The sequence below is a fragment of the Tenrec ecaudatus genome, chromosome 12, assembly GCF_050624435.1.
Source record: "Tenrec ecaudatus isolate mTenEca1 chromosome 12, mTenEca1.hap1, whole genome shotgun sequence".
In the NCBI taxonomy this organism is placed as follows: domain Eukaryota; kingdom Metazoa; phylum Chordata; class Mammalia; order Afrosoricida; family Tenrecidae; genus Tenrec; species Tenrec ecaudatus.
This window is the reverse complement of record NC_134541.1, coordinates 138,612,703-138,751,959: the sequence shown is the minus strand read 5'-3', so window position 1 is coordinate 138,751,959 and position 139,257 is coordinate 138,612,703. Positions and strand designations below refer to the sequence as shown.

The 139,257-nt window shown below is 56.0% G+C and overlaps 5 protein-coding genes and 1 pseudogene across 7 annotated transcripts; 2 read left to right on the top strand and 4 right to left on the bottom strand.

Moving 5' to 3' along the window:
- Positions 1-17,769: 17,769 nt before the first annotated feature.
- On the top strand, positions 17,770-48,879 carry FOXK1 (forkhead box K1). The gene is made up of 9 exons (XM_075527580.1): positions 17,770-18,326; positions 40,465-40,650; positions 42,056-42,212; positions 42,584-42,730; positions 44,193-44,386; positions 44,523-44,689; positions 44,778-45,062; positions 45,364-45,588; positions 45,868-48,879. The coding sequence occupies exons 1-9, from the start codon at positions 17,770-17,772 to the stop codon at positions 46,137-46,139; spliced, it is 2,190 nt and encodes a 729-aa protein (XP_075383695.1). The 3' UTR covers positions 46,140-48,879.
- A 4,019-nt stretch (positions 48,880-52,898) lies between these two features.
- Positions 52,899-60,839, top strand: AP5Z1 (adaptor related protein complex 5 subunit zeta 1). Of its 2 annotated transcripts, XM_075527578.1 has the most exons (18): positions 52,899-53,036; positions 54,427-54,564; positions 54,790-54,976; positions 55,820-55,964; positions 56,171-56,283; positions 56,453-56,621; positions 56,705-56,848; positions 56,965-57,002; positions 57,082-57,244; positions 57,346-57,524; positions 57,742-57,884; positions 58,025-58,168; positions 58,326-58,437; positions 58,647-58,744; positions 58,858-58,990; positions 59,067-59,281; positions 59,366-59,614; positions 59,782-60,839. In XM_075527578.1, the coding sequence occupies exons 1-18, from the start codon at positions 52,996-52,998 to the stop codon at positions 59,906-59,908; spliced, it is 2,538 nt and encodes an 845-aa protein (XP_075383693.1). In that variant the 5' UTR covers positions 52,899-52,995; the 3' UTR covers positions 59,909-60,839. The 2 variants fall into 2 exon arrangements, with proteins under 2 accessions (XP_075383693.1, XP_075383694.1); XM_075527579.1 differs by having other exon boundaries at positions 59,366-59,898.
- Positions 59,843-107,215, bottom strand: RADIL (Rap associating with DIL domain). Of its 2 annotated transcripts, XM_075527575.1 has the most exons (15): positions 107,115-107,191; positions 101,524-102,133; positions 68,011-68,303; positions 67,126-67,755; positions 65,809-65,846; positions 64,320-64,480; positions 63,755-63,870; positions 63,431-63,668; positions 63,068-63,240; positions 62,711-62,861; positions 61,735-61,925; positions 60,742-60,976; positions 60,367-60,491; positions 60,141-60,280; positions 59,843-60,053 (listed from the first exon to the last, which is right to left on the bottom strand). In XM_075527575.1, exons 2-15 carry the CDS (start codon positions 102,056-102,058, stop codon positions 59,948-59,950), a joined length of 3,132 nt encoding a protein of 1,043 aa, XP_075383690.1. In that variant the 5' UTR covers positions 102,059-102,133; positions 107,115-107,191; the 3' UTR covers positions 59,843-59,947. The 2 variants fall into 2 exon arrangements, with proteins under 2 accessions (XP_075383690.1, XP_075383692.1); XM_075527577.1 differs by having other exon boundaries at positions 59,843-60,280; positions 107,115-107,215.
- LOC142422138 (polypyrimidine tract-binding protein 1 pseudogene) lies at positions 89,696-91,682 on the bottom strand (annotated as a pseudogene).
- On the bottom strand, positions 93,647-95,994 carry PAPOLB (poly(A) polymerase beta). Its single transcript, XM_075528588.1, is given in 2 exon segments — positions 93,647-93,975; positions 93,977-95,994. Coding segments are annotated over 2 exon segments (1,920 nt in total). The 5' UTR covers positions 95,846-95,994; the 3' UTR covers positions 93,647-93,924.
- Positions 107,216-120,106: 12,891 nt separating the features above from the next.
- Positions 120,107-132,592, bottom strand: MMD2 (monocyte to macrophage differentiation associated 2). Its single transcript, XM_075528587.1, has 6 exons — positions 132,515-132,592; positions 130,194-130,354; positions 126,628-126,702; positions 124,331-124,432; positions 122,641-122,710; positions 120,107-120,310 (listed from the first exon to the last, which is right to left on the bottom strand). The coding sequence occupies exons 1-6, from the start codon at positions 132,590-132,592 to the stop codon at positions 120,107-120,109; spliced, it is 690 nt and encodes a 229-aa protein (XP_075384702.1).
- Between the last annotated feature and the right edge of the window lie 6,665 nt (positions 132,593-139,257).

Below are 139,257 nucleotides of genomic sequence, written 5' to 3'. Positions count from 1 at the left end.
AGAGGCAAGGACCAACAGAGAAAGCCTTCCCCCAAGGCCGGCTCGCTGGATTCTCCACCTCTCGCCTCCTGCTCTGTAAGAAAAGAAGTTTCTGTTTGTCAAAGCCACCCCCTTGTGGTACTGCTGCGCCAGCAGCCGCAGGGGACCTAGATACTCGCTCTTAGTGGCCTTTCGTCCTGGCAGCCCGGGGGAACAGAGACAGGGCAGGAAACCTTTAAAAACAGCTGCTTCAATTAAGACGTCTACTCTTACTACTAAGTAGTGTGTGTGTCAGTGACTTTAATGACCTTGGCCTAGTCATTCCTGCTGAGACACGACAGGCTCCTAATTACATGCTGGGCCCCCTCCAGTCCAACAGCAGCTCTGCAGTAAGCCCGGGGCCAGCAGTGCTGGGCTGTTGCCAATGGAATGACGGCACTGGCAGAGGGACAGTCCTTCCCACCCCCACAGTCTGCTCCACCCCCCCTCCACCCCCCCTAGAAGAATTGCTGGTGAACTTAGCAGTTTCAGTCCCTGTGGATCTTCATTCTAAAGCCATCTATCGGTGTTCCCTGGCCAACGGACAAGGTCCTCACCCCCAAGCAACCAGAAGTTAACATTTAAAACACAAGCTCGCTGTCATGGAGTCGATGCCAACTCACAGCGACCGCTCCCCGAAACTCCAGGCGTACCATCCCCTAGAGGGATAGCTGCCAGCCTGAATCGTCCCCCTGGAGGGTCCCCCATCCTTACTCTCATCTCCAAGCCCCTTCCCCCCGCCCGGGTGCAGCACCTCCTCCTGTGGCATGATGATAGCCGGGCTCGCTATGACTGGGAGCCCCCGGTTCCTGCTAGAGATGGCGTGGCCTAACACCAAACCCCAAATCACTGCCATTCCGGCTCACAGCGGCCCTGCGGGACGGCGTGGAACTGCCCCTGGGGGTGTCCAAATCTCAAGTCTTTACAGGAACAGAAAGCCTCATTTTGCTCCATCGGAGCAACTAGTGGTTTCAAACCACTAACCCAGAGTGTAGTCCACTGCACCACGTAAACACCCCATGTGTTAATGCCATCACTCATCCGGCCGTGCAGATCTTTGGGGGCGGGGGGAGCTGGTGTGTGGCCGTGACACTGGAAGCTGTGCCAATGCTGGTATTTCCGATGCCAGCAGGGTCACCCATAGTTTCGATGGAAGTTTTAGCAAGAGTACTCCACAGTGATGCTCGCAGGACCCTGAAACTGATGGAAATCTCTGTGCACTTGTGGGTTGATGCTCACTGGTGGTGAGCTGCTCTGTGAGAGATCCTAGACTTTGGTCCTTACAGAGGCAGGTTGCCAGGCCTCTCTTCCGTGGGGCCACTGGGTGGGTGAGGACCCCTGGCATTAGGTGAGTTCTTTGTTGTGGTCAGGGGCTGCCAGCAGGATCCCAGCTCTTAGCTCAGGTGTGCAGAGATGACTTCGTGGGGTTTTCACGGTGGTGACCTTTCAGAAGCGCATCACCTCGCTTTGAGTGGACTCAGACCACCAGCCCTTGGGCTACTCAAGCCCTGGTGGCAGACTGGTTGCACATCAGGCTGCTAACCACAAGGTCGGATGTTCAAAACCATCAGCTGTTCCGAGGGAGAAAGATGAGGCTTTCTACTCCCTTACACAGTGACAGCTTCGGAAACCCATAGGGGCAGTTCTACCCTGTCCTATAAGGTCGCTAGGAGTCACAATAGACTCGATGGCAGTGACCCTGCTTCTTGGTCTTAAGATCTCTCTAACCCATACCGATGAGGGGGTCGAATGGGAGATAACCACCCAGCCCGCAGCTTGACTCCCGGCCTTGAGCCCGGCCACCTCACAGCAGGGGTTCTCCCACTCCGTAAAGCTGGGCCATGCTGCACTAGGGGCGGGAGGAGCAGGCTCCGGGAACTGTGGTTAGAATCACGACCACCGACGCCTTTCCCACGCAGGCCACAGATGTAGGAAGGTTTGCTTCCGGGCCCTGGAAGTCAGGTCAAGTCAAGACGGCCGACAGAGCGAGCCTCGCGAGTTAGGGGAGTTTCCCAGTGTTCTTGACACCAGACTGTTGTGTGCGGAGCTTGCCACAGCATGATGGGCAGAGGGTGAAACCTTGTGAGCACAGCCAGCACCGGGCACACAGGCAGGAGGCCGGCACGGGTGGTTGGGGGGAAGCGCCGACAGACTTGCTCGAAACAGTGCTGCTGAGAGCCTTGGGTTCTCGAAGGGCAAACTATGACACACAATACGAAGAACTCTCCATCCAAGGAGGGGGGCGTGCTCCCCTGAGAGATGTGGCAGTCAAACCCCAAATGGGGATGTGTCCTCTCCACGGTTCCGTAGCAGCACACCCGGTGACAGGCCCCCCGGGTCCACCGTCAGATGACCGATAGAGAAATGGCGGTTCCCGCCGATGACTCAGGCAGAGAGAGAAAGGAGGTCCTGGGACAGGTGACGTGGCCCGGATGAGCCTGGAAAAGCTGATGGTGGGGGAATGAAGGAGATCCTCGGACCGCATTTGTATGGAGAAATTGAAAGTGCCCGGGTCTGCCAGAAGGACAAACAGATCTGTCAGGTGAAGGACCACCAGGGTGCTTCTGACAGGCATGGATGGCAAGACTTGAGCCAGTCTCTGGAGAAGGAGATCATGTTTGGTGAAGTAAAACAAAGACGAAAAATCCTGCCATCAAGTCGATGCTGGCTCATAGTGACCCCATAAGACAGGACAGAACTGCTTTCTGTGCGTTTCCAAGACTGTAACTCTCTGCAGGAGTAGAAAGCCCCATCTTTCTCCCTCAGACTTGGCTGGGGTTTCGAACCACTGACCTTGGAGTTAGCATGCATAACCACTAGAGGGGCAGCGAAAAAGGCAGCAGCCCTGAGCAAAAAGGATTGGCACAGAGGCTGCAACAATGGGCTCAAACAGGGCACTGTGAGGATGGTGCCAGTCCAGGCAGCGCATAGGGTTCCTATGGGTCAGAGCAGACCCGCAGCACGGAAGGTTGATGGTGACGCTGAAGAAAGGCCTGGCTGCCTGCTTCCATGCAGATCGTGGCCAGGAGAAGAGCGTGGGTCCCGGTGCTATCGAGTAAGTCACCATGAGCTGCAATGGATTTGTTGGGGGTTGACTTGTTGTGATGGCTCTGGTTTAACTGAGGAACATTGCCTGGTTTTACTGGGAGCTCTGGTAGTATAGCCATTAGGAGCTGGGCTGCTAAGCTAACCACAAGGCCAGCAGTTTGAAACCACCAGCTACTCCTGGAGAGAACGCAGCAGCTTTCTACTCCCATTAAGAGGTACAGGCTCAGAAACCCGTTTCTGATGGCCTCTTGTTTGGGATTTCTGACTTGTTTTTCAGGACTATGCGGGATTTCCCGCCAGGGGCGCCGTGGGGCCGAACAGGGGTCCTTTGGGAGGGACTAGGGAAGTCAGGGTTGCCCCCGGCCGCCACCCCATCCCAGTCCCTTTGTAAAGGCGGGGTCCCTGGGCTGGAGATCGGGCGTGGCTCGGCCAGATGACACGCAGCGGGGATATGGAGGGCAGGGCGCAGGCGCGGGTCTGGGCCATGAGGGCTCCGCCCACCTCGCGACCGCACCCGGGCCGGCCCGCCCGTACGCATGCACGCACGCGCAGGAGGAGCGGCGGCGCAGCCGCACTGCGCACGCGCAGGAGACTCCGCTTCCGGCGAGCGAGAATCCGACTATCCGCGGTTTCTGCCCCGCCGGGAACTCTGTTTATAAACACACCGCGCGGCCTCCTGCGAGGGGCAACCCTAGAAGCGGTGGGGTCGGAGGTCAGGGGTCAGCGATCGCAGAGTCGCGGGTGGCGAGGTCGACTCGCTACCCTTGCGGGCTGCTGGGCCCACGGAGTGCGGACCCGGGGCCCCACAGGTGCCCGGGCGGACTGGGGCGCCACGTGGTGCGCACGTGGTCTGCTGCCGGCGCGGCGCGCTCCCCTCCCCCACGGCCGCGCCGCAGCGCCCCCTGGCGGCGCCCGCACGCCGCGCCTGCGCACTCGGTGCCTTCCGGTTCCGCAGGGTCCGCCCCTGGCTCCTGGGCTTCCTCCGTGGGAAGCGGGACATCCCTGTACAGGGCAGAGGGAGGTCCCAGGGCGGTGAAGCTACCTGTGTGGGGTCACAGGTGCCAGTCACCTTGGGGCGGCTGTCTCTGAGCCGATGTGGTGCGGAATGACCGAAGCAAAACAATCCCCGCATTCCAACTGAAAAAGGACACAAAAGTGGACGCTTAGGACTTGGGGTGGCGCCACATGTTAAACAAAACGGTCCCATGGGGTTTTCCTTGGCTTTAGAGAGAGGAGCCGAAGGTCGGCAGTTTGAACCCGGCAGGGGAAGATGCACAGCCTTGGAAACCCTCTGGGGGCAGTTCTGCCGTCTCACAGGGTCTCCAAGTGTCAGGACTGACTCCACCACAGTGGGTTGGGTGGGGGTTCTGCTTTAAGACCGCAGATGGCCAGGCCTGTCTCCAGTGCTGCCACCGGGTGAGTTTGAAACCACGACCTTAGGGGCCACCCAGTGGACTCCAATTCACGGAGTCCCCAGACCCCACAGAGTGGAACTGCCCACTGGCTTTCTTGGCTGTAGTCTTTGCAAAAGAGGGGCCCTGGTGGTCAAGTGGGTCAGCAGTTTGAAACCACCAGCCATTCCATGGGAGAAAGATGAGACTTTCTACTCCGGGAAAGAGTTACAGCCTCAGAAACCCACAGAGGCAGTCCTACCCTGCCTCCAGGGTCGCCAAACGTTGACCCCATGGCAGTGGGTTTTGAGAATTTTTACAAAAACTAGATTGCCAGTCCTTTCTGTGGGGTCTAGACTAGAAGCTTTTAGAAGGTCAGTAGCTAAGAGCCAACTACTTTCACCAGGCGGGGACCTCATTCCATTTCCCTGGGGCTAAATGCAGGCAAAGCTTTGAGCCCTGGTGGTGGTGTGTGTTAAACCTTGGGTTACTAAGCACAGGTCATCGGATTGACCCCACCAGCTGCTCTAAAAGGGAAAGTTGAGACTTTCTGCTCCTGTCAAGATTCATAGACTGGCAGTCTCGAAGCCATTCTACTCTGTCTGTGAGGAGGACTTGATGGTAGTGGGCTTGGGTTTGGGTTGTTATTACTTTGGCCTCTGGGGCGCGGGAATAGTTTGTGTTCAAGCCCACTCCGCAGCCCCACAGCAGGAGAAAGAGGAGGCAATCTCTTTCTTTGCACATTGTTGTCAAGAGATGTCTGGGGAGAGTGCAGAGCCCTGAGAGCAGGCTGACTTCAGCCTTCTGATCTCTGATCTGGAAAGAGATACAGTGTAACTGAAAGTAACACCCCGGGGGCAAATAGAGGCCTCCTAGGGGCTTCCACACTGGGCAGGTAGCCACGAAGTTAGTTTGAAACCAGCAGCCTCTCTAAGGGGGGCACAACGAGGCTTTCTACTCCCGTAGAGTAACAGCCTCGGAAAACCCACAAGGGCAGTTCTACCCTGTCCTGTAGGGTCACTGTGAGTCAGAAATGACTCCGTGAAGGGGACTGGTAACAGAAACATGGTTGAAGGATTACAACTGATGGTGTAAGACACGAAATAATAATATATAGTTGATCAAGGATTCATGAGGGTAGGAGGGGGAAAAGGGAAAAGAGGAGCTGATACCAAGGGCTCAAGTAGAAAGAGTTTTGGAAATGCTGGTGGCAACAAATGTGCAAATGTGCTTGACACAATTGAGTGATGGGTGGTTATTGGATCTGTCAGAGCCCCCCAATAAAATGATTAATAACAAATCACTGGATGACAGTTTTGGGGGTGTAGTAGGAGACTCCAAGGGGCTTCAAAGCGCTCCTGGGAATATTCCATGATCTTCCAGTGCACTTTTGTTGCACTCATGAAGCACCTCAAAATGAGGCTCTTTGCCCCCATTAAGAGCACTGGTCCCCGAAACCCACAGGACCGGTTCTGCTCTGTCTTACAGGGTCGCTGCGGTGCACCAACATCGACTCAAGGTAGGAGGATTGCCAAGTCATCTCCAGAGCCAGGTTCCAGTGGGTGTGACCCAAGCCTGCCATCCTCTTCCTGTGAGGCCACCAGCAAGTCACCGGACCCCTCTTTGCCTCTGTACCCTCAGCTGTAAATGGAACTGGGGGTCATTCTAAGGAGGCTCCGAGCAAGCGCACCTCAGTTTCCTTCAGATGCCTGGCTGTCGGCTCCCAGCCGGTCAGAGATGACTCAGCTGGAGGACACTGGTCTGATGTTCAGGAAACAGATGGTCTGCCCTCTGCCTGGGTTCCATCCGCCAACCTTTGGGCTAAGAGTTGGAAGCAACACCACCTGTGCCACCCAGAGACTCCGAAAAAGAAGACTGTCATGATCTCTTACAATATCCTCTGCTCTGCCCCTGTAGTTGCTAACTGCTGCCCACTGCCTCCTAAGGGGCTCCAACTGTGGGCGGTGCCACGCATGACAAGAGCCAGCCTGTGCTCCACAGGGCTCTCCCAGCTGAGACCTCTCAGAAACAGCTTGCCAGGCAGGGGTGGGAACGGGGTGTTTGGACCTCCAACCTTGTGGCTGCTCTTGGGGCACTTCACCCACAGGTTCCCAGAATTATTTGGCCTGCCATCCCCTTTTCCAAAAAAAAAAAAGAAAAGAAAGAAAATTAGTGCCCGCCTGGCAATGCACATTTTAATGCATCTGATCGTCCAGGATCAAGTGTAAATACCTACATGTGCAGCCCCTGGGTCATTACAAGGAGCCCTGGAGGTGCCGTGGTTAAATACTGGGCTGCACCACAAGGTCAGCAGTTCCAAACTCCCACTGGCTCCAGTGGAGAAGGATGAGGCTTTCCACTCCCACAAAGAATAGCAGTCCCTCTGGGGCCAGAGCATGGTACCCCATTGGACCTGACTGTAGGACATGCCGAGAGATAAAAAATCAGACCTTTATCTATTTACAGGTTTTTCTTTCTTTTTAAAATTTTTAAATTAATTTATTCTTCTATGGGTAATTGGTTTCCCTTTTTATTGTCATAGCTGTGTTCTCACTCATTGTCTATCTTGCAATGACTTGATTTTTGGTGCATATTATTATCTCTACAGATCTATCTAGATAAGACAGACTGGATGAATAATCTGGAGGAGAAAACAACGGGACCAATGGTTCCGGGAGGACACAGGAGAGGGGGATGAGGGGGCAGGGAGGTGGTGCTGACCAACCCAGGGACAGAGGAGCAATAAGTGATCCAAAATCAGTAGCAAGGAGGGTGTGAGTGGCCTGGTAGGGAGTCAGCAAGGGCAAGGTAACCGAGAGAAATTACTGAAACCCAAATGAAGGCTGAGCATGATAGTGGGACAAGAGGAAAGTAATAGGAAATAGAGGAAAGAACTAGGTGACAAACGGTATTTAAAGAGGTCTAAAGACTGGAATGTACATATGTAAACATATTTATATGAGTGTGGGGAAACAGATCTATGTGCATATATTTAGAGGTTTAGTATTAAGGCAGCAGATGGACATTGGGCCTCCACTCAAGCACTTACTCAATGCAAGAACACTTTGTTCTAATAAATTGGCATTCCAGGATGCACACCTTCCCGACACGATTGCTGAAGAAAAATGTGCATAAGCAAATGTGAAGAAAGCTGACAGTGCCCGGCTATCAAAAGATAGAGTGTCTGGGGTCTTAAAGGCTTGAAGATAAACAAGCGGCCATCTAGCTGAGAAGCATAAAAGCCCACATGGAAGAAACACAGCACTCTGTGTGACCACGAGCTGTCAAAGGGATCAGGTATCAAACATCAAGGAACATAAAATCATATTGAAAATGATGGTGAGTGCAGAGTGGAGACTCAAAGCCCAAGGGGAGCCAACCGGACACCCCTTGCTGAGGGGTTGTGGGGACGAGATGAACCAGGCAGGGTGCAGTGTAGCAACGATGAAACATATAACTTTCCTCTAGTTCTTGAATGCTTTCTGCCCCCACTATCATGATCCCAATACTACCTTGCAAATCTGGCTAGACCAGAGGATGTACACTGGTACAGATAGGAACTGGAAACACAGGGAACCCAGGACAGATGACTCCTCCAGGACCAGTGGTGAGAGTGGCAAGTGCCTGGAGGGTGGAGAGAACGTCGGGTAGAAAGGTGAACTGCAAGTGTGTCCATTGATCTCTTTGTGCTGCCCCTCTGCTTTACCAAGCAGGATGTCCTCCGGGAACTGGTCTGTCCCGACAACACGGCCCAGGTGTGTGAGATGAAGCCCCACCATCTTTGCTTCTAAGGAGCACTCTGGCCTTACTTCTTCCAGGATGGATCTGTTTGTCCTTCTGGCAGTCCATGGTCCTTTCAGTGTTCTTCTCCGGCACCCCGGCTCAAACACAGCGATTCTGCTACAGCCTTCCTTATTCAGTGTCCAACTTTCACACGCAAATGATGCCCTGGGGAACGCCAGGACTTGGGTCAGGCGCACCCTGGTCCTCAAAGGGACACCCTCGTTTGTTTTTCAATACTCAGACTGACACCCCACCCCCAGCAGCAGCGAGGATATCAAGCAAAGTATTGCACTGGACAGATGGCTGCAGAAGGTCTCTGGAGTATTGGGGAAAAAGCAAGGATGCTCCTCTGAGGGCTGTGGAGCGCCTGACCCAAGGCGGGGTCTTTCCAATCACCTTGCAGATAAGGAGGAAGACCAGCGGGGAATGGACGCCTCTGGGTCCCGATGTTGGTGAAGAATATCGACTGGGCCACCGGGATGGGCAAAGATGTCTACTTGGTGGAAGTGCAGTCGCCTGCTCCTCAGAAACAAGGCTGATGGTACCAACCTCGGGACATGGGAATGTGGCCTGGTGGCACAGGGGTCTTTGAAGGGGTCATTGGTTCACACGAGGCCCCGTTGGAGTTGACGGGCCCTAATCCAATCAGAGTGGTGTCCTTATGAAAGAAGAAAACACAGTGTGAGATTGGAGTGTGTGTGTGTGGGGGGGCAGAGATGGGAGACAGTGATCACCTGGAGCTGGGTCAGCCAAGGATGTTCCCCCCCTACCCCCTCAGCCTTCGGGGTGCATATGGCCCTGCGAATCCCTTAGACTCACTGCCATAGAGTGGATTCCTACTCACAGTGACCCTAGAGGTCAGGGTAGACCCACCCTGTGAGTTTACGAGGCTGTCACTCTTTACGGGAGTAAAAAGTCTCTCTTTCTCAAATAGAGTGGCTGATGGTTTCAAACTGGTGACATTGTGGCAATGTCTTATCCCCACATCTCGAGCTGGGCTGTGATCTACCAGGTCAGCAGTGCCACGCCTTGGGTGAAAAGCAGGGCTTTCTACTCCCATGGAGCGTGACTGTCTTGGAAACTCACCAGGGCCGTCCTGCCCTGTCCCGTAAGGTCACTGGGAGTCATATCAGCTCTGTGGCGGTGAGTTTGGTTTCCAGCCTTTTAATCCCTTGAGTCAATCTTTATGGCAGAACTAGTTCTGCCAGCGGGCTTCCCTCCACGTGCGGGGTGGGGGTGTTAGGTGCCATGGAGCGGTTTCCAATGCATAGCGACTGCAAGTGAGCGACAGAGTGGAGCTGCCCATAAGGTCTCCTCGATTGCGGCCTTTATAAGGTCTCCTCGATTGCGGCCTTTAGGGCCATCCGTGGACCTCCAGGGAAACACCGAAAGCTCTTGGAAGAGGTGCTGCCAGCGTGTGCCTTAGCAGTGAGGATGGGGAGACTGCACTTCATGTAATTTGGACATGATGTCAAGGGAGAGCAGCTCTCCTGGAGATGGACACCATGTTTGGGGGAGTGGAGAGACAGTGAGGAAAAGGAAGACCTTCAGGAGGATGGCTTGGCACAGTGACTGCCAATGGGGAGGACAACGGAGGAGCAGGCAGTGGTTGGTTCTGCTGCAGACAGATGCGATCGCTGGGACTCAGAGCCAACTCCAGGGCCCCTCACAGCAGCCATCTGCACCGAGGCACAGGCTCTTCAGACCAAGGAGATCGATCGATAGACAGATACACAGACAGATATAGTAGATAGGTAGGTAGACAGACACACAGACAAATAGGTAGTTGATAGAGAGGTAGATAGATAGATAGTCTGGGTTGACTAGAGAAACAAATTCATAGACACTTGTGTGTATAAGAAATAGCTTTATATACAAGAGCAACTAAATATTGAGAAAATATCCTAGCCCAGTCCAGATCAAATCTGTTAAGTCCAATATTAGCCCATATGTCTGATACCAATCTATAAATTCCTCTTCAGACTCACAAAACACATGCAATGATGCCAAATGCAGGAAGATCACAGGCCAGTGGGTGGGAAGTCTTGTGGATCCAGTGGTGGTGGAAGCATCTCAGTGCTGGCGTGGGTCTCCATGTGACTCCTCTAACTCAGCGTAGCTCCATCAGGCTCCTTGTCTTGCAGGGAGAAAGTGTGTGTTCCGCCTCCGGGGAGCTATTGATCTCCTTTGCGCCTCCAAACAAGATCATCAAGCTGTGACCTGATTGACAGGCTAAACTCAACCCCTTCACTTTTAAATCTCAAATTGACAACGATTATGTAACTACCACAGACAGGTAGATAGATAGAAAGATATGTAGATAGGTAGATAGATAGGCATGATAAATAGGTAGATTGATGATAGATAGATCAATAGATAGATGGATAGATAAGCAAACAAAATCACTCCCATCGAGCCATTTCTGACTCACAGTGGTGCTGTAGGACAGGGTAGAACTGTTCCTGTGGGTTTCCAATATTATAACTCTTTTTTTTTCTTCCAGTTTTATTGGCACAGATTCCACATCATAGAATTCAATCATTCAATCGCGTGGAGAAGTGTACAATCGGTACCACAATCAATTTCAGAACATCTTCTTTTATCCCCCATGACTAAATCACCTTTAAAATGAGTTGTGTAATCACCTTCAGTTTTACTGCACCCCCCCGTCCCCCTTCATTGGTTACTCCCCAAATCCCCTTATCCTCCCTCCCTCTCAGCCCCACCCCACCTCCCCTACACACCCTTGCATTCCTTACTATCTCTGTGTGGCCACTCCTGTGATTCACAACCTGGGAAGCCCGACAAAGAACAAAAGCGGCATGAGGTGGTAAGGATAAAACAATCATAATATAAAGATGAAAATGCCAACAACGAGCAAGAGAAAGGACCACCGTCAGTCCTGTAAACGCAGGGGAGATGCTTTTGTTGTGGAACAAGCTGGAGAACTCATCCAGGGTGGGTCTAGACTCCAACTGGCCAAGTATCAAGTTGGATCCAGCCTCGTCAGGATGACTGCGATCTCATCTGTCAGTAAAGGCTGTTCCAGACCTTTGCCTGTGGCTGGAGGGGACCCATCAGAGGCTTCATCTGACTGCATACCCTGCAGATGAGTTTGGGGCTCCTGCCGTCCTCCACAGCCATCCACAAATTGGGTGTTCACAATTTTAGCTGATACTTTTCCCTTAGTCATATTTGAATTTTGTTCTTGGGGGGTAGAAAGCCCCATCTTTCTACCAAGGAGAGGCTGGTGGCTTTGAACTGCTGACCTTGGAGTTAGTAGCCCAACTCGTCACCACTACACCCCCCGGGTGTTCAGGGGTTGATTGTTCAGAAACATATCATCTGGCCATTCTTCCAAAGTGCCTGGGGGTGGGCTTGTGTGTGCGCTCGCGCACACACACACCCCATCTTTTGGTGACCCTCGCTCACATTCTCTGTTGGAGCTGCTCATGCCTGGTGGCATTTGTAGACACCAGAGGACCAGGCCGCCCCTCAGTGACTGGGTCTTTTTGTGAGCGGCAGTGTTGCTCAGCTCTTGCAGCCCGCCTCTGGACGCTTGGCTGCTGTTTTGGTCTTGCTTTGTTTAGCTTGCAGGGGTGCTCAGGGAAAATGTGACCCGTGAGGACTGGAAACCAGAGGGTGACAGGGTCATGTGTGTTTTGTGACTGGCTTGGGGTCACTGCGTCCACCGATGCGGTGCAAACCTGCTCTCAGCTGCGCTCAGTTTCCCAGGGTGGTACGGTCCTCCAGCTGGTTGGGCTGGCCCCAGGCCTCTCAAATTCCACTTCCCTCTCCAGACAGGAATTTCTTTCCTTTGTTTCATTGTGGTTTCCCTTCTGTAGACAGGGAGGACAAGGATATCGAAGGGGCACTGGTGGCCCGGTGGTTAGGTGTCAGGCTGCCAACAGCAAAGCGGAAGCTCCCACCAGCCACTCTGAGGGGGGAAAAGGAGGCTTCTGAAAAGATATGGCCAAGTGGATTCTGGGTCAGGGAGACCCTATAGGGCAGGGTAGAACTGCCCCTGTGGGTTCCCAAGACTGTACCTCTTCATGAGAATAGCAAGCTCTGGAGGCATCGTGGGTTACTCATTGAACCGCTAAGCCCAAGGATATCAGTTCAAAGCCCCCAGCCGCTCCACAGGCGGATGATGAGGCTGTCTATTCCTGTAAGGATTTAAAATCTTGGAGCCTCAAAGGGTCGATTCTGCTCTGTCCTATAGGGTTGCTATGAGTGATCCGCAGGAGCCTACTGTACAGACCCATTTATAAAAGCAGTGTTATTGGCATCTAATTCACCAACTACACAACTCAGTAGAGAAGTTGTACAATCATCAGGGTGGGGTAGAACTGCCCCCGTAACGCCGTGTCTCTCTGAACTGCTGCCCTGTCTAACGCCTAACCACTACACCACCTCTGTTTAATGGTCTTCTTCCCTAGTCGGAGCTCTGGAAATTTCTAGAGCCCTACCTTCGTGTCTTTCTTTCCCCTGCCCCACCCCCTCACTCACTGACATTTTCGTCCTAACGTGGGTTGAGCTCAGTGACAGTATCGATAACGACCGCTCCCATCACTGCTGATGGGTCCTTGCTCTCTGTCTGTGTCTGCGTGGCACGTCAACTATGTTTGTGACTTTTCCTCAGGATCCAGCGGAAAGTTTGCACAGCAAATCCATTTTCCATTCATCACTCCCCACTGCTGTGATCTTTTAATTTAAAAATATACCTACCGGGGCTTCCCCCCACTCCCACCTGCACCCGTGCCGCTGGGGCTGGTGCTGCCAAGCCCATCCACCTCCCCAGGGGGCCAGTCATTCTGGCGGGCATCGATGGCCGGTCTTTCTCCTGCTGGGTGGTTTCTACCTGCTGACCTTTCCACTGAAAGCCCTTAGCCACTGTGGCACCAGAGCTCCTGGCAGCCATGTAGCCCCTCTGAACTCACACTCATACATGTGCAACACAAACTGTTCAGCTCACCGGAGGTCGGTTGTTCAAACCCCCAGGAGAAGGATGAGACTATATGCTCCCAAATATTCGATGTGCTCCCCAAATATTCCATGACTCCCCCAATTGCCCATGCCCAAACTGTTCCATTGCTATCCACAGTCTATGTGCGCGTCAGTCCTCCACGTGCCCCAAATACCTCCTGTACCACCAAAACCCTGTGTCCCCTCAAATATTCCTCGTGTCCCCCAAATATGTCACACATCCCTCAATAGCCCATGCACCCTCAAATATTCTCTGTGCTCCCCAGTTCCAAGCCACGTCCCCTTCTCTCTCGCAGCCACCTTTAGGTTGCTACCGCTGCGAACGCTACACGTGCTAGCCATGAACTCTTGCACAAGTGGGTCTGAGAGCCATCTCCAAAGGAACACGCCCACTGCACTGAGTCAATTGGGGGTCACAGCTCATCGAGGCCCCACGGGACCCTGTAGAACTGTCCCTTTGGGTTTCCAGGTCTGTAACTACAGGAGCCGCCAGTCACCCCTTCCTCCTCAGGAGAAGCTGGTGGGGTCCAGCCACCAAGCTGGCGGTTAGCAGCCCACTGTGTGACTTGGGCTGAGAACCAGACTCACTCCGTTCCATCGCATCTGTTCCGACTCATGACAAGTCTAGAAGAGGCATAAAAATGATAGCAAACACCACTGAACTGGCTTCACAGGGCAGGGCTCTGTGCAGAAGCAAACACAATGTATCATTGCCCACAGCAAATGCAAGAAAAGTTTACTCATTCACGACCTGGATGCCCAGGAGAAGTTTACAAGCCTCTGGTGGATCGCAGGCACTGTTTCAGTTTCTAGACCTTACATTGAAAGAGCAAAAAGTAACAGGTGAGATTAACGTTGTATTTAATCCAGTAAAAAAAAAAAAACCAAACAATAACAACCTCAAAACCAAGCACAGCAGACTCACAGTTACATCAGGTGACAAACAGAGCTGCCCCCAGGGTTTTTGTCTCTGCCATGTCCTTTCACCATGGAGTCACCCCGTGAGCAGGGTGCTTGAGCGCTGTCTCCTTGCTGGGAATGCGGGACCTTGAACTATCTCCACCACCACGCACTTTGCTGTCATATGCTGGTGACCTGTGGGTGGCCGTGATGCTGGAAACTACGCCACCAGTATTTCATAAACCAGCAGGCTCACCCCTGATGGACTAGCTTCAGCGGCGCCTCCAGACCAACGCAAACTCAGAAGAAAGACCTGCTGATCTGCCTCTTAGAAACTGGCCCGTGGAAATGGTGCAAAGCGTGGCAGAGCACTGTCGCATGCGGCACCAGGAGATGAGGGGGTAAGCAGCTGTGCTGGGGTCATCTGCTTCGTTGCAATAGATAAATAACCCAGCATCCTGCCTCCGGGCTCCAGGAGCAGTGGGTACCGTCAGTTCTTGTGCACGTGTGTCCTGTGGGCCGGAGTGGCAGGTATCTTGTCTTCAACTGGTGTTGGAGGCATATGGGTGAGCTGTGCACATGATACATCGGCTGGCCGTGCCAGCAAGGCAATGTCACCTGACCCAAGTGAGCCCAGGGGCCGGGCCTCTTGCTCAGGTCTGAGGGGTCAGTCGCAAATGCTTCCATGAGCACACACACACACACACACTTATACAAACACACTCACAAGGATACACTCGTGCTCACACCTACTCACACACATGCAAACACACACTCGTGCGTGCGTGGCTTCCATGCACTCACACTGATCTATTCCCTCCCATCCACCCATCCACTTACACCCCCACACGCACGCTCATGCACATATACAAAGTCACACGCTCATGCACATATACATAAACACACATGCTCATACACAGACTTGAATACACATAGATACGCACATATATACATACATCCACTGCCACAAATATATATTACACACACTCATACTCATACACAACTTGCACACATATATATAAACCCACTTATATACACACACATAAACACATGCTTATGAATATGTCACTCACACACCTAGTTGCATATACATACACACACATACTGGTGCACATAAACACATATTTTCACATCCACTCACACACACATACTTGCATAAACACACATACACACTCACACAAAACATATAATTCACATACATACTACCTACACACATATACACATGCTTGCATACATGCACAGGAACTTATATACATGCACTCACATGTACTACACATGCACTCACACCCAAACACATTGACACACTCATCTACCCATGCACATGCACTATAAACTCACACACCCACATATATACTAGCACACAATACATTCATCTGCATACGCACGTTCACACACATGAATACTCTCACACACATACTCTCGAGTATACGCGCTCTCATGCACACACACGCACTTGCGCACAGTCATGCATACACACCTGCACTCCCTTTTGTAGTGAGACAAGCACACCCCTTTCATCACTGGTCAGGGGTGGCCTCCGGCGCAGGTGAACAGGCAGGGAACAGCATGGAGGTGCAGGAAGAATCAGAGAAGGGCAGGGACCAGTAGGAGGGACTCTCTGGGGAGGGGCAGTACGGGGGGCTGAGTAAGACAGAGGACAGTGTGGGCTCTACAGCCATTCACCAAGTAGCTGCCCGGCGCCCAGCTGGCCAGGGGTATGCACACCAGCAGCTCTCTGGCGGTGGGATTTTCTCTGCTCAGATCCAGCCGCCACCTTCAGGCTCAGCCAGGCCAGGTGGAAGGCTCCCTGAGGGCGCTCTCCTTTGTGGTTGCACTCTGGGGTCTTGCTCACACTTGCCCAGGGACAGCGGGCTAAAGCCAGGAGCCTGTGCTCAAGGCAGGGACCGCCTCTTTCTCTCTGCTTCCAGCTTCCATGCTGGGCAGCACAAGATGCAGGCCAATTTGGTCCCCCATTGGAAGGGACAGGGAGAAGAGGCCTGAGAGAGCCCACAGCCCCACTGGCTTCTCATGAGCAGCATTTTCTGCAGGCTCAGGTGGTCTTTCAGGGGACCATCCACACGTGGCCACAATAAACCCCTCCAAACTCCGCCCTCGCGCCAGTTCTCCCTCATGGTGCCCCTACAGGGCAGCGTGGCACTGCCCCCTGCGGGCTTCCAGGGCTGTAACTCTTTCAGGTAGCAGACAGCCTCATCTTTCTCCCAAAGAGCTGCTGGTGGCTTCAAATTGCTGACTTCAAGGTAAGCAGCCTGGCGCTTAACCACTGTGCCTCCAGGACTCAAGAACGGGGCTCCTGAAGCCTATTTGTGTGTCATTAGAATATAGTCACACCTGCCTGGTTGCTTTCAGATTGGGTGGCACAGCTTTAAATAAATCCACGTTTGGGGTCTCCAAACGCAATTGTTCTATTGTGGGATTTTATTTTAGTTTTCCTTTCTGTTTTTGAAGTAAGTTGGAGCTCTGGTGGCACAGTGATTACTCGTTGGGCTGCTAACCGCAAGGTCGGCGGTTCAAAACGACCAGCTCCTCGGGAGAAAGATGGGGCTTTCTATTCCTGTCAAGAGTGGCAGTCTCAGAAACCCACAGGGGCAGTTCTGCCCTGTCCTGTAGGGGGTTGTGAGTGGGCATCGACTCGGTGGCCATCAGTGTGGTTGAGGTTCGAGATCTGCAGTGAAGGCGGCTCGGTGTTGTGCACAGCTCTGCTAGTTTACATGCAGTCGCATTACCCACAGCACGACCCAGGGAAGGCCCATCACCCCCACCCATGTCCCCACGGACCCCACTGCAGAAGAGGCCCCTAGGCTCCCTTCCTCCTGTGACTCTGGATCTACACGTCCAGGTTTGGGGTGTTGGTGGTGATGGAGAGCAGGGGGACGGAAGCCGGCAGCGGGCAGGGTGTGGGTCGCAGGGTCCGCGAGTGTCTCTGCCCCAAGGGCAGCAGGCCCAAGATGTTGCTGAGGTGTTATACGTGTCTCTCTCTCTGGAATTTTCAGGTGAGCAATTTGGGGGAGTACACGGGGGGGGTGTTTGTCTAGGCTTAGGGTCAGCGACTGGGCACAGGCTGCTGCTGAGGGGCTGCGTTCCGTTCCCCAGCACCCAAACTTGCAAGTCTGAGGATTCGGGGGTCACTAGCTGAATGAATGGAAGCCAGAAGGGGCACCTGGCTACTTGGGCCCAGGCGGCTGCATCCTTTCCTCGGGTGATTAAGCTTGCAGGTGAGCGGTCTGGGGTTCACTCGGTCCGTGCCAGCCAACAGTCCAGAGCAGTATAGGGGTCTGGCCCTAGGTCAGTCACTAGAGCCCAGACGGTGGTCCAGGCAGGCCATGCGTCCCTGCCAGCAGTGATCCAGCTTGCAGGTGAGCGGTGAGTGTGCGCAGGGGTGTGGCGGGCAGCGTCTCGCAGGGCGAGCGGGTAGCTGGCAGCGCCGGGTAGCGGCCGGCTGGGCCCCGCTCTGCCCGGCACCGCCCTCGTGCGCGCGCCGCCGCAGCGCCCCCAGCGCCCGGCGGGCGGCTCCGCTCCGGACGGCGGCGCGCTCCGGGCCGGGATTCCGCGCGCGCCGGCGCCGGCGTCCTCGCGTCCCGCCCCCCGCGCGCGCGCCGCCGAGGCCGCTCGGAGCTGCGCGAACATGGCCGAAGTCGGCGAGGACAGCGGCGCCCGCGCCCTGCTGGCGCTGCGCTCGGCGCCCTGCAGCCCGGTGCTGTGCGCCGCCGCCGCCGCCTCCGCCTTCCCGGCCGCCGCGCCGCCGCCGCCCGCCCCGTCGCCGCCGCCCGTGGCCCCCGCGCCGGCCCCGGCCCCGGCCCCGGCCCCGGCCCCCGACCCCGGCGCGGCCCCCGGCCCCGGCCCCGAGCCCGAGCCCGAGCCCGGCTCAGAGCCCGGCCCGGGCGCGGCTCTGGTGGCGGCGGCGGCGGCGTCGGTGCGGCGGAGCCCGGGGCCGGCCCTGGCGCGCCTCGAGGGCCGCGAGTTCGAGTTCCTGATGCGGCAGCCCACCGTCACCATCGGCCGCAACTCGTCGCAGGGCTCGGTGGACCTGAGCATGGGCCTGTCGAGCTTCATCTCGCGGCGCCACCTGCAGCTCAGCTTCCAGGAGCCGCACTTCTACCTGCGCTGCCTGGGCAAGAACGGCGTGTTCGTGGACGGGGCCTTCCAGCGGCGCGGCGCGCCCGCCCTGCAGCTGCCCCCGCAGTGAGTGCCGGGTCGCGGGGGGGGGGGGGTCCGCTAGCACCCCGGGGTCTTCCCCCGGTCCACGCTGATCCCCCAGGATCTCCTCTGCACCTTCCAGACCCTTGGGTGGGGGGAGTCATCCCCGATCTGCCTGGACCCCTCAGGGGTCAGCCCTGCTCGCCTGGATTCCCAGGGTCGTCGCTACACAGTCCAAACCCCCGAGGGGCAACCCCACCCCACTCGGATCCCTGAGGTCGTCCTCCGCACTGCCCAGACCTCTAGACCCTGTTCTGCATCACCCGGATTTCCGGGGGTCAGCCCCACCCCGCCCAGACTCCCGGGGTCAGCCCCCACGCTGGCTGAACGCCAGGGTCGCCTCTGGACTGCCCAGACCCTTGGAGATCATCTCGGCTCCTCCCAGTCGTCTCTGGACCGTCCATACCCCGGGTTGCCTTCCCTATACCTTCTGGCCCCTGGGGTCATCTCTGCACCTCTTGCATGCATAGGGTTGCCCCCACTTAGCCTGTATCCGGGAAATAGTACTTGCTCTACTTGGACCTCGCCCTCCAATCCTTCCCCCTCCACCCAGTCATATCAGAGGTCCTATGGTTTTCCCCTCCTGGCTGGGCCCAGCCTGGCTTGGGGGAGCTAGCCTCGGCACACCATAGCCTTGTAAGTCACCCTTTTCTGTCCTGGACCTGACTACTGCCTCTACCCCTGACCCTGCTGTCTGTCTTGGGTCCCTGTGGTCCTACCTGACTAGGACCTGGAAGTGGACTCTGTCATTCCCTTCTGGCCTGGACCCCCAGGGGGCTCACCCTGCCCGCCTTGTCTGTGGTCAGCCCAGGGTAGGACCTGTGTCTCCCACATTGGGGCACCTGGAGGTTCTCTGCCCCGCCTTGTTCTGGGCTCACTTGCACACACCCAAGAAAGGGTTGCATCAGGCTGTGGGAGAGATGTTTGCGGGGGGAGGAGGGGGGAGATGAATAATGTCCCCAAAGGCCCTAGCCCCTCTCCCACCCACCAGCTCTCAGGAGTGGGGGCTAGGTAAGAATGCACCTGGGGTTGGACAGCAGAGTGACCTGAGGAGCATGGGAGGCTAGGGCAGGAAGTCCCTGAGGTTACCTTGTGTGGAAACAGTGTGGCCCCCTGCTGCCTTCCCTGGCTGCAGGTTGGCTGGAGCTGTGGCCCTTGGTACTGGGAGACCTGGGGGTTCTGTTACCAGCTCACCTGGGGCAGGCAGGCAGGCTCCGCAGGGCATGGTGTCACCTACATATCTGCGTGCTCCCCTGATTTCCCAGACACACAGGTCTGTTCACACCAGCACTCTTGGCTGGCTGGGCTGAGATCTGAGATCAGGAATGAAAGCCTACTTAATTACCCATTTCCTCTCCTCTCAAGACACTTTCTTCTTTCTCTCTTTTCAGTAATTGCTCCTAACTCCTCAGGGTGTTGATATTTTTCCAGCGCCCGTTTCATCTTTAGGAGTTGTCCCATGACTGCCTCTTGGGTCTCTCTAGAAGGCCCTGAGTGCAGGGTATTTCTGCCTGGGTAATCCCCAGGGCTGCCAACCGCTGTCTGCCAGCCTGCTCCCCTCGAGAGAGTCCTGACCTGTTGGACTGTGTCCATCTCATGTGGAGTGAGTCTTGGTGTGTCACGACTACCTGTGGGTTTGTGAAGGCACACTAGCTTCCACACCTAGTGTGGAAGGTGTGTGTTTCTCTGAGGCTGCTGCGTCGTGATGGTCATGGCTGTGCCCCACCCCACACCCACCCCACCCTTTCAATCAGGGCCATCACCTGCCATTCTCACCACTGTCTCCTGTGGGGAGGAAGTGGCAGGCACAACCCCCACTCCTGCCCTGGCTCCGGCCGGTCCGCTGGAAAGCCCCTCTGTAATTCCCAGGTCTTTCAAGTGCTTCCATGAACCGTCGTCCTGCCTCAGGCTTCCCCATCTCCTGTGGGTTCAGGGCTGGGCCTGGCGCTGCAAGATGCTTGGGAGAAAAACCAGGCTGTCTGCTCCCGTGAAGACTGGCTCTGACCGCTAGGAAGCCCCATCCAGGGCTCACTCTCAGTCAGAGTGGGTCCGACAGCAGTAGGTTCTGGGGTGTCTCCTGGCAAAGACCCGGTTTGTCGCCGAGCCCATTCTGCAACAGCAGAGCCTCAACATGGGCTTTTCTTGGTGGTTGAGACCCAGGCGTGGGCCGCTGAGGGTAGGCTTGAAAGGCCAACCTTCCAGTTAGTAGGCACATGCTTGGTCATGTGCTGCTGCTGCCGGTGCCGTCCAGTGATTCTGCACTGTAGTGGCCCCGGGGACAAAGCAGACCCGTCCCACAGACTGTGAGTCTTTGATCTCTCGGTGGGTGGGGGGTGTTTACACTGCTGGAGTTGGCAGCCGGGCACGTAGCCATTGAGTCACCTAGAGCCTGGTTTGGGAGTGAGGTTCTGTCTGGTGGTGTAGGCTCCAGCACAGCCCTACCGCCCAGTCCTGCGCCCGCCTCACACTGTGTCTGGCCACCACTCTAGCCACCACGTCAGTCCCTCTCGTTCACTGACCCTCCGCTGTGCCAGGGCTTTAGGGGGACTCTCCTAGTGTCTTTTCAAACTCTGGGGGGAACCCCTCAGTCCACAGCACCCTCTCAACCCACCCATGAAACTCCTAGCTTGGGGGGGCACCCCGGCCGGGGAGCATGTAGCTGGGAGGGGGGTGTGCCTGACCAGGAGCATGTCACTGGGAGCACCTGCCCACCTTCCGACTGGACAAGCCCCATCTTTGCCGGGCACAGCAGCACACTTGTGGCTGGCAATGAATGGCTGGTGCCCTCCCCCCGGCGCATCTCCGCGCCAGAGCAGGCTCCAGAGTTGGGTTCCTGGGCCTGCCTCATCCAAGCTGACCGAGTGAGCGCGGGGGCTGACCGGGAGGTTTCCGTCTCGTGGAGGTAATGACTGCATTTGCTGGTCGGCGATGGTGAGGGCAGCACAGGCCGGCCGGCCAGGTCTCCTCCGGTCGTGCGAACCCCCAGGTCGCTGGGCAAGCATCAGGATCGCATACCTCTCCGCTGTAGACCTCACAGCCTCTGAGGGTCTGAGAAGGAGCCCTGGCAGAGTGGTGGTTCTGCACGGTCGGCAGTTTCCCCAAAGGGCAGACGGCTTTGGGACAGTTCTGCTCTGTGAGGCACTTACAGGGTCAGTGTGAGGCAGAGCTAGCTGACTCCCTGGCAGTGGGTGAGTGTGCTTCGGGTCATGGTGGCCTAGTACTTGAGGCTGGGTTAGGCAGGTAGCGGGGCTTGCCCCATGCTCGTCTGCAGGCCCCTCGAGTCCTGGCTCCCTCCCCTGCACCCTGCCCTGCAGTGCAATGCCCACGTTCCCACATGCTGAGCGGGCCGCGGGGTGAGCCTGGAACTTGCCCCACGCTAACCAGGAGCACGACTTTAAAACCTGCATTGCCTCTGAGGGAAAACCAACCACCAGGCCCCAGAGAGTAGACCTGAGTGGCCGCAGGCCAGGCCAGTGGGGTAGCCTGTGGTCCTCCCAAGCAGAGGGTCTTGGATGTGGACTCTGTTCAAGCTTGCTCTCCCCACAAGCCTTCTTCCTGCATTGTTGCTCTTGGGGAGGGGGTGGGCTGAAACCACCAGCTAGACCCCTGGCCCTCCCTGCTTCCACAACGCCTTGCTTATCTCTGGGGAGGGCCCCGGGGCTCAAACAACACAGGCCTTGCTCAGCGGGACGGGTCCGGGGTTCGTTGAGTTGTGGGGGGGGGGGGGCTTCCTGACTCAGCTCTAAGTGTGTCCTTTCTTCTCTGGACTGCAGCATGGACTCTGTGTTCTCCAGGGGTGGGGCTGGCTGGCTGGCAGGTGGAGCGGGAGTTGTGTTTATGGACTGGGTAAGTGGAGGGAGCTGGCAGATAGATTCCCCGGGCCGAAAGCAGGGCCATTGATCCTGCGGACTTCCTTAGGGGGCGGGGGCGTGTGCCTCCGTTACATGGGTGTTGGGTGTGAGGAGCCTTGGTGGTGCAGAGGTTTAGCACTCGGCCGCAAATGGGAAGGGCGGCGGTTCCGATCCACCAGCTGCTCCCCGGGAGAAGGATGTGCTTGTGTGTTTCCGTGAAGGTTCGCAGCCTCCAGAAGCCGACCGGGCAGTTCTTCTCTGCCCTGCATTCGGTGGAGGGCAGCAGGCTGGGTTCTCCGGAGGTGGGGGTGGGGTTAATGGCTAGAAGGTTCCTGGGTGTCACATAAAGGTTTCTACTCATCCACAGATGCCAAAAGAGCACGCAAGTCTGTCTCGTCAGAAGTACAGGCAGCATGGCCTGGGAGCGAGGGAGGGAGGCAGCAGCCGTGCCTGAACAGGGACCTCGGGCTAGTGCTCAGACTGCAGGCGGACGGTCTGGCGGCTGCGTCTGGGGAGGCCCTGTGGGCAGCTCTGCCCTGTGACAGATACAGGGGCCGTAATTCCCCGGGGGACAATGAAATTCAGAGAGAGGGAATCTTCTCACGTGCTTTTTGAAGCCCCTCCTATGTTGGGACCCAGGGTTCTGAATCAGCTCAGTGGCAGTGGATGTTGTTTTATTGTTTGGTTTGGGTTTAGGGTTAAATAGCTTCTCTGTTTCTAAATTTTCAGCATGGGCCTGTCTACATTTTTTTTTCTTTAAACAACACTTTTGGTAAAAAGAAAAGTATGTCCTTCCCAGTTCCCAGTGGTCCCAGTTACATTAAGCATGTTGTTTCCACACCCTTTATGACAGAAAATCTCTAACCTGCACAAAAATAGACCACCCCCAGCCCTTATCATGGACAGCCAGGCTCCTCTTATCAGCCCCCTCTCCTGTTGCCCCCCCCATCTTCCTCCTCCTTCCCCACCCCCAGCCGAGGCACATCTGAAAGCCCTGCACAAATCTCTGGGAGATAGGATGCTTTAAAAAAGCATGACCACACTGACGGTGCTAGTTACTTGGATCCCCGAAGGGGTCTCTGTGTTTGCGTCCTGGCTGTTCTGTCCTGTGGCTCGTCACCGGCCCCCTTTCTTACCTTCACGCCCACCTCTGCCTGGGCTCCCACAGATGGCTTCCTCCAGGATAGCTGGGGGGTGGGGTCAGGAGACACTGTTCCTGCAGCAGGTCTGTTCCCTGGTTACAAGGTAACCTTGCGGCTCAGTTTCCTGCTCAGTGGAAAGAGTATCTCAGGGGGGCGGTGTTCTGAGGCCCTAGATCTCTCCAGAAGCCAACAGCCTCGTCTTTCTCCCAGGGAGCTGCTGGTGGGGCTGAGCCACTAGCCCAGGGCCCTGCAATCCACAGGGCCGCGCCCCCAGCGCTCCCTAAGACTGCGCTGCGGCGGGTTTCAGGATTTGTGCGATTTATGACACATCTCTGACAGTCTGGCCAGATTGACGCAGGAGCAGGACGGGCAGGTATAGGAGAGAGCTTTGAAAAGTCAGGGGGTGGGGGCGGGCAGAGATGCCAGTGTCTTTTACTTCCACCCTGTTTGGAGCCCCGCCCCCGTGTGATGTGGGGCTGTGCACCCAGTGCTGGGAGAGGTGCAGACTGTTGGCAGTCAGGGTGGAAGTGACTTGGAACTACCTGATTTGGAGACGAGGTCACTTACCGTGGGCTGGCTTTGCATCTTGGGAATGTCAGTCAGGGGATATTGCAGGATCAGCAAGCCTGGCTAGCGTGCCAACTCGTGTCCATAAACACCGAGCGCAGAAAGCATCTGGTAAATGTGAGAGGAAATGCTTGATGCTGGGTGCCCTTCCAGTCCCGCCAGATGGGCTCACAGTGTCTTTTCACCTGGTGCCCGTGGCTTCTCCGGAGTCAGGTCGATGCTGGTTAGTCACAAAGCAAGGACGACTTGAGAGAGTGGGCATTCTGTGAGTCTCTACAGGGAGACAGACACACAGGGCTTTTTACCCCCATAAAGGCATACTGCCTCGGACACCCACGGGCAGTTCTCCCCTGTCCTATTGGGAGCGACTCATGGCATGAGTGGGTGTCGACTTGGCGGCATGCGTTTGGGTTTTGGTTGGGAGCTTACTTACACCTAAGATGGCACAGCAGGTAAGCACTTGGCTGCTGACTGGAAGGGTGGGGCTCTGAAGCCCCCCTCGGCCAAGGGCTGGCAGCTCCTCCCTCAAGAGTTGGAATGGCTCAGTGGCACCCCCCAGCAGCCACACCCCGTAGAGAAAATGCGGCCGGCTGAACCCACCTGATTGACAGACTCTTGTTCTTAGTGGAGGGAGCGCTGTGGCCCGTGGCTAAAGTGCCCAGTGACTAACCCACCAGGCCAGTGCCTGGAACCCACCAGCCGCTCGGTGGTAGGAAGGCGAGGCTGGCTGTGCTTCCACAGAGGCGACAGCTTCACAGGCCCTGGGGTAGGCTCGGCTGGGCTCAGCCAGAGGTCATTGCACTGCCCCCCATTTCTGTTCTGTGGCCCCTGGCCCTTGTTTTCCTCCAGAGCCACCATGGAGTAACCTGGGGTGGGGGCGGGAACGCGCATTCTCACCCAAGAACAACTTAGGGTGTACTGGCAGAAGCCCAGCCAACGGACGGTGGGGTCTGGCGTCTGTGCCAGGCCTGTCCCCCAAGGTCAAGGGCATCTGAGTGCTGCCCAGGGTTGCCCTAGGAGCTTAAGTCCTGCCTGAACCTTGTAGTCTGACTCCAGGCATTCCACGCCTTTGTTGACACCTCCCACCCCGTGCTGCCCAGTCAGCTCTGGTGCACTGAGACCCCATGTGTGCCTGAGCAGAGCCATGCTCAGTGGGCCTTCCACTGACTGCTTTTTCCGAAGTCCACCTCCAGGCCTTTCTTCTGAGGGGCCCCTGGGTGCGTTAGCAGCCCACCCAGGGTCTGGTCTTGATCTCTCAGTGCAATGTCGTCAGTTATTTCTGACTCTCAGCAACCCCGCGGGATGGGGGGACTGCCCTGCGAGCTCGTCGCTCCATGCCAGCATAGGAAGCCTCGTCTTTCTCCTGCAGAATGGCTGGTGGTTTCAAACTCTGGACCTCACACTTAGAAGCCCACCACTGGGCCACTGCCCCCCACCCCCTTAAACATGACTGAGGACTATAAGGAGCTTTTGTATGGCCTATCTGTAGCTGTTTACACACACGAGAAAGGTGAGGCTGTCTGCTCCTGTCAAGATTTATAGCTTCAGAAGCCCTGTCAGGTCCAGGTGAGTCAGCAGGAGCTTTGGGGGTTTGGGGATCCACTTTTACCAAGGTCAAAATCTCCCCCTCGTGTTTCTGAAAGGGAGAAATCCAGAGTAAAAATCTGCAAGTAATGTGGTTTTCCCCACAGTGGGGACCAGCTGAGGTGTCCAAAACAGAGGCCCTTAGCCCGTGCCCTGTCCATGGGAGTGCATCGGACCTGGCAGCTGTTTCCGCCTCTGTCTCTCACGATGAGTTGTTTCAGTGGAGTCCTGAGAAAACCCCTGTGCTGTAGGGGCGGGGGGCGCTTATGTGTGTGTGGGGGGGGGAACGACACCTAAACCTGACATGTGGTCGCTGAAGGGTTAATCACAGGCTGCATCAGACCCTCCTCAGGTCTCTACCCTGGTGACCTCACAGGACATCACATGCAGATGCCTGCAACGTGAATATTCCCATTGCCAAACCAGACCCCAAGATCTCTTGCTGCCAACGCTGGGGTTGGGGCATGAGGTTTCCAAACTGCAGGTTTTACCTGAAAAGGTGGGGGTGGAGTCGGTTAGGTGCAGCAAATAATTCCCATCATCTTCCTGGTCACGGCTACAGTAGTTCATTTCCCAGGCCGCACCAGCCGTGGCAATCCCTGCCTCATTCTACCTCTTTGATTTGTTTCCAGTGCGGAGGGCTGTGCCCAGCAGCAAAATGCACGCACGCAGTCATCGTCTCCACGTGTGCATTTCAGGGGTGCTGGCTGCACCCTCCCCTTCTCCCCTTTCCCTGTTGTCCCTCCCCTGCAGACATGAGCTCACTGCCCCTCCCCTCAAACTTCCTAGACCTCCTTCCGAGGTGCTGCTGTCAGTTTGATGGCGATCACCGTTTCTTGGTTCGTTGTTGTTTTTCAAGTAAAGATGCTTCATAGAGGAAAAGAAAAGCGGAGAGAGAGAGAGAGAGAGAGAGAGAGAGAGAGAGAGAGAGAGAGAGAGAGTGTGTGTGTGTGTGTGTGCGCGCGCGTGTGCGTGTGTGTAGCAGGGCCAGGTGCTTACCAGCCTAGGTACACTCGGTGCCTTTTACCAAAGTGTCATCAGGGATGCTCTTAGGGGGTTCCGGTCACCTTGGACAGCGCCCCTTCCTCAGCGGCACATGGCAGCTCAATCCCTGCAAGAGGCAGATTAAGCGCCCTGAGGGGGCCTTCCAGGAAGTGCCATTCAGTCAGTAACAGTCCATAAGGACCTTGTGTGTAAACAGAACAAACCTGCCTGCTCCTGGGCATCCTCTCAGTCATGGTCATGTTGGAGTGTGCTGATGCCCCTCCAAGCCACCCGGCATGGCGTCCTCCTCCCAGGCTGGGACTGGGCCCTTTTGATGACATGTCCAAAGAATGTGCGACAGGTCTCTCCACCCTCACTCCTGTGGAACATTCTGGCTGTGCTTCCGAGACAGATTTGTGGGTTCTCCTGGCATTCCTGGTGCTGCCGTACTCCTCACCAGCCACGCCCTGCTGTGTGTCCGTGCTCTGCTCCCCGTTCCACTGCCCAGCTCCCACGGGTGTACGGGTGACCGGGAATGCCATGGCTTTGGTCCGGTTATCTTCGTCCTCAGGGTCCTCTCTGCTCTCTAGCACTTGAAAGAGATGCCCGCCCCCGTGTTCGTCCTCCTCCGGTCTGCTCCAGCTCCTGCAGCCCACTCCCAGGGAGCCGCAGGGGACAGACAGCCTCTTCCTTCTCCCCTGGGACAGCTGGTGGGTCCGAACCACTGAAATCCAACCAGGGTCTCGATGGGCAGCCAGGCTGACTGACCCAGGCTGAGAGGAGCACAGGATCCCTTACTGCCCTTGAGCATTTGTGATTCCCCTGCGGACAACTTCAGAAGCATCCTTCTCTCCTGAATTCAATCCCCCAGTCCCTGTGACCCTCCCCTCCAACATCTTATTTTGTGAAATCAAAGTCTGCCCCGGAAGGCAGGAAAGCTCTTCATTGAAATTCTTTATTCTCAGCTTTTGATAAGGATTCTACTATGCAAAACAAAACAAAAAACCCATCAAACTCAACTGCCCTGAAGTTGACTTCACCTCATAGAGACCCTGTAGGACGGGGTAGACCACCCCTGTGGGTTCTCTGAGACCATGACTCATTAATGGAAGCAGAAAGCCTTATCTCTCTCTTAACTGCATCTGGCGGTCCCCAAAGCCCACCCTGCTTAGCAGCCCAGCGAGTCACTCCCTGTGCCTCCAGGTTCCTCACCGTCCACCACTGGCTCTGCAATCAAAGTATTTGGTGATGGCAGCCAGGCACTATCCAAGCCCTCTGGTCTCATGAAATAGAGGCCGTGAGCCACACACTCCACTTCTTCCTGCTCAGATTCCCGCCTCTCTTTCTCCCCGCAGGTTAAGAGAGACCAGTGGCTGTGCCCCAGGTGGCCGTGCAGGCTGCCAGGGCCCCATGCCCACTGTGTCACAAACTAGGAGACGGGACAGAACCACAAAAGGCCTTCTTAGGCTAGTTACCTGGATGTCCCTTGAAACCAGGGAACCAAGTCTCTTGGGTATTTGATTGTATCGCACCTAAGCAGCCTCAGCAGTTTGTCTGTTTCTGTCATTGATGTAAATCTGTCCTCGCTCAACTTTTGCCATGCCAACCTTTTCCAGGTGTGTGTCTCACTGACAGTGATTAGAATAGAGGACCCTGCGACCCCACCCACACTGAATGCTGCATTTAGGCACATCTGAGGGAGGTCTGGTGGGTGCACGAGCCCCTCCCAAGGCCTGCCTGTGGGAACACGGATTCAGGAGTGATGGTGCAGCCCCAGGTGCACCGACTTGGTTTGTTTGTTTTTTTAATCATTTTATTTGGGGCTCCTACAACTCTTATCACAATCCATACATACATGCATAGTGTCGAGCACATTTGTACATTTGTTGCCATCATTTTCATTTTACTTGAGCCCTTGGTATCAGCTCGTGTTTTTTCCCTCCCTCCCCGGCCTTCCCTCCCTCATGAACCCTTGATAATTTATAAAGTATTAATTCATATCTTATACTGACCAATGTCTTCCTTCATTCACTTTTTTGTGGTCCCTCCCCCTGGGAGGGGGTTATGTAGAGCATTGTGATCAGTTTGCCCTTTCTCCCCCCACCCTTCCCTTACCCTCCGGGTCCTGGATTCCCTGTGTTTCCAGCTCTTATCTGTACCAGTGTACGTGCTTTGGTCTAGCAGGATTTGTAAGGTAGAATTGGGGTTATGATAGTGGGGGGGAGGAAACATTAAAGAACTAGAGGAAAATTGTATGTTTCATTGGTGCTATATTGCACCCTGACTGGCTCATCTCTTCCTTGTGACCCTTCTGTAAGAGGATGTCCAACTGTCTACATATGTGCTTTGGGTCTCCATTCTGCACTTCCCCTCATTCACAGTGATATGATTTTTTTTGTTCTGGGTCTTTGATGCCTGGTACCTGATCCCATCGACACCTCGTGTTCACACAGGCTGGTGTGCTTCTTCCACGTGGACTTTGTTACTTCTCAGCTAGATGGCCGATTGTTTATCTTCAAGCCTTTAAGACCACAGACACTGTAGCTTTTGATAGCCGGGGTGCGCCCAGCTTTTACCAAAGATGCACGCCCCTTTGGGTTTCCTTGGATGTTGGTGGCTGCTGCGGATGGACAAACAACAAAACAAGTCCCACAGAGCGGTGCCCCTCCCAGACACACAGGAGGAGCTTCCATAAGACCTTTGGAGCTTTTGATGTGGGGGGCCCACCACTGCAGGCAACCCACCCTTGTACCCCTTAGCTAAGCTGAGTGGAGCATAGTCACACCCAAGCACATATGCTGGGAGGGGCTTGTTTTGTGTAGTCCCCTCCCATGAACTGCTTTCGGGCCTGTGGCGTGGACACAACCTGGATGCCGTCAGGACCCCTCTTGTAGGTTACCCTGAAGTGGCTGCACTTCAGGCACCGATTCTCCAAGCTGGTATTAATTAGAACTCATTCTGCGTGAAACCTGGTGTTCGCTTCATGAGGCAGGCAGGAGGCAGCGAGGCTCCCTGGAAGGTAGAAGGGCGAGCCCACCGCTGTCCCCTCCCATAACTGGGAACACTGACCCAGTGAGGCTGGGTGAAAACAGCCTCCTGGGGTTCCCAGAAACAGTGGGAGTTTGCCCTTGAGCTGTAGGGGGCCCCCATCCCTCCCCCCTCCACAGGGTCCCACCCTAATCCAGCAGTGGGGAGAATTTTACAGGGGGGGGAGGGGGGATGAGGGGAAGACTGGCAGACCCCTAGGCAATGGCCTTTCTCCGGAAGTCGTTATGCAAACCCAGATATTCCTGGCCTGGCCACCCCTGGATTAGCCTGCCAGGCACCCCAGGGAGAGTCTTGACCTCTCTGCAGCGACAGACATGGTTGGCGGCCAGTCATCTGGCCTGGCCAATGGGGTCCAGCTTGGGGAGGGTGGCCAGTGAGGCAGAGCAGGGATGCAGATGGCCACAGCTTTCTTCCTGGAACCACCGTGGGTGGGTCCTAACTGCCAACCTTTGGGGCTAGCAGTGAGCACAGGCAAACCTTTTGGGCCACCCAGGGCCTTTGGTTCTGTTTCTGTTTCATTTTCAAGAATCACACTTAGAGGGGGAGGGGTGGTGGTGGTGGTGGTGGTGGTGGTGGTGTGTGTGTGTGTGTGTGTGTGTGTGTGTGTGTCCCCGCCTGCCCCTCCGGGCCCACCCCGCCCCTCCCAGCACAAAGGTTACTTTCTGTCCCCAGCTTCCAACTGAGCACTTGTGAACATACGGAAGTGCCTGGTTGGGAGCTGATGGGGTCTCCACCAAAGGGTGACTTTATCCCGCGGGGCGGAGTAAGGCATTTGTGGCACGGGGGCACTTGTCAAACATTAACTCTGTATCCAGCCACCCTTTCTGTCTACCCGCCTGCGATTTCTAGGTCAGGGGCTGCCCTTCCATCTCTTAACTTCCACGCGTTTCGGTCGCCTTTCCTCCTGTTGTCTGGTGGCGCTGCCTGGAACCTCCCAGCACCATAGCAACCGCTCTTTCCTGTTTCCAGTGTGAGGCAGCTCCAGGAGAGGCCTCCCCGGGGCCGGGAGGAGACACCACCTGCTACCTGCCACTGTCTGGGGGAAGCAGAGACCGAGCTTTGTTCAACAAAACCTCAAACCCATCGCCGCCAATCTGGTCCCAATTTAGGGCAACCCCGAATTTACAGAGCAGAAGGACTCTAGCTCAGGAACATGGACCTCACTTGGGCTGTCACTGGGGGGCCAGTACCACCGCCTTCGTAAGTTGAGCAGTTGAACACAAACCTTGTTGCCCTAGCAGGCAGGGGCTGTGAGCCTAGTGCCTAGCTGCTAGCTCAGCGCAGACGGGGCCCTTGGCAAGTAAATGCTGGAGAAACTGACCTTCGAGGTGGGCGGTTCAGCTGCCGGCGAGTCACCGGGGCCTCTCTCCTCCCCTTGTAAAGTGGACCGACCCCACAGTACAACCCTCACCCGGTGGGTGTGCAGATCGAAGCCATCAGGCCCTTCGAGGCGTGTTGCTTGCCAGGGCCACGGTGACCGAGGGCAGTGGTCACACCTTACTCCCACCTGCATCCTTTTCCTCCTCCCCCTTGCGCCTCCCCCCACGGAGGAGGAGAATGGAGAACCATCCAGATTAACCAGTGGCCACCACGTGGCGGCTCTGCCCCGGGGGGCTTTCAGTGGCCGGTCACCCGGCCTTTCTCCCCCTCTCCCAGGTGCCTCCGATTGGCTTCAAATGCCCCACCTTAGAGCTGATAGTGGCGCCCGGGACTCCTGGTGTGGGGGCCTTTGGGGCGGGCCCTCCTCCCCTTGTCCGAGGAGCACGTGTGTGGTCGGAGCCAATCACTGGGAGCCACCGGAAGCCCCGCCTCTTCCGGCGGAGGCTGGCGCCGGACCAGGAGCCCCTGGCCCTCGTTCTTGCACTCTGGTGCAGGGCTGAGGGCGCGGTGATGCCCAGGGAAGCCACAGTCACACACACCGGCCCTGATGGTTCCTGTGAGGAGCCTCCGCAGAAGCACCTTCTGTTCGGTCCCAGGGACTCGGGGCCCCAGTTGGAGCCATGGCCCCTGGTCGCCAATGGCACTGCCCGCACAAGCCATTGTCGCCCTGTTTGCAGCCTTTCCCAGTGTTCCTGCTCGCCACGAGTCCCTTGTGGCCCGAGTAGGGCTGGCCGCTGACCACAGGTCTCACTGCTCAAGCCCTCCCCCCAACCCCACCCCGACACACACACCAAGATGCACAGCCCCGGAACCCTAAGCTGGGTCTCCATGGGTCAGAACTGCCCAGCAGCCGCGGCCGCCGCCGGTATGCACCTGGGGAGTAGGCTGCTGTTGCTTCTCCAGGACCTGGCGGTGAATGGCTGACTGTGGGTCAGGACTTGCCTCCGCATTCCTCCCTCGGCCCTGTGGATAACAGCCCACGAGTGTCACTGAGTGACTTTGTAACACACACACACACCACCACCCCCAAGCAGCTCACGGGCAGTGGGGGTCAGGAGAGATGACCGGGGTGGCATCTGAAAGCACTATTTGGCCAGCCCTGAGGGTCCACCCACAGCCTCATTGGCACCATGGGATGCCATGGCCCTTCCTAGGAGATTTCCTTAGAGATGGACCACACCCTCTTCCCCAATCCCACCAGTTTATCCCCAGCAGGCAACGGTGGGCTCATCCATCACATCCAGTCTGGGCCTCAGCTGTCCCCTCAGGCCACTCCCCAGCCTGGTCTGGTTAGAGATTGGCCAGGCTGGTTGGTGGGCTGGCGGGTACTAGCTGCCAGGAGTCAGGTGGCAGGACAGGGATGGTGGGAACCTGAGGGAGGTGTGGTTTCTGATGTAGCCAGCCTCTGAGCTGGGCTGTCCCCCTCATTCTGGAGCTGACACTGGTGATGACTAGGAGTTGGGAGGGTGGTGGTGTGGGGGGTTGTCCCAATAATTTGCTTCCTGTGTTTTCTGCCCCTCAGCCTCCTCCATGCCCAGCCCACCCCAAGTTCTGCCAGCCTCCTTCCTCCCTCCCTCCTAATGCTCCACCAGATGCCCTCCCCTGCGGCAGTCCACACCTGGGGTAGAGTCCCACCTTGGACCTTTCTGTTAGCCGGGCTCGCTTGCAGGGACTGTTCTTACTGCCCACTTCCACATCCCAGCACTTGGGGGTGGATGTGACATGGGTTCCTCAACTCCGGAGCTTCCCACATCACTCCACTCACTGCCTGCCCACCCGCCTGGCCGAGCCATGCTGTGTAGAGACGGCATTTCCACAAGCCGAGTCTGCAGCTCCGCACATTGGGCACGTCAGCCAGCGCCACTGCCCAGCAGCCAGGCGCCCTCCGTGTCAGCACACCCCACGTGGGTCACCCACCTCACACCACTGCCTGTTCGTGCAGTGCTTTTTGCTGGCCTAGGAGAGCTGGTTGTCCCATTGTGAGTTACAGGGTGCCCAGGGTGGGCCTGGACTGCCAGCTTTGCGTGGGATCTATCTGTGCCACCCCCTCCCCCAAGTTTCATCCTTACAAGTACCGGCGGTGAGTGGGGGATGCCCCGTGCGATTGGCAGTGATTCTGTGGGGGCCTCCGTCCGCAGCTCCTCACTTGGTGCAGTGCGGTTGGGGTCCCCAGCACCATCTGCAAGCACACCCGGGATGAAAGGTGCCTGGGCTATCTTCCTAGACACCGCCTTTGACACTTCACGCGGCCCTGCAGAGCCCTCTCTACAGCCTCACAGATGCCGGGGGTTCCCCAACGTGTTTCTAAATACAATCACAGGAAAACGGATTTTTTTATGGAACTGATAGCTTGTGAAAGGGCGAGTTTTAATAAAATGGGTCCCAGGCAGCACTGTGGGGTGACAGCAGACACCAAACCTCTGTCTCCCGCACTTTCTGAATACCCTGTACTCTTGATACGCTTTCACCGAATGTCGTCATTTCTTGCTCATTGTGAAAGAGAAAGCCCCACCTGTGCCCTGCAGCTCTTACATTCTCTCACTGGCTGTGGTGGTTGTGGGGTGCGGGTGAGTGTCAGTTCTGATCCATAGTGACCCTCCCCTTCCTCCTCTTCCCCCCACCTGCCATCCTTCCCACTGTTGTCATGTGCAGTGACTTCGTCAGCCCGCCCCACCTTCCTCTTCACCAAGTGTGATGCCCTTCTCCCGCACTGGTCCCTCCGGAGCATGTGTCCAGGGAACCCGAGAGCAAGTCCGTCGTCCTTGCTCCTGTCAGGAGCCTTCTGGCCGGATTTGCCGCAGCCCGTGATGTATTCCATGCTCGTCCCCGCAACCCGGCTCAGATGCGTCCGTCCTTGCCTTCTCCGACTCCCGGGTGCCTCGGACTCTGCGTCAGAGAGGTCCTCCGTCCTCAGAGTGGCATCTTTGCTCTGGGTACTTTGAGAGGGCTCTTGAGCAGGGGATCTGTCCAGTGTAGCACGTCCTGCGAGCCTTGACCGCTGCCTCCGGGGCCACTGATGACCGGTCAGGGGAAGCTCGCCCAGCTTGTCTCCGTTTGCCAGGGCAGCTGGCTGTGGGTCCACTTATGAGCACTTGGGTTTTCTTTACACGCAGACTGTGGATCCCCGTGAAGGGCTGCAGTCCTCGATCTTCCTCCATGCGTGCTCTCCCCTCAAGCCCCATCCGTACTGTGTGCCTGCCTCTGAGCATGCGCGCCCCACCGACACTTACAAAAACCTGGGGAGGAAGCACCTTGCGCTGTGCTGCTCCTTCTGAGGAGCTCAGAATGGCTGGGCCTCTCTCCACTTGGGCCGGTGTCCTGTGACACTCTCTGACCACAAGTCACAAAGGAGCCCAGTTGGTACAGTGGTTAACTGCGTGGTTGCCCGCAAGGTTTGTGTTCACCCCCAGGGGCTCCCGGTGGTGCTGCCAGCAGGACTCCCGGCACAGCCTCGGTGGAGCACGTGCAGAGCTGCTGCTTCTAAGGAACCTCCCGCCGCCCTTCCTCCCCAGACAGACCACCATCCTCGAGTATGCTTCTGCAGCACTTGGTCTGCGGCTGCTTCCTCGTTCTTGGTCCAGCTCGCAAGCTGTGAGTGATTACAAGTCCCTGGGCTTGGGTCAGGGACCCCTTGGACCTCACCGTGACCTCTTTGCCCCTGCCATAGTCTAGTGTCTTCGCATATCTTGGCTGCTGCTTCCACGAGTGTTAGTGGTCTCTGCAGTTGGGGTTCTTGCTCTTGATTCTGACCCACTGCAGCCCCCAAAGACAGAGCAGAAGTCCCCCCCCCCAGGCTTTTCTAGGCTGTCAACCTTTCAGGGGGTTCGAACTACCAGCCTCTTGGGGAGCATCTGAGAGTGTACCCATTGCTCCCAGGGCTCCTGCCCTCCCACCTGCACAGCATGGACATTTGCAAAGGGTGGGTAGCTCACTGCTCCTGCGACCACACTTGCCTGGACACAAGGGTGTAAGGGGACAGGATCACACTGCTGGCCTCCTGTTCTGGGCTCCGTCTTGTCATCGGGAGACAGCCAGGCTTGTAGTGACTGGTGCCTGTCCCTCTCCTTGATAGCGTCCGCTCTCCAGACAGGCACTCGTGAGAGTGCACCCACCCCATTTATGATTAAGCTCTGCTCAAACAGCAGGGCAGTGCGTTGGCACGGAGATGGGGATCAACACACAGGCCAGCAGCACAGGGCTTCCACTCACTGCCCTCCCTCCCGGCCTCTCACTAGGAGGCTGGCCGGTGCCAGAGCCCTGAGTGGCACGAGGTCGACACTCAACGACCAGACACAGTTGGTGGCTGAACCCACCCTGTGGCACCACCCAGGAAAGCCCTGGCCTTGTGCGGCTGTGGAGATGACAGCCAGGACGTCCCCTGGGGAAGGGTCCTTCTGTGGGGGTCTGCTTGCTCGAAGCTTCCAGGTCCTGTCGCCTCCACACATAGGTGCCAGGAAAGGCCAGACCATCTTCACCCTAGCCTAGACTTGGCTTTGGGGGTGAAGGCACCTCGGCCTCTGTCCCCAACCAGGCACGCCTGGGTCCCAGCTCAGTCTAGCCGCCTCCCCCTGCCCTTGCCATACAATTCATGTTGCCTTCCAGAAGCAGGGTGCTCACCTCACACTGCACACCCCCAAATCAGAGGGGGCCAACAGGTGTGTGGTAAGAGCTTCCTACGCCCACCCTTCTCCCCCTCCCTCCCCAGGCAGGCAGCCCATGGGCCCCTGTGCATGTGGGATGACGTCATGAGCAGGTCTCAAGAATTAGGAAAGTAATAAGAGGGTGGGCCTCTTCTCCACCGAATTCCATTGCGTCCTCAAGAACCACGGGTCACATAATGTCTACTCTGCGTCTGTGCGCCCAGTCATGCCCGGCATCCTGTACGGGTGCCCCCTCCCACCCCAGATTTGCACGCACGCTCCCTGACATGCTGTGCACACGCCGAGGGGCCTGTGGGTGGAGGTGCACACTGGTCATTTGGAGTTTGGGCTGTAGTGCACACGTGGGGTTTACTCTGAGGGACTGTTTGTGGGCCCTGGACAGACTTGGGGTGGGGGAAGCTGAGGCCAGCTGCTGCTGGTGGTGGCTAATTAATATGAATCCTACTCAGGCTGAGCTGGGGGTGGTCTCCAGGGGCCTTGCGCAGTTGTAGGTGGTCTGAGAGCCCTTTGTCTCCCCAGTCCTTCCTGTGTGGTCTGCAGGGAGGGACACTGGTCACCTCCTGCCAGAAACCCCGTCCTGTGTATGTCTTAGACCAATCTTGCGCCGGCTCCATCCAGATAAAGCTCCTTGGAGATTTCCGGACCGATCGCAGGATCTCGTGCAGGGCTTCCCTGAAGACACCCATGGTGACCTCTCGAGGTTGCCCCAGGTGGGGCCTTGCTGACCTCTGAGAATGAGGTCACCCAGTGAGTGCCCACCTGACCCACTTGGGCAGTTGGCATCAACCTGAGACCTGTGCGTGCAGAGCAGCCCTGTGGGGGACGTGTTGGCCTGGCCATGTGGGCCTCAACGCAAGGAGAACCTGGGCTTATATTAAGCTCTGAGTTTGTGCATTCACTCCAGCTGATTGCCTGTCTGTCTGTCTGTCTGTGGTGCAGCAGGGCTCTGGGTGAAGGGGCTGGAGAAGGGGGCTTCTGGGGGTGGGGTACCCCTAAGCTGCCCCTGGGCCCAGCTGCTCAGTGGCCCTGGTGGCCACTTGGTCCTTGTGGACATCAGTGTCTTCATCTGTTAGAGAAAGGGCTTGAACCTCATTTCTGAGGTTCATTTCTGACCAACTTCAAGTGTTTGTCCTGGGGTGCCCCACTCAATCCCACTCGCATTTCCCCTGACAGCAGAGTTGCCCCTTGGGGGGTTATGGGAGCAGAGTGCAGCCCCCCAGCCCAGAGCCTGGTCTTGGGGTCGGTGGCCTGCCTCCTCCGTCCTTCCACCAGTGGCCAGCCCAGCAACCAGTCTTGTCCGCACTGCCAGGGTCGTCGAGGTGGACTTCACACGATCCCTGGAGGTGGCGGTCCGTGTGTGTGTGTGTGTGTGTGTGTGTGTGTGTGTCAGTCACATAGCTGGTGGTGAGGGTCTGGCACAGCCTTCCTTGCTCCAGAGTGACCCAAGCGTTAGGGAAAGATTCTATTGGTGATCGTGTCCTGAAAACACTGATGGGGAGCAGGCCCGCCCTCTGGGCCCTGCATCGCTAGGGCTCCAGACACACACTTGGCCTAGCCTCTCAGGCGCTGTGGGCTCGCAGGAAGCACCTTGTCTCGGGGCCATATCGCGGGGCATTTTCTGCTGTTTGGGGGTGACTTGGCAGGAGTAGTGGCTGGTGCTCCTGGCAGGACGGGGGCACCGGGCAGCTCAGTGCCTGCTCCACAGCCTGACTGTGGCAGCTGTCCTTTTAACGCCAAGAAGGTTTGCTTTCCAGAACCTACGGTGTGTGTTGTTGGTTGGGTAAAGGGCTTGAGGTTTTGTGTGTGGGGTTGTGTGGTATATTACCTGAAAGACATGAGGGGGTGTGTGTGGAGGGTGAGGGGTTTGGGGATTGTGTGTGTGTGCTTGAGCGCTCCCAGGGTGTTTGTGTGTGTGTGTGTGGGGGGGGGGGTATTGCTGTCGCGTAAAGCATTCCGAGATAAGGGTGTTGGGGGCTGAGGTCTGTGTGCATTCCGTGAGTGTTGGGTGCAGCTCTCGGTCAGGGTGCAGGGCTGGCCGCTTCTGTGACCCGCCTCACTGTTCTGGGCACAAGGCTGCCACCCTCAAGGGGACCTCCTTGGCCAGAGGTGGGGGCCCTGACACTCATGTCCAGCTACTCGGGCTACACACACATCCCGGGCGTCCCAGAGCTGGTCTCTGACACCCAGGTGGCCCTTGGCCACACCCGGAATCAGGAAGTGGTTCTGGATGGGCCCCTCTGGCCCCTCCTCGGGCCGCTCACACAGCGCCCGTGTCGGGCCACCTCCGAGGTGGGGGTCTGCTTCTTTGCCGGGCCAGCAGGCTTCCTAAGGAAGCAGACGCCGCCCTCAGCTTCTCCCGCGGTTGACAGGGAGCGCTTAACCAGTGAGCCACCAACGCTCCCTGAAGAGCGCCCCTCGGGCCCCCCGCTGAGGCCCCTGGCTCCAGGGGGACCCCAACCCTGGGCCTGGCTTTGACCCAAAGCGAAACCTGCCCCGCCCTGCGCTCGGGGCTGGGGGTGCCTGTCCCTCTGCTGGGGAGGCGGCGGCGCGCACGCGCGCGCAGAGCCACTTCCGGCGGGCCGGGCGCCCCTGGGCCTCCAAATGAGGGTGTGAGCGGGCCGGAAGTGACGCGTGGGCCCGCCCTCCGCCGGGCAGCAGCCGGCCCGGGGCTGGCGGCGGGGGAGGGGGGGCGCCCCCATCTGAAGCTGGTCGGGGGCGGAGAGCCGCCGGGTCTGCATCTGCACGGGCTGGCCTTTTCAAAGGACAGTTCGTGGACACAGCACCTCCACTTCCTGCGGTTCCGTGGTCCCGAACCTCTCCTTCCTCCGCGCTCCCTCCTGACGCACGCTTTCTCAACGGAGGCAAATACTAGGGGTTCACAAAACGGGTGGAAATGTTCCGCTGTCTCTGACCTCCCCGTTTACACGAGCCCACGGGAGCCCCAGCGCCTGTCACCCCAGCACCCCTGCCTGCTGGGCCCCCCTGGCCTACACGGGCAGCGCCCACCCTGTCAGCTGTCTGTGGGACAGGCAGCTTCATCTCCCTCCCGGGAAGCAGCTGCTAGGTTTGACCCCGGGCCCCGCGGGGAGCAGCCCAACAGCGCTGCCAGGGTGGTTTCCCGGAAGAACCTGGGGCAGTTCCACCCTGTTCCCCGGGCAGGGCCGGGGAGAGTCAGGCGCACGCGCAGGCGCGCTAGCTCGTGTGTGTCCAGGTGACCAGTGGGGATTGGCCCTGGTCAAGCTCCACGTTTAATCCGGTTATGAGGGTGGTTCTGAAGGGTGTGTCCCCTCCTGTGTTGGTGCTGAAGGCCAGGGTGGCCGTGTGCATCCCTGCGGCCAACCTGACGCTCCCCCTTCCCCTCCCAAATTCCCGAGGTCAGATCTGTGGCCCTCAGGTGGGGACAGAGGCATCACACGGCTGGTGTCTGTGGTGAAAGTGAAAATCTAACAGGGTGGGGTATGTGCAGAACTGCTGGTGGGCTTAGGGTCCCACCTGTGGGTTTGTAGCCATGTGCTTTAACCGCTGCACCACCAGGACTCAGTGGACACTGTCACAGGGCTGAAGGGTGTTTTGCAGGGAGGGCCCTGGCCAGACTGCCACTTTCACCTTCCTGGTCTCCCACGACCACTGCTGCTGCTCAGAGGGTACTGGGGTACCTGTCGTCTACCAGGCTGGCACCCAACCCCCAGTGGTGGGAGCAGCTCCCTGCCCTATGCCCTCTGGGGTCCCCAGTGGCTGCTGCTCAGAAGTGGACAGCCACCCCTTTCTCTTTTTTTACCCTGTTCTTCCCAGCTGCTTCAGGTGGAATGGAACTGCTGGCCTCTGGGTTAGCAACCCAGCCTGTTCTCCGAGCCTATGCCGTTAGTCAACCCATGGGTGCTCACACCCTGCTGGGCCCCAGGGACCCTGCTGTGTAGCCCTCCCCAGGAGTCCTGAGACCCAGAGTCCCGCATGGGAAGCTCCCCGCGAATGCTGGGTGCTCTCCCGGTAGGATAGAATCTGAGGGGACACAGCCATTTGAAGACCCCACCAGCTCTGGGCTGCCAGCCAGTGTTAGTCACCCACCCTTCACCACCGCTTCCTCGGGGGCCCTTCCAAAAAATCCCTACCGGCCACATTTCTTCAGGAAAACACGCCTGGTTGCTGTCTGTTAACAGGATTGGGATTCACAGCATTTGGAAGAGGAGCCTGCTTTCCTGGCCCCGGCCCCCTGCCCAAGATCGTCCATAGCCTGCAGCTGCCTCCTCCCCCACGGGGGGGGGGGGTTGTGGGAGTCCCCACTTTCCAGGGTTGGTTTCCAGAGAGCTGTAGGGGTGCAGGCACCAGGTCTGGTGGGAGGGGCAGGGACAGAAATGGATTATTCCTGTCACTGCCATCGTTGCCAGGTGCCAAGCATGAATTCTGACTCGTTGGTGGCCCTGGGTGACAGTGGCTCTGCCTCAGATGATGTTGACAGGTGGTTAAACCTACTGCTGTCCAGTCGACAGCAGGATCTCCCCCCACCCGCAGGGTTTCCGATGGTCATGTTTGTGACCTCTTTGTCACCTGTGTACTCTCAGGCTGGTGACGGGTGGGGCGGTGGCAGTCCCCTGTCTACCCTCTTGTCCTCAGACAGTAGACACTGAGCCAGCAGCTGATTGGTTGTGTGCCACACCCTGTGGTTGTGTGCCACACATCTCTTCTGTGGGTCCTCGGTGGCGGTGGAGGAGCAACAAACACGGGACGGGGTGGCCATGTGTCAGTGTGGCATCCCTGGTGGCCATTGGGATGCCCGAGTATAGTGGAGGAGGACTTCTGGCCCGTGGGAGCCCCCAGAGTCCCCTGGAATCTTCCCTAATGGCGCCCGGCCTCCTGCCTCGCTGCCCATGCTGACTGTGCCAACCCCCTCTGCCTCCTTCCTCCGCAGGTGCACCTTCCGGTTCCCCAGCACAGCCATCAAGATCCAGTTCACGTCGCTGTTCCACAAGGAGGGCGCCCCAGCATCCCCACTCCGCCCGCTGTACCCACAGATCTCCCCGCTCAAGATCCACATCCCAGAGCCCGACCTCCGAAGCATGGTCAGCCCTGTGCCCTCCCCGACTGGCACCATCAGGTTTGTGCGCTCTCCAAGGCCCATACGTCCACTGTCAGTCTGCCAGCATATCCGCTGAGGCAGCCAGGCCACTCCTGGCTCACGGTCTCAGCAGAGCTCCCAGACTCACAGGCTAGGGAGGAGGGAGAGGCAGCCACTTCCAAGGGCTGGCTGCTGGAAGGGCCGGGTCAGGCCCTGCTTGGCTGTCAGTGGGCACTGACTGACAACAACAAGGTAATGGTTCTGGGAAAGCACGTGTGGGTGCTAGCTATCTTCAGTGCATCACGGGACCTGACTTCTAAGTGCCTCCCTGGTGGCTTTCCTGTCACCGTTACAAGGACCCGAGACCCTTTCCCTGCTCTGAGATTGTGTGTGTTTGAGCCTCTTCCAGCAAGCGTGGGCATGTCTCTCTCTCTCTCTCTCTCTCTGTCTCTCTCTCTCCCAGCAAGCGTGGTCCTCTCTCTGTCTCTGTCACACACACACACACACACACACACACACACATCCCACCCCACCCCACCCCCCAGTACTTTTCCAGGCAGGGCCCACAGAATGCCCCAAAGCAAAACGCAACCTCAAGGCTAGGGGTGGGGGCACCCGAGCTGTCCATCTGTATGCCCGCCCCCCCCCTCCCAGGCAGGCCTGGCTGAGGGGCGGGCGGGTTGTGCTGAGCGTGAACCGCCCTGCTTCATCACCAAGGACCTTCCAAAGCAAGGCTGACCCCAGCAACCTCAGGAGACGGGTCTCCCTGGCTGCTCCTCATTGTCACCCGAGGACAGCGTCAGGCACTCCCAGGGCTCCATCCATCCACTCACCATCCACATGCACAAACACCCCCCCATGCTACCCTGTAGTCCCCAGGGTCCCTGTGTCCATCTCAACAGGGGGAGGGACAGGTTCCTGGGCACAGCACCCACCGCTCCCCAGCCTTGTCCTTTCATTTCCTGAGTGGCTTGCACTGCCACCCAGTGGTCATTATGGGTACTGGACACCATGATCCCTGCTGAAAACAGCCAGGTCCTGCCAAAGCAGCAGGAACCCCCAGGGGGCAAGCCTCTGGCTGGGACTTACGTCCCCAGCACACACAGCAGGCTTGAACTAACCCCTCTCAAGCTCTGCTCTGGGGGGGAGTGGGATTCTTACTGAACTACGAGCCTCAGTCACCTCGGGCCCCCCCAAGAGCAGGAGTGGCCTCTGAGCCTGACTCTGTAGTGAAGCTGCTCCCCGCCCCCGCAGCCAGCTCCATCCATCTTTGCTGTCCACTCTTCCTGTGCTGCCCGGGCAGCCACAGCCCATGACCAGGAAGTGCTGCATGTCACCAGCTACGAGGCCACCCAGAGCATGCCCCAGGGCCCTCTTGCCCCGCACCATGTCACAGGGATCCCCCACTCTCTCTCTCTCTCTCTCTCTCTCCTCCACCCTGCAGTGTTCCCAACTCCTGTCCGGCCAGCCCCCGAGGCGCAGGCTCCTCCAGCTACCGCCTTGTCCAGAATGTGACCTCAGACCTGCAGCTCGCTGCGGAGTTCGCCGCCAAGGCCGCATCAGAGCAGCAGGCAGACGCGTCTGGAGGGGACAGCCCAAAGGTCAGAGGGCACTCCGTCCCCCACAGCCTTCATGCCCGGGGCCTACAGCCAGGCTGGAAGCAGGTGCCACTCAGTGGTTCAAGCAGGGCTCGGAAGAGGTGGAGTGTGAAGCCCTTGGAACACCCCTGGGGACCCCCAGGCAGGGGTGGGATGCCGGGAGATGCTTGTCTCCCTGCCCTGGTTCGGGGCCCCCGCACACCCAGCATGTCCCCACCAGGCCATGGGGGTCCCCAGCTATTGGTGGAGGAGGAGTGAGTTGAGAGCCTGCCAGCGAGGCCGCCCTGAGGGTGGATGGGGCCCTGGGTCCACGCTGGTACCAGCGGACCCGACCTGGCCTGGGACCAGGACAACAGGTGTCCTCCACCCCGCAGGACGACTCGAAGCCCCCCTACTCGTACGCACAGCTGATTGTGCAGGCCATCTCCTCGGCCCAGGACAGACAGCTGACACTAAGCGGGATCTACGCCCACATCACCAAGCATTACCCCTACTACCGGACAGCCGACAAGGGCTGGCAGGTGAGCTGACACCCCCGGCGTGGCCCCCTAAGCCTAGCATTACTGTCCACCCAGATTTCCTAGGAGCTGCTCAAGGGTCCGCAGGACAGGACCTCAGGAGCAAATTGAGGTGACAGGTGCTAAGGAGTGGGGACCCCCTGAGTATCACTATCCCCTCACAGACCTCCTGTCATTCTTTGAAACTTGAGTCACGGAGCAAGTGCAGCGTCAGGTCTGAACAACGAGTAAGGGCTGTGGCCTCGCAGGCCCCTCAGCTGGATCTCTCTCTGTGACTCCGAGTTCAGTTCCAGCTTCCTCTGTCTCACCCCCCACCCTCCTCCTTTCTCACGTGATCCCTCTTGGAGCAGTGGGCAGGGTTAGCTGGGTCATCGAGTCTTCTGGTCTCCAGGTTGTGGAGACTGATGGCTGGGTGCTCATTGGACTGAGCGTCCTCCTGTCTTCACTTGTCCTCGGCCCGTCTCCTCTGGGAAGGAGCCCTGGTGGTGTAGTGGTCTCACAGTGGGCTGTGATCCACAAGGCCAGGAGTCGCAAACCACCAGCGGCTCCTTGAGAGGCAGTTGAGGCTCTCCTCCCGTCAAGAGGGACAGTCTGGGAGCCCCACCAGGGCGGCCCCACCCTACCCTGCAAGGCTGTGTGAAGGTGGTGGCAGGGAGTCTGGTTGAATTTGGCTCTTTGCCCTGGATGGGGGAGACCGAGAGTCGTATCTTCCATGCCCCTCGAGACCTGGGAAGACCCTAGTTGCTACTCAGCAGGGTAGGATGGAGACACTGTCTGTGGGCTCTGTCGTGCTCGCTGACCTTGGGGTCCCTGGGCCCAAAGACCCCTTCCCTCAAGGTGTTGCTGACTTATACCAGAGCCCCATCAGGGGGTCTGATTACTCCCTATGGGAGCAGGTCACCAGGCTCGTCTTTGGTGGAAGAGCAATTGGGTGGTCCTGGACCACAGCCCATTTGGTTTGTAGAAGTGCGTAACTACAGGGGCTTGGAGCCGCTCTCTGGTGGCCGGTGATAGGTCCGGCTACGTCACCATGCTGGTCCTTCCACTCACTTGGAAGTTTACTGCTGTGCACGAACCAGGCGTGCCCGTGGTGTGTGTGTGTGTGTGTGTGTGTGTCTGCTGTGGACTGGAGGACCTGTGCGCTCAGCGTGGGGGAGGACACCATGTACCAGGAAAAGGTCTGTTTCACGTGTCCCCCGCCCCAGGAACCTTCTGTAGTGCAGGCAGACACCACTGTGCTTTCTGTACATTGTCCTGGGGGTAGGACCGCCATCTCTCTGGCCTGTGGCCCCTGCAGATCGGGTGTTTGTACTTGTGGGCCTGTGTGGCCATACGTGTATGTACAGGCCCCTCGATGGCCTGGTTGTGTGTTGTGTGTGGGGCCCTGTGTGGCCCGCCGAGTGTGCCAGTGGGTGGGTCCTGCATGTGCAGGGCCGGCTGGTCACGTGCCCCCTGCGTCCCGCAGAATTCCATCCGACACAACCTCTCCCTGAACCGCTACTTCATCAAAGTGCCTCGCTCCCAGGAGGAGCCGGGTAAGGGCTCCTTCTGGAGGATAGACCCTGCCTCTGAGGCCAAGCTGGTGGAGCAGGCCTTCCGCAAACGGAGGCAAAGGGGCGTCTCCTGCTTCCGGACCCCCTTCGGACCCCTTTCCTCCAGGTGAGGCCCCACACCTGCCCCTTCCCTCACCCCTTCCCCCATTGGAGCGGCCCTAGTGGGTGGGGGTGGCAGGTTGGTAGGGGCAGGCACCACCCTCTGGTCCAGTCATAGCTGAGAGTGGGGATCTGTGTTGCAGGAGTGCCCCCGCCTCGCCCACCCACCCCGGGTTGCTGTCCCCGCGCCCCAGCGGCCTGCAGACTCCAGAGTGCCTGTCCCGGGAGGGCTCCCCGGTACCGCATGACAGCGACTTCGGGTCAAAGCTGGCTGCTGTCCCAGAGTACCGGTATTCCCAAAGTGCTCCTGGTGAGGACCACGCCCAATAGGGGCAGGGGTGCGATGGCGGGCTCACGTGCCCCTCTGTGCGAGGGCTAACACACCCCTCTGTGCTCAGGCTCGCCCGTCAGCGCCCAGCCGGTCATCATGGCAGTGCCGCCCCGGCCCTCCAACCTGGTGGCCAAACCCGTGACCTACATGCCCGCCTCCATCGTGGCCTCCCAGCAGCCCTCGGGCCACGCCATCCACGTGGTGCAGCAGGCGCCCACCGTCACCATGGTCAGGGTGGTCACCAGCTCCGCCAGCTCCGCCAACGGCTACATCCTGGCGAGCCAAGGTGTGGCAGGCGGCCCCCACGACACCCCCGGAGCGGCCGTACTGGACCTGGGGAGCGAAGCCAGAGGTGCGGCTCTGGGCTGCAGCGTCCCCGGGGCGCAGCCTCTCCTGAGTAGCCCTACCCCTCCGGCTTCCGTGCGGAGACACAGGCGGCCGGGGACAGAGTCCCCGCCCTAAACCCACCTGCGTGCGCGCGCAGCTCAGGTCCTCACAGACAGAGTGGGGGGAGGAGGGGCTGGAGCGTTGTCTTCTCCCGGAAACACGTCGGTGCTGAGACCCCTCTCTGAGGGTGAGCGTTGGGGGGTGGGGGGTCCCACCGGCCTGCTGCCAGCCACCCCTGGCCAGGTCTGACAATCTCTGTCCTCTAGGCCTGGAGGAAAAGCCCACCATTGCGTTCGCCACAATCCCGGCCGCCAGCCGCGTCATCCAGACGGTGGCTAGCCAGATGGCTCCAGGTGTCCCGGGACACACGGTCACCATCCTGCAGCCAGCCACCCCGGTGACGCTGGGGCAGCACCACCTCCCCGTGCGGGCCATCACCCAGAATGGGAAGCACTCGGCCCCTGCCGGCAGCCTGGCGGGCAGCACTTACGGTGGGGCCCCGGGCTGCGGTCACAAGAAGGCCAGGGGGCGGGCAGTGGGTTCGGCTGGGGCGGGGGTAGGAGGCAGGGGAGTAGATTGCGGGGAGGGTGTTGGAAGTAGTGGGGGCAGACTCTGGGTGAGGCTGGGGGTTCTGATGCCTACAGACCGCAGCTTGCTACACCCCCTTGGAGGCGTGGCCTCCAGAGGACAGACCAGTGGGCCGGGGCAGAGAGTGTGGGCGGGGGTTTGCCCGGGACGCCCCACCCAACTCCCACCTGGTCCTCCCACAGCTCTGACCAGCCCCCTGCAGCTCTTGGCGGCCCAGGCCAGCTCGTCCACTCCCGTGGTGGTGACCCGCGTGTGTGAGGTGGGGCCCGAGGAGCCTACGGCCGTAGTCCCGGCGGCCACTGCCCCCCCCACCTCCGCCCCCGCCGCCGCTGCCTCCCCCAGCGGGGAGCCCGAGGTCAAGCGGCCACGGGTGGAGGAGTCTTGCGGGACCACTGCAGCGCAGGCCAGCCCGATGGCAGCTGCTGGCCCCCAGGGCCCGGGCTCCGGCGAGTGACACCCAGCAGCGCGGATCCGCAGCGGGACCTACCCCCATTTTCGCGGCCCCCAAAACACGTCAGATACCTGGTCGCCCCTCACCCCCACCCCGGAGCACCTTTCCTCCTGGTTCCTTCACGCCTCTGCCTCCCAGACTCGCTCTCGGCACCGACGAACCCCAGCAGACCCCACTGCCCACACCGGGGCCACTCAGCGCTGGACGGACGGACGCCAAGGCCAGCCACTGTTACCTGCAGCTGGCAAGGCCACATGCACAGGACTTGAGCCAAGTTTAGAGTGCAGGCGCTGTGGGTCCTGACCACGACTGCCGGGTCACCGTGGTTCCCGTGAACATGGCCACCCCTTGGGGACCGCCACCGCCTTGAACCCACATGGAGGAAACTGCTGCCCGCTGCCCTGCCCCCACCCAACTGCACCCACTTTGTGATGGCCCTGGGGGCAGGGGCTCTAGTCCAGCCCAGGGGGCTCCCCGCAGAGGGTGACCACCATCCAGACTACTGTCCCAGCCCCAGGCCTGTCAGCTTTCTGTGGCGTCCACATAGCTCAGAGGGGACAGGACAGCTGGCGTGGGAGTGGGGCTGGACACCCTGGGCTCTGTGAGCACTCACCTCAGCCACGCCCCTTACTGTGTCAGGGCTGAAGGTCGAATGTGTGGGTCCACAGGTGGGGACAGCTGGGGATCCCTACAGTTGTTCCCCTCTGCCTTTGGCACCCTCTCCCCGCCACCCCCTGCACGGTGCCCCACCGAGTCTGAGCTGGATTCCCAGCAGTCCACAGGTGATGCAGGCCTAACCCTGCCCGTGCTGGGCAGCTAAGAGTGGGGCTTGGCCAGCTGTGGGGTCCCTGGCTCCTGCTAAATTGGAGGCAGGATGAGGGGCCATGGAATTCTGCCTGGGGGTGCATCCAGCTTCTCGTCCACAGCTGACCGCTGGGCTCATCCTACTGAGGGAGGGTAGATAAGGGCTCCTTATCTACCCTCAGGAGCCTGTGGGGGCTCAGGTGGTGATGAGGTGTGTGGCACAGATTGTTCCAGAACAATCTCCGAGGACTGCAGGTGGGGTGGGGGTGGGGGCAGAGCAGCCCGGCCAGTGGGGGACAGGAAGGGCCCAGGCGGCAAGGACTGCCTGCTGTGAGTGGGGACCAGGAGGACCTGAGCACTAGGTGGCCTGGTCAGAGGAGGAAGCTTTTGGGAGCTCAGCCTGGGCTCTGCACGCACCAGTGGTCATAGCTGTCCCGGGACTCTGCCCGCCTTGTTCCCTTGAGTCCCCTGTGGTGGTCCCATTCCCACGACAGGGTCTGAGCACCCAAGACAGCTGTGTCCGGCCCCCACATCCTTCTCGCTGCAGGACACGCTGGATGCACCAACATGACCAGATGCTGCTGCTGCCACAGGGGGTAGGGCAGGGAGGGGGCTGAGGCAGGGGTGGCCACCAGCTTGGAGGCCTCTGGGGTGGGGCAGGGCAGGCATGGTCAGATCTCCTGACCCTGGGGCAGTGTCACGGATGGTAGGAGGGTGGGGAACAGGCCCTTAGGGAGACAGCTGTCCCCAAGGGTCACAGCCCCTTGTTGAGCTCTTGCTCATCTCTGTAGCGACAGCCTGCTTGCCTGATGTTGGGGGGTCTGGCCTCATGTGCCTTCACCCCGCCCCCCAGCTGCCCAGTGGACCCAAGGCTGAGGGCGATGCGGGGAGTGGCCAGAGTGGACTCAAGTCCAGCAGAAGGTCCATGTCCCCCAGTGTCCACAGCTTGTGGTCCCATTCCCACAGGATGGGCCAGCTCCTAGGACATTGTCAAGAGAGTCGGTTGCTCTTGGGCACTGCTCACTGGGGTGGCAGCCCAGTCTTCTCTGTGCCCACAGCCCCACCCCTGTCACGTCCTGGCCATTGCCCCACTCTGGGGCCCATCCTTGGGATGGGTCTGGCCATCTGACACCCAGACCTGTTATGGCCCAGCATTTTTGCCTGCTGCATGCCCTGTGCCTCTCCCTCCGCAGCTCTAAGCAGCTTAGAGTGAAGCCAGCTCCCCAGGTGGTCAGCTGCCCACAGGGACAGCCCTGCTGCGCCAGCAGCCACCACCTGCGGGCAAGGGGTCTCTGTGCTCAGTGTGGCAAAATGGGGTCCTGTGCTTTGGCCCCTCGGCTAACTTCATGCCAGTCTTCTGAATGCCCGTCTCTGCTTCCGGAGAAGAGAGGGAACCCAGTTTGGCAGACCCCGCCCACCCAGCCGGAGGAGGGGGTGCCCAGAGCCAGAGCCCATTCTGACCAGAGAAGTCATTCTATAATGTTGGGATGTTGTGTGCTGCGTGTGTTAAGATGAGGGGTGCTGTGCGGCTGCAAGGGTGACATTGGGGTGCTGTGAAGGTACACGGATGAACCTGAGGTGAAGGATGGTCTGACCGCATCTGCCAGGTGTTTCTCCCACTTTCCCAGCCAGGCTCCTGGAGCAGTGTTGTCCTGGGGGGTGGGGTGGGGAGCGTGCAGAAACGCAGGCCCCATTGTGACCCCGAGAGGTCAGGGCTTGTTTCTTTTCACGGGGATGCAGTATTTTTAACTCTGATCTCAGAGTTAGGTTTCAGATTGTATCAGACCTTCGTGTTTTAAAAGCTCCTCCCTCTGCCGCCCCCCTCCCCCGTTTATTTTAACTGTTCTGTTATCAAATCGTCGGACGTGAACGGGGAGGTTTTTTTCCTCCTCTTAGCATTTATTTCTATAACCAGAAATAAAATTATATATTAAAGACATGACAGCCCCAGGTTCAGCATCCTTGGGTGGGGGTGATAAGCAGGCAGCTCAGAGGTTCTGCTGCCTTCCCCCCGCCCCCCTGTGGCCCTGGCAGAGGACAGTACATGGGGCCCTGTGGCTTCCTGGGCAGCAAACGAGCACCCAAGGCTCAGGATGTTCGTTCAGCCCTGCCGCAGGGAAGGAGAACAGCCATAGGTACCAGGCCGGTAGCACCCACCAAGTTGCTGGGCCCCCGCAGCAGTGACCAGGTGGAGCAGGGCTGGATAGGCAGCTCTCCATCCCCACCTGGAGCCTCCAAGTAACCGGCCCCCAGCAGGTGGCATGGACGGCCCCCCCCCCCACGCCTGCAGGTCACACTCTTGGCTGCAGTCAACCTTGGGGGGGTCCTCGTCCAGTGCCCTGGTGTCACACTCATCATAGCCCCCCCCACCCAACGCAAGAGGGGGGCTGCTCCAGGGAGCAACCGGCCACAGCCCCTCCCTTTGAATCACAGACAGTGAGGGGGAGTGGTGGTGGTCCCCTGGCGGCCTTGGACCTCACAGCACTGCCCTGCTGCCTGGGAGGACTGGTGTGGCTTCCTTGTAAGTAGCTGTGGGACCTGGAAGGACCTGTCTCTGGACAAGGACCTCATGCTTGGTGAAGTGGATGGGGCAGCAGAAAGAAGGAAGGCCCTTGAGGCAGACTGACAGACACGGTATTGCCACTGGGCTCAATTGCCTGTCTTGTTCACTGGCTGCTGTATGTCAGCTGCATTGGCACCTGCAGGGCCAGCAGCAGTTTTCTCTAGGAAGACCTCCCTCCCCTCAGGGAAAAATAAAATCCAAACTCGACTGCCATTGAGTCAAAACCAACTCAGAGAGACCCTACAGGAGAGGGTAGAAGTGCGTGTGTGTGTGTGTGTGTGTGTGTGTGTGTGTGTCTGAAACTGTGGGAGCCTCATCTTTCTCCCTCTGAGCGGATGGTGGTTTGGAACTGCTGACCTTGCTGTAAGTGGTCCAACACGTAGCCCAGTTTGCCACCAACTCTCCCTTGACTGGACACACGGGGTCCTCAGGGGTTTCTGAAAAGTTCTCTTCTCTTTAACGTGCAGCCTCCGCGGGCAGTGCCTTGGCATGACCTCCGACAGCTGGGAAGAGAAATCCCTGACTGCTGGGTAGAACTGTCCATCGCAGCCCCGCCCACCACAACAAGAAGATGGAGTTGCCCCCATGCCCATCCGTGGGAGAATGGGCAAAGACTGATTTGCCTTCACAGTGGAGCAGAGCGCCTCAAGACATGGACGAACCTGGGCACCTGATGCTGAGTTAAGTTAGACGAGTACTCTGTGAGACTGCTGCCGTATGGAATACAAATAGAAAATTAAAACTTGCCTAGCCAAGAGAACAGACAGGAGGTGAGGATGGGAAGACGGGCGATCGGCCAGAGGGACAACAGGTAGTAACTGGGGTGCAGGGCGAGGGAGACAGTCATCCACAGTGAGGGGAGGGATGAAAAAGCAAGCTCACTGCCATTAGTTGACGCCGACTCTGACCCAACGGGGACAGGGTAGAACTGCCTCTGGATTTCCCAGGCTGAATCTTTACGGGAGTAGGAAGCCTATCTTTTCTCCTGGGGAGCAGCCAGTTAGCAGCCCAGTGAGTAACCTACAATAACTGACACTACAGCAGGCAGAGGGGAGGTGGATGTGTAGCTTAAATTGTTGAATAAAAAATTGACTGAAATATAAACTCCCAAAGATTTCACCAGAAAAAAGCGATTTTTAAAAAACGCAATCTATAAGATGCTCGTTTTGATTCTTCCAGCCACCCCAAAAGCCCTACACCAACCACAAAAATCCCCGGGCATTAGGTTGATCCTGACTCATGACAGAACAGGGTGGAAGTGCCTGGTGGGTTTCCAAGGCACTGACTACCTAGGGGAACAGAGGGCCTCGTCCTTCTCCCACGATGACACTGGTGGTTTTGAACTGCCGGCTTCGAGGAACACAGCCCAACGCATCACCACAAGACCTCCAAGGCTCCTATGATCTGGCCACAAAATCTCAAAACCGAACTCATTGCCCGAGTGGACTCCAGTCCCTGAGTCGGCAATGCACTAGGCTGCCTCGTGGTGGCGCCAAAGGGATGGCGATGAAGGGCAGCAACAAACTTGCAAAATTCAAGCTCCCCGCTGGCCCCGTGGGGGGAAGGGGGAGGGTGGCCTCGGAGACCGTCCCGGTTTCGCTGCTGCTGCTTTCGACCTGCCCACCGTGCGACGGCGGCAGCCCAGCCCAACACCACCTCTGCACCGCGACCGCTCCAACAACCCCCCTCGTTACTTTGTCTTGTCCGCTGGCCGCCCCCCTCGCCGTTATCCCCACCCAGCACGGTGGCCAGTGGAGACAGGAGGCACGTGAGCACGTTTACTCCGGGGTACCCCCTCCTTAAACGTCCCAGTTTAATTCCACCCTAGTCCCCTTGCTTCCGGTCTCTGGTTTGACCCTTCGTGTCAAATGAAGCCTTTTTTCAGTTGAGACCCTGAGCAGCCCTGTGTCCTGCCTGGTCAGAGGTCCATTGGGCGTGTGTCCTGCCTGCTCACGCTCGCAGGTGTCCACCTCGGGCCCCTAACCAGTCTCACTGCTTCCTCCGAACAGTGCGGGCCATGCAAACACCCGCCGAGAGACCTGCCAGTGTGGAGACATGCAGGTCTGCCCTCCGTACCCCATTCAAACCACACAGCGCCCTCCTCCCAGCTGTAGGAGGCCACCTCGGGATGGTCACTGCCCTTGGCCTGGGACACCATTGCTGCTTTGTTCATACACTGTCCCCAAGCCAAATCCCGGCCATCGCCTGTCCGCACCCCAAGTGAAAGGACCCGCCCCCTCCTCCTCCACGAGTCAGTTAACCGCCCCCGTGAATGGTGACGCAGCGGCGTTGTGGCCATGAAGCCTAGGCTGGGAGGACCGAAGGGGAGACAGATTGGCACCTCCTGGAGGTGGCCGAGGAGGCGGGGGCGAACGCTGGAGGGGCGGGCCTCCTTCCAGAGTGGGCGCACCTGTTCCCCGGAGCCCAGCCCTCCGTCTGCAGTGCATTCGTAGCGACGCTCGAGAGTTTACCAGCCGGCAAAACGTCCTGGGAGCAGACAACCGGACCCCGAATGTGCTTGTTGCAGGCGCACCCCTCGTGGTGTGTCCCTCAGAGCAACCCTGTCCGAAATCCAAGCTCGCGGCCGCGCAGGCGACGCCGACTCCTCGGGACCCCGTAAGGCAGAACTGCCCCTGTGGGTTTCTGAGGCTGTAACCCTACGGGAGTCGACACCCCCAGGACTGATGGTGGTTTTAACCGCCGACTTGTGGTTAGCAACCCAGCACCACCAGGTCTCCTCCCTAGATAGAGAATGGCAGGCTCCGAGGATAAGGGTCTCGGGGGGGCTGCGGGTGCCGGCGACCTGACCGCAGGGATCCAACTCTCAGGTCTAGGGCCTCGGGAGGTGGCCTGTGAGAACCTAGGCACTCATCGTGGGGTGCAGGCTAAGAGGACCGTGCTTCCTGCCCCAAGATCTCGGGGTACGGGCTCCAAAGACGAGTTTTGTGGTGTGGGCGCCGAGATATTTGAGAGCATCGAGTTTCGGGGTGCGGGCTAGAGAACACAGGTCGCGGGTTCAGCGGACCTAGTCGTAGGGTGCAAGCTCAGAGGTCCGGATTCAGGGGGTGCAGGTTCTAAGGAACCGAAGTCTCCGGGTGCGGAGCTCCGTGCCAGCGGTTCTCAACCTGTGGGGTCGCAACCCCTTTGCGGGCCTAACGACCCGTTCACAGGGGCCGCCCGATTCATCACAGTAGCAAAATGAAGTAGCCACGAAAACAATTTTATGGTTGGGGGTTCACCACCACATGGACTGTATTAAAGGGTCGCGGCATTAAGAAGGTTGAGAACCACCAGACTCACTGCCTGCACCCAATCCGCGCTTCCCGCGGCCCCGCCCCGGCCCGACGTGCTCCGCGCCAGAGCCCACTCGTTGGTCGGTGGCGTGTCCGCTCCGCCCATCCGTTCACGTGATGCGGCACGTGACATGACCCCGGAAGCCTGCGGGTGGAGGCCTTGGGGCTCGAGCGGCGGAGCGCCGTCTCCAGCGGCGAGATGTCCACGACGGGCATGGAGAGTCTGCTCCGCCAGGCCAGGTGCCCGGGGTCCCTCCCACTCCTTCCCCTTGGGGAGCCAGGCTGGCGCCGCGCCGCGCCGCACGTTGGGGCCCTGGCGGCGAAGGTGTCGGGAAGGGTCCAGGTGGGACCCTGGGTTGGCTCAGAGCCGAGCCGACAGCGCCTGCCTGGAAACAGGTGCCGAGGTTCTGCCAGGAGCAAAGTCACCAAGAGGCTGGTGGAAATGAAGGCCGGCCTGGTGACGCAGTGGGTTAAGTGCTCTTGTGGTCAGCGGTTGACGGTCTGTTCCCGTAGAGATTGACAGGCTCGGCAGCCTTAGGGGACACCTCTACTCTGCCCCCAGGGGTCGCGATAACCGAATGGGCTCCGTGGCAGCGGGTTTGCGTTTACATTTGGTTTAGAAAAGCCAGCTGGCTGCTCTTTAAGTGTGGCCGGATCCTTCCCCGGCTGAGCTTCAGACCCTGAGTGTGAAGGTGGTGAAGCAGCTGAGAGCACCTTCTCCGTGAGTCGGGAATCCAGGAAGCTCCTCAGTAAGCCTGGAGGGGGTTAGAATGTCTCCTGCGCACCGCCCAAGGAGCCCCGTAGTGCGGTGGTTACGTGTACGTGCTCGGCTGCCTGAGGGAGAAAGAGGCGGCCATCTGCGCCCATAGGAAGATGTACAGCCTCAAAAAACAGATAGGGCAGGTCTATGCTGCCCTGCGTGCGGGGTCGCTGGGAGTTGGCAGGGACCTGATAGCAATTCGTTTGGTTTCATTTGAAGGAGACCCATTAAGTCGGCATGGACAGGATGGCAGTGAGTTTGGAATTGTTTAAGTGTCTTGCAGCTAACCAAACGATTGGCGGTAGGACTCCACCCTAAGCCCCTCGGCAGGGGCAGTTCTCCTTAGACTCACGTCGCTCTTGAGTCGGGGTGCCCTGGTCAGAAAAAAACGGAGCTTTTGTGGTTTGTAGAGCTTGCTGCTGGGCTGAGAATCTACCTGCCACCCTCTGGAGCCCTGGTGGCATAGCATAGCAGTTACACGTTGGGCTGCTAACCCAAGGTCACTGTTTGCTGTGATCTTGTGGGCCTTCGGCTATAGTGGTTGCAACCATGGGCTCCAACGCCGATTGTTCCCAGGTGTTAAAGGCACATGAAACAATTGCTTGTGAAGCAAATTTATTTGAGACTAAATTCCCCTGGTTGATGCCACTCTTCAACATCAGTTTGCTTTCAGTTCTTTTCAGCTGAAGAGTTGGCGAGGTTGAAAGTGATGGTGTGGGTGGGGGGTGGGGGTGGGGAGGGGAGGCAGGGAACCAGGCGCTCATTCCAGTAGCCAGTCTGCGGGTGTCCCTAGAGGTCAGTGTCGTGAGTAGGTGCCCCCTCCTTCCCCTGGCACCGGGATTTCTTTGCTGAGTAGTCGTTGCCCTTCAGGGAGATCCAGGATGGGGAGCTAAGCAAGTTCTGTGCCCGGATCACCAAGCTGCTGCAGCAGCAGGACACGGGGGCCGAGGCCGTGGATGCCCTGCGGAGGCTGCTGCTCATCCTCTCAGCGACAAAGTACCGCAGGAAGTGAGTGTCAGTGGGGGCCTTTCAGCAGCCTGCAAGTCCTGGGGCTGCAGACATTCCTTTGTTGTTTGAATCTTGTAGGCCGGACTCCACTGTCCAGGCCCGCACCCGCTTCTGGTCATGGAGTGGGTTCTGAACCAGGGCTGCTGGGGCCTGGAACCCAGGGTGCCCCCAGTGTGTGGTGATGGAGCCCAGCCTGAGCAGGCCCATCCTCGGGTTCTGTTGCAGGCTGGAGCAGCCCTGTATGGGCCTGCTGCAGACCACCCTCTGCTCGACCACAGCGCCCCCACAGCTGCAGCTCCTCTGTGCCACCATCCTGCGAGAGATGGCCCCAGTTGAGGGCCTGGCCCTGACCTGTGAGCAAGCCCACAACAGCCACACCCTGAGCCTGGTGGCCTCTGTGCTTCTCGCCCAGGTAACCCTGCACCACCCCCAGGCAGTATGCTGGTGTGCACGCACAGGGCCCGGGGGAGGCTGTGGACAGAATTTCCAGGAAAATTCCATTTACTATATTCCCATGAACATTGATAGGCCCCTCCCTGGGTGTGTAAACAGGAGTGCCCTGTAGAGGCACGAGTGTGTACAGTACACACAGAGCTCCTGGGGAAATGATCTTTTAATCCACAAGTTTTTTGGTGCCCCTTGCGTGTGCAGAGGCATGTGTGCATGAACATGCTAACATTTGGGACGCCCTGAGGCAGTGCTGGGCTCTCTAGCCCCTCCAGTCCTGTCTGTGCCCAGGGCTGGGCTGCACCGCTCTCAGGATCCCTTGCTGCTAGAAGGGACTTAGCCTCATAGGCCACACTTTAAAATCCCAGCACCCTTTGCAGCCCTCCTTGGGTCACTGTGTGGTCTCAGGTGCTGCTGGAACTGACCCAGTGAACTGTGTGCCAGCAGCTTTCCCTGGAGGGTCTCCTTGACTGGCATCACAAGCAGGCTGCCGGGCCTCTCTCCCACAGGGCTGCTGGGTGGGCCATCAGGTTAGCAGATGGACTCAAACGGTTTGATCAAGAGTGGACAGTTGAATTCTGTCAACCGGCTGGTCCCCAACATCCATTAAGGACTAGGTGGGGTCTGGTGAGGGGGTGGCCAGCCCCAAGGCAGCAGTGTTGTTAGCCTCGTGTGGCCTTGAGAGGTTAGGGTCATTCTCTTCAGCCAGTCATGTTCACCAGGCCACCTCAGAGCCTTGAGTGGGGGTCCCCCTCAAGGGGGTGGAGGTGAGTGGAGGCAGCTTGCCCAGCATGCACCCCATTTGCAGGGTGACAGGCAGGACGAGGTGGGCAGTGTGGGGCGACGTGCCCTGCAGCTCCTGGAGGCCCGGCCGTCTGAAGGCCCGGGGCCTCGGCCTCTGCTCCCTGTGCTGTCGAAGGTTGCCAGCCTCTCGCCAGGCATCTTGCCTAAAGGTAGTTGGTTCCTGCCTGGGTCTGGGGAGGGCTTGCCTTGGCAGCTGGCCGGGAACACCCCCCTCCCTCACACCTCATTGTGGTGCACTCGTGCACTTGTCCTGGCTGTGCAATGGTGGCAGTGTGGCCCTGCAGACACTCATCACCTGCCGCTTTCATCCCCCAATGTCCAGCCTAAGGCCTGCCCCTCTCGCCCGCACCCCCAGCCCAGGTGGACCTGCTACACCGAAGGTTGGTGGGCTGGCTGCGCTATGCCAGTGCCCAGCAGGGGTCAGCACAGCTCCCTGGGAGTGGCTTCTCTGCAGCTCGGACAAGGCAGGTAGGAGTTGGTCCACTGGGTGCCCATGTCCATCTGGCCTCCTCTCAGCCCTCTGCTTCAGGGGGCCCATACTTCCCTTTCCCTGGGAGTCCCAGCCCCCACACACCCCATTCGAGCAGGTGACATCCCAGCCCACTTGCAGCCCCTACCCTCTTCCCTTGACCCACAGCCCGGGCTAGTAAGCGAGGTGGATGGGTCAGTGGCCACAGACTTCTTCACAGTGCTGTCCACGAGCCAGCGCTTCACAGAGGACCAGCGTCTCAACGTGCTGGCCTTCTCCATGCTGCGCGCCTGGCTGCTGCTTGGCCTCCCCGCTGGCTTGACAGCTGTGGAGGCAGGTGTGCTGTGTGTATGTGGGGGGGGGAGGCAGGGGGGGCTGAAGTAGGGGTGTCTGATGGTGTGAAGACCGTGTGCCCCACAGACGACAGGTCAGAGCTGGAGGGCTCCACCCAGTCCGTGCTCTCAGCCGCCAGCGCCACCGCCAGCCGCCTCCTGCCTCCCCAGCAGCAGCTGAGGGCCGGGGCCTTCGAATACTGCCAGCGCATCCTGGAGCAAAGCGGGCGGCGTGAGTCCTGGTCCTGGGGAGGCGGGGTGCACCTACGCCCAGGGGCCTACCCTCCCTTCCAACCCCGAGCCTTGGGACAAGGCGCCTTCTCACTGCCCGGTCTCATCCTTCCCCAGGCGCCCTGCGGAGAGCAGACTCAGACCTGCAGAAGGCGGTGAGGCACCTGCTCTGCTCCTGTGTCCCAGTGTCCCCTTGGCCCTGCCGGCCTGACCCCCGCTCCCCCTCCCCCCCAGTGCCTGGTGGAGGCCGTGCTGCTGCTGGACCTGCTGTGCAGACAGGAGCCCTCCTTCCTGTACCCTGCCCTGCCCTGCCTCAAGGCCCTGCTGGGCCGTCTGTGTGGCGACCCGACGCAGGCCCGCACCCTGCTGCCTGTTGCCCGCTTCCTGCTGAGTCATGGTGAGCCACCTGCAGGAGGGCAGTGGTGCTCGGTGGGCCCCATCTTGTCTAGAACATTCTTGTGGGCACTAGAGGTGGGGGTCCTGATGGCTCTCTGGCAGGGGAGGCGGCTGCCGTGGACTCAGAGGCTGTGTGCCAACACCTCTTCACCTCCGTGCCGGCCGAGCTCTTCCCCTGCCCCATGCTGGCCTTTGAGCTCGTCCAGTTCTGCAGAGACAACCTGCACCTCCTCGGCCCGGGCCTGGGCCTCCTCAAGCTCAGCTTCCCGAACCTCCTCAAGGCAGGTGGGGGCTGCCGGGGGGAGGGGGGGTTCCCCTCGACAGTTGTTGGTGACACAGCCTACTGCATCTTATTCCCAGCAGGGGGTGTATGGAAGAAAGTCCATACTGAGGGGCAGAGGGGGAGGGAAGGGGGGCACGGCAGCCGTGCCTTGGAACTTGCAAGCACTCAGTCACACCAAGTGGCCCCTCAGTGGTGGTGCTGGCGCCTGCCCACAGCTCCTGGCCTGGAACAGCCCAGCCCTCACCTCGGAGTTCGTGGTATTGCTCCCGTCACTGGTGGATGCAGGCACGGCTGTGGAGCTGCTGCACGCCCTGCTGGACCTGCCCTGCCTGACCGCAGCCCTGGACCTGCAGCTCCGGTGAGCCTCCCCCAGGCAGGCAGCAGTGCTGTCACTGTACCCGGGGTCAGGGCCTCCTGTGCACGGAGCTGCGTCAGGCCTCCTGTGCACGGAGCTGCGTCCATGCCTGTCCTCTAACCCCTATCTCCCCCCACACCCAGGTTATCCCCAACGACCTCCTCAGAGTGGCCACTCTGGGATGTCTCCCTCCGGCCCACTAGCTGCTTGGAGGGCTTCCGGGACCCTCACTTCCAGCCACTCTTCCAGTTCCTGCTGCGAAGCAAGGCAGCCGGCAGCACCCTGAGGTGGGGGCAGTGCACCACTGAGGGTATGGGGAGTCTCAGCCTGCTGGGAGCCTGTGCTCCCTGCTCAGCCCTTCGCAGCTCAGCAGAGGGAGGCGCAGGGACGCAAGCCCAGTCCCCTGGCACTGGGAGACAGGGCTGGAACTTATTTCTGTCCCAGGCTAGCCCCGCTGCACCGCCTCCTGCAGCCCCTGGCCGGCTGCGCCCGTGTGCTCCAGTGCGCCCAGGCCGTGCCCACCCTGCTCCACGCCTTCTTCTCAGCTGTGCCCCACGTGAGCCTCCTGTCCCACTCCACAAATGGAAGGGATTTACCAGGGGAGCCTGGGGGCCCCAGCCTTGCTGTGTCTTCTCCTACTGCCTTCCGCCCCTCAAGCAGGGCGGCCTCCTGACACTCCCTTAGCAGCCACAGGGAGGGGTTTCCTGGGAGTTGGCCCTGCTGGGTGCCTGCTCTCCCTCCTCTGAGACCTGCCCGCCCCTGCAGGTGGCTGACGCAGCCCTGATGGCCCAACTGGCACTAGCACTGCTGGAAAGGAGCGGCTCACTGTTCCCGGTGCCGCAGTACGAGGCCCAAGTGCACAGGTGGGGCCCCTGCAGCCTGATGACCTCTCTCCTGAACCTATTCCATCTCCACAGACCCGCCCCTTCCCCCCACCCCAGCTCCCTGTAACGGCAGGTCATGCTTGGCACCGCAGGGTGCTGAGCACACAGTTCCTGGGCTTGTGCAGGCTGCGCCCAGCGCTGGTGGTTGAACTGGCCAGGGACCTGCTGGGCTTCGCAGGCAGTGTGAGCGGCATCCGAAGCCAGGAGTCCATGTTCACAGCTGTGGTAAGCCCCGTGTGGCACTTGCCCCTCCAGCCACACAACCGTGGGGCTGCTGCTGAATCGACTCCCTCCCGTCTAGGTGTGGGCCGCTGGCGAGTACCTGACCGTGGCCCATGACAGGCGCTGCACCGTGGAACAGGTCACCCGCTTCTTCGAGGCTCTGGAGGCCCTGCTCTTTGAGGTCACTCAGTCCCGACGGTCAGCCATCCCTCCCCCATGCCAGCCACAGGTCATCACTGTCCTCATGACCACGCTGACCAAGCTGGCCTCACGGAGCCAGGACCTGATCCCCAGGTGTGTGTGTGTGGTGGGGGAGAGGGATGAGACTCATGAGGAGGGGACAAAGGACACTTGCTGATATACCACCCTGGCCCACAGGGTCTCCCTGCTCCTGTCCAAGCTGCGCGGCCTGCCTGTGGGCTCTGGGGATGAGGGCACGGATGCTGTCCGCACCAGGGCCACAGAGCTGACCAACCTGCTCAAAATGCCCAGTGTGGCCCAGTTTGTGTTCTCGCCGGGCCCAGAGGCCACCAGCCCGCGCTTCCACCGTGATGCCACCACTGCACTGCCCCTGGCCCTGCGCACCGTCAGCCAGCTGGTGGACAGCGAGGCCAGCCCCCTGCCAGTGTGAGGATGTTGTACAGACTGGTTGCCTGCAGCCCACCCCCGACCCTGCTCCCAGAGTGGCCACTCAGCCTGGGACACAGAGCCACCTGGACACACGGGGGTGGGGGTGGGGGAACTCACCTAGGTGGCCCTGCTGTCCCCTTACCCACACAGCTATTTTCCTCCAGTGCCCTTCCAGGGAGGCTCTGGGGGCGAATGCCACACCAACTGCAGCCCCAGCACCAGACGTCAGAAAGACTCCTTTATTGGCTGTGTGCTCGCTCCATAAAGCCCGGCAACAGAAAGGCTGTCTGATTTTGTACACTCCAGACGTGTGGCCTGCTCTGCCTCCTGCTACGTCGGGGGCGCGCGGAATCGCACCTTCCTGGCTGTCTCGGCGTCAGACTTGGCAACCAGAAACCGCGTCTTCCTTCCCCCATGCCGGATCAGGTCCACAGCTCTGAAACGCAGGGCCAAGGATATGGCCAAACCTGCACCTAAGCCAGCAAACCCCAGCCCGGGTCCAAGGGCAGGCCGCAACAGGTACCTTAGGTAACCGATGCCCACCAGGCTGGTTCCATCCACATCCAGCAGACGGTCTCCCAGAGAGAGGCGCCCGTCCAGTGCTGCGGGGCTGCCAGGCAGCAGTGTCTGGATGTAGAGCCCTGGGGTGCCCAGGGGCGTGTGCTGGGGGACAGAGCAGAGGCCCAGCTGTAGACAAGGGTCTCAGTCCCTTGAAGTGACTACAAGAGGGCCACCCCCACCGCACTTACCAGGCCATCCACCAGGCCCATGCCCAGCCCAGAGGGGCCCCGCTCCAGCTCCACTACCACCAGCGAGCAGTGGGGGTCCTCAGGGAGGGAGCTGCTGCTGGATGACAACGAGACCCCAGGGACCCCTGTGGAAGCAGCAGGGCAGAGCCGCCATGAAGCTCTGGGGTCCTTTCCCCAGGGGCCCACCAGCTCCGTAAGCATCAGCCCTAGCACCTAGACCAGGAACCCTGCTGCTAGAGTTGGGGACCCATCCCCCACCCCACCCAACCCACAGCCCTGGGTTTGGCCACCCTTAATGTCTGGACCCTGGTCTATCTGGGTGCCTGATGGCAGGGACCCAGCAACCACTTTCGGATGAGGGACTCTGTGCCTCACCTTCCATGGCTGCATACTGGGGGCTGCTTCCCTTCATCTCAGGGGGGGTCTTCCTGTTGGGTTCAGGCCAGTCCTGGGTGGAGGGCTCCAGTTCAAGAGGGGTGCTAGGCGGCGTCAGGAGGCATGAGGGGTCTGAGGGTGGGTGGGGCCCATGGCTGGGCTGCCTGCTCAGGGTGGCCCTACTTCTGCCAGGAGGCTGAGAGTCCAGGGGGCTGTGCTGGCCCTCAGAGGAGCCCTGGCAGAGGAAGAGTAGGTACCTGCTGAGCATCCAGGGATTCTACAGGACAGCAGCCAGGTCTGTTCTGCTCGGATGCCCACCTCCCGGGGCTCTGATGAGCAGCGGCAGGAAGACAGCTGTTCCCAGCAGCACCTGGCACTGCCTGCCCCTCTGGTAGCTGACTGTTTCAATGGGTTGGACTAGAGCAGAGGTCCTCAAACTGCAGCCCATGGGCCACATGCAGCCCGCTGAGGACATTTAGCCAGCCCACCGGGTGTTTTTGCCCCATTTGTTTTTTTTTTTAACTTCAAAATAAGATATGTGCAGTGTGCATAGGAATTTGTTCACTTTTTTGTTTTAATTATAGTCCGGCCCTCCAACAGGTCTGAGGGACAGTGAACTGGCCCCCCGTTTAAAAAGTTAGAGGAGCCCTGGACTTTCCTGGGATTTCACCTGTTTCTCTGATATTTGAAACAGTGCAGCACAAGAGGTGGGCTTGGTCTCTGAGCACTGAGAAACAAGGAAGAGGACTCCCAAGGTGGGGGCCAAGTTCAGTCTCAGGTCAGTGTGAGCAAGAACGAGGGCCAGGACCCCCGGCCCCTCCCTCCCTCCCTCCGTACCCTGCTGTGCTGGCTTGTGGGTGAGAGATGACAGGGCCCCGATGACCAAGCACTGTGGCCAGTGGGAGTGACCTGTAGCTTCCACTTGAAGGGCCGTGACCAGAGGTCTCTCCCTGAGATCACAAGGCCCCCTCAGGGCTCACCGCACCCCAATACCTCCAGACTCTCAGGGGTTGGGGGCCCACCACCGGGGCCAGCTCCGCTCTGCAGGCCCCACAGGAAGTGGCGGAGGTAGAGGAGGTGCTGGTAGACAGGGTCGTGCAGTCGCTCCATCTCCAGGTCCACCTGGAAGCCGTCGCTAGGCAGCACGATGGGTGGGGGGTTCTCGTACGACTCCAGGACATCCTCTGAAAGTGCGGGGAACAGGGCTATGCCATCCTGAGCGATTTCTCAGCCCCCACTCCTACACTGGGCCCCAGGGTGCAGTGGCAGGGACTCCCTGACCCACTAGGCACCACAGAAGGCACTTACTGGTGACTAGTCATCTAGGATGTCACCCCTCTTCCTCCTACATCCTTGGGCCCATGAAGGGACAGTCCAAGAGCCACACCAAGTGGAGGGAACTGTCCCCTCATGCCCCCCAAACCCCAGAACTGTTTGCTGCCTGCTGATGGTCCCTTATCTACCAAATGGCAGGCCTGGGACATACGACCCCACAGCATTGGGTGGGACACATGTTCCTAGACCCTGTGCGTCAGCCAGGGCCCGGGAACAGGATCTAGAAGCCATGTGCTGACCCATCTCTTCTCCCCGGTTCCTCCTTCAACTGCCTGTTCTCACACACGCAACCACGCAGAAAAAGGCTTTTTTAACATGGGTCATGGACACATACACAAGGGTATGCCGATGAGTCACATGTGAGCAGGCCATGCATGGAGAACACCTTTCTGGCTGCTGGTGAGGGACCGGCCCCGCAGGGGTGAGAGGAAGTTGGAAGGAGCAGGATGTGGACCCTGGCCTTGGCTGTGGATGCTCAAGACCAGGGGTCTTCCCTCCAGTGTGCCCCATGAGGGAAGGGGCTCCAAGGGCGGGTACCCCAGGCCTACAGGGCTCTGGGACATCCTCAGGGAGGGGGTCCTGGGGCAGTGGACACTGACTGGCTCCCGCCATGCCCCGCCCGACGCAGGCTCACCAGATTTGCAGGCGTCAGGACTGTCGGGGGCACCGGGCTCCCAGGCGCTGGTGGGGCCCATAGCAGAGGCCAGCTGGTACTGGGTCAGCAGCCGGTGGAGCTGGGCGGGGCGGAGGGCAGGGAAAGTGGCCCGTAGTGTGGCCCAAGTCATCTGGTGACAAGCAGGTGTGTGGGTGAGGACACCTCTAGAAACTTACCATCCGGGACACCAGGGCCCCTCTTGACATGGGATCCCCCTCCTGGCCACTATGGGGATGTCACCCCAGGACCAAGGTGGGAGTTCTTGGCCCGACGGCATGTCCACAACTGACCAGACCTGCCCCGCCCACCTGGATGACCTCCACCCCTTCCTTCTACCTGGACGAGCTGGGCGCTGGGAGTGGCCAGTAGGTTGAGGGTGCAGGACAGCTTCCGGAAGAACTGCTCGCCCGCAGCCCCGAGGCCGGCACCCCTCGCCCACTCCAGGAGCTGCTGCAGACGTGCAAAGGCCTGCACACCCTTGGGCCAGTGGAAGCAGCTCAGCGAGGGACCTGGGGGACACGTCCACCAGCCTTCTCCAAGGGGCACTGCACCCTTTCTGGTGACCCCATGCCCCTGCCCTCCGAGGTTCCCAGAGTCTCCTCCTCTCCCCCATCTTCCTCCATGAGGGCTTTTGCGGTTTTCTAGGCTGCTGGTTGTGGCAGTGCCCCCGGGTGGGCCCGCTCCCTGTGTGGTGCTCACCCCTGTCCAGAAGCTGGTTGAGCAGCAGCGTGCTGGAGAAGAAGAACAGGTAGGCCAGCATCTGGGTGGCAATCTCGGGGTGCACCTGCAGCTGCCGCAGGAGGTCTAGGGTGTCCTGGTAGACAGACACCACGCGGTGCAGCTCCTCGGGGAGGCGAGGCCCGGGGCTCCAGCTCTCACGGCGTTCCACCGGAAACGGGGGGCACTCCAGCAGGGCCGGGAGGCAGGTATACAGGGACTGCAGGGCCACAACCGATTCCCTTGGTCCTGAGTGGGACCCCTGCCCCCACCCTGTCCGCCAGCAGGGGAGTCCCTCCAGGGCACCTTGGAGATGTAGTACACACACTGCTGGAAGGCGTACAGGGTCACCTCCTCCAGCACCGCCATGGCCTCCTCGCTGGCCGTCAGCGCGCACGAGAGCAGGGACTCCCTGGAGCCTGCTGCAGGAAAGGGCCTCTCAGTGTCCCAGTCAGGCTTGGAAAGGGGTGGGGGAGTGGCACGAGCCAGTCCTGGGGGGTGGGGCAAGGCAGAGCCCACATGGGCCAGACTGCCAGGGGGGCGGGACCCTGCACACGTGCCCAGACACATTCAATTGAAGCCACCCCATGGTCACAGAACACCATGGAGACCTGAGACTCAGCCCACAGCAATTGTCCAGGAACAACGGCCCCCACACAGCCAGGGCCATGGGAAGAAACTGAGGGCGAGCCCCAGGTACCACAGGCCCAGGGAAGTGCCCCCCACCCCACAGGCACTGCTGGCAGGCGAGGGAGCTAGCTAACCCCTCTTCACAGCGAAGTCACTGGCCTCTCTCTGGCATGTGCCCTCTGGAGGAGGGGCAGGCAGGTCAGCCTCTCCCTTGGGGTGCTTGGGGAACAGCGGCACCCACCTGTGCTGCCCGGCGGGGCCTCCATGGCCTGCACGTAGAGCGGGCACTTCTGCTGCAGGAAGTAGAGCAGCTCCACAGCATTGGCCATCCAGAAGAGCACGTGCTGCAGGTCGGGGGCCAGCTCGGCCATGGTCACGCTAGGCCCTGAGGCCGGCTCCTGGCTGCCAGGGCAAGAATGGGGTGTCAGGACTGGGCAGAGCCTGCCAGCTGCCGCCCCGCCCACAAACACACTGCTGAGCATGGCCAGTGGCCTGGGGAGCTGTCTACGCAGAGGAGCTAGAGGAGAAGCCTTGGTGCTGCCGTAGGCTACTAACCAGATCGGCATCTCCAGCCCACCAGCGGCTCCTGGGGAGGGGTGGGGGGGAGGGGACCCTGGTGTCACCATAGTTAAGGGCTAGGCTGCCAACTGCAACAGCAGCAGTTTGAAACCACCAGTCGCTCCCAGGGAGAAAGGGCTTTCTACTCTCAGTAAGTTCCAACCTCAGAAACCCACAGATGCAGTTCTGCCCTGTCCTACAGGGTCGCTGTGAGTCGGCACCAATTGGATGGTGGGGAGCCTGCGGGGCAGTCGCACTCTGCTGGCCAGGAGTGCCCCGTGGCCATGGGTTTATAGGTGAGTGGGGCTAAGGGCTCTTCTACAAACTGAAAGGCCAGCAGCTCAAGATGCCCCACCCCCACCAAGATGATAGTCTGCGGGGCCCAACATAGCAGCTCTGCTTTGTCACTGGGGGTGGCCATGAGGCAGAATCCCCTCAATGGCCCCCAACTTGTGCAGCACATGTGGAACAGAGGCCACCCATGGCTGACCCCTTGGAGCAAGGACCCAGAGCCCGGGGGCAGCGTCGTCCTCTCTCCTCTCTCACACTTTGCGAATACACATTCGGTGCGAAGAGGTCCCGGATAGAAACTGCCAACAGTGCTGACCCCAAGGTCCTCTCCAATCAGCTGGGGGGCACCACAACTCCTGCTGGTCCCCATGTGACACTGAGCAGACAGCTGCACCACACAGGGTCCACCCGAGGCCATGCAGCGCGCGCACACACAAGCTGGGTCATCTCTGCATGATGAGGGTGGGGAGGCTGAGCCGGGCGCTCCTTGAGCCCCACCTCTTGTCCCCTCACCCAGGCGGCAGGCCAGTGTGAAGCCCCACCTGGCTAATACCCCACCAAAAGGTCTGTGCCTCAGCCTTCATGACACCAGTGCCACCAAGCCCCTGCGGAGATGGAGGCCCAGTGCACAGGGAATGAAGACAGGGAGGCACATCGCCTGGACACCCTGACGGGACCCTCCCTGCTGCCCATGTGACCACCGGCTGTCATGTCTGTGTGAGATGCGGCTTCTCTATGATGTGTCTGGAACAGAAGTCCCAGGGGCTGCACTCTGCACTGCTTTGAAAACACATCCCAATGCTCAGGGGGGCCCCCGCCCGCCCCACCTCCCACACACCCGCCCTGAGTGGCTGAGGGGTAGTCTCCCACAGCCCACTTACAGCTGCGCCTGCTTCTCAGCGAGGTCTCTGGTTCTCTCCTGGGGCCGTGGGAGAGAGGGAGAGAGAGAGTGAGAGAGGGAGGGAGAAGCAGACAAGGACCCTACCCGCCCCCCACCAGCTAGAGGTGGGGTCTTGGGGCCTCGAGAGGGGGGGCCTAGGCCAGAGCCTTGTATCGCATATGGCAGCTGCCAGTGACAATGGCACACACAGGACAAAGGGCTCAAACAGTAAGCTCGCTGCCCCGCCTCACAGTGACCATGGAGCACAGGACAGAACTGCCTTTTTGGGTTTCAGAGACTAACACTTTGCAGGAGCTAAAAAGCTCATCTTTCTCCCAAGGAAGTGCTAATGGGTTCGAACTACTGACCTTGTGGTTAGCTGCCCACTGCTTACCCTGCTGTGCCACCAGGGCTCCTCCGCCAGACTAGAGATCCTGCTAGCACTTACTGGTGCCAATTGAGCACACAATGTGTGCTCTAGAGTTTGGGAACCTGGTCTACACCCCACCAGGGCAGGAGGGGACTGGCCAGCCTTTACAGAGTTGTCTTGGTAAGGCGGCTAGGCTACTTACTCATTGGTGGCAATCGCCCCTGGCCCTGCAGAGCCCTGTTCCTGCTGTGATGTGATCCTGTGAGATGGACACACTGCCACCAAACACAAGGTCTGGGGAGTGGAGACGAGGGGCTGGGACACCAGTCTCAGCAGACGTGCACCAACACCAGGGTACAGCCCCTGGGGCAGCCCTGCAACCACTCTGAGGAACGGCACCCTGGGCAAGCCCCCAGGCACTGCTACTCTGTCCCGCAGTTGGCATGCACTCCAGGGCACCGAGGAACAGGCATCACCCCTGGGAACCGGGGTCAGCCTGCCCGACCCAGCACAGCATCAGGACAGAGGACAGTGGGCAGCGCTGAGGCCTAGGATCACAGACCTCCAGCAATATTTGCCGGTAAAGCTGACCAGCCAGGCCAAGCACCCGAGTGAGGGACTAAGGAAGGGTGGGGGCTGGCGGCAGCTCATTGCTCTTGGGAGCACACCAGCTGTTCAGCAGCAGCAAACCCAGCGCTCCTGGGGGGACAGAGGCGGCTGCACAGACAGCTGCAGGAATACAGGGACATAGGGCTTGTGGACTACCCTTAACAGCCACCCAGGCCAGGTGATACAGCACCCTGGTATCTCAGCCTGGGAACAAAAGAGCAACAGAAGGTCCTAGTGGACACCAGAGCTCATGATGTCAATGCTGACCCAGGGGGCTGAGCCAGCCCTGGCTCATCATTCCCTGCAAACATGGACAAGGACAGAGGCCCCATGACTGACCCAGACTGTGTCCCGGATGGCCCCAGTCATCTTCAGCAGGAACTGGCCGAAGGCGTCAGGCCCGAAGCAGGCGGCGGCATGCTGGACACACAGGCAGAGCAGGAAGGCGGGTGCCAGCTTGTGGTCATCTCCTGCAGGTTCCACCAGCGTCAGGATCCGCTGCAGCAGTGCGTCCTCCTGCGAGGGCTCAAAGGTCAGCTGCAGCTGCCGCCGCTGGGCAGGCTCAGGACCAGGCTTTGGTGGGTGGGTGGCACCTGGGGCCCCAAGCAGGGCCCCGCATAGGCGGCAGCTCCGAGGCGCAGCCCCAAGGCGGGCCAGGGCCTTGGGGGGCAGCGGCTGAGCGTGCCGTGGGTCCTTGAAGAGCAGCAGGTAATAAAGGCCCAGGGAGAGCAGGTCCCCGTGGTGCAGCTCCACTGGGTGGCTGCCTGCCTCGATGAAGTTCACAGCCACGGGCGCGCCCGCAATGGGCTCTAGCACCAAGGTGTCACCAGCTGCCCGGCCATGGCGGTGCCGGATGGTACAGTGCAGGGGGAGGATGTCGGGGGCTGCCAAGTTGATGCTGGGCCGGCTGGCAGGCGTGCGCTGGCCCACCGTGTGCAGGTCCCGATTGAGCATGTACACCAGGCTGTCCTGAAAAGGAACAGGTGGCTCAGGCCGTGAGCAGAGGGTAGTCCTCTGCTGCTCAATGACACAGCCAAGCAAGGACCGCCACCCACACATGACACGGACACTCCTGGGGCTCCTAGGCCCTGGACACATGCCACCAAGGTCCCTGCTGATTGCACTAGCTGTGTACACGAGGCCTGGAAAGGGAACCCCTGACCCTCTAAGTCCCCAGGTCTGAGCAGGCCCCACCCCTGGTGATGGTGGACGGGGCTCACTCACATGCTGCTGGCTGTAGCCTTGCAGGAGGAGTAGATGTGGTGACTGGTGGAGTGGGGGCCGCATGGCTCCCTCTTCAGCTGAGCCCCCTGCGTCCCGGGGTGGCTCATCAGGCCCCCGGGAGGCTGGCAGGGTGGCGTAGTGAATCCTGCCCACGTCTGTGGATGGGGCCGTGCTCAGGCTGGTTTCACTGAGGCTGCGGCGCAGGCAGGGTGGTGAGGGCCGCCGGGCACCTGTGGCCGTGGCCGTGCCCTTGGCGCGGGTCCGCTGAAGTCGTCGCGCCTGCGCGTTGATCCCTGAAACGGAACAGGCACTGAGCGGAGCCCACCCAGGCCAGCAGACGGCTGCATGCTCATCTGACTTCCATCTCCCACCTAACTTCCCCACACAGCACCAGCTCCCTTCCCCTCCCAGGTGTCTAGGGCTCTGCTCACTGATCCCATTCCAGGCTGGTGAAGGGGTGGGGGGTGGTCCTTAGCATCCTAAGGGTTGAGTAGGTCCACCCTCCCTTAGCCTACAAGCCAGTGACACATGGTCCCAGTCTGCCCACACTCAAATTACCTTGCCCACCATGACATCTATGACAGGGCAGTGGTGCTGCAGCACCCCAAAGCCCCCTCCACCCACTGGGTCACCCTCCCAGCCCATCTGGGAAACCACACTCAAAATGCCTTGCCCACCATGACATCTACTGCTCCTATTCCAGGTCCCACAGGAAGGAGGGGCACAGAGCTGGGTGGCCTTGGTCACAGCAGCCATGCCAAGATAACTCTACCACCGTCCCATCAGAACACACACGGACACACATGTATATGGCGCACGCAAGCATGTATCCATTTGACCACACACATACCCACAATGCACCAATGCATGCGTCGCGTGCACAGAAGCTGCTCGCACACAGATGCCTCAGAGGCCCAGACTCTCCACAGGACCCCGGCTTCTAAGCCAGGTGGCTAACGTCCTCCCAAGGGCCCCTGTTGCATGCCCTCCGCCACGGCCGGCACCCATCTCCAGCTGTGCCCTGATTCTGCGGCCATTCCCACCACCAGCAACAGAGGCTGAGCTACTAGCCAGCCAACTGTCTTCCTGGGTTGGGGGTGGGGGTGGAGGACTGGAGGGTAGGGAAGCATCCTGAAGCTGCGCCTCGGTAGAGTGCTGGTGCAGGGCTGCAGATCGATCCAGCAGCCTGCTGCAGCTAGGGCTCTGCTACTAGGGCCAGCCACTGACAGGTGGGGGAGGTGAGGAGCCTGGGGAACAGACCGGAGGGGATCAGGTGGTGGGCTGGGTGGCCCGAGGGGTTAGGGGAGATCCTGACTCCTCCTACCCAGCCTAGGCAGAGTCACCAGGACAACACATCAATCCACTCCCTGCACAGCGAAGGCCCTGTAAACCTGTTGTCACTGGGCAGCAGTGCAGGACTGCAGCTGCAGGTCACACTGCTGCATCACCAGCATGAGTCCCTTCCCCTTAGAACCCTGGTTCGGTGAGGGCCCAAGGATTCCTGGGTCTGCAGCACCCTCTGCCAAGAGAGTCCCATCTGCTGCTGCCAGAAGAGGGGGGAACACAAGGGATGCGGGGGAGGGGTGTCCAAGCCACATTGACCAACTGCCTTCTAGCCCACCTGGATGGGTTCTGGGTGGGTCCAGAGTGCTAGTGGTCACCCCAAGTACAGGAAGGGTAGAGGAGGACCTGGAGCTGCTCCCACTGCAGAACCAGCGCCTCCTGTCCCTGGCTGCCCAGCAGGTGCAAACACAGCCAGCCTCCAGGCAGTAAGGGCAATGCCGGCACCTTTTCACCAGGTCTCATGCACGTGGTTGGAGGGGGGTACCGGGGGCACGCACTGTACAGGCCAGCAAAAGACCCCAACCCTACAGGGCAGAGTGAGCTGCTCGGCAGCATTGCAGGGGCTGTTTTTCTGGGAACAGACAGCCTCATCTTTCTCTGGGTGTGGCTGGGTTTGTACCACCAACCTTAAGGTGAACAGACCAAGAATAACCCCAGACATCACCAGGGTCCCTCCAGTGTGCAGGCCCCTGGAAAGCTCTGGTGCCGCTGTCACAGTGGAAGGCCTGTGGGCATGCTGCCTCAACCAGGGCCAGCTAGTCTGCCCGTGCCTGCATTCCTCAGCCTGGGCTCATTTGGTCCTTAACACCGTATCTCAAACCTTTTCACCACACCACTGCACACTCCACAAACCCAGCATGCGAGGGGGCTTCAGAGTTTGTGGGGGGAGGGATTAAAAGGCAATAGAATGTCCCCTACGAATTTACGAAGGTGGCATGTGGTGCCAGCGTCACTGCTGTGGGCACTGGTGGGTGGCCCTGCCCTGATGCTCGAGCCACCTCTGCTGAAGCCTGTCCACTATGACAACCTGCTGGTGTCTGAAACCCAACGGGGCTTCAAACGCTGAGGAAAAGGCTGACAGATCTGAATCCCACGTCTCCACAAACTTTCTGGAGACCCTTCATACTGGTGGCATGGCTCCTGAAGTCACAGCCCCCAAGCGGGCAGGATGGGTAAGAAGAGTCATATTCCAACAACAGAATCTGACCCAGCAAGGAAAACAAATGACATGAGCTCTGAACCGAAACAGGGACAAAGCTCTACCTTCTGCTGGGTGACAGCAAGACACAAGGACCTGTAAATTCACTGTGATGAGTGAGCTAATTGTGTGGCTATTCTAGCCAGTCTCTGCATTCCTACCAAAGGACGGGTGGCATTGTGTAATTGTGAGGTAGGAGTCTGTGGCCCACCCAGGGGACTCTAAGGTCCATGGCATCCGTGTGGGCAGGGCCATGCAAATTAGGTATGTGTGACTCTGAGGACTGGTCTGTTTTGCCATCCTCATTTTAATATGAGCCTTCTAAGAAGCAGGAATGAGAACCCCACTACCAGCAAGAAAGAGCCAGTAGTGGAGCATGTCCTTTCAGCCCCAGACCCAGGGGCCCGGAGTGGCACTTGCACCAGGGGCAGGACAGAGAGGAGTGGGCTTCCTGGTTCAGGAGGGAGAAGGCCGAGTGCCTTTGGGAAGGGGCTTGCTAGTGAAGTAAGATACCGCCCCCAGGCATTCGTCTGGGAGCTAGGGTCACCAACCCACAGAGGTAAGGCCACGCTGCAGTCGGGCTGGCTGATACACCTGCTGCTGCCTGTGGAGGGGAGTGCCTTTGGGCATTTCCTGGCAGCACCAGAGTTTCCTGACACGATCAGCACAGAAGGAGCAGCCTGTGTGGGCACCACTAGGAAGGCACACTCCTGACTCAAGAACTGAATCCTGAGCACTCCTGACCCTGGACTGTGACCTGTTCACGTCCCCATTAGGCCTCGTGATTATGAGTTGTGTGTGGCCAAAGCACTGCACCCCCAGGAACGAAAGCTGATGGAGATGTGCCAGGCGGGTCAGGGAGGCTGGGGGTGGAGGCTCAGCTGACCTCCGCCTCACAGGGATGGGCCTCGGCTGAGGCAGGGGCGGATTCTCCTTCCCTCTTGTGAAGCCAGAGGTCAGAGGGCGGGTTCACAGCATTACATACATCATGCTCGAAACCAGGCCAAACCAAACTTTGGGTTTTTTTTTAAACAAGCGGCCATCTAGCTCAGAAGCAACAAAGTCCACATGGAAGAACACACCAGCCTGAGTGAGCGAGTGGTCCCAAAGGGATCAGTTACCAGGCATCAAAGAACAAAAAATCATATCATTGACTGCACACCTCCATGATAGGATCGCTGAAGACAAATGGGTGCATAAGCAAATGTGGTGAAGAAAGCTGATGGTGCCCGGCTATCAAAAGAGATAGTGTCTGGGGTCTTAAAGGCTTGAAGGTGAACAAGCGGCCATCTAGCTCAGAAGCAAATAAGCCCACATGGAAGAAGCACACCGGCCAGTGCGATCACGAGGTGCCCAAGGGACCAGGTATAAGGCATCATGCAAAAAAAAAAAAAAAGATATAAGTGTGTGTATGTATGTGTATATATGTGTATATGTATATATGTATGTATATATATGTATATATATATCATATTAAATGAAGGGGGAAGTGCAGAGTGGAGACCCAAGGCCCAAGTGTCGACCAATGGAGATCCCCTCATAGAGGGGTTTAGGAGAGGAGATGGGTTAATTAGGGTGTGAGGTAGTATCGATGAAGAACACAGCTTTCCCCCGGATCCTGGATGCTTCCTCCCCCCAACTACCATGATCCGAATTCTACCTTGCAGGGCTGGATAGGACAGAGGCTGTACACTGGTGCATATGAGGGTTGGAGGTACAGGGAATCCAGGGTGGATGATACCTTCAGGACCAAGGGTGTGAGGGACGATGCTGGGAGAGTGGAGGGTGACTGGGTTGGAAAGGGGGAACTGATTACAAGGATCCACATGTGACCTCTTCCCTGGGAGAGGGACAACAGAGAAGGGGGGAAGGGAGACTCCGGATAGGGCAAGATATGACAAAACAACGATGTATAAATTACCAAGGGCATATGAGGGAGGGGGGAAGGGGGAGGGAGGAGGGGAAAAAAAAGAGGACCTGATGCAAGGGGCTTAAGTGGAGAGCAAATGCCTTGAGAATGATTGGGGCAGGGAATGTATGGATGAGCTTTATACAATTGATGTATGTATATGTATGGATTGTGGTATGAGTTGTATGAGTCCCTAATAAAATGTAAAAGAAGAAAAAAAAACATACACAGGATGTGATAACATCAAGAAAATTTTAAAAACTGTTATTATACAATCAAGGTTTTTTCAGGGTGGGGGGGAAGACCCCCAAATTCAAGCCAACCTTACAGAGACCCCTTTTTATCCCTGAAAGCGACAAAGACAATTCTGGTGCAGGAGCCCATCAGCATGAGGCCATCACAGCCCACATGGGGTTCACAGCCACATGGTGAATTGCAGACAGAAAACAAAGGTGGTAGTAGTCACAAAATCACCCCATCCCTGCCACAGGCAGGACAGTGGCTCTGCACAAACGTGGGCTGGAAACAGGGTTCACCCTGGAGTTCTCGGCCACCAGGCTACTTGATGGGCGGGTCTGGCTCATAACCATGAGACCCTGGTATCCCACCTTCCAGGTGACATGCCCAGGCAAGTGACCTGAGGGCAAGACCACGTCCATAGCTCCACAGCATCTCCCATTGGCCACTTCTCCCGGTGGAGCCTCCGGTTCCTCCCAGAGAGCTCTTGCTGGGGGTGTGTTGAATGGGGCCAAAGCCTGTAGGAAGCTAGGAACCCAATTCTCAGTAGATGCCAACTTCCCCTGAGCTTCCTTCACTGACCCTGGAGCAGCCTTGGGGAATGATTTGGGGGGGAGCTGATACTATTGAGCAGTCACCTAAGACGCAGCAGTTCTTGACATCGATAGCAAAGAAGAGTGACAGAAACCAAGGAATCGAGGAAACAATTCATCCAATGGGCGAAGGGATTTCACATGACCTTGGGACCCTCCATGAAAACTTGAAGGTGTCCAGCTCCCACTGGGGACTCCTCTGACTGGGACCCTGCACACACAGGGGGAGAAACGTGGCCCCAACTCAAAGTTCTATCCAACATGAGGCTTCCTGGTCGCCAGAAACTGATGGGACCCCTGGGACTATGACCCTTAGCCACCGTTCCAACCTACATCTGCCCACTTCCACCGCCAACCTTCAACCCAGCGAGAGCCCACAGGGCAGACAGTAATACCAGGGAGGTGGCATTCCTTAGAGCAGTGCTTCTAACCTTCCTCATGCTGCGACCCTTTCACACAGTTCCTCGTGTTGTGGTGACTCCCCCAACTATAACATTATTTTTGTTGCTACTTCATCACTGTTATTTTGCTACCGTTATGAATCGGGCGACCCCTGTGAAAGGGTTATGCGACCCCCCCCAAAGGGGTCTCAACCCACAGGGTGAGAACCACTGCTTTAGAGCAATTAACTACGCAGATGGAAAAGCAGCCCGGGCCCAGGGAGAAAGGCCAGCAGGCAAGAAGGGAAACAGGAAATCGGGGAGGAATGGGACCAGGGGCGAGACATTGAGGGTACTTGCTCTTTGGACGCACAATGAAACGATTTTTAAACTAGGGCGGAGTCTGTGCACATGAGCGGCAGGCATTCTCTGGTTTCCGTCAAGACCCCTCTGATTACTTAGAACCCTGCACACAACGCAAGTTCTGTGTAGATAGCGCCTTGCTCCCTCTTTCCTTTGAGGTATTTCCAGACCACTTAATGGCTTTTTTACCCTATCCACTCCTCCCCCAAATATCCATCTGCAATTGCTTGGCTCCCCAAGACGTGGCAAGCAGTGTGCACGATTCTACACATACTTTCGGCGTGTGTGCAGTCGGTCACTGTAAAGAAGGTACAGAAGCCGCAGCAGAAATCCCTAAGAAACAGTCTGAAGTGGGCAGTCACACTTCCCTGTCAAACGGGCAGAGACGTTGGAATCCTGAACTGGACTGAGTGAGGACAGGGGGAGGGGCAGTACCATAAACCACAGGCGGAAGTACCACCCAGCTGCTCGTCACCCAGTCCCAAAACTGTCTAACATTGATCAAGAGATTTCCAGCAGCTCTGCGGGCGGGAGAAAGACCTGGCGTTCTGCTCCCTCAAAGACTACACCTTAGAAAGCACCTGGAACCATTGCCCTGGCGTGGCCTCCTCACTCCACAGCAGCACCAGCAGCAAGAGCTGGAGCTCTGTATCCATCCTTCTTTGGAGGCTACCTGGCAGAGTAATCACACAGAACCAAGCCATTCTATTCATAGCTGCTCACATACGGGGCATTCAGTCAGAGAGAGGGGAAAGCTTCCAAAATGCCAACGGGAAAACGGCTGGTTCGCACACTCACTCACTAGTATTAAAAACATCATTTTATGTGAGGAAGTGAATATATTAAGGAACAAAGCAGGGAAGATACATACTGTGTTTATTCTAGTAATTTTCTGGTAAGCAGCGCTGGCGGTGTTGGGCTGCTGACCACAGTCCCCAGTTGAAACCCAGCAGCCACACTGGGGGACAGAGGAGGCTTTCTACTCCTGTAAAGACGGATCGCATGGAAACCCACAGGAGCTATCCACCCTGTCCCAAGGGGTGAGTTGGCATCCACTGGGTGACAGTGAGTGTTTCATTTAAGTAACCTATAGTGGTGGGGGGGAGTTGAAGGAGGGTGGACTGACTGCCACCAGGAAGAGACGAGGCAGGGTCCTTTGGGAAGCTCCGGAATCCTGGAGACAGAGTGCTAGCACCAGAGGTGACAAGCAGCAGATGAGAAACAGCGGCAGAACCAGAAGGAGCACAGGTGGGTGGGCTTTCCCTGCTAGGGCACCTTCCAGCCTGAGCTGTGTGCCTCCGGGCACTTGTCATGAATGGACCACACCTGTGGGAGGGAGGCAAAGGCCCGCCTGAGGGGTGGAGAGGCCTGCTCCCAGCACAGCTGAAAAGAAGCTGCCCTGGCCTAGGAACTGTACCCCAAGTCTTTCCTAATCCTGAATTGCAACTTGGTTCTTCCCTAACAAGCCCACAACTGTGAACGAATCCCTCAGCAAGAAGGTAAATAGATTAGGACTGGTTTGGCTTTTTGTTAAAAGGAAGTCGCCCTCAAAATGACTCCACAGGTGTTTTTATTCTCTATTTTATACCTCCCTTCATTTCCCAAATTTCCTTCCATGCTTTTAGAAACAGGTGAAATTAATTTTCAAAATACTGGTGAGAATGATTTCCATGGTAAAACCTAGACCTTCTCCTACAGTCCATGTGTGAAAAGCAGCAACTAACCTAATTAAGATAGATAAAATGCCTAAGCCATGAGCTGGCCTGTCACAGATGGGGACGGAGCCTACAGGTCCCGCCCAAGACTGGGCAGAGGGGTGCCACTGAGAATGCTCTTGCGCTGACAACACAGAGACGTGGCTGGTCCGTGGGGTGAGGAGCAATGAGCGGCTGGGAGGCCCCCTGTGGGAGGAGGTGAGTTTAACCGTAGCACCTGGGAGTCTTTCCTCAGAGGCTAACATGCCTGTCTTTGGTGGGTGTGTGGGCTGAACTTCCTCCCTCCCCAACTAGAGAATCCCTGCTACCATGCTGGCGACCTCAATGCCACGGACGTTAAGCCTGGGCCAGAGCGCAGGGCCTTCTTGTCTGCACGTGTTGATGGGCCACAGCTGGACCGTGTGTGGATTTACATGCCGGAGTCTCAGCCTTTGCTAGGAAGATGACGAGGGTGCGGCAAAAAGTGTGTGGGAAGATGGAATCAAAAGATGATGGAAGTTTTCCACCAGCTCCTGAAGCCTTCTGGCTTTGAACTGCTGCCCTCAGTGAGCAGCTCAAGGCGTGACCACTGTTAGGCTCATTCCGACCCAGAGCAGCCTACAGGATAGGGTAGAGCTGCGCCTGTGGGTTTCAGAGACTCATTATCCTGCTCCCTCAGGGCAGCAGGTGGTTTCGACCTGCTGACCTTGCATGACCACGAGGCGACCAGTGGTGCCCCTGCAGAACCTTTCTACCAACTATGAAAAGGCAGGAACTCCCTCAGCCTGATGTGCCAAGAAACGCCTTATAATCATTGTACCTTTCACCACTAAAGCATGAAGAAGAAAAACCTGGAGGACATGCTTCCTGTTTTTTCAAACACTCATAATCAGCATGCAAGGCTAAGAGAAGGACACGAAACAGCCCTGCCTTTATTCACAGATGACTGGGTGCCCTGTGGAGGAAATCCGACAGTCACCAGTAAACTACTTACTCAAACCACAACTCCAAACACACTCACTGTCACCCAGTGGATGCCAACTCATAGTGTCCCCTTGGGACAGGGTGGATAGCTCCTGTGGGTTTCCATGGCGATCCATCTTTACGGGAGTAGAAAGCCTCCTCTCTCCCCCAGTGTGGCTGCTGGGTTTCAACTGGGGACTGTGGTCAGCAGCCCAACACCGCCAGCGCTGCTTACCAGAAAATTACTAGAATAAACATGAGTTCACCAAGGTCACAGGATAGAAGATCAATGGTCACTCACCACCTGGGTTTCTAAAGCTGAACTTCACAGAAACAGACTGCCATCTCTCTCGCCTGCAGAGCAGCTGGTGGGTTCAAACAGCTGACCTTGCAGTTAGCAACCACGCTCTAACCACTGTGCAACCAGGGCTCCCAGTTCGGAATCAGGGGTGCGTCCTCATCACAATGGTCAAAACCCTAAAGGCAGTTACAGCAAATGTTGGTGAGGGAAGTGGGTAACTGGTGCCCTTATCCACTGTGGAGGGGGTGGGAGATGGGGAGTTGGGGGGTGTAGAAGATGGGGCACTTTGGAGAACTATCTGTAGTTTTCTCAGCAATTCTCCTGGGTGAGAGTCAAAGGAAATGACAACACGTGTCCACACAAACACAGCACAAGAATGTCCACGCGAACCTCCCAGGAAAGCTCTTCCCTGAATGCCCACCAAGCGGAGAATGGACGACAAATCGAAACAAGAAGAGCTGGGGCTGGGTGTCGGGGCATGATTGCAGCATGTCACAGGGATGTGGGTTTGGTTGACTGGAATGTTCCAGGTCTGAATGGTAGCAATGGTTCTGTAACTCTGTAAATCTACTAAAAAATAATAATAATCACTGAATTGTGTACTTAGGACTCATAAATATATTTATAACAATAGGGATATGGGTCTAGGTACATATATTTGTAGGTTAAGTATTAAGGTAGTAGATGGACATTGGGTCTCTACTCAAGTCCTCAACAGAACAACACTTCGTTCTAATAACCTGGGCATTCTGTGATGCTCACCTTCTCAAGACAATCACTAAAGACAAAGCAGGTGCATAAGCTAATATGGTGAAGAAAGCTGATGGTGCCCGGCTATTACAAGATATAGCATCTGGGGTCTTAAAGGCTTGAAGTTGAACAAGCTGCCATCTAGCAGGGAAGCAACAAAGTCCACGTGAAAGAAGCACACCAACCCGTGTGATCATGAAGTGTAGATAGGATCAGGTATCAGGCTTCAGAAGACCCAAAATAAACAACCATTCTGATGCGAACAAAAGGGGTCAGAATGGAGACCCAAAGCCCATCTGTAGGCAATTGGACAACTCCTCACAGAAAGGTCACAAGGAAGAGACGAGCCAGTCAGGGTGCAGTATACCACAAGCGAAACACACAACATTTCTAGAATACTAGTAACAATAATTTCTGATTTACTCTCACTGAAACCTTAGTAATAATTTTTTACTTATTCTCATGCGCTCAATAAACATTTGTTTCATTAAAAAAATTAAGAAACACACATTCTCCTAGTTCTTTAATGCATCATTCGCTCCACTATCATGACCCCAGTTCTATCTGATAAATCTGCCTAGACCAGAGCATGCAGAGGTACAAATCAGAGCTCTCGACACACAGAATCCAGGACAGATAGACTCCTCAGGACCAAAAATAAAAGTAGCTATACCATGAGGGTAGGGGGAAGGTTGGTGGGGAGAATGGAGAGAAAGGGGGAACCAATCGCAATGATCGAAGTACAATACCCCCCCAACCAGAAGGATGAACAGAAACGTGGGTAAAGGGAGACAGCGAACAGTATAAGATATAAATTTATAAATTATCAAGGGTTCATGAGGGTGGGAGGGAAGGGGAAAAAAGGAACTGATATCAAAGGCTCAAGTAGGAAGAAAATGTTTTGGAAATGATGATGGCAACCTATGTACAAATGTGCTTGATTCAATTGATGTATGGATCCCCTTACAGAAGGGTCACAAGGAAAAGATGAGCCAGTCAGGGTGCAGTATAGCACCGTCAAAACATACAACTTTCCTCTGGTTCTTTAATGCTTCCCCTACTCCCACTATCATGATTCCAATACTACCTTACAAATCCCGCTAGACCAGAGAATGCACACAGGCACAGTTAAGAGTTGGAAACACAGGGACTCCTGGACCTATAAACCCCTCAGGACCCATATTGAGAGTAGCAATACTAGGAGGGGAAGGGGAAGGTGGGGGGGGGCATTGAGAAAGAAGGAACAGGTCACAATATTCTACATATAACCCCCTCCCAGGGGAAAAGACAACAGAAAAGTGGGTGAAGGGGGACATTGGTCAGTGTAAGACATGAAAAAATAATAAATTATCAAGGGTTTATGAGGGAGGGAGGGTGGGGCAGGGAAATATAAGCTGATACCAAGGGCTCAAGTAGAAAGAAATATGTTTTGAAACTGACGATAGCAACAAATGTACAAATGTGTTTGACACAATGGATGCATGAACAGATTGTGATAAGAGTTGTAGGAGCCCCCAAATAAAATGATTTTTAAAAACTGATGTGTGAATTGTTATGAGCTATAAGAGTCCCCAATAAGATGATTTATTAAAATTAACCAAAAAAAGACTCGTGATCTTTATGGTATGTAAATTATACCTAAATAAAACAGAGAGAGAGAGAGAGAGAGAGGAAGTTGATGGGTTGTGAAGTTCCTAGGCCCCCAGGGATGAGGAGGATGGGAACAGGAAGTTGTGCTGAGCCCATCTCCATTCAACAGAGGAGCCCACGTGAACCAAAGCAGAGCTGTGCTCCACAGGCTTTCAATAACTGTGACCTCTCGGAAGCAGATCTCCAGGCCTTTCTTCTGAGCTGCCTCTCGGCGGAGTCTAACAGCGAGACTTTCAGAGAGCCAGTCCCCCAGCACTAGGCTACCTGAAGTGAGGAGCCTGCTGGGAATGAATTTCAGAAGCAGTACCTGGAGCCAGGCGCTCTCCCTTCACTGGCCCCTTGGCTGGGCTAAAGAAGGGTCCGCCCTCAGCTCTGAGATGGCAGACAAGCAGGAGGAAAGAGTGCTCCCCTTCCTCGTTGAGAAACCCAGAGAAACAACCAAGAGGTGACCCGGGAGGTTTGTCATTGTAACAGCCCAGCCAAGCCACACAGGGAGGCCCCAGGCTGACCAGCCCCACTGCCCCGACAGACAGGCGGCCAGAGTGGCGAGGTCACCAGACAGCAGAGAAAGGCTCCACCGTGCAGGCGAGGAGGAAGCAGCACACAGAGAAAGAGGGTCACCCAGATGGGCAGACATGATGCGGGTTCCCCTTCAAAGGGAGAAACACCCCTGTCGCTAGTGGAAGAAGAAAAATGTAGCCACAAAACAAGAGCAAGATGCTAAAAAACAAACACCACCAACAAAAAGCTCTTGGAAAAGAAGTGACAAAAACCAGAGGGCTGGAAGGTGAGCTGAGGAAACGGCCTGGAAATTAGACAAAGGAGAGAGACTGGAGAGAAAAGGACAGAGGCCGGTACCTGTCGGCCAGGCAGGCAGCGCTGACCCCAAACAATGGACCCAGGAGAACCAGCGCAGTTTCTCAGCGCACTCACACACGGCTTCTTAATAAAGGGCCCAACCCAGCGGCGAAAACACATCCCGCCAAGATATGGCCTATAGGTTTTCAGAACGCATTAGGAGGAGGAGGAGAAAAGGCAGGTTAAGTAAAAAAGGATAAAAAATCACAACGTCTCCCAGCAGTTCAGAGAGGCACCGGAAACTGGAAGAAAATGAACCGGTGGCTCCGAACCTCCAGGAAGGGAAGTTATTTTATTCCAGGGCTCTATCACCAGCTGGGGCCCCAATGGCCCTGTGGTTAATGCGCTCAGCTGCTAACCAAAGATGGGGTTTGAACCGACCAGCCTCAGCTGGGAGGGAGAAAGGTGCAGCCGTGTGTCCCCAGGAAGATTTCCAGCTGAGGGGCAGCTCTGCTCTCCTCAGGGTCACTGGGAGGCAGTGCTGACTCCACGGCAGTGGGCTGAGTTTTTCATTCCAGCAGGCAAGCCTGAGTGGAGACTAGAGGCCCTGTGGACATAGGATGTTGCAAACGGTGGCCTTCTGCACACTCACAAAGTCACCAGGGATGTGCCACCGAACAGAGGGACAGGTTCTAGAACCACGGGGGGGGGGGGTTAGCTGCAACAAGAAACGGGGGAACAAGAACAAAGCAGGGGCACCCCTGAGCAGCACAGGGGCGCCAAGAAACAGCCAACACACTGGGGCATCCTGAGCGACTAGAGAGCAACAGGCGGAGGGCTGGGGACAGTGACTCACTGCAGGCACACAGAGCAACGAGAAACAATAGCCATGACAAGTTGGGCAGAAAGGAAGGGGATCTTCATAGACGCAAACCCATGGTCCTGGAAGGCAGAGTGCTGGCCCCCAAAATGGCAGCTCTGTGTTGGGGTGACCATCCTGGGTTTTGCTCTCAGCTCTAAAGTACTGACTGGCAGCCCAAACCCACCCAGTGGTGCCACAAGAGAAAAGGCCTGGCACTCTGCTTCCACGCAGACGGCAGGCAAGAACAGAACGTGGGTCGGGGTCACCATCAGTCAGAATCAGCATGGCAGCCCTGGGGTTTTCTTGTTTATATTGGGAGGTGGGGATGGGTGGCTGGAGGTTCTAAAGGCGGGACAATGAAAAGACCTATATTCTCCTCTGTCAGGATGAGCAATCATTGAGTAGATGAGTTAGTTTGTGGAAAGATGGAATTAGAAGATAATGGAATTTTCTCATAAACGTTTTGAAGCGCCTATGTACCATGCCAAACATTTTTTAAAAATCAAGTAGAAGAATAAATATGCTCCTTAAAATTGGGGAATGCATCTAGCCCTGTTGGTATAGTGGTTAATCACTATACCAAAATTCGGGAATGCGATACCCAAACAAAACTGTCCACTGTTGGCAGTAGCTGATGAGGCAAGCGGAGCGGGGAGGAGGAGGGGTCCAGGCAGGCAGTGCCTGTGGTTTGGGGGCTTGTGTTTCCTGCAGTGGTTCTCAGCCTTCCTTATGCTGCGCGACCCTTTTACACAGTTCCTCGTGTGGTGGTGACCCACAAACATAACATTATTGTCGTTGCTACTTCATCACTTTCATTTTGCTACTGTGATGAACCGTCATATAAATATCTGATTTACAGGATGTATTTCTATTATTACAAATTGAACATAATGAAAGCATAGTGATTAATCACAAATACAATATGTAATTCTACATTGTGAAATATTTAGTTCTAGTGACAAATCAATGAAATTTTGCCTTGAAGCATGGTGTAGCATGGGTAGCAGTCTTCACACTGGGTACTCGGATGTGGGCATATCTGCATGTGGGCAGATCCTCCTGGAGACAGAGAGAAGCGGTATCTTGGTTCCTAAGACCATCAGAAAGATGTGTCTTGAGCTTGCAGGACTGATGCAAGCGCTGCCCATTCGTGGCTTTGTTGTGTGTGGCTTTTGCTTTCTCGGGGTCCCTCTCAGCTTGGATGTGGGGAACTTCCTTCATGGTGAGCCTGCTCAGACTCGAGATCTCTCGGACTTTATGGTCTGGAACCTGCCAGAGGAAATCCTCTGCTTCCAGTGGGGCTCATGAAGGAGCTCTAGTGGTGCAGTGCCGAAAGCACTCCGCAGCTAACCAAAAGGTTGGTGGTTTGTTCCCCACATCCGAGTGAGAGGGACCCTGAGAAAGCAAATGCCACACACAACAAAGCCACGAATGGGCGGCAATGCGTCAGTCCTGCAAGCTCAAGAAAGCGGGGGCTGCCAACCACCACCCTGTGCAGAAAGGACCACAGCCCTGGGTGACGTCCTGAGACCCAAGGCCAGACTCTGACCCGTGGGACTGTCAGGTGATAACAGGGGGCTGGTTTTAAGTTTGTGGTGATTTGTTACACTGCAGTAGGAAGTGAATCCAGATCTCAGCACAGGAAGGTGGGGGTGCTGTGAGAAACAACTCAACTGTGGATGTTGTCTTGACCCGGGGTGGAGAGTGGAGGCAAGGGGAGTTCTGAGCACCACGGGAGAAAATGGCTAGATGCTTTGAGCAGAGAGAGGGCAGGAATATGAGCAGTATGTTTTCCCAGTGCTGCCAGAGAAGGCGCTTACAGAGTGAGAAACGTGCGGCTGGCCAGAAACAGAAGAAGAGAGGATCCTTGTGAAGGGAGGGCAAAAAGAGCACAGAAATTGTGCCCTCTAATAAGACAGAATCGTACACAAGACCAGACTTGTTGGTCAGAGAGAGACTGGAGGAACCCCTGGGCCTCTGGCCCTTGGAAACCCTTCAGGATTGGAGCTCAACTCACCCCCATGGCTCGACTTTCAGCCAAACAGTGAACACAGTCCCATAAGGGAAACAGTCATAGCAGAGAAGGAAGCACACCTTAGAGCAGTGGGTCTCCACCTTCCTCATGCTGCGACCCTGTCACACAGTTCCTCGTGTGGTGGTGACCCCCAAACATAACATTATTGTCGTGCCCCTTCATAACTGTCATTTTGCTACTGTGATTAATTGGGTGACCCCTGTGAAAGGGTCGTTTGACCCCAAAAGGGGTCTCAACCCACAGGTTGAGAACCACTGCCTTAATCGAGCACACCAGATCCAAAGGGTGGCGTGTGCCCAGGGAGAGAGCTCAGAAGGCAGGAAGGGACAGGAAAGGAGGACAGAAGGAAGAGGAAAACGGGGAGGCGGTGGAAAGAGGGCTGTTATGCTGTAGGGATAGACCAATGTCAGGAAACTAAGCATGTATGGATTATTAAATGGAAAGCCAATTTGCTCTGTAAACTTTTACCAGAAAGTCAATTGAAATAAAAAGAAATTGTGCCCTGTAGTTATGTGGAAATCAGAACTTGTGAAGGACGAGTTCCCGGAAACATGGTGGAAGTGCTAGCTGGGTGCTCCTTACACCTAAGGCGGAGGAGGGAAATCAATTGATGGGATTTTTAAAAAAGGGCAAGACGGATGACTGAAGATTATCAGCCTGCCAGATGACAAACACTGCTGTCAGTCAGAAATGGCCACTGACGTGGGGCCCAGAGAAAAGCCATGTGTGTGACCATCTGACCCTTTGTGGGAACCTTGGGAAGACTGACAGGTCAAGTCCTCAGACACACAGTCTCCTTCCAGAGATTCGGAAGTCTGTCCTAGGTTTTCTCCATCAATCGAGGGGGAAGTGTACTCATTGTTCTTCAGCTCCACAAACGCCCCAAACAGTGAAGGGGTGATCTCCGACAGACCTAGAATGTGGCTTTTGTCCAATAGGATGAGCTTCTGTGAGACTGATGGAGGTCCACACAGTTCTTGAGGAAATTACATCAGCAAAAACAACTGCCTGCTTAGATGGAGAGAGATCGAGGGAAGGCAAGTGGAGAGAGGCTACTGGTGGGAAGCAGGCTGACAAAGCTACCCAACTTCAAGCAAGAGAAAACGGCAGAGTGGAATCCTGAGGCCCCCGCCCTGGGAGCAGAGATTATTCCTAGACCTGGGAACCTGGGTCATGAAGTCTGTCTATAGATTTCAAAACTGCTTAGAACCAGTAACATCTGCCTGCCTTCCATAGTTCCCCTTTTGAAGGGGGTGGCTTTCATTGTCTCACCACTGTGTGTTGGGAGCAGAGGTCTGGAAAGGGAGGGGCCTGTGCCCAAGTTGTAATTGATAGATTGTACATCAACACCTCCTCTATACCCGAGCTAGAGAATGGGATATGGGACTTCTGAGGATCCGGGAATGGGGACGAGTCCTTGGGAGAGCCTGGAATGAGGAGAAGGTACTTTGCATGTGGTACAGTTGAGGACTGTTGGGAGTCAGAGAAAGACCCTGACCAGCAGAATGTCAACACAGCCCCAGACTCCTCTCTCGTGTAAGCCTTCTGGGGCATGGGTGGAATTGGTGAACATGAGGAGCTATTGCTGCTATGATTAGATTTTTCCAATAGGACAAGAGAGACTTTTTCAAATGTAGCTAAGTGTGCTGGTGACATAATCTCCTGTCAACTTGAGAAGTGGTGGAGGCTAGCCTGTCAATCAGGCCGCAGCTTGATGACCTCATTTGGAGGCACCGTGGAGATAAACAGCTCACTGGAGGCCAGCTACACACAGATTCTCTGCTTTGTCTTCCTGCTGACAAGACACATGGAGCTACTCTAGAGCCCTGGAGTTGGAGGAGCCACATGGAGACCCGTCAGTGTTGAGATGCTTCCACTGCCACTAGATCCACAAGACTGTCCACCCACTGGCCTGTGATATTCCTGTATTTGGCGCTATTGCATGCACTGCATGAGTTCTGAAAAGGAATTTTACAGATTGATGTTGGACATATGGCTATTATCTGACTTACGGACTTGATCTAGACTGGGCTGGGATGTTTTCTCAATATACAATTGCTCTTTTATATAAAGCTCTTTCTTTTACATATATTTGTGCCTATGAATCTCTCTCTAGTCAACCCAGACTAACACACTAAGTTTACAAATCGTTGATTTGGGGTTAATGAAAAGGATTATCTAAGCAGGCCTAAGCTAAACCCATGAGCCTTTCAAAAGCTGAGAGGATGTCACATGCTGAAAGCAGAAGACGTCACTACTATGCTGACTTGGGGCCTCGGGGGTCCTGTGGAAAGGACGTGAAAGCCACCTATAGTTTAGAATAGCCCCCAGTGGACAGCCAGGAAGAAAATCAACTCTCCCAACAACGAGCGTGGCGTTTGGGACAAGTCTGCAGGCCCTGATACTCTGGCCATCCAGCACACCAGCAAGGAGAATCACTTGACCGTGTGGTGCGGGCATGCCAACCTTACTGTGTGCTGTCTGATTCTGATTCATAGTGACCCTACAAGGACAGAGTAGAACTGACCCATTGGAGGTCCTCGACTGCCACACGGAAGCAGACCGCCGGGTCTTTCCCCCTCGGAACTAGCTGATGGGCTAGAATCACCAACCTTTGGGTAAGCAGCTGAGCTCCATGCTCCTTCCAGCGGTGGCAAATATGAATCCACTGCTTACTCAACTGGTCAAAATGTGCTGTCTTATTGGCACCAAGTCAGAACCAAACCTAAGTTTTGTTGGAATTGTAAAAGCTTGGTAGAAAACATCTGTGGTCTTAATTTGTATGACTTTGACTAATGAGTATGACTTAATTTGTAAGATTTCTGTGAAATCTCTGCATTTTTTTCTCACTCTTCTTTTTTAATGGATTTAGAATATTTTTTCTTCCTTAATATATGCTGAATATTTTTTAAAGCTCTTTCCCAAGTTCATGGACTGTTTTTCACTTTGTGTTATCGTTCGAGAACCAGGACCCCTTCATAATTATCAGTCTCTTCCTTTATGATTTGAGTTGTGTTTAATTCTTAATTTCCCTATTAGGAAGTAGGGAAATTCTTCAGAATGCTATTTGTTATTGATTTCTACCTCATTGTTCTGTAGTCAAGGTGCCCTGGTGGCAGAGAGGCTAAGCGTGTGCCTGCTAACCAAAAGGTCAGCAGTTCAAACCTACCATGCTCCTCAGGAGAGGAGTCTTGATTGTTTAGATTTACAGCCTTAGAGCACCTATGGGCAGTTCTAGTCTGTCCTATAGGGTTGCCATGAGTAAGGACCCACTCAACAGTAGGGGATTTGGTTTGGTTTTCTTTGGTTCTGTCGTGTTAGAGAACACGTTCTGGCGTGCAGACATTTGACATATGCTTAGACTCATTTTACAACCCAATAGGGCTAATTTTTGCACACACCAGTGCTTGAGAAAAAGGTAGTATGCTCTCTAATAGTCGGGCGGAGGGTTCTATTCCTAATGCCCACTACATCAGTCACGGCAAAACCAAGGTTGAGGCAGGGGTGGTAGTGTGTTTGTATTGTCTGTGGCTGCTTTCAACCTCATTCAACAAAGGCGATGTGGCTGCGCCATGTTACTAACACTGGGAGTTTGCCAGCCCAGCCCCTGCACTCCGTTCTCCATGGTGGTCACTTCACCACCTGTGTGCTCTTTGCCAGGCATTAATGAAAGCGCTCTCTCAAAACCATCACGATACTCACGGGCATCTCTCTTGCGCTGGTGCGGCTAGTCCTCCACCGTGAGGCTTATTTCTTGAGCACAAACAAGCTTCAAGGGCTCTCTCCTTCCTTCCCTCGTGAGTGCAGGAGTTCCTTCGCCCCTGCAGTGTCTGACCTGAGGTCCATCTGAAGGCTCACAGCTCTCTCCCATGCGCGAGGCTTTCCCCAGGCATTTGCATAGATAGCCTCTGCTCTGGGCGTGTCCCTTGCAAATGAAACAGCCCACAGCTGGCCTCGGGTTTCTCATAGAAGTGTGGCTCATTTGTATATATATATCATATTAAATGAAGGGGGAAGTGCAGAGTGGAGACCCAAGGCCCAAGTGTCGACCAACGGAGATCCCCTCATAGAGGGGTTTAGGAGAGGAGATGGGTTAATTAGGGTGTGAGGTAGTATCGATGAAGAACACAGCTTTCCCCCGGATCCTGGATGCTTCCTCCCCCCAACTACCATGATCCGAATTCTACCTTGCAGGGCTGGATAGGACAGAGGCTGTACACTGGTGCATATGAGGGTTGGAGGTACAGGGAATCCAGGGTGGATGATACCTTCAGGACCAAGGTGTGAGGGACGATGCTGGGAGAGTGGAGGGCGAGTGGGTTGGAAAGGGGGAACTGATTACAAGGATCCACATGTGACCTCTTCCCTGGGAGAGGGACAGCAGAGAAGGGGGGAAGGGAGACTCCGGATAGGGCAAGATATGACAAAACAACGATGTATAAATTACCAAGGGCATATGAGGGAGGGGGGAAGGGGGAGGGAGGAGGGGAAAAAAAAGAGGACCTGATGCAAGGGGCTTAAGTGGAGAGCAAATGCCTTGAGAATGATTGGGGCAGGGAATGTATGGATGTGCTTTATACAGTTGATGTATGTATATGTGTGGATTGTGGTAAGAGTTGTATGAGTCCCTAATAAAATATAAAAGAAGAAAAGAGAAAAAAATGATTAGGGCAAAGACTGTACAGATGTGCTTTATACAATTGATGTATGTATATATATGAACTGTGAAAATTGTATGAGCCCCAATAAATTGTTAAAATTAAAAAAAAAAAGAAGTGTGGCTCATTTGTTGGAGTGACGGATGTAGTGCAGTTCATTTCTACCATTTCAGGATTGTATTTTCTATTTCATCCTAGTCTGTCCCTGCTTCCCCTAGTCCCTTCTTCCTCCTTGTCTTCATCTGGATGAAGATTCAATGCTTCCAGTTTTTATGTTTACTTAAGTCCTAACCCTTTTTTGAGGGTTTTCCCTGAACAAGATAACACGCATTCTAGGGCCGAAGAAACTCGCAGTCACCTGCTCCCAGCCTCCTCCTGAGCCAGGTAAAGACAACTCGGTCACCCGCCCTCCTGGTTTACTTGTGTCTAGTGTTTTAACTCTGCCCGGGGGTCTGTTTATTTTCATTGTGTTTCGATGGAGAAATAAATCAACTGTTTTTAAAGTGCCTGACCCACCCACTGATGTCCATTCCATTCTGATTCGTAGTGGCTCTATGGAACTTTAGGGCTTCCTGGACTGAACTGCTGGCAGGGCATCCAGCCTCCTCTTTCTCCAGAGCAGCAGCCGTTGGGTTGAAATCCCTGAGTTGGCACTTAGCAGCCCGACATTCATCCCACTGCACTATCACAGCTTGTTTTCAAAATGACCTCTGAAAACACTGGCGTCCAGATGCTATGAGACAACGCCAAGTCACTGAACACGCCACACATTAAAGCATATAGACACTGAACATGCAGGCATATATATATATATATATATATATTGATACTCAGGTAATGAAAATTAAAAGTGCCAAATTCTCAGCTTGGTAAACAAGGAACAGCTACATGGAAAGCTTATAAATTAAATTTCCCACAAATGTGGACCAAAATGATGAGGCCGGGTATGGGCAACTTCAATGTAACACCATCCCTAGAGTCACCAAACCCACTGCCATCGAGTCCGTTTTAACTCCGAGCTATACTACACAAGGTTTTAAAGACTAGAAAACATGACGGGAGCAGGCAGCCTTAATCTTCTTCCAGCAGTAGCTGGTGGATTTGAACCTCAGACCTTGCAGTTAGCAGCCCACCAGAGTGACTCAAAGTGCACAGACCTTGTACACGTCACCTGTTTTGGAGGTGGAAGGGCACAGTCACTGATGCAGGAAGCAGAAAGTTTGGGTGACAGACACCAGGAAGCAGTGGCGGGGAGCAAGCCACGGTTACTACAGAGCCCACAGGAAAAAGGGCAGATCCCGACCTTGGAAATTTAATCTAGAAAGACAGGGAAGCGACCTGGATCCAAACAGCTATTGGTTTACTATGATTAATACAGGTGTGGTAGAAAGCACTCTGGGGTAACAGGGAGAGGGGGAGTCAGAGCCCGTGTGGTTGGAGCGCTCGGGGAAGTCTGCTGTGTCCAGAAGAAAAGGCAAGCGCAAAGGAAGTTTTCATTCATCTACCTTCCCTAGTGAGGTATGTTCTGCTGCCAATCTATGACACTTTTGTTTTTAATTTTAGAAACAAGAATGTATCCTTTTTTTTATGGATGTCATCTTTATCTTGCTATAAAAAGTTACGTAAAACTAGGTCCTTTGCATATAAATGAGGAGATTAGAATATTTGGTCACCTGAAGTATTGCTAGGCACAGCTGTCTGCGAATATAATACAAAAAAAGAGCACCCTGCACCACCTGGTTTGGGGATGTTGGGAGGGGGCGCCCTGCTGACGGGAGTGGAGGTGGGGGCCAATCACGTGACTTGATTGATGGGGCAGGGGGGCCGCTGCCCAACCCCCAAGGCGTCAGTCAGTACATGATGGAGGTGGAGCCCGAGGCCCACCCCAGCCAGCCGGGTGGCCGTGGGTTAAGGCACGAGGAACCAGCGTGTGGGAGCCCGGTCCCGTGTGGGGAGGGGTGGGACTGGGGGTGGCCGGGCTCCAGAGGCATCGCTGTGAAACCTGAGGGGCGTGGCCGAGCTGTGGGACGCCCCCCACCACAAGGTTAGACAGAGGACTAGATTTAATTTTTTTAAAAACAGGTAAACTGATTTCTCTTTAAAAAAATAAAATCTCTGGTGGTAAGGTCACTTCAGCTGTGTTAAAGTGGCAATTCTCTGGAATGATGTAAGTGGTCACCCGGTGGAGGCCCTAGATGGTGGACTTGGAGAAGGAGACCCGCAGGTGGTGGTTCTCGCCCAGGTCATGGTTGTGCAGCTCAATCAGCGCCTGGATGGCCTCTTTCACGGAGCCCATCTGGATCAGAGCCATCTTGCAGTCCTTCTGGAAGAACTTGAAGCCCTTGACCAGGCCACCATTGCTGGAGAAGAGGATCTTGAGGTCGTCCTCTGAGATGGACAGCGGGATGTTAGAGAGGTGAAGAGTGGCCGAGGGTGGGAAGATGTTCTGGAAGTTCTTGGAGCCGGGCTTCTTGAAGCGGTGCAGTGCTGAGTTGCCGTAGTCCTTGGTCAGGCCCTGGTCCTCCTGCCCCTCTCGGGGCAGCTGCACATTCTGGTGCTTGGACAGTGTGATGCGCGCAGGCTTCCCATGCAGCTTGTGCCCGTTCAGGTGGCTCATGGCAAGCTGAGCCTGGCTGCCGTCGGCCATCTGCACCAGGGCATTCTCCTTCTTGTTGAACAAGACCTTCACGCGCTGCACGTCCCCGTCCACGCCAAAGAGAATAAAGAGGCTTTGGGGCGTGACACTCTCTGGGTTCAGGTTGCTAACGAGCAGGACTGAGTTGCCGGCTCCTGCTAGGCCTGGGATGGCTATGCGGCCCGCTGACGCCGCCGATGCAGCGGAGGGAATGGCCAGGGGGGCCAGAGCGCTGTGGACATTAGGAACGGAGAGGCCTGCGGCCTGTGGAATGGCGAAGGTGGGAGGGAAACCGGCTCCTGTGTATGGCGAAGCTGAGATTATGCCAGGTGCACCAAAGGCCGCAGCCATGGTCTGGTCCAGAGATGGCTGGCTGTCCCGAGGGCAGGTCGGGCCGAGTGTAGTCTCGGCTCTTGTTGTTGTTGTACTTGACGTTGAGGCTGGTGAGCTTCGAGAAGTCAATGCGCAGCGTGCGGCAGGCGTTGTAGATGTTCTGGCCGTCCAGGGACAGCTTAGCGTGCTGGGCGCTGACAGGCTCGGCATACTGCAGAAGCGCCTGGAACTGGTTGTTCTTGGTGAAGATGATGATTTTGAGCACCGTGCCAAACTTGGAGAAGATCTGGTGCAGCACATCAAGGGTCACCGGATAGAACAGGTTCTCCACGATGACCCGCAGCACGGGGCTCTGGCCCACCACAGCCATTCCTGCGTCCACCGCGGCGGCAGAAGCGGCCAGTGCCAGGCTCCCGGACTGCACTGAGTTGACCGCCTGCAAGGCGGCCTGGGCGCGCGCCTGGTTGGGCGAGCCGTCCGTCTTGAGCTCCTTGTGGTTGGAGAACTAGATGTAGATGGGCTGCCCACGCAACATGGCAGCCACGGAGGTGTAGTAATTCACCATGGTGTTGGCTGCCTCCTCCGTGTTCATCTCGATGAAGGCCTGGTTCTTCCCCTTCAGCATCAGCAGGTTGGTCACCTTCCCGAAGGGCAGCCCCAAAGAGATGACCTCCCCCTCGGTGACATCTCCTGGCAGCTTTCGGACATGCACAACTCGAGAAGGGGCACCTGAGCTCCGGCTGTCACCTTTGAACTTCTTGGTGTCATTCCCATTGGCTGCAGATGCAGAGTTGCTGCTCATGATAAAAGGCCCGTTGGTGACGCAGGCAGAGAAGAGCTCTTCAGATCCCCGCTTTGTACCAACTGCTATGTCTGGAACAATGCCGTCCATTGCACACACAGGAGACCCGCTGGGGACGGAGTGGAGGCGCCGGAATAGCAGGAACCGACTCAACGGCTCCGAGATATAGACTCTGTATCCTCTTTTAAAAGGCTAAGTCAAAGGAGTGGAAAACTACATGTCAAGGGCTTGCCAGAAATGACTTTTTATATGACTCTACAGGTGAAATTGATTGATAATGGTGTCATGGAGTGAACTGGGTCCCTCCGCTCCCAAATCCAAGGGGCTTCCAAAGGTTCATGGAAATTTCCAATGGCAAGATTATGTGTCCACTTGGCTGGGCTGTGATTTTCATCATGTGGTTTAGTAGTTACATCGGTCATGTAAAGATGTCATCAGCCCCAAGCTGTGATCTGATCATCTTCGGGAGATGTGGGTGGGATACAACACTCAGCAGGTCACAGCCCTGATCAAATGTCAGGGGAGGCTCGCTGGGATATGGCCAGCCCTTTTTAAACTTGCAAGACATGAATGGAGAGCGAAGTGATTAGAGAGGGAAGGACCACATTACCACACCAAGAAAGAAGAGGTGGGAACAGAGCATGCCCTTTGAGTCTAGGGTCACTGTACTAGGAAACTCCTAATCCCAAGGCACACAGGGATTGCCAAGAGATGTCAAACCAACAGATGTTGAAAGGATGCAGGAACTCTACCCTAAAGCCCACAGGGAGGCCCTGCATCCCCACATCAAGCCTTCTAAAAAGGTGATAGAATAATTTATTGAAGCCATCCACTTGTGTCATTTCTGTCAGAGAAGCACTAAATATCTAGGACAGATGGTAACTCACTTAAAAATAAACATTGTCTTAAAATTCTTAAGAGGGATGGCCTAGGCGTGAAATGCCATCCAAGATGGTCAACATGTTTCATGAGCATCAATTACAGCAACATTTTAGTACAGGGTTAGCCATGAAACAAAATGAAGTCATGCATTCTGGTGAAACAAGGTCACTGGTCTCAAATCACTAAGAGGAACATACTGGCATTCTAGGTTTTTCTGTGTGGAGAAATCTACACGCATTCCTTTTGCATAGAAACGAGAAAACCTCCCACCCTTAAGTGAATTGACTCATAATGACTGTTAGGCAAAGTACTGCGCTCCTTAGGGTTCCTGCAATGATCTTCATGGAGCAGACAGCCCGTTTCCCCTGTAGAGTGCGGTGGGCTTTTATTACCCAGCTTGCCTTTCGCAACCCAATGCTTAACCCACTGTGCCAACAGGACTCGTCCACAAGATAAGAGAGAAAATGTTTTTGCATTTTTGGGGGTTTTTTTGCTTGTGTTTTTATTCATTTTTGCATTTCAAAGCAAATGTTTAGGGGCGGGATTCTAGAGCTCTGGCAGCCCAAAGCAAACATTTGCTGTTAGTCACTAATTGCATGCCGCAGTCCCGATTCCCTATCTGAAGCCAGTATATCATTTCTTAATCATGTCCCATCAAAACCAAGCACTACTACTCCTAAAGACCCAACAACAGTTCTTTTGATGTCAAATACCCTAGGAGCTGACACTTCCTTCCATCTAGAGGGCTACACATGTTATCCCATAGGGACTGAACCAAATGTATTTAATTACATACATAGAGGTGTTTTTAAATTTATTAATAGTTGAGACTTAATACATATATCAAAGATGTTTTCTTATACGTCTTCTCTGAAATGTGATACAGCACTGTACAATGCTTTCTAAGATGGCAGTTAATGGTGAAGAAAACTCTGAGGGGGGCAAAAAAATCCATCAAGCTGAAAAATCTACACCTATTTTCTAGTAAGAAAATAGACACTGCAGATTTTCTCAACAAAACGCCAAGTCTAAGCCCAGACGTCAAACACGGGTCCAGACATCACTCGAGAAAGTTCCTCTCTTTCTCTTTCTAAGGGCAGTAGTAGTCCTTTCAACAAGTCGGCGTGGCCCTAGTTGACACATTAGAAAGCATCACTCCTAGCTTCACATACTGACCTGGCCTTCTGGTCCAGACTAAGCCAGAGGAGGAAGTCACCAAATGAGCCAGAACTTATTTGGAGTCCTAATCTGACAACTCTCACTCTTCTTTTTCAATCTGAGAAGACAACCAGTGAACAGATACTAGGTATGGACCTTGAGATTGCTTATGTCGGTTCAATTTCCCTTTTATTGAATTCTTGATAACAGAGATAGGGTTAGCAGGGTGAGTGGGATATCGGGAAGGTCCGTACTGGATGTTTCCTGAGATTTCTAATTGGGCTCCACTTGTCACTTTGTTGAGTTGTTCTTCTGACTTGGTTTTCTTATCCTGGTCTTCTTTCTGAAGGGAGCAAGTTCTCTAGACTCCTACAATAGGATTGGGTATTTGGGTTGCTGCGTTTCCGGGTGGTCTGGAGGCGTGGTTTACCAGACACGTTGAGGAAACGACTCTAGCAACAGTAGCCCTTGGTGGTGAGGTGATGGCCGACTGCGTGGCTCTGTGAAGAACGCTCTCACTTAACAATCCCCCTGAGCTTTCACTGGAATTGATCTGGGGCATGGAAGCGCCTGCAACTGGAATGTTGGCCACCGATACTGCTGTCAGAATGGGGGCAGGGCTGCTCCTGCCCAGAGAGCTGCCTGTCAATGGACTGGTCTTCACAGCACTGGGAGGTGAAGGTGCAGACAAGCCACCACCATTGTCCACAGACAGGTCACAACTGCTGTCGTTCACAGCTGCCAACTGGACGCTCTCTGTGGACGGTCTTTTCTTTTTCTGAAGCACATGGTTTGGGAAGAGCTGATGGAGTTCTTTTCTCCTTAGGTGCACTGCATCGATTTTCATGTCCATCTCAAACATCTTGCTGTTGATGGCTTGCCTATAGATCGTGTCAGTGAAAGACTGAATATCATAGGTGAGGTCGATGCTGAGCGTCTCAGAGTGCTCCGGTTTCTTCAACACTAATCCAATCACCCACATTGTACAGAACTCGTCCTTGCTGGGCTTGTCTTTCGGTGCGGGAAACGACTGGGGGTTCACGTGGGCCAGGGTAATGAACTCATTCTTCTCCAAGCTCCCAACTAGAATCCGGATTTTTGATTCCACCAAGCCCACCCATTCCAGATGCTGTTTCTCTGTTGGTGCGCTCGCGAGAAGTACAATATAATGCTTGTACTTTTGAAAGAAGTTTGGGGCTTCAAACAGTTTGGACCACTCTGCCTTACTCAGCAAGATTTCATGTGTGATGGCAAGCCCTTGCTTAAACGCCTCAATCATGACCATCCGGGTGGAAACAGACACATTGTACGTGGAGTTCTGCTGGGGGTAGGCTGGTGTGATGATGGGCATCAGATGGTACCTATCACTGGGGTTGACCCGAGGGTCCCACACCGGCAAATTCAGATTCCGCTCCTCAGGCTCTTTCAATAGCACTGGATTGGGCCACTCCCATTCAGAAAACACCAAGAAAAATTTACGGACAAGAGTCGATGCTACTGCATTTGGATAAAGCTGGCAAGTCCTTGCTACTAGCATAGCCCAGGAGACACCTCCAAGGAAGCCGAGTATATTAGAATAGATATTGTGGCATTTGGCCCACAGTTTGATAGCTCTGAGAGTTAACCTAAAGTTGTCAATGTTTGGTACTAAGTGTAAAATTTCATCGGTTACCCGGCAACCGTTAAGGCTTCGTATGCACCTAATATCTAAATTTTTTAGCAGACTGTCGTCTCTCAGGTCCAAATCTTCTGGAATCGTCTGCAGTGCTAATCTTGCAAACAAAATATCTATCTCTATCCCATCAAAACACAGTTTGATAACTGGTACAAATGCCTCTTCAACTGCCCTTAAATCTTTTACTTCTTCGTGTAGTTTCAATTTGTCATAGAATGAGGTGAAAAAGTCGCCTCGGTCAATGTGCCTCGGTGCAACACACAGCGCGTCAATGTCGGCCCCTTTGGTGTGGACGCCCAGTCTGTACGACCCGAAGGTGAAGATCTTCCCTCCCACGCTTCCGATGACAGACTGTGGGAGATTCTTGCTCTCGCTGATTTCGCGTATCCACTCCTTTACCAGGTTATTTAATTTTTCCAAAATTAAAATCCTGCGCTGCAGTTCCTCTTCCTCTTCAAAGACCCCAAAGGGCTTCAGGGTTTCTGTTAACTTCTGCGTAAGTAGGCAGTCAGTCTCCACGGGGGTGTCTAAATTGATGGGGGAGGAGAGGCCACCGTGCTTCTGAGGCGGCGGTGTCTGTGGCGGGCCCTGGGTGCTGACTGCAAACGGCATCATCGCTGGCGCTGGCCCCGCCAGGGCGCTGCCGCCCCCACCGCGACCCCCGCGGCAGCCGCCCGGGTCATGATCCGCCGAGGCGGGAGGGGCGGGCGGGCTGCTCTCGGCCGGGTCCGACCGCACCGCTCCCGCCGCTTCAAGCGCGTCGCCTCCTTCCCCTCTGCCCCAACATGGCGCCGCGGCCCATCCGCGAAGGCGTTCTAGAACGGGCCGCGTACACCAGGCACGCCTGCGCACCAGCGGCCTGGGCGCAAGGCCTCACGGGAGTCGTAGTTTTCTGGCTTCGCCAGCCAGCGGCTCTTATCTCTGTCCGGGAGGGGTTCAGAATGGTGGGTGAGGAGGGGGCCGCCTTGACTTTGCAGAGATCTTGCTGTTATTACCTGCCTTGGTTTTGAATGTGCCAAGGTCGACATTCGCATTCCTGATTTACACGAACTTGGCCCCATCTTTACTTGCTCACCATTACTCCTCCCATTCCGGAAGGCAGTCCCCACTCCAGCCGTAGGCAGTCTGTTAGGGGCCAATGGCTCTGTTTGGGTTTATTTTGCAGCATTCGTCGGTGACATCCGAGTTGATGCACTGGCTGTGAGTTCACAGCACAGGTCGGGGGTGACATCGTGGTTTCTCCAAAGAGATGGTTCTGATCTTTCCCGGTTCCTCTTTGGCAGCAAGGCGGCTACCACCAGGCTAACCATTTGTGGCTCACCTGCCCTTTCTGTTTGCCTCTAAAAACCCCAGGCTAAGCTTGAATGCCATATGGAAAGGCGTCCACAGCGTGTCACCCTCAAGAAGACACTGTTGTTTCCTAGACAACCCATGAGCCTCAGAAAAGGGCCCACGAGGGGCAGAATGACCACTTCTAATCAGGCCTCATGGCCAGAAGGGGGCACCTAGCCACTTGAACTGCAACGTGCAGCCCACAGACTGAGCTCAGTAGCAGGCAGTCATAGGTCAGAGTCTTAACAGTTTCATGGGGAGGGTGACAGCTCCAAGGAGACAGTGGCACTGCCTGCAGACCAGTGTGATGGTTGTGTCACCAGGTGTCTAGGGAGGGCGGTGGTAGGGGTGGCTGCCAGCGTGGCACGTGGCTGACTCGGGACACTGTTGGCAGTGCCGGCTGGAGAAGTCCGAGCCAGATAGACTTCTCCACTAGAGAAGGAAGCAGAGAAGGCCCTCAGCCTGAAGCTGATGAGCGTGCCTAGACACACAAACAAACCTCTCCCAACCCCCCCTCTTCCTAAGAGCTGACATAAACCACATGTCCTGGCCTGGCCTGGCCTGCCCGCCCTCCAGCAGGAGCCCAAGGGACGATGGTCTTTATCTCAGGGACAGGCTCAGAGCCTTTGCGGCAGGGACCAGTACCAGCCTCTGGGGACACATGGGAAATGTCAGCCCCCGACCCCAGTCACCCCTCGCAGAAGAGATGCATGTGACTTTGATGCTCTGGCAGTGGGGGAAGAGAAGTCAGTGGCTAGGCCTCAGCAGCAGTGTTTCTGGAAAACTACACGCAAGCTGCTCTGTGCTGAGCTGGCTCACAGCTGAGGTAGGCGGGTCCCATTAAACCCCACCGGGAAACATCTGGCCACTGGAGCCCGCCAGAGTCTGTGGGCTGGTCGGCCACAGGAAGGACGCCTGCTATGCGCTGGGAACAGGGGCCTTGGCCCAAAGAGCAGCAGGACACTGACTGAGGGCTTAAACTAAAACCAGCACAACCAACCAGCCCCACTTTCAGAAAACCATTGGTGCGGGCACAGGGACAGGGACAGGAAGATGACAATGACCACGGCACTAAGAAAACTGTAAACCGAACCCACTGCCGTCAAGTCCATTCTGACTCACAGGGACCCCCTCCCCCCAGGGTTTCAAACGGAGGCTGCCATCTTTACAGACACCCATAGCACCCGTGGGCCCAACTGCAAGAGTTTTGGTTTTCAATCCAGTGCTTAAACTGCTGCGCTACCAGGGCTCCTGTGAAAGTGCTCCAGGGCTCACTCTTATCACTGCCTCTGAAACTAGAGAAGCTGCAGAAGGAGAGTGGCCATCCTCCTCAGTGGAAAAGCGAAGGGTTGTTCTCAAAGGGACAAGGCTGGAATCTCTCTGGGACAGAGATGGGCCCAGAGGTCCCCTTTGTTAAACAGGAGCTTGTGGGAATTGTGGTGGAATTTGTAATCTCCTTGAGGCACCATTCTAAGACTGTCAGGCTTCCAGAGTGCTCAAGGGGGCTTTGAGGACTGTAAAATCTCTAGCTGTGTTTTCTGTTTTTAAACTGCCCATGACGCCTGGAGATTTATGCAAATAATGGATCAGGCCAGGCAGAGAGACTCCCAAGTAACCCTTCTGACTCGTTGCCATCAAGTCAATGCTGACTCATAGCGACGCCCTGTGGGTTTCTGAGACTAAAACTGTTTGTGGAAATAAAAAGCCCACTCTTTTTCCCAGGGAGCTGCTGGTGGTTTCAAACTACCGACCATGTGGCTCACAGGCCAACTCCTAACCACTACACCACCAGGGCTCCTTAAGTAGCCCTTAGAGGGTGTGATTCCCATCAACCAGAGTAAACCTGCGTGCCAGAGCACTTTCAGGGCTGTGACCTCAGGAGACAGATCCCCAGGCCTGCTTCCCAGGTGCCTCTGGGGTTGGCACTCCTGGACAGGTGGAGTTCATAGGGTGACCAAGTTCATGCAGGTAGAGTGGCATAGTACATGCACTGGGCTGCTAACCATAAGGCCAACAGTTCAAAACCACCAAGTGCTCCAAGGAAGAAAGACAAGGCTTTCTACTCTTGTAAAAAATTACGGTCTCAGAAACCCACAAGGGCAGTTCTACTCTGTCCTGTAGTGTTGTTGTGAATAAGAATCAACTCAATGGCACTGAGTTTGGTGTTTTGGTTTTTCCTGGGTCTGGGAAGTCCAGGTGGCCAAGGGTTAAAGCACTAGTTGGTGGGGGACTCTCTTGTGTTAGGTAAGCGAGGCCCTGGATGTGAGCCCACACAGCCAGGGCCTTTCCATGCCATGACCACAACCCTAGCCCTGAGGCCACATGCAAGTGGGGGCAGTGGGCCAGCCCTCCCATAGGTGGACTTCACTCTGCTTTAGCTCCCATTCCCACGAGAAAAACTTACAACAAACAGGGTGTAAATGCATATGGGGAAGGAGCACCCCAAATCCAGAGAAGGAATAGAAGGGACTATGCAGATCTTTCACACAGCAGACCTGCACAGACTACCTGGGGGGGTGTGTACACCAGAGTGTGTGTGTGTATGCATCTGAGTGAGGGGACCTGAGCTCACAAATGTGTGCAAGTGTAGGAGTCTGCTGAGTTGTACATTTGTTAATGTGTAACTAGAGAGAGAGAGAGTGTGTGTGTGTGTGTTTGTGTGTAGTCTGAGGGTCACACATCCATCAGAAGAACCACACGCAGTGAGAGCGGACCTCTGCTCCAAGCAGCCCCGCGGAGCCCAAGGAGTTGTTTCCAGCGGCTTCCTCTGCAGCCCCGCCTATGAGCAGTGTCCCATGCCCACTCTGAGTCTCCGGGCCCCAGTGCAGCCCCACTCAGTGCAGAGGCCCAGGCAGCAGTAGCAACAGAGGTGCCATGCTTGCACTAGTGCCGGCTCTGCGTCCCCCACAAGCCTGTCCCTGTAGGTCACCACACCCAGAGAAGACCAGCGAGGCAGGCATTTCCCCAGGGCTTGGGAGCCTGCTCCCAGCAGTAACATAACCTGCCTCTGGCCCAGGAAATGTGTCAGTAGACTGGCCAGGCTGCTGGACTCTTCTCTGAGAAATCTGCAAAACCTCTACCCAGTTAAAAAGGCCGCAGCCACCAACCACCCCTTCTGCCTCCGCTCTAAACCTAAAAGGGGTTCAACCTTCCTGGTCCAGCACCTAGTGTGGCGCCCACCCACCCAGGAATGGAGAGCTGTTCCCAACAACAGAGCCCACCACCTCAAGACTGGGGATCCTGCTGGATTCCCCTCAGCTAACACCCAGGTCTTGGCCACTCCTATGGCAAAGGAAACACACAAAAGCTAGTCACCTCTGTCTCCCAACCTCGCGGCCCAACAATTCCATGAAGGTAGAGCAGGGGCTGAGGTGCTTAGTCATGGCCAGGACGGGGACAGCAGCAAACCCGATTGCAGGCGATACGTTGGCCTGTCTCAGGAGACATCCTCGACTCAGCCAACAACAAGCGAGTGTGCTTTTCGTCATTACCTCGTGCCAGACCCATCTCCACCGAGCTGTCCTTGTGCGCACGTGCCTCCCCCCATTCACACGGCAGCAAGAGTCACGATACTTCACTCCCACCTGCTACCCACCATCCCCTCACTCCCCCACAGGCTCTTGCATGGCTCTGTGAGGGGGCATTCTCATCCCCATCCTCCAGTTAAGAAAACAGAGGCCCAAAACTGCCTCCCACACAGGCCAAGAGGACGTGGCCCTGTTGATCTCCAATTGCCTGAACTCTAACCATGACAACAAGTGGCATGAATCATGCCAGAGAGCATCCTCATGTGTCACAATGTCCTGGTTCACGGCAAACAAGAGCTGAACGCACTGAGAGCCTGTGGGCACTAACAGAAAACGACCTTCGCCCAAACCACTGTCTACGATGTGTCACCACCTGTGGGCACTTGACAGGAGGATGGGCCCCAGTACACACGCAGGAACTTGAGTCTTATAGCCCACATCATGACGGCCAAACAGACAGACGCACTTCCCGCAGTCCTGCCTTCCGATGGTGCTCACTCACCTCCTTCCTCAAGGAGGGCCCAACTGCCTGGGCACCCAGGTGTGCCCAGCAGAGCCACCCTAAAAAGCACTGTATGTTCTGGCGCATGCTGGCTTTGCCCGGTAACCTTACCGCCTTTTCACGTCAGAAACACCAACCTGAACCACTGCTGTGGAGGGGATTCCTCCAGCGCCCCTAGAGGGCAGAGCCCTGGTCCACGGGGCTCCAGGGCCCAATATCTTTACCAAAGCAGCCAGCCTCCTCTCCTCTGCTGCCTGTAGATGTGCAGCGAAACACTTACCTAACAGGCCACGGGGCACCTTCTCCCCCTCGATCCCCCACGGCCCATCGCTGTCACCACACATTACACTGGCACGTGCCAGTGATCTGACTGTACAAAAGGATGGGCCTGCTCTAAGGGCTACCGGGTGTGCGGAGGCCAGTGAGGAGATGGCCTCTCAGCAGCTGACTGGCGACTGGTGGTTTGAGCCCAGCCAGAGGCACCTGGGCTGTCGGAGCACAGTTCAGCAGCCCCTGGTAACAGGTATGTAGAGGAGGAACAGGCCTAGACATTGCTCAGTAAGCTGACTTTAGCACAATCAAGCACAGGCTCCAGGCCGCCTCTACGTTTTCAAAGCTGCCTGTGCGGCGAGGGAAGCGCCTGGGATGCTGGGTACTCGTGGGAAGGGGTGGGGCCCCTTGAGGACGGTTTCCACAGTGCTATACGAAAGGGCAACCGCTCAGTCCTGAATCCCAGGGCTGACTGGAGGAACTCCCTAGAAACACCTGCAGTGCCCAAGAGGGAACAAGCTGCAGGGGGGTGTGCCCGAAAACTCCGAGACCAATGGGCAGGAGTGGTGGTCACATGGAGAACAAAAACTCAGCCCCGTTTCCTCCCCCTGCAGCACGTCCTGGGCCTCAGCGGCCCCTCGGCGCCCTCCACGGCCCCTCACCTGCCGTGACGGTGTCCACGTCCCTGGCAGCCAGCTCTTCCACGTCTGACCTCTTCCGAAGCTCAAACCTCCGGGACAGGCCTTCTCGGGGTTTCCAGAGCTCCTGGATCAGGAGGGGTTTCTCGTTGTCCCCAAACACCCGGAAGCACTCAGCCTGCCACCGCTGCCCAGAGCTACCTGCCCGCCCCACGGCGTCGCAGAGCACATACTGGCCAGCACACTCCGGGCTCAGGGCGTAGCGCTCCAGAGCCTCCTTCACCAGCTCTTGGGCGCTGGAGGCAGCTGTAGCCAAGACACTCTTGTAGTGGGCACCTGTGCAGACGCTGTCCCCAAACACCTTTAGGACACCAGGGGCAGACAGCTGGGTGGACAGCTCAGCGGGGTCGTCGCTGGCACCCGGGCTGCAGAAGGCAGGCTCCAGGTCCCGAGACTTGTAGCTCAGCGTCCGTGACAGCATGCTAGACAGGAGCTGGCTCTGCCGCTTCAGCCTGCTTTTGCTGGGTGGAGACATGATGAAGTGCGTCCCATAGAACATGGTGGGGGCGTCTGCATGGGCAAGGGCTGAGGGTGGCAGCCGATGGGGGAGGGGGAGGGAGGCCTGGGCCGAGTCCTGGGAGGAAAGAGAAGCAGGGTGAGTATCAGCCACCATGATGCACGGGGATCAAATGAGGGCCCCTTGGGCCCTGGTGGGCTCCCATGGTCGCTGAGGGCCGTCCTGGGCTAAAGTGCAGCACACCACCCAGGAGGACTCTAGGAAGGAGAAGCTTCCTGTGGGTGGATTCACCCTTCAAGGAAATACATTACTAGGAAACACCAGGTAGAGGCGCCTGGGGCTGCTGGACTTGGCCAAGTGCTTGGGAAACACGCTCCCTGCATCAGGCACCTCAGCTCGGCGGGAGTGTCACATCCAGACCCACCAGGGACTCTCTAAGGACAGCAGAGGCCAGCTCTCTGAGCCAGTCACCTCTCAACAGGTGGCAACACCTCATAGTGGCCATCCACCCTCAAAGCAAGGTGTGCTGGCCCAGGCCCTAGCACAAGACTGTGGTGACCAGGAGAAAGCCAGGCGCTTGCCTTGAGAGGACACTTGTCTGGGACAGCAACTTGGAAATGCCAGACACAAGGGCCGCCCAGAGGTGGAAGCATGCCTGGAATGTGCAGTCCACCCACCAGCCCACTCAGGGGCTGGGAAGCAGCCCCGGAACTGCCAGGGTGACATGCCAGGGGCTTCAGCAAGTGCATGGCAAGATTCTACCCTCTTCATTCCGTCTTCCCAGGGACTTTGTGAAGTTCCCCCATTACATCCCCGTGCACTCAGAGATCCGAGAAACAGGGCTCTGGAGACATCTCCTCCGCTCCCTCACACATCTGTGAGTGTCGGGGCACAGAAGGGGGAGATGACACTCGGGCCTCACCCAGACAAGCCGGCGGAACACTGAGAAACTGCCCCGTCCCTTGAGGGTGGCCTCATAGACCAAAGTAAGAGGACAGCCCGTTATCTAGAAGGTTCTGGCAACAGTGGTCTAAGTCCCAAGAAAAGCAGCACGGGGTGGAGTGCCTGCCCCTATGCTGGGTGTTCACACTCAGCCAGGCTGACACCCCCCTTCTCAGGTCTAGGGGCAACCGACACAGCTTTGGCATATGGGGTGATGGCCTGGGCAGGAGAGTAACGGGGAAGCCCTCAAAAGAAGGGAGCCATTGACCTTAGGGTCTCAAAGCTGACCTGTCTGCCAGTGTCACATGCTAAAGGCCAGTCTCCCCATGGGAGGAGGCAGTAGGAAGCAGGGGACATGTCTCCTGTTCCTATAACTCACTGCCCTGACGGCACAGTGGTAAAGCATGCAGCTGCTAACCAAAAGATCAGCAGTTCAAATCCACCTACCAGCCCCTCCTCATCAAGAGAAAGATGAAGCTGTCTGGCCCAGTAAAGATTCACAGGCTAGAAAACCCACAGGGGCAGTTCTACCCTGTCCTGTGGGGTTGCCAAGAGTTGGAACCGACTCAATGGCAGTGGGTTGGGTTTGAGCTTGGACAATTTACAACCTTTACCAGGTACCAGCTTTCTGAAGACGTGGACCTGCTGGATGGAAGTCGGACAAGCATCACGAATTTTCCAGAATTGGCCATGCGCAGAATGAGTGTGTGGGTTTTTTCCCCATGGCAATAAATACATCAAAGGCGGAAAGTGTGACAGGTGTCCTGTGTGCCCTGCTCTAATCCCAAGAAGCCAGAGTGCTGGCTCTAGCTCCCCACACCAACCTGTCAGACCCGGAGTTACCTCCCAAGTGCTCAGGTGCCAAGCATGCAGCTATCCCTCAGCCTGCCACCTCACAGAGTAACCACACGGTGCTCCAGTGACAAAGGCACGGCCCTGTCTCAGTGATACCCCATGGTGTCACCAGGCAGACACCACAGAGTTGCCCCGGGGCTCACATGTGGCTCTGCCTTAGTGTACTTTCCTTGCATGACACCTCCCAGCAGTAGACTGAGGTCTGAGGTCTGTTTGTTAAGCAGCACTCATAGCTAGAGAACCAAACCCGAGAGCAACCTCTCCACCCACTGAGCAACCACCCCTGACAGTTACAGGAGCCCCTTCCACAGCAACTAACATGTGCCCCTCATGACCTTGGAAGACCTGACCCTTCAGAAGCACCCCCTTTCACTGGCCACAGTGTTCACACTCCGCCATATCTGTTCCTGAATGGGGTCCCGGGAACCGTGCTCAAAGCAGCTGGCTTGCAGCCTTCCTTCCACCCACGACAGCTGTTTGTGCAGGAGTCCCCTTCAGCGTTAGGGCTGGTATCTGAGGACTTACACACACTGCTAAAAATGGAGGGAAAGCCCACAGTCCCCGGAACTTAAAGAGATCCTGAACGAGCATGCCACACTAAGACACGGATCCAGGCTTTGTAGCTTGAAACTTATAAACAGCTCACAGCCCTGCTTCACTGTCCAGGCAGGCCTGGGCTCGGGAGGCTTTTCCCTGAGTTTCTGGAAATAGAATTCCAGGCCTTTCTTCCAAAGTGTCTCTGGGTAGACTCAAGCTTCTAACATTTGGGTTTGTAGCCAGATGCCGAACAATTTGTGCCACCCCACGGACTCACGCAATTCGGCTTTCACAGAAAGATGCAGAAGGCCACAAACACTAATCTGCTCGGTCTTCTTCCAGGGCACTGAGAGGGGTTGTGCCAAAGCACTGAACCTTCCCCTTCCTGGGTACACGTGCACCTTGGTCAGGCCCCACCCTCCGGGCCAGGGATAAAGCCAAGTGAGCAACAGGAGCGACATCGTGAAAAGAGAGAACGGGGGAAGGGAGAGAAGGGGTTCACGCTCGGCCTTAACCGCCTTCTTATGCGCAAGGAGCCCCACGAATGAATGGGGACCTGCATCCATGGTGGACTTGGCAGAAGGCTTACTCCTCCTGTAAAGAATGGCAGTCTCAGAAACACACAGAGGCAGCTCGACCCGACCCTGGAGGGTTGCTGTGAGTCAGCACGGACTTGATGGCCGGCGGAAGAGAGGCTTCTCCTTGAGGATGGGCTCATTGTAGCCCTCTTGGCGGGGTGCTGCGACCAGTGGCCACCTTCCTTCATGGTCAGAGGACACCTGGTGCCTGAGTGTCAAAAGTGATGCAACAGAACAGACAGGCTAGTCCCAGGGTGTCCCTCTAGGTTTGCCCTTGTCTACTAATCAAAGGTCAAGCAGTTTAGCTCACCCAAAGGTACCACATTAGAAAGACCTGGCAATTGGACCACAGCTGAGAAAAAACCCTGGATCAGTTCTAGGCTGCTGCATGGAGTCGCCATGAGGTGAAAGTTCACTCAAAGAAAGCAAGGTTTGGGGGCCCTTTTAAATTTGTTTTTTAATGGTGCAGCCAATTTGTCAAAATCTCAGGGACTCAGTTTTTCAAAGGGTAAGTGGAGGGCAGGAGAACCCTCCTGATTGGCCAGTAACCGGATCTGTTTTTGTGGAAGCGCAACCTGCTTGCTCCATTCTGCCTCCCTCTGTGCTCACACAGATACTTGGGGCCCGGGCAGCAGGGTGTGTGACGCTGGCGGCGGCTCCTGCTGAGGGAATGTTTTTCTCCTGTCCCGAAGAAAGAGTCCAATTTCTGATGCAAAACAAGCCCCAGTCAGTGACACCAGTGGGTGTGGCGGGAGAGGTCGGGGCAGGGCTAAAGAGGATGGGTGGAGGGCCGTGGCGGTTCCAACCCTGCAGTGTGGAATCCATTCTAATTTTATTATTTCCACCAGGCACGGAGGGACGTGACGCATGGGGCCTCACAGGCCCAGAGCGACCTCTCCCTTCTAGGCATCAGCCTTAGCTACAGGCACCACAGCAAACCCACTGCCGCCCAGCTGATTGAGACTCACACCACAGGGCCCCTCACATCTCTCACCTCTCCAGTCACTGGTTCCAAAACACCTTTAGGAGTGCTTTAACCACTGTGCCACCAAGGCTTCCTGCTCCAACCCAAACCTAACTGCCAAGGAGTCGATTCTGACTCATAGCGACCCTGTGGGGCACTCCCAAGGGTTTCCCAAGATTGGGAATCTTGGCAGGAGGCAGACAGCCTCATCTTTCTCCCTCAAAACAGCTGGTGGGTTTGAATCACCGACCTACAGGTTTCTCAGATGAGCTCTTTAGCAGCCATGCCAAGGGGCTCCTTAAAAACAACACTGCCATTGCTGCTTCTGTAGAAGGTTGTCCAGCAGGACCTGAGCCCTGGCCACGGAATGCGAGCAGCTAGAAAAGCCCCCATGGGGTTCCTCAGGGTCACCTTCATGGCGCAGACCGCCAGGGCTTTCTGCAGCAGGGCGTCTGGGTGGGTAATCAGCTTTCCCTAACTCGGACACTCAAGGGATTATACAGGCAGGCTTCTGCCCCAGGGAGGTGCCGCTGACTCGGAATGCAGGTGGCTCATGACAGCGGGGACATTCTTCTGGGCAATTCAGATTAATCAAACACTTGACATGCTACAGAGGCTGGGCAGGCTGGTCTTCCGCCGGCGCCGCCCCACCTCCCTCCCCCACACCCCCTGCCCATTGGCGTCCTCAGGGAAAAGCAGTCACTTTCCCCAGAGGGATATCCATGCGGGGGCGGGCTCCCCCAAGCTCTAAGCGAGAATCCATCTCCTTGCACACCCCGAGTTTCGGGTGCTGGGAAACTGCTTTGAGCTGGCAGGCGGGGTGGGGGTCAGAAAACCAGGGCGCGACCAGACCACAGCTCCGTCAGGACAGCCAGGGAAACTGAGTCCTGGAGATACCCCCTGGGGTTCGGGGAACAGGGGAGGCCCCCACCGACAACAGGCCACGGGTCCTGGGAGACGGTGGCTGCAGCCCATCACCCTCGCGGCCTTCAGGTACCGCCGTCTGGGCCGCGCTCTCTGCCTTCCGCGCCCCCAGTCCGCCCCGCGGCCCAGGCCGGTTTCCAAGGCAACCCAAAGCCGGTCCTCTGCACCCCAATTCGCGGCCGCGGAAATGCCCCCCGAGGTGCCCTGAGCCGCACGTCTCTCGTCCCCGTCCTGCGGCCCAGAGTCCGCCGGCCGTGCCCCGAGGCGCCCGACCCTCCTCGCGCCGCCCTGCTCTCACCTCCAGCGCCACGGTCGCCGCCGCCGTCCCGTTCCCGCGCGGCTCCCTCAGCGCCGTTAGCCCGGGACGCGCGCGGCGCCTCCTGCCGGCGTCCAGCGGGGGGGCGGGGCCGGAGAGGATGGAGAGGCGGGGCCTGCGCGAGGAGAGGCAGGCAGTGCGCAGTGCCTCCTGCTGGCGTCCAACGGAGGGGCGGGGCCTGAGGGGCGGGGCCTGCACGAGAGGCGGGCAGTGCACAGCGCCTCGTGCTGGCGCCCGAGACGGGGCGGGGCCTAGGAGGCGGGGCCTGTAGGAGGAGAAGTGGGCAGTGTGCAGCGCCTTCAGCTGGCGCCCAATAGATGGATTGGGGCTTACAGGGGAGGGCCTACATAGAGAAGAGCGCCTCCTGCTGGCAACCAACGAGTGGGTTGGAGCTTGTGGGTGTAAGTAAGGCCTGTGGGGAGCAGAGGTGGGCTGTGCTCAGCGGCTCTGGCTAGCAGCCAACGGACGGCCCAGGGCGGGGCCCGCACAGAGGGGAGGCAGGCTGTGCCACAGCCTTCTTGCCAAAAGATGAGGCCGGGTCTGCGCTAGAGGGGCGGGACCTGAAGGGAAAAAGGCATTGTGCGCCGACGCCTGCCTGCTGGGGCTCAACGGATAGGTCAAGGGCTTGTGGGCGGGGCCGTAAGGAGGGCGTGGTTTTTGTAGTGCCTAGGTCAGTTGTTCTCAACTTGTGGGTCGCGACCCCTTCGGAAGATGAATGACCCTTTCACAGGGTCGCCTAAGACCATCTGAAAACACATAAGTATTTCAGAATGCATAATTACATATTATTTTGTGATTAATCTATGCTTTAATTATGTATAATTATGTTCAATTTGTAACAATGAAAATACATCCTGCACATCAGATATTTACATGGCGATTCATAACAGTAGCAAAATTACAGTTATGAAGAAGCAACGAAAATAATTTTACGGTTGGGGTTCACCACCACATGAGGGACTGTATGAAAGGATCTGGCATTAGGAAGGTTGAGAACCACTGGGTGCTACTTGCCACCTAGGACGCCGCCAAGGGTGGAGGCGACTAAGGCTGGTGCTCAGGAGGAGGGGTTTTAGTTGTACTACAACCAGTCCAGTCCAACGTGTAAGGACCCAGAGTTTATCTGATTCATAGCCACCGTCTGGGACAGAGTAGAACTGCCCCTGTGGGTGTCTGAGACTAACTCTTGGGAGTAGAAAGCCTCGTCTTTCTCCGGCGGAGCAGCTGGGGGTCTCGGACTGTCGACCTTGCAGCTAGCCGCCCAACACATAACCCACGACACCACAGAAGGGGAAAAGAGCCTTGTGCCCCGGACCCTCTAAAACAGAGTAAAACTCCATGAGGCTTCTAGGACTGCCGTCTTTACCCAAGGACATGGTCTCATCTTTCTCCCTCCAGTTGCTTAAAGAGGCGGCTGTCAGGGATCGCTTGCTGAATTAGGTGACAGGTGGCTTTCGGGATAGCTCCTGAATTTGCTCCTGTGGTACAGTGGGTTAAGCGCTAGACTACTAACTGAAGGGTCAGCAGTTGGAACCCACCATCCCCGCTGCAGGAGAGCAATTTGGCAGGCAGCTTCCATGAAAGGTGCGCAGCCTGAGAAACCGTATGAAGCAGCTCCCCCTGGTGCCTTGGGTCACTGGGCGGCCCTGACTCCACAGCAGTGGGCTTGCTGATTTCGTCTGTGCCGTGCTCCTCACTATCCACCTCCCACGCCTGCCCGCATTCACTTGCGCAGGGGCCAGAACACAGAGCCCTGTGAGTGAGAGCTGGGTGACTGGTTTTGTCAATAACGTTTTATTAACACACATCACAGCTACTCCCATTCGCTCACGTGCTGTCTTCACCACCAACCCGTGTGCCTCTTCTCAGGCTTCCTCGACTCTCCTGGTCTGGAGACATGTCTCCCAGGTAACTAATTTCCATTCCTCCGTTTAGACCAGCGGTTGCCAGCTTGTGGGTCTCAACCCCTTTGAGAGTTGAACGACCCTTTCACAGGGGCCGCCCGATTCATAACAGTAGCAAAATGACAGTGATGAAGTAGCAATGGAAATAATGTTATGGTTGGGGGTCACCACCACATGAGGACCTGTATCAAAGGGTCGCAGCATGAGGGAGGTTGAGAACCACTGGTTTAGACTCAGGGCAGGTGTTCCCTCCAAAATGCCCTCCTCCCACCCTGGGGGTTCCCTCCTCTTGATTATTAGGCCCCGTGTACTCCCCTCCATACAGAGCGGGGCTGACCTGGGTACCACTAATATACGGCAAACATGAGACTTCTGAGACTACATCGTGACAGGCCTTGCTGCTCTGAGGAGAGCAGCATCCTGCTGTGAGGAGCATCAGGTAGCCCTGTGGAGAGATCCACGTGGTTGGAGCTGAGGCCAACGTCTCCTGCCAACATCCATGGGACCAAGATGCCTGGGATGTGGGCCCATCAGTCCCAGGAGCCTACAGGTGAGTTACAGGCCTGACCCACATCCTGATTACACCTCTTAAACAACCCAGAGTCTTAATGGTCCAGCACAGCTGCTCCCAAATTCCCCACCCACAAAAACCACAACACGCCTCCCTGTTGTTTTTAGTGATTATTGTTGTTTTCTAATTTAAATGACTACCGTCAGGAGTGATATGATAGGCAGCAGTAGATAACTCATACATCTGAGGAAGGAGACGTGCCTGCCTCCTTCCTCTTTAACCTCTTTCTGAACCCAAGCCACATGGAATAAACCTCTTCTTTCTTTTTAATTTTATTTGCTTTCTTGTCAAACTTCTTCTTTCTTTTTAATTTTATTTGCTTTCTTGTCGATGAGCACAACTAGCAAAAGACACCAAGTCGACTTTTCTGTAACAGAGTCCCTGGGTGGGATACACTCGGCTGCGAACGGAAAGGTCAGAGGGCGGGTTCCATCCTTACACACTCAGAAGAAAGGCCTGGAGATCGGCTTTGGGAACGTCACATTGAAACCCCAAGGAAGCACACTTCTACTCGGCCATGCATGGAGGCACCAGGAGTCTGCCTGGACTTGAGAGCAAGTGTTCCTGTTTGTCAAACCTAAGCCAGAAGCTGTTACTCTGCCACCTGACATCCTCTGCTAGCCTTGCTTGTCCCTTGAGAAATTCAGTGTAAAGAAAACCAAAGTTCTCACAACCGGCCTGAAAGCTAACACCATGAGTAACTGTGGAAAGACTGAAGTTGTTAATGACTTGGTCTTGCTTGGACCCACCAATTCTCATGGAAGCAGCAGTCAAGAGATCAAACAACTTATTGCATTGGGTCACTCTGCCGCACATGACCTGTTTCAAGTGTTGAAAATCAAAGATGTTACTTTGAGGACTACGGTGCACCTGACCCGAGTCCTGTGAACGTTGAACACTGAATACAGAAGCCTGAGGACAAACACATGCATGTGAATGGTGGTGCTGACAAACAGCCAAAGCACCAGACAACAAACAGATCTATCTTGGAAGAAGTACAGTCCGAATGCCCCTTGGGGGCAAGGATGGTGAGACTGGATCTCAGGTACTTTGGACATGTGGTCAGGAGAGACCAGTCCCTGGAGAAGGACGTCCTGCTTGGTAGAGGGGCAGCGAACAAGAAGAAGACCTTCAACAAGACAGGTTCAAACCTATGAACAAGAGTGAGGATGGTCCGGAGCACGTGGTGTTTTGTTGTGGTTGCTGGGCTCACATGAGCTGGGACAGGCTCAACAGTCCCCACCAACAACAACCTATTCATGGACTCTTGCCTGTGACCCTGCCTCTCTCCAGCAGGGTTCCAGCAGCAATTAACTTCTGTTTCCTTTGCACTAAGCTCTTTCCTCGTGTGGAATGTTAGCCCTCACTGTTCCCTGTGATGAGAGCATGCTTCCCATCATGTCGGAAAGCTGACCCCTTGGCGGCATTGAATTTCAGCCCCAGTGCTGGCTTGCACCCATTCTTCTGCAAGTCATTCCCCCAAGCACTCCCCTCCTTCTCACCCTTGGTTGCATGGAATTCAAAGCCCTTTGGGTTGTTATGCGTGCTCATGTGGGGGGTTCCCACAGACACCCATGTACAAGAGAACCCCAAACTGCCCAGCCCTGTTCCATCCTCACAATCCCTGCTGTTCGAGCCCACGGTTACAACCATGCGTTGAGTCTTCCTTGTTCTCGATGATCCTGTTTTACCGAGTATGTCGACCTTATCCAGGGACTGCTCCCTTCTGATAACACATCCCACGTCTGTGAGACGAAGTCTGGCAATGACATCATCTGTCAACTTGCAAAGGGGTGGAGTCTAGCCTGTCAATCAGGTCACAGCCAATGAGGCCTCTGTGTGGGCGTGGCCTTCTCTTGAGGATTCTGGGAATTCCTGTCTTCCTCCCTAGAGGTGGGACACATACACACTCCCTGCTTTGTCCTCCTGCTGACAAGCCACATGGAGATCCCTAATGGAACCAGAGCCCTGGAGCTGGAGGAGCCACATGGAGATCCATGCTGATGCTGAGATGCTTCCACTGGATCCACAAGACTTTCCACCCACCGTCCTGTGATCTTCTTGCACTCGGTGTCATTGCATGTGTTCTGTGAGTCTGAAGAGGACTTTATGGACCAGTATCGACATATGGGCTAATATCGGACTTATGGACTTGATCTGGACTGGGTAGGGATGTTTTCTTAATGTACAATTGCTCTTTGATATAAAGTTCTCTCTCACACATGTGTGTGTCTATGAATTTGTTTCCCTAGTCCACCAGACTAACATGAAGTCTCACCAGCCTTGTTTCTAAGGTGCATTCTAGCTCTACCCCTTGCAGGATGGCGGGGTTGGTTCTCTGCACTCTCCGTCAGCAGCGCAGTTCAAATGCACCCACTCTCTTTCAGTCGTCCTTATTCATTGTCCAGCCGCCACGTGCAGCTGAGACCACTGACGACACCCTGGCTTGGCTTAAGCTCGTCTTAATCTTCAAAGCAACATCTCTGCTTTGTAACTCTTTTGGGGGGGTCATTGTATGTGTGATTTTTTTAAAATTGTGGCAAAAATATACCCAGCAAAACATTCTCCAACGATAAAGCTTCCACACGTCCGATTACGATTCAGTGCTATGGATGGCCCTCTGCGTGCTATGCAATCATTCTCAACATCCTTTTCCAAACTCTGCCCGCCCCCCATCAGAAACTCTTCCTCCTTCACCCATGGGAACCACAGGTCAAGTGGGGTTGCTTTGTTTCTTTCTTTTTCCAGTTTTCTTGATATAACCTTCACCTATCATACACTTCCGTGGTCAGATTACTTTGTAACGCTATGTAGAGGTCCGTCTTTCCCTGTGGATGTGCCACTGCAACGTCCCAGAGCCCTCTGGCACCTTTTACAGGCGTCAGTGAGTTCCGGGGCCAGCACACGGAACCTGAGCTCCATCACCGCAGTATCTGCCGTGTCCCTTCGTACTGCTATGCAGGTGCTCCCTAAACACGGGAGAGCCAGGCCCGGTGGGGTGGCCTCGTGTCCCCAGGACTCCTGGTTTTCCGCCTTTGACAGGATGCAGGCTGGCTGTGGTTCTATCGTTTTTTCTGTTAGTGGGACATGCCTGCCTTATACCAGTTATGGTTCCCACAGATTTTATGGTATCTGTTCAACATTTCAATGAGCGAACGGATTCCCACCCCTCTCAGCCCCTGAATGGACTGGAAGCTTCTCCGAGGCAAGCACAGGGATGCGATCATCTTTGCATTCATTTACCAACCGTTTTGAGTTCTCTCCGGAGGTTCACCAGGACGAAGAGGAGCCGCTGAGCTGCTCTCGTTGCCACCAGAGGGCGACAAAGTCCTGGTACTTTATCACGGGAAAGCCCAACTGGGTGGCAGACACAGTTAAGCGTTCCAAAGGTGAATCAAAGCGTTGGCCGTTCAAGTCCATCCAGAGGAGCCTTGGGAGAAAGGCCTGGTGATCTGCTTCCAAAAGGTCACAGCCGTCAAAGCCCTGTGGAGCTGCGGACACGGACTGGGCCACTTGGTATTATGAAGACAGCAGTAGCGCTCAAAGGGAGCTATAGATCCCATGGAATCCCAATTGAAATCCCAACAGCCTCCTTTATAGACACAGGAAAACCAAACCTCGCGCTGAGATGGATGGGCTGACCCAGTGGCTGCAGCGTCATGTGCACAGAGCTGCTGTGTGCCAGAACCCACGACCACAGAGCCAGCGGGAAGGGCCAAAGGCGGGAAGGCCGCTCCCGGTGATGGAAACACCGCACTGATGGAGGGCGAGGATGTAGCACTACGTAAGAGCCCTGGTGGGGTAGTGGGTTACACATCACAGTTCAGAACCACCAGCTGCTCCCTGGGAGAGCATAAGGCCTTCTACACCCGGCAGGCATTGCAGTTTCTGACACCCACCGCCCGGCAGGGTTGCTGTGAGTCACAATGGACTCGATAGCAGTTTGGTTCGGCAGAGCTAATTACTATCATCACCATCAACTAATTGTACGCCTGCAAGATGATCAGAGAAAACAGAAGCCCCACGGAAGAAGCACAGTTCCCCTCTGAAACACACGGGGTTTCCCAGACTGGGGATGCACTCCAGGACAGCGGGTTCCCCTAACTCCGTAAGGCCAAGGGGCAGAGCTCCAAGAGAGGTAAGGGACAGCAGGCCCGTGGAGAGTGTCAGGTCCCAGTCCTTCCTCCGAGACCATGCTATCTCTGTCTCTCCAGACAGGGCCAAACAAGGGACTTGGTCCTTAAATGTCAGCCTAGAAAACCTCAGAACCACACCTCGATATAGGGCTCGTTTTGCTGTTAAACCCTCCAACTCACTGCGACTCACAGCGACCCTCTAGGACAGAGTAGACTGCCCTGGTGGGTGTCCGAGATGGTGACTCTTCATGGGGGCAGAAAGCCCCGTCTCTCCTGAGGAGCGCTTACTATGCCACCAGGGCTGGCAGTCGTGGTCAGGCTCCTCAAGCCGGTTCTGACCCACAGAACGAAGCACGGGCCCGTCCTGCGCCCATCTTCACCCTGTTCCCATGCTAGGAGCTCATCATTGCAGCCCGTGTCCTCCCATCTCCTGGAGCTCTCTCTCGCCATCTTCCTGTCTAAGGAGCATCCCGTCGGGCTTCTTCCAAGACAGATTCCTTGCTTCTTGCGGCAGTCCGCGGTCCCTTCGCTATTCGCCAGCACCACGATTCAAATGCAGATGCTTCTTCGTTCTTCCTTATTCGATGTCCAACTTGCACACGCAGGCGAGGCGGCGGGAAAATACCACCACGTGGGGCAGGCACACCACAGTCCTCAGAGGAAGAACCCAGCTTGACGCAGAGCTGGGGCTAGAGCTATTCCTAGTACATTTGTTGGTGAGACGGGACCAACAGAGAGCAAGAGCCCAGGCAGGAAGTGGGAACTGTGCCCTAGGGGTCTTTGCAACGGACAAATGGCACAAAATATGTACAGACTGCTGGACAGGAAGCTACTGTTCTCTGGAAACCCCTCCCTCACCCCCACCCCAGTCTCAAGATGTCCAAATAAAATGTAACAAATGTGCCTCAAAGCTCCAGCGACTTCATCCTGCTTAGTGGGCCTGTAGAGGGCCGATGCTGAGCTGTTAACCGCCAGGTCAGCCATTCAACCCTGGAGAAAGACTAGGCGATCTACCAGGCTCAGAAATGCACAGCAGTGGCTCTTCTCCGTCCTACTGGGTCAACCCTATGGCAGTCAGTCGGGGTTGAAGTGAGGAGCTGGTGTGAGACCATGAAGCTGACACTCAGAGACACAGGAAGCCAGGAAACCTGGCCGAATTCAAGTTCATGGTACCCTTTGCCTCGTGGCCCTTCACCCGTCCTTCTGGCCTTCATAAGCTCATTAACCTACTTTGCTTCTTAAGCCGCTGGGTTTCCATCACTGCCAGTCAGGGTGATGTGGCCGTAATCCACAAAGGGTTTTAGCTTCAGGGCAACGGGGTTTAAACCAGAAGAAGGGGCCGTGGGCTTCAGAGAGATCAGAGGCGGCCAGCTGTGGCGAGAGAAGGGGAAAGCAGAAGGCCATGACAGGGGACCCAGCGTGGGATGCTCCTAGTCTGGATGGAGGTGCAGTACAATGGCGGGAATGCCCAGGTGGGAGTGATAGTGATATTCCAGAGGGAGAATTACAAGCAAGAGAGGAGAGATCATATAAGGACCGAAGCAGAAATAAACAATATGGAAAACAAACCAAACAATAGAAAAACTCAACAAGACCAGAAGCTGGTTCTTTGAAAAGATTAACAGACGAGACAGACCACTGGCAAATTTAACAAAGGGGCAAAAGAAAGAAAGAAAAGACGCAAAGAAGAGAGAGCCAGAGATGGCGCCCAGAGCTTTGGCTTTCCATGTGAGTGTAAGCGGGGGTCCCGGAGGTGGGGTCATTTTAAGGATGGAAGGCATCCCACGTTGACCTCATTCTCCGTGGCTATGCGGCTATTCATGATAAACAGGGAAAAGAAGGAGGTGGCTGAGGGTTTCGTCCTGCTCGGATCCGCCATCAGCCTCCAAAAGATCAAAGGACACATTGCTTTGGGTCAATCTGCTGCCCAGGAGCTCTGTTGTCACCTGTGAGTGCCTGGCCCAAGTCATGGTATTTTCAATCACCCCCATATGCACTGAAAGTGGACATCGAATAAGGAAGACCGAAGACGAATCAAGGCATTCTTCTGAATGATGGTGTTGGCGGGGGATATTGAAAAGTGCCAAGAGAACCAACAAACCCGTGTGGGAAGAAGTACAGCCAGAAGGCTCCTTGGGGGCAAGAATGGAGAGACTTGAGCTCACATACTTGGGCATTTTACCAGGAGGGACCAGTCCCTGGAAAAGGCCATCAGCCTCGGCAGCAACAAATAGGGAGACCGTCGGCGAGATCAGTTGACGCTATGGCTGCACCACGGGCTCCAGCATGGGGACAGTTGCGAGGGTGACACAGGCCTGGCAGGGGTCAGGGGTCAGTAGATCCACAGGGTCATTGTGAGATGGAATCGCCTCCACAGCCCCCACCAACACTGACCAGACAGTCAGGAGGAAGACTGCTCTCTGGATCAGGAACTCAGCTAGATCTCTACTGGGAGGAGATCTATTGGGAGTCATTAGGACAAATGTCCGGGGGCATAGTGGGGGACACGTTGGGCCACCCCCGACGGGGGTCTTCCTCTTATTCACCGACCTTCTGTTTTACCAAGCATGATGCCTTTTATCAGAGACTGGCCTCTCCTGGTGACATGTCTGAGATATGCGAGGCGAAGTGTCACCATCCTCGATTCTAAAGCTGGACTTCTTCCAAGACAGATCAGTGTGCTCTTCTGACGGCCATGTGGGGGTCGGAGTCCATTCTGTTAGCTCCAAGATCGGACCCAGTAAAACCGTATGTCTGAGGGCACGTGGCCCATATCAATAGAAGGCAGCTGTGCCTGGTCTCGTGCCATCTTCACGCCTGGGGGTACACTGGGGCCCGTTGCTGTTGGTTGGCTTGTTGGGCCATTCCCTCTCGTAGACCAAATTTCTTCTACTTTCCCAAACATGATGTCCCTTTCTAGAGAGTGGCCTTCCCGATAACGTGCACCAAGTAAGCACAATGAAGCCTCGCCGTTGTCCTCTCCTGGTGATTTTGCTCAGATCGGTCTGGTTCTTCTTCTGACAACCCACTCAATGTTGTCCATTCACTGCCCCCCCCACCACCACCCCCCACACACTCCGTCCAAGCGCACCAGCTCCCTCCTTTTTCATGAACCCACTTTCAAATGCATGCGGGGCGGAGCAGGCGACCATCCTAACAGACTGACAGCACCGTACGTAGCCTGCGACCTTCTCCACAGCACCCACAGCTCGTGACGAGCAGAGAACGCTTCTGCAGAAACGCACAGCACGTCAGTGCTGAGAGGACAGTCAGGCCAGAGTGAGGCATGGTGAATTTTTATTGAGATCTTTCTCCTGCACTGGGAACAACCACAGGTCACCGGGACGGAGATTCTTCTTCATACAAATGCTTGTCAGATACTGTGTTAATACAGAGGACGGGCCTCACGGCCGCAGCAAGTGTCTGATACCAGCAGGTGATGCGTAAAAAGCTAACGCGATGCCCCAACGCTGCCGATGTCAGAGGTCAATCAAAGTTAGTATCAGAGACCACCATCTGAGAGTCCCTAGTTCCCCAGCTCAGCAGGCCCTAGGCCAGCACAATAGGGAAGAGGATTGTGGGTGCAGCTGTCCCTCGCTGTGAACAGGGCTGGGGGCACAGCTCGCCCACCAGCTAGCCAGGACTTGGAATTTGATACTGTTTAAGGAGCCCGGCTCTGGTGGCGTAGTGGGTTGTGACTACTTACAAGGTCAGCAGTTTGAAACCATCGGCCACTCCTCTGGAGGAAGCCGAGGCTTGTCTGCCTCAGAAACCCCCAGGGACAGTTCTCCTCGGCCCCAAGAGGAGTCAGAATTGACTCCGTGGCAGTGAGTCTGGTTTTGGTTTTAAGGACCCCCGGTGGCATAGCGGATTATGCATTGCGTTTCTAACCTCAAGGTCAGCAGTTTGAACATACCTGCCGCTCTGTAGGAGAAAGCTGAAGCTGGCTGTTTCTGTGAAGGGTTACAATCCAGGAACCGCCCCCGGCGCCCGTTCTCCTGTGCCCCGGGAGGGTTGCTATGAGTCAAATCGACTTCATGGGGGTGGTTTGTGAGGCCAGCTGAGACCACAGGGTCACTGAAGAAGTCCCGAACACCCAGCACCCACAGCTGACGTCCAGCCAGTTCCACCTTGCAGCAACCCTGCAGGACAGAGTAATTTCTCCACAGAAGCAGACCGCCTCATCTTTCTCCTGTGAGCAGATGGTGGGTTTGAACTGCCAACCTCGAAGTGAGCAGCTGAGCGCCTAATGGCTGGGTATGATTAGTACAAACACACAAAAAACAAACCGACTGCCATCGAGTCCAGTCTGACTCGTAGCAACCCTAGAGGACAGAGCACAGCTGGCCCTGTGGGTTTCCATGACAGTAAGTTTTTAGAGAAGTAGAAAGCCTCCTCTTTCTCCCAAGGAGTGGCCGATGTGTTCAAACTGCTGGCCTAACGGTTAGCAGCCCGACAAGTACCCTACTACGTGCCTCAGTGCCTAGCACAGGCCCCGGTAGGTGCCTTTATCCAGCTCAGCTTCTCAATGGAGAGGTTGGCAGAGGGGTGGGGATGGGATGGTTCGTAGTGGGGAGGGGCAGTGGCAGTAGCCCCAGGAGCCAACGTGACCCCTCAGGTTGTTGATCAGCTGTCGTCCCTGGTCACAGGTCCAGCTGGAGGTCAAGTCACAGTGTCCCGGATCCTATCCCAAGTGAGCCCCTCCCCAGTCTTCCTTGGACAGCCTTCCCTCCCCCCGGAGCCCTTGACCCTGACCCCGCATTGCCATCGAGTCAATGCAGACTCATGGCGAGCCTATAGGGCAGGATAGAACTGCCTTTGTGGGGTCCTAGACTGTAACTGTTTCCCCTGCAGAGTGACTGGGGGTTTCGAACTGCTGACCCTGCAGTTATCAGCCCCACTCATAACCACTGTGCCACCTGGGCTTCTTGACCCTGACCCCGACTGATGGGAAATATGGTGAATTCAACAGGGCAGATAAACTATAGGCAAATCATTCACATACACACACACTCCCCGCCCCTCTCCCAGCTCAGACCTCCCAGCAGAATGTCCACATCAAGTCCTACTGGTGTGGATGTGTGCGGTACTTGAGCAAAGTGTAAGGCTTCTCCCTGCCCCTCTCTGCCCTCCCCGACGCAGGGAGGGAGTCCCAGAATGGGGTCTGTGGGACTCAAGATTGCTGCTTCACCCTGAGACCCTGAGATTCTCAGCTGGACCCACCCTTCCCCACGCTTTCCCTGCTGTGTCCAAGTGCGTTTTGCAGCTGCTGAGCCCAGGATGGGGAAGGGTGATGGGAGGCCAGCCTCCCCTACACCTTACGATCCAGCTTCTGGGGCTTCAGGCTTAGGGGTCGCCCCGATTCTCTGCTAAGATCCATATTCAATGGTGGCTGAGGTCCACTCACTTCCTGCTGGAGCAGTGGGGGAAGCAAGTGGTCTCTGAGAGCCGCTGCCACCCCCAGGGGAAGAATAGGGATGTAGCAACGGCAACAAAAAGAGGGGACAGGTGAGCATGTTCCACACCTGTCCCCACAGACTGTTGTGCCCCTTCCCGAGAGGGGTGTCAGGATCTCTGGGGAATGTTCTGAACCAGGAGAACTGGCCAAATAGCAGCTTGATCTCCCCCAGATGCTGGCTTCTCCCCTGAGCTGTAGAGCAGCACCCCGGGCGCTTCTGGAACTGGATGCCCTGGTCTCCTTAGCTCAGGTCTTCCCCACCGGGGCGTGGGGGGTGGAAGGAAGAGAAGGTGATAGAGCAGCAGGTGGGAGTGGTCCCCCGCAGGCACATGTTGTGACCACAGTCCCACTTCTAAACCCACCAGGGCAGAAAAGGCAACAGGTTGCATCTTGAGGACCAAATGTTCTGGATGAGGCTGCCTGAAGCCTCGTGCTGAAAAGAATCCTTGAAACCACAGCAGTGGTGCTGTGCTTGATTAGTGATGTCTGCCACAGTCCCCCATGCTTCCCTAACCCAGACACACCTGCCCGGCGGGCAGCTGGCTTGTCCTGAGGAGGAGCAATTTCCCAGCCAGGACTTTGGTAAGCAAGAAAACCCAGTCGGGTCTACACCACGCACCGGATTCCTTGTCAGATGTCTCAGGGCCTAAAGGACTAGTTATTGGGGCCTGGGTTGCCTCAGGCTATATTCAGAGACAGCTCTCTTCAGCCCACCGGACTAAATGTCTGGGCTCTCACCTGGGACCAGAGCGATGGTCTGGCTGGCTGTTACCAGAGGGAACCTCAGACCCATCATGAGTTCTCCCTGTGGGAGGGCAGAGGGCGTGGGCCAGGGTTTGCAGGGATACGCCCACCGTGTTCTGCTCCCAAGAGCCCAGGGGCACCGTGGAGTGTGCACTGCCGCCTCATTTGGACACCTTCACTTGCAGGGCGCTGGGCAAATACAGGTACCTCCAGATGGCATAGTAGTGGGTGCCAGCACCAAACGCCACAAAGAGGTGCCAGATGGCGTGGGCAAAGGGGATCCTCCCGTCACTCTTGAAGAACACCATGCCCAAGCAGTAGAAGGCACCGCCCGTCATTAGCTCCCAGATGCCCTCTGTGTTGGGCTGTCATGAAAAACAACAACAACAAACAAACAAACAAGAAGAGAAGCACAGATCAGAGAAGCGAACCAGTCGCGCCCACGGCCCCCAAACAAAACCACCCCTAGAGGCCAAGCACGGTATTGCGAGCCTCACGAGTCCCCTAGGGTCATCGCCACAACAACCCACTGGAATACAGGTGGGTGCCTCGGGGTGACAGCCATGGAGCCCGCCGCGGGGCTGCAGAACCCGAGTGGAGAAGTAGCTCAGTGTGTTTGTAAAGGGAGAATAAACAAGCCACCGCCACCCCGCCCCAATCTGCACATCCACATGGAAACTAAACTAAAGCAGCAAGAACCACCTCCAGCACACTGCCATCCGGCCTATCCAGACTCACAGCGCCCCTGGTGCTGTCGGACAGGGCAGGACTGGCCCTGTGGGTTTCTGGGACCGTAACTCTCGATGGAGTGGAAAGCCTCATCTTTCTCCCTGTGGTTTCGAACTGATGGCTTTGTGCTGATCGGCCCAGCATGGCAGTACAGTGCCACACTCTCCCGTGTAAGTAAAAAACGGGCCAGATGTTGGTGCTTCTGGTTCCGTGGCATTTCATTTTCTTACACTGTGATCCATTTGCGCCAGGGCACAAAGAGTATCCTCGGTCATTTTGGCACGGCGCCCTCGTGAGACTGAGGTGTGTCTTGTGGCTCGGCAGGCACCCCCGGGTCTGATGGCAGAGCCCTGCTTAAAAACCGTCCCTCTGGAGTCCGCTGTGCACGTGTGTGAACGGGAACCCCAGGGGCCACTGGCTGACTCACCTTCAGGTCACCAAGCATGAGGGGCCCTGGTGGGGCAGCGGGGCAGAGAGGGGGCTGCTCACTGCAGTGTCAAGGTCAGCAGTTCAAAACCACCAGGCACTCCTCGGGAGAAAAGTGAAGCTTTCTGGTCTCATCAAGATTCACAGCCTTGTAAACGCACTTGGGCAGTGGTACCCTGTCCCACGGTTCTACTCTGGCCCGACTCCCAAGGAGGCCAAATGGACTCAATAGCACTGAGAGGGGGCAAGCCAAAGAGTTGACAGTGACCTCAGCACAAACACCAGACTGCCAGGAAGCAGGGAGATGGGTGACTGAGAAGCAAACAGCGCGGCAGTGAGAATGTGCTCCCACGGTGAAGGAGGCAGGGCGCGTCACTGAGTCACTTGGATTCAAATGGTTGGACAGAAACCAAGCCACCATGCGACTCTTCAACAAAAACCCAGTGATGTGTCCATTTAACACAGCGGTCCTCCACCTGCCTCACGCCGCGACCCTTTCATACAGTTCCTCATGTTGTGGTGCCCCCCCCAACCATAACATTGTCTTCGTTGCTACTTCATAACTGTAATTTTGCTACTGTTATGAATCGGGCCACCTCTGTAAAATGGTCATTTGACCCCCAAAAGGGTTGCGCCCCACAGGTTGAGAACCGCCGATTGAAAATGCACATGCATATGGATATTTGCCATGGTATTGATGAATGACATGAGCTAGACCATGCCTAAGATTGTAGGAATGTCTCCTTGCTTAGTTATATTTTACAGTACAATACATTTTATGAAATATGCCATGATGGTGCAGTGGGCTACGAGTTGAGCTATTCAATACAAGGTCGGCAGCTCAAACACACCAGCCACTTGGAGGGGGAAAGGTGAGGCTGCCTGCTTCCATCAAGATGGCCAGCCTCAGAAGCCCCCAGGTGCCGGTCTGCTATGTCCTATGAGTAGCGGGGAGGCCAGGGCATTTACCATAATTCAAAATGATGCTGTTGACGAAGGATATGAACAAGACCACGGACTGCCAGACAACCAGACTGCCCCTTAGAAGCGAGGATGCCGAAGCTTCGTCTGGAGGGAACAGTCTCCAGACAAGGACAGACATTCTGTGTGGTAAAGTCAAGGGGCCGTGAAAAAGAGGAGCCCCTCCAAGGAGACAGGTGGACACGGTGGCTGCAACAATGGCTCCAGGACAGTAAGGACGGTGAGGTGACAGCACAGGGCAGGGTTTCCTTCTGCGACATGTAGGGATGCCAGATGGCACTGAGCAACAGCAAGGACTTGATGTATAGTTCATTATACAATATATATATAATGATTCAATAGACCCAGGGGCCCCCAACTCAGAGTTAGGGGCAGAGCGTAATAGAGAACCCAAGCCTTTTGTGTTAACCTCCAAGTTCTTCTGCCTCTTTTGGCAAGTCACGTCACCCTTCTGAGCCTCAGTTTCCCCCCCCCCCCCCAGGTAAGGGAAGGTCGGCCTTGACCATGTTGAGAATCAGGACCCCACCTGGAAGATGGTGGAGGGGGTGGGGGAACTTACCATGGAAAGGATGACCAGGGCAGGGGAAAAGCCCATCACGATGTAGCAGAGCAGCTCCAGGACTTTGTACCTGGCAGGAAGACATGCCACCTTGACCTTAGAGCGTGCCTCCCCAGGAGGAGGCAGCAGCCCGTTCCCTGGTTCTGAGGAGGAAGAAGAAGCACCTTTCCTGCTGTCTGGACCTCTCCGGCTCAGGTGATACCCGCCTACGCCCTAGCAGGTACGGGCAGAGTGGTGTCGAGAGCCCCTTTCCCACTCGGAGACTCAGTTTCCACAGCGGTGACACAGACACGGGCTAGAACAGGGATTGCCAACACTGGGGCTAAAATGCCTCCTGACTCTCCATGCTCCAGGCAGTGGCAGACATCACTATCCGATCACAGCATCCTGGCCCACAGTGTCCAAACAGCCACTCTCCATCTCATCCACTAACTGGAAGTCTATTTGTCATCCTGGGTCTACATGATCCTGACAGGCTCTGCCGGCCCTGAGACTCAGGGGTCAGGCACTCTCTTGTGCTCCTTTCCCCATTGCTTTCCCCACTGAATTATTCCAGGCCCTCTCATTGAGCAGGATGGGGCTGGAGGGAGTGCGACTCCCAAAGCCACTCCTGTGATCTGTCTTCACAGCATCAGCTGGGCTAGGCTATGGGGCCCAGCGGTTTGGCCAATCACCAGTCCAGTGGCTGTTCTGCCATGCAATGTAGTAGTTTTCCACATTATAATCCAGTAATAATGGGATCCATCAACCAATGGAAAGGGGAGCTTCCTTAGGCTGTGCTGTCTCCAGATTATCAGTTGACATGTTGGCAGGGTGCTCTCCTCTGGGGGTGCAACACTGCAGGGGTCTCCGGCATGTCACCTGACTTATGGGTGGTGGGCTTGTCAGCCCCAACAATCACATGAACCAGTACCTTGATATAAATCTTTATCCACCCATCCATATATTCATCTGTCTATCAATTTATCCATCCTTCCATCTCTTCTCTGTTTATACACCTACCCATGTATTCAGCCATGCATCCTTCCATCTGTTACCTATCTGGTTATACAAACACACATCAATGCATCCAGCCATCCTTCCACTCACCCATACAGTCATATGTCTACATTCATCTGTTACCTACCTATCTGTGTATACACGCATCCATCAATGCATCCAGCCATCCTTCCATCTATTGATCCAAATATTCGTCTATCCATTTCCCTATCTATCTAGCATCCGTCTATCCACCCACCCATATATTCATCCATCTATTTACTTTTTATTGATCTGTTTATCCACCCATCCACCCATCCTTCCATTCACCCATATAGTCATAGATCTATCATCCATTGATGACCTGTCTATCTGTTTATATACCCATCCATCGATATCCATCTATCTATCCATCATCTATGTATCTACCCATCCATCCATCTATCACCTATTGATGTTGATGCCACTTACACATCTCCCTAGAGACCCCTGAGACTCATAGCCTAGAGAAGAATGGTGGCCTGCCGAGCACCCAGCTGACAGGGTCTACGAACCTACCGTGTCTTTTCAGAAAGCTATTCAGATTGGTTCTGTGGGTCTTGAATAGTCTTAACACTGGGAAGAACCCAGGCAGAGTCCCCACCCTGGACTCTCGCCCAATGGGCCCCCTGCAGGGGCACCCACCCTCCCGGGGCCCTCAGGCCAGGCTTACCGTTCATGGAAGAAGAAGACATACATGGTGCCCACACAGGCCATGATCCAGACCAGCCAGCGCATGTGGGAGGCCCAGGGGCCCAGCTCCCGAAGGGTCAGCCTGGGAGAGAGAGGGAGCCCATGGGCACCCAGCCCTCGATGACTGACCCAGAAAACCTGTCCCCAGAGAAGCTCTGTCCCCATGGGTGCACAGGCTTTCCCAGGCAGATGCTGCAGAAGCAGAAAGAGCACACGGCAGATTGAAACAATGAGCACCTGTCAGCGGGCAAGTAGCAGGCTGGTCACGCGCAGGGACCAAGAACAAGGGCATCGCCAAGAAGAGGGGCCTGACCTGGCAGAGCCTGTGGGAAGACGAACTGGCTGAGTCCACCAGCACTGAAGCACCCAAACCCTGTGTTACGTGGTGGGATCCTAAGTGGGTTTCTCCTCCTCCATGCAGAGTAAGAAGCAACTGATGTGGAAATCTCTCCTGGAGAAGTGTGCTCTGCTTGTGCAGCAGCACGGCTCTGCGCGGCACTTCTTCCTGAAGGACAGTCTGTGCATGTGGGAGCTGGGCACCGACGACGCATCGACAGTGTGTGCGTGTGGGAGCTGGGCACTGACGACACATCGACAGTGTGTGCGTGTGGAAGCTGGGCACTGACGACGCATCGACAGTGTGTGCGTGTGGAAGCTGGGCACCGACGACGCATCGACAGTTTGTGTGTGTGGAAGCTGGGCACTGAGTAAGGGAGGCCGAAGAAGAATCGATGCATTTGAATTGCCGTGCTGGTGGATACAGGTGAAAGTCCCCCGGACAGCCGAAAGAACAAGCAAATCTGTCCTGGAAGAAGTGCGGCCAGAACGCTCCTTAGAAGCCAGGATAGCGGCAAGACTTCGTCTCGCTTACTTTGGGCATTCCATCAGGCGAGACCAGTCCCAGGGGCAGGTCATCATGCTTGGGAAAGTAGAGGGCAGCGAAAACGAGGAAGACCCTCGATGAGATGGGTTGACACAGTGGCTGCAGCCATGAACTCAAGCGTAACAAGTGGGAAGATGGCGCCGGATCGAGGGGTGTTCCCTTCTGTTGGCATGGGGTGGCCATGAGTCAGACCCGGCTTGACAGCAGGTAACACACGTTGACACATACATAGATAGTCTGGGATAATGTATATGCAGGTGTGCGCCTACCCAGCTTGTGCATACGTGTGTATAGATAGTTCATATATATTCATATTTAAAAAAACACATTGTCATTGAGTCGATGCCGACTCATAGCAACCGTATAAGACAAGGTTGAAGTGCCCTGTAAGTTTCCAAGAATGGAACTGTTTACAGGAGTAGATAGCCCCGTCTTGTTCCTACGGAGCAGCTGGTGGTTTCAAACTGCCAAACTCTTGGATCACAGTCCAACGCATAACCACTACACTACCAGGGCTCCTCTCCATGGATATAGAGTTCTATATTATACATCTGTAAATGACGACGACAACTCACCGCCGTTGAGTCGGTCTGACCCCACAGCCCTCTAGGACAGAGCAGAACCACCGGTGCGTTCTTAGCAGCCATTTGTAAGGAAGCAGCTGCCAGGTCTTTCCTCCATGGCACCGCTACTTCTCAGTGGTTAGGCAGTTATGCATGATGTCATTTGACAGTTATGCAGTGATGTGATCTGGGAGTTGTGCAGACTTAATCTGGCACTTAGCTGATGATTAATATGGCACCTAGATGATCCTGCAATCTGTCTGTTATGTGAAGATGTAATCTTCAGTCTGTTAGGTGATGGTGTGATCTGGCAGGTAGGTGATGGTGTGATCTGGCAGGTAGGTGATGGTGTGATCTGGCAGTTAGGTGATGGTGTGATGTTAGTTAGGTGATGGTGTGATCTGGCAGTTAGGTGATGGTGTGATCTGTCAATTAGGTGATGTGATCTAGCAGTTAGGTGATGGTGTGATCTGTCAGGTGATGGTGTGATCTGACAGTTAGGTGATGGTGTGATCTGTCCGTTAGTTAGGTGACGGTGTGATCTGTCAGTTAGGTGATGGTGTGATCTGGCAGTTGGTGACAATGCAATGTGGCTGTTACATAATGAACAATGACACCACCCTCCATTTGGTAATCTGATGTGGTCATCCTCCATTTTTGCATTGTGACCTCATCTTTGAACTCTAACCAGGCTGAGTGAGTTTGATGAGCAGCTGCCTCTGGGTAGGAAGAGACACGCCTTATGCCTGTACCCTTTGTGTGGGTGGAGGTCTCACCCACCGACTGACTATAAAAAGCATGAAAGCAAGAAACGAGGTGCCCCACACTCACCAGGGTGTGTAGGAAGCTGCTATGAAGAAGTAGATGACCATCCGGTCGGACATATGCAGGCAGTGCTCCACCATCCTAGGACAGAGAGGCCAGTGGTCACAGCCCTGGACAAGGACAGCTGGGGGAACTCTGAGCCAGGCCCCAGACAAACCCCCACCAGGGTTGTGGTGGGGGACAGGGTTCAAAGAGTCCATGCCTCCACCCAGCATGGCCCTCAGGCCTCCACGTACCCCCCTGCAAGTGACTAACCCCAAACCCAAACCCATTGTGGTCCAGCCAGTTCCAACTCCCGCAAACCCCAAGAGAGCGGAATCAAACTGCTCCCTGTTGGATTTGTAGAAGAGCACCAGGCTTTTTTTATGAGGCGCCGGAATGGCCTCGCACCTCCGGTGTTCTCGTTGGGGGCATGAGTGCTGCCACCCGCAGCAAGACAGCTGTGGGTGTCTGCTACCGCCTCCAGGCCACTGAGTCGACTTCTGGGTGGTATTCTGGAATTCTTACTGGTGGCACACTGGATTACGCATTGTGCTGCTCACCACAAGGTCGGCGGTTAGAACCCCGCCAGCCTTGCCATGGGAGAACAATAAGGCTTTCTACTCCTGTAAAGAGTGACAGCCTCACAAGCCGGCAGAGGCCATTATGCTCTGGCCGCAGGGCCACTGTGAGTTGGCATGGACTCGATGGCAGTGGATGTGGTTTGGTGGTTGGTTTCATCTTCCTGGAAATGGATTGCGGGACCTTTTTTCCAAGACCCCTCTAGGTGGACCCGACGCTCCAGCTGCTCTGTGTGACTAGCACTAGACTCCCAGACCTCCTCCTGCCTGGTCCCTGTGCCCCTGAAGGTCAAGATCTAACTTTCCCCTCCTGCTTTCCCCAGTGCCCCTCAGCTGCTCAGGTTCCCTCCAGGACTGAGCTTGTCACACCACCTCAGACTGTGGAAGAATTCTGGAGCAAAAGAGAGCGTGTGGCTGCTGACCTCGGGGCCTCCCCCGCCCCTCCGGGCTCTGAGCCTGAGTGTCATCTTAGCCCAGGGCTCAGGGTCCAGGCGGTGGAGCAGAAGGGCTGCACCTGAATCTCAGCTCTACCACTGAGGGGCAGTCACGAGTCTCCCGAAACCAAAACGCCAAACTCACTGCCCTGGAGTCGATGCTGACTCAGAGCGACACTAGAGGGCAGGATCGAACTGCCACTCTTTGCGGGAACAGAAAGCCTCCTCTTTCTCCTGCTGATGGTTTGGAACTACTGACCTTAAAGTTAGTAACCTTCTGCGCCACCAGGGCTCCGAGCCACCCAGAGCTATCTTGAAATCCAAACCCCCAGGGCCCATGAGCATGAACTTTTTGGCAAAGGGTGTTGGCAGCTAAAACTAGTTAGCACAAGGCATGCCAGAATAAGGTGACATCCCACACAATGGTCTGGTGCCCTGGGAGAAAGCACCCAGAGAGGAGGGAGGCAAAGACACAGCCAGGGACCAGAGTGGGGTAGCCACAAACCAAGAACACCTAGGGCCCCTCCGAAGCTGGAAAAGCCAAGAGAGAGGACCCTCCTCTACCTCGAGCCTTGCGACGAAGCACGGCCCTGCCAGCACCTTGATTTTGATTTTGGACACCCCCCTCCCCCGCCAGCCACCAAAGCTGAGAGAAAACAAACTCCACAGGAAACCGATGCTGTGGGGAGTCCCGGGGGGTGGGAACAGATGGGCAGGTGGGATTCAGCAGAATCGAGGGGCTCAGAGGCAGTTGGGGAGCACCCAGTGGGTGACAAGTGGCTGCTGCCGGGCCAGAGGTGGCTGCAGGTGTCTCAGGGAGCCCGGGACATTCCCAGCTGCAGGGTCTTCAGCCAGGCTGATCCCCCTGGAGCCTCGGGGTCATCCTCCGTGAAAGAGGGGCTCTCGCATCCGTGCTGCCGCCGGGTAGGGACGCTCAGGGAAAACACTCTAACCAGTGCAGTAAACAGGGCCATTCGGTTTCTGCCCTTGCGAGTTTGCTTGTAAACGGAACCACAGCTGCTACCCCCGAGCCAGTTCCACCTTGCGATGAACGCGTGTGCTACAACCTGGACGATGCCCCACGGGGTTTTCTTACAAAAGCAGGTTGCCAGGACTTTCTTCTACCGTGCTGTGGGGAGGGTTCGAACCCGCCAACTTGTCAAGAGGGCACCCAGCACCCATTGTTGGTTATTGCCACCCAGGGGCTTGGGTTCACTCCTGACACGTGAAAGGTAGAACTCAATCCCTGGCCGCCCCAGGGGTGGGCTGACTCCTCTCCCAGGGACAATCCAGCCTTCTCTGCCCAGAGCCAGAAAGCAGGAAGAAATCAAAGATACATGGAAACAATTAACCCAAAGAATGGACCGTGAACCCGGGCAGTGAAGATGCTGGGACCAGAAGACCTAGATGGCACCCAGCTATCACCAACAGCCGCTGCTCTGAAATGGACCACATTAGACGGTCCAGCAGAGTCCCGGTGGTGTCATGGTTACGAGCTGGGCTGCCAACCGCAAGGCCAGCAGTTCGACCCACCAGCCGCTCTGTAGGAAAAAGACGAGGCTTGCTGGTCCCGTCGTCACCATCTCAGAAACCCAGGAGGCACGTCTACCCTGACCGAGAAAGTCATTCCGAGTTGGAATCAACAAGATTTGACAACGGAATTTAGGTTTTTTTGGTGCGGAGTGGGCGGAAAGAAATGCAAACGAAAATTAAAACTCATCGGAGCCAGTGAGACTGGTGGACCCATTAGGCCAAGAGCTAAACTCACCCTCCATGGGGGGGTGGTTCAAACGAAAGCCAAGCCTACCAATCAGGTGACCAGTAGCAGTAGGGCGATACGGACTCAACCAATCAAGTGGCCAGTAACAGCAACGGAATACGGACTCAACCAATCAAGTGGCCAGTAACATCAACGGAATATGGGCTCGACCAATCGGGTGACCAATAGCAGCAGGAAGACATGGACTCGACCAATCGGTAACCAGTAGCGCAGGAGAGGGGTATGTACTCGACCAATCGGGTGACCAGTAGCAGCACGGTACGGACTCAACCAATCAGGTGACCACCGGAGCTCCAACTCACTCAAACTCTCACTGCCATTGAATGGATGCCGACTCACCGAGACCCTGCTGGGTTTCTGAGACTGTGACTTTACGGGAGTAGAAAGCCCAGTCTTCTCTCGAGGAGCCGCGGTTGGTTTCGAACTGCCGACCACGCGGATCGAAGCCCAACGCGTCACCCCTAGACCAGCGGCCCAGCCACGTTGCGGGGACCCCGGAGGCGGGAAGCACAGCACTTTCCCAGGGAGAAAGCTCAGCAGGCAGGGAGGGGAAGGAGCGGCCAGAAGGGTGGAGGGGCGGGAACCCAGGAGGAATGGAGAGAGGCCGGGACAGTGAGGATGGAGACCCCGCTTAGGTACAACAGGGGGTGCACACGGTGAGTGGAAACCGGTCTGCTCTGCCAGCGCTCATCCCAACCCCAAACCAAGCCGAAGAGCACACGTGTTCCGCAGCCTGACACCACCCCTCTGCCCCAGCGCCCCGGCCCCCAGCACCCCTGGGGGCTGTGCGGGAGATACCTGAGGTGGCGTTTCTTCCAAGAGATGGTGTGGAACACGGTGGACACCACAAAGAGACCGCAGAGGCCGACGCCATAGACCCAGGCGGACATGGCCTTCCATTCATCGTCCGACAGGAAGTAGAGGGCGGAGCTGCCCAGGATGCTCGGGATGATCCAGAACTGGGGAAAGCACAGGTGCCTCAGAGTGGGGAAGAGCACAGGTGCTGGGGGGATCAGCTCAGAGGGGGGAAGAGGACAGGTGCTGGGGGGATCAGTTCAGAGGGGTGTGTGTGTATGTGTGTGTGTGTTTCCACCGAGGCTCCGAGCCTCCCCAGCCCACTTTCCTCCCTTTCTCCCTGACCACAGCTCTCTAACAGAACTTCCTTCCATGAGAGAAGGTTCTAGATCCGTGGCTTCTGGGTGCGCAAAAAGCAGCTAGACCTAGGGTTTTATTTCACAAATGGGTTGAATGCAAAAGTAGAGACAGGATCACGCCTGCCTTCCTTTAAACCAAGCCTGAACTGAATTTGTCCAAACCTTTTCCTTAAAAAGCGCTTTTACTTTGTTGTCCTTAGCTGCCATTGGGTCCAACCCTGAATGAAGGGACAGATTGCTCCCTGACCCTTTGCCATGCTCAGGGTCCCTGCCAATCAGATGCTTGGGGCTTCAGAAATCCATCTGCAGGCCTTTCTTTCTAGTCCCTCTGAGTCTGGAAGCTCGGCTGAGACCACTCAGGATCTCAAGACAGCTGCCTCCATTGACAGAGGGGCAGTACCTGTACATGAGGTGCACAGGCCTGGAATCAAACCTGGGACCCCTTCAATGAAGGCACAAGTCCTATCACCACTGCTCCCAGAAACCAGTGTCACCGAGTCGCTCCTGAGAACTCCTGTTGGAGTAGAATGTGTTACAGACCAGACCTGCATGTTACAGACCAGACCTGCATGTTACAGACCAGACCTGCATGTTACAGACCAGAGCTGCGTGTTATAGACCAGACCTGCGTGTTACAGACCAGAGCTGTGTGATATAGACTAGAGCTGTGTGTTACAGGGTAGAATTGCGTGTTATAGAATAGAACTGTATGTTACAGAGCAGAGGTTCATTTTATCGAATAGAGTTGTGTTATATACAAGAGCTGCATATTAGAAATCAGCCCTGCATCTATGAGGAGGAGGCAAGGCTGGGAACCGAGTCTAGTCAACTGGACTAACCCAGCAGCCCCCTGGCATGGTGGTCTTGCACTGGGCTGCTAAGCACTAGGTCAGCAGTCTGAAGGCGCCTGATGCTGCATGGGAGAAAAACATGGGTTTCAATTCCTATAAAGATTGTTCTCAGAAACCCAGAGGGGCAGTTGCAGTTCTACCGTGCCCTATACGGTCACTCCAAGTCAGAATTGACTGGATGGCACTGGGTTTTCCATAAACGATTTGGCACTGTGCCCTAGTGGTGCTGTGCATTAGACATCAGGCTGCTAACCTTGAGGTCGGTGGTTCAATCCCCACCGCGACTCCAGGGGGTGAAAAGATGAGGCTGTCTGCTCCTGTAAGGAGCATCACTATGAGTCAGAATCACAGTATGGTGGTAGGTTTGGGTGGGTTTTCACAGCTTCAGGGTACCACATGCTTCTGGGCATCCCCAGGACCCCACTGTTGCCGGGAGCCTGGGTAAGCACCCCTCTACCAGCTCAGGACATTGGGTTGGCCGATGAGACCTGTATGCTCAGGAAAACCGAGTTCAGAACTCCCACCCTCCGGGCAGATATTTGCAGAGACACATTTAGGCAACAGTGGTGCAAATGGTTAAAGCACGTGACTGTTCACTGAATGTGTGGAGGTTCAGGTCTACGCATAGGTACCACGGAAGAAAGGCCTGGCAGTCTACTCCAAAAAAGCCATCCACGGGGGTGTGGGTGGTACTGTGGAACAGAGTTCTGTTTGGACACATACTGGATCACCAAGCAACGGGGCTTTTTTGCTTTATATGTTTTATTTTTGTTTTCTATTCTCTCAACATTAAGAGGATTTCAGAGGTGGAGGTGGCCGAATTCCAAGCAGTGGGAACATGCTGAGGCATGAGGACTGCCTTTGATCTAGGAATCAGGGAGCAGAGCAGAGTGGCAGGAGCCTGAGGGTGGCAGCCAAGCAGTGGGACCTGGCCAGGAATCCGCCAAAGTGTCGGATGGGGTGCTGGGTACCAGGGAGCCACGGAAGGTTCATGGGGCACAAGAGACACTACTCGGCGCCACACCCCAGCTTACCCAAATGGCCCTCCCTTGGCATTGCACGCACCCTTCCCTACCCACCCTCCACGCCGACCCCTCCCTGAGCGCCAACTCACAGCATGGGTGGCACAGTTGGCGGCATGCTCATACTCCGTGGGCTGGTACCTCTTGTGAGCAGGGACACGGTGGTTCATGAACCTGGAAGGAGAGCATAATTCCACAGAAGCTCAGCTGTGGGAGGGAGCCATGGTGGTGTAGTGGTTACACATTGGGCTGTGATCCACAAGGCCCACAGTTCAAAACCACCAGGCACTCCTCAGGACAAAGACAGGGCTTTCTCCTCCCATAAAGAGTTACAACCGAAACATACAACTTCCGTCTAGTTCTTTAATACTTCTTCCCCCACCACCACCACACACACACACTATCCTGACCCCAATTCTACCTTACAAATCCCACTAGACCAGTGCGTGTACACAGGTACAGATACGAGCTGGAAACACAGGGAATCCAGGACAGATAAACCCCTCAGGACCAATATTGACAGTAGCTATACCAGGAGGGTAAAGGGGAAGGTGGGGGAGACAAGGGGAGCTGATCACAATGATCTATAACCCCCTCCCAGGGGGATGGGCAGGAGACACCTGTCCGTGTAAGACATGAAAAAAAATTTATAAATTATCAAGGGTTCATGAGGAAGGGAGGAAGAAAAATGGAGCTGATACCAAGGGCTCAAGTAGAAAGCAAATGTCTTGAGAATGATGATGGCAACAAATGTGCTTGACACAATGGATGTATGTATGTATGCACTATGATGAGTTGTATGAGCCCCCAATAAAATGATTTTTTTAAAAAGAGTCACAGCCTCAGAAGCCCCCCAGGGCAGTTCTACCCTGTCCTGCAAGGGTCGCTGTGTGTCAGCAGGGAGTTTTCAGCTGTGGGAAAGGCAGGGCGGCTCTTGCCATAGAATTCCCAGGAGGCACACAGGGTGGAAAAGGAGAAGCCCAAGTGCTCTCTCCATCTGGTCTATAATTTGGGGGGTTCACAAGGTCAGCAGTTCAAAGCCTCCGGCTGCTCCTCAGAAGGAAGAGAGGGCTTTCTACTCCTATAAACAATTATAGTCTGGGAAACCCACAGGGCCAGTTCCCCTTGTCCTACAGGGTCACTATGAGTCAGCATCAACTCCATGGCCATGAGTTTGGGTGTTTGAGGGTTTTTCTTTTTGTGGTTTTAGGGGAGTGAGCAGAGAACATATAATCACACCTACACATTCACCAACCCAACAGTCTCCATTCACGCTGCAGGGACATGGCTGCCCTGCTTCCTCCGCCTCCATTCTCCGCAGCCTTCCCGGAGTCCTCCAGCCTCACCGCCACCCAGCCACTCAGTGCCCCGCCCCGCCCCACCTCCTGCAAATGAGAATTGAGTTCTCTCTGGATCAGCCCCTACGTGGAACCTTGTTCTCTCGTGTGCTGGGCGTTGTGAAACGTGGTTCACCGTGAGGACGAAGCCTCTTCCCTAGTCTTCTGCTTATTTACATAGAACTTATAGCAAGTTCTAAGGAGCCCTGGTAGAACCCGCTGGTGGTTTACCTGCTGGGCTTCTAACCGCAAGGGTTCTGTCCTTTAGGGTGGTTATGTGTCGGGAGAGACTGGTGGTAGTGGGTTATTGCAGGTTCTAGTTCATCGGGGGAGCAGGGGACATGTCACCTATGCAAACACCCACAGGGCCCCATCAGAACCAAGATGAGCCCCCTTCTAGCTCCCCAGGAAGTCCTCAGTGCCTGTCAGCCAGCTCCCGACACTGTCATTGGTCTGCTCTTGAACTTCTATCCTCACAGGTTAGCGTCTCTGACTCTGATTCACTCACCTTGTTGGCTATAACCACTGGCTGTCTTGTTGCCGTGTGCTGAGAATTCCGGTGGACAATCTCAGCGACAGACCACCTTTCACCAAGTCTCGCTCGATTGCTCTCCTGGGAGTGACTGCGTTTTCCTTACAAACCAGAAGGTCCCTGGCCACCTCGCATGGAGCGGGTCCATCAGTGCCATTTTCCTGATGGCCAGAGACCAGGCCTTTCTTCCAAGGCACCTCTGTCTGGCCTTGAACCTCTGGCCTTCCGATGAGCAGCCAAGAGCATTCATCTTTTACACCCACCAGGGATGTATGTGAGTTTTTCTAAAAGTGCCATTTCTGGGCCCCGCTGTGTCCGTGTTGATAGATATGACAACCTCCGGGGGTGGGGGGTGTGACCAGCCACACTCCCAACAACAGGTCTGGGTCACTGAGGGTCACCAATGAGGGTGCAGCAAACACCTCCCAGGGCGGGGGAGGAAATCACCACCACCCCAGGTGGGAGGGGTGCTGTCCAGGCCCTAAGACCAGGAAGCCTGGACAAGCCCTTCGTACCTCTTCCCCTTTAATTAATGTGGAGAGCCTGTTCTATGTACAGAAGGGGGTGATGTCACGGTTACCATAGTGACCCTGGATGGGAGTTTTTTCTTTCTGCTCTCCACAAAACTTTCCTTGTCTCTCCCCTGAGCTGCAGCTATTGAATTCCAGAGAAAGAGAGGCAAGGGAGACAAGGGCAGGGGGCCAGGAGCCCCCAGCCCCGGAGACACAGAATTCCCACAACCCCAGAGATCTTACCCAAAGAACTCAGAGCTGTCCCCATCACCCCTGATGGCCTGAAACTTGAGTCGGGCATTTTTAAGAAGACAATGGATTCTTTTGTGGTTGTTCTCTTCTTGAATCGCCTTGGGAGATGCCTTCCTGACAGGAAGTCTGGGTGTGGAGGGTTGAAGCTTTCGGAAGCAGAGCAAGGATGCTCGGGCAGTGGGCCAAGCCTGGCCCACCCCAGTCCCTGCACCAGAGGAAGGCTGGTGAGGCAGCAACTGGGTTTTGTTCTGGTTCGTTTCAACGTTGTGCTGGGAACCAGGGGAGGCTGACAGCACAAATCCATTTTCCGCTCAACAACTCATACACAGCGAGTCCCGTCTCATCGATGACTGTCCCCACCGCATCACAGCCCTCTTCCCAGCTCTCTCCCGGACCCAGGCCGCCCTTTGGACCTCCTGGGCAGAGTGGGGGTCTCCCTAGGGTGACTGCTGCCCTGCCAGGCCTGTCTGTCATTTGGCTGAAAGCAAAGCCACTGTGTGGGAAAGGTGTCCTCAATCATTTTTCTTTTTTTTTTTTTTTTGGTCCTCAATCATTTTAACCATGGATTTTTTTCCCCCAGCTAACCCTGCCTCTTGTCTTTATAGAGGGAGCCTTGTGGCACAGTGGGTTTGAGTCAGGACGCTAACCTCGAGGTCAGCTGTTAGAGCCCACCCACTGGTGGCTGGGAGGGAGAAAGACGAGGCTTTCTACTCCTTACAAAAGGGCAGCCAACCAAGGCTCACGTAGAACATGCTTTGGAAATGACAATGGCAACATATGTACAAAAATGCTTGATACAGTCAATGTTTGGAAGGTTATAAGAGCTGTAAGGACCCCCGATAAAATGACTTTTTAAAATGAATTACAGCCTCGGGAAGCCAGAGGGGTGGTTCGACCCGGGCCTATAGGGTCACTGTGAGTCAGAATCGCCTCGATGGCAGTGAGTATTTGCTTTTGGTTTTCTTGGGTGTCTCCTCTATGCATCTGTCTGTTCACAACATTCTCATTTCTCAGAAAAAGTGGGGTCACTCACTCCCTGTCCTTTTATGGTTGGCGTAGATCACTCGGCGTCCTGTCCTTGAGGTTCATCCGGGTCTGGGGGCAAGGACTTCCCTTGGGGAGAAGAAGCCCCTAGAGAGAGCTTGGCGGGCCTTTGAACAAAGCCACAGTTCAGTGGGCAGTCTTCTGGAGACTTGTCTTTAAAGGCTGCGGCGTTCCCAGCAGGGCATACCCTCTCCTTTAGGAAGGAAATGGGCTTTTCACACTGAGATCTGGGGAACAGACTCCCATTCTGAGCCAGCCCTGGGTGCTCAGACGACCAGGGGGCCGCTGCCCTTGGTGAACGTGGAGGGGTTCGTTCAACTCCGCAGTGCCAGGTTCCAGGGCCAGGCACTGGCGGGAAGACAGGACTCAACTTCAAATGCCCCTGCTGAACTCAGGGAGACGTGGGCTTCGGAGCCATGCGCAGACCCTGGAAAATCCCTGTGTGATCTGGGGATGGAGGTGACTGAACCTCTCTGGCCTTGTTGTTGTGGGGTGCCAACTCAGAGAGATCCCGCACCCCAAACCCTAAAACCACACCACCCCATCCCGTCCCAGTTGGTGCTATGTTCCAGCCCATTGCTGCAGCCATGGGCCGAGCCATCTCGTGGGGGTCTTCTTCTTTTTCTGCTGCCCCTCCACGTTATTACACACGACATCCATCTCCAGGGACTGGTCTCTCTGGAAGACGTGCCCCAAGGAGGTGAGAAGAAGCCTCGTCATTTTGCTTCTAAGGAGAGTCATGACTGCCCTTCTTCCAGGACTGATGTGTTGGTTCTGGCTGTCCACGCCACCCCCAATATTCTTGATGACCCTGAGAATTAAAGGACATCCCTCCCCACCCCCCACCGAGACAGAAAGGAAAGAACATTGGGTGCAGGGTTCTCTGGGGGGAGACCACTTTCTGAGAACTTCTGTGTGGGAGGCTCTTGAGAAGGCGACCAGGTACTTTGAATAGTCCCCACCAGCACCGTCATTCAACTGCATGGATTCTTTCGTGGTCTCTGAGCTTAGATATCATTTCCCCTGGACGAGGGGCCTTCGAGAAGTTCGTGGAACCCAAAGACAACCAGGAAGAGTGGTGGGGCGTGGCCAGGCGGATTCTAAGTCATGGCGACAACGTGAGACAGAACAGAACCAAGCGCCAACATCTTTACAGGATCAGATTGTCAAGCCTCCCTCCCCCAAACCTCTGGGTGCGTTCAATCCGGAGGCCTTTCTGTGAGCGGCCAAGCTCTGAACGGCTGCCTCCTGGGAGGGAGTCTTCCTTAGATGGACAGAGAGGGTGTGTCTCACCACAGCTGGGACGAGCGCCTGGGGCTCAAGAGCCCCCACAGAAGTCCTCAGAAAGTGGTCTTCCTCCCAGAGAACCCTGAGCCCCAAGTTTCTTTCTTTTTCGGTTGGGGTAGGGAAGGGAGGGCTATCCTTTCATTAAGAGCCCTGGTGGTGTTGTGCTGCTAACTGCACGGTCAGCAGTTCGAAACCACCAGCTGTTCCTAGGAAAAAAGACGAGGCTTTCTGCTCCCATGAAGAATTACAGTCTCAGAAACCCACCGGGGCAGTTCTACCCTGTCCTATACGGTCACTCTGAGTCGGAATTGACTCGGTGCCAGTGAGTTTGGTCATTTCATTATGACTGTTGTTATGAAATACAGATGTACACACACACACTGACAACAGCACCTCCAAAGATTAGATGAGCAGCTTCAGGGCAGTGGGAAGAGCCACCCAGAAGAGGAGGGTGAAGATGGCCATGCAACCCAGAGACCGAGGGACCGATGTCCCTGAGTGGCACCTGGAGACACTGTTGACTTGGTGTTTGTCCTGCTGCGTCCATCGTCAACAACACCTGATGGGAAATAAGGGAAAGGATGCCGGGGCCGCTACCAATCGCCAGAAGAAACGACATACCTGCTCACAAGAGCAGCCAGAAGGCTCCTGGGAAGTGAAGACAGCCAGCTTCATCCTGTTTATTTGGGGCATGCCATCCGGAGGGACCATGCCAGGCTTGGTGAGGAGAGGAGCGGCGAAGAAAGAGGAAGGCCCTGGACCAGATGAACTGACCCCGAGGCTGCCACGTGGGCCCAGATGATGGGGAGGAAGGGGTAGGGCAGGGCGGTGTTTGTCCTACCCCTGGCAATGACCCAGCCTTCAGCAAGCGGGCACCTTTGGGCGAACAAAGAGGGTGTTTGAGTGTCCCAGGAGCAGGTGACTCACGTTGGGCATCCGTTCACCAGGTTACCCAGCTTGGCCCTGACTGCTTCTCTGTGGCTGACGCTTGGCAGAGCCCGTCTCAGTCGAAGCCCATAGCCTCTCTGCGAGGCCAGGGCTTCACAACTCTGGTCTATAGATGCCGCTGAGCGAGGGCAGGCTGGTGGGACTGCACCTTGGCTCCTGCTGGGAACGACCTGGGGAGCTCTGAACACGCCGAGCAGACCGATCTCTCCAGGGCTGGGGACCCGCTGTCGGAACATCTGAGCACCCCCAGATGATGGTGGTAGGTGGTCACAGTGGAGGAGCACTAAGTTGTGCCCCACTTTTAAAAACAATTAACATCAGAACTCACTGCCATCGAGCGGCTTCCAACTCATGGCGGCTCTACGGGCCAGCACAGAACTGCCCCTGTGGGTTTCTGAGACCACGGATCTTTATAGAAGTCGAAAACCTCCTCTTTCTCCCAGCTCGACGTTCACCACAGCCAAACTCACTGCCACCACGCAGGCTCGTCTTCATACCCGCTCTACATGCCAGCGCAGAACTGCTCCTGTGGGTTTCCCAGACTACATTTTGACGGAAGTAGAAAGCCTCATCTTTCTCCCAAGGAGTGGCTCCTGGCTTTGAACTGCTGATCTCACGGTTAGCGGGTTAGTTAGGCTTATGGCTTACTTGTCAAGAGCACAGGCGGTCCACCCAGTTACAAAAGTCTGACTGGAGTCGCACCCTCTGTCCTGACCCAACAGCCGTGGAACCGACTGTGTACAAAGTTGGAGGTGCACACAGCCACTCCTAACTAGAAATCAAAGGCTGCGATGCATCGAAACAAGACTGACTGTATTGTCACGTGAAAGCTGTTCTCATGGACCTGCACATGTTTCGTGACTGATTTTATGCACAGAAAGCTACCCCGTATACCACACACTCAGACAAGCATCAGACCAACT

Coding starts and splice junctions, on each gene's coding strand:
- FOXK1 (XM_075527580.1), top strand. CDS start 17,770: ATGGCCGAAGTCGGCGAGGACAGCGGCGCCCGCGCCCTGCTGGCGCTG. Junction 44,690..44,777: donor GTATTCCCAAAGTGCTCCTG/GTGAGGACCACG, acceptor CTCTGTGCTCAG/GCTCGCCCGTCAGCGCCCAG. Junction 45,063..45,363: donor CCTGGGGAGCGAAGCCAGAG/GTGCGGCTCTGG, acceptor TCTGTCCTCTAG/GCCTGGAGGAAAAGCCCACC.
- AP5Z1 (XM_075527578.1), top strand. CDS start 52,996: ATGTCCACGACGGGCATGGAGAGTCTGCTCCGCCAGGCCAG. Junction 54,565..54,789: donor GCGACAAAGTACCGCAGGAA/GTGAGTGTCAGT, acceptor GTTCTGTTGCAG/GCTGGAGCAGCCCTGTATGG. Junction 56,284..56,452: donor CTGCAGCTCGGACAAGGCAG/GTAGGAGTTGGT, acceptor CTTGACCCACAG/CCCGGGCTAGTAAGCGAGGT.
- RADIL (XM_075527577.1), bottom strand. CDS start 102,058: ATGTTCTATGGGACGCACTTCATCATGTCTCCACCCAGCAAAAGCAGG. Junction 63,871..64,319: donor GGCCCCGCCGGGCAGCACAG/GTGGGTGCCGCT, acceptor CCTTTCCTGCAG/CAGGCTCCAGGGAGTCCCTG. Junction 61,926..62,710: donor TCCTGACGCCTGCAAATCTG/GTGAGCCTGCGT, acceptor CCGCACTTTCAG/AGGATGTCCTGGAGTCGTAC.
- MMD2 (XM_075528587.1), bottom strand. CDS start 132,592: ATGAACCACCGTGTCCCTGCTCACAAGAGGTACCAGCCCACGGAGTAT. Junction 130,355..132,514: donor CCAACTGTGCCACCCATGCT/GTGAGTTGGCGC, acceptor TGCTTTCCCCAG/TTCTGGATCATCCCGAGCAT. Junction 120,311..122,640: donor CCCTGGTCATCCTTTCCATG/GTAAGTTCCCCC, acceptor TTTTCATGACAG/CCCAACACAGAGGGCATCTG.